The 121,896-nt window shown below is 40.3% G+C and overlaps 2 protein-coding genes across 6 annotated transcripts; one reads left to right on the top strand and one right to left on the bottom strand.

The window, feature by feature from the left end:
* The first annotated feature begins 379 nt into the window (after positions 1–379).
* LOC117400236 (histone-lysine N-methyltransferase SETD2-like) lies at positions 380–70,439 on the top strand. 5 transcript variants are annotated; one of them, XM_059022774.1, is made up of 24 exons: positions 380–1,096; positions 12,400–12,544; positions 18,940–18,961; positions 23,378–28,422; positions 29,298–29,429; positions 30,476–30,604; positions 30,891–31,014; positions 31,397–31,474; positions 33,047–33,144; positions 33,482–33,608; positions 34,294–34,446; positions 36,007–36,141; positions 38,276–38,404; positions 41,788–42,774; positions 43,219–43,267; positions 43,612–43,813; positions 44,502–45,189; positions 45,946–46,071; positions 46,439–46,575; positions 51,365–51,473; positions 51,901–51,954; positions 65,543–65,623; positions 68,076–68,177; positions 68,426–70,439. In XM_059022774.1, the coding sequence occupies exons 2-24, from the start codon at positions 12,516–12,518 to the stop codon at positions 68,585–68,587; spliced, it is 8,898 nt and encodes a 2,965-aa protein (XP_058878757.1). In that variant the 5' UTR covers positions 380–1,096; positions 12,400–12,515; the 3' UTR covers positions 68,588–70,439. The 5 variants fall into 5 exon arrangements, with proteins under 5 accessions (XP_058878757.1, XP_058878758.1, XP_058878756.1 ...); XM_059022775.1 differs by having other exon boundaries at positions 12,380–12,544; XM_059022776.1 differs by lacking the exon at positions 380–1,096 and adding an exon at positions 1,322–1,363.
* A 14,987-nt stretch (positions 70,440–85,426) lies between these two features.
* On the bottom strand, positions 85,427–97,569 carry LOC117399264 (tumor necrosis factor receptor superfamily member 16-like). Its single transcript, XM_033998348.3, has 6 exons — positions 97,222–97,569; positions 91,437–91,569; positions 90,717–91,079; positions 87,467–87,677; positions 86,069–86,211; positions 85,427–85,767 (listed from the first exon to the last, which is right to left on the bottom strand). The coding sequence occupies exons 1-6, from the start codon at positions 97,270–97,272 to the stop codon at positions 85,463–85,465; spliced, it is 1,206 nt and encodes a 401-aa protein (XP_033854239.1). The 5' UTR covers positions 97,273–97,569; the 3' UTR covers positions 85,427–85,462.
* Positions 97,570–121,896: the final 24,327 nt, after the last annotated feature.

Below are 121,896 nucleotides of genomic sequence, written 5' to 3'. Positions count from 1 at the left end.
TGCAACCAGCAATGTAACGTTAAATAAACAAATCACTTACTGTGTAATACGTTTTGGCAAAACAGAAAGCAACAGTGGAATTGCTTATTTTATCTCTACAGTAAGCAACGTTTAACCAACAATAAATAATGTTGCAATAAAGTATTTTTAATAGACAAGAGTACAGTACCTTGCACTCAATACGAACACAGCTACATATATTCACAACACACAAGTGGCAGTTGTGATAGCACTACAAAACGATATCTTCAGTTCACAGACCGCAAAAGCTGTGTTAACTGTTATACTGAACGTGGTGACAGCATGGTGATAATGTCTTTGAAAGCTGGACATTTTTCACCAGATAACTTTTTAAAAGTAGTTTTCTTTCTTCCAAACCTGTTTTGCTGCAATTTCAGCGACCATTCAGGTAACAGCAGTGGATTGGTTGGTTGGTAGGAAGTTACTACTACAGTTTGCTTCAGTTTCCTTTCCTAAGGGAGAGCAGCGAGTACAACTACGAGACCGAGAGAGTTAAATAAACCAAACTTTCTCTTTCTGTCTACACCAGAACATTTTTACTCAACGAGTTAAATTATTCGTTTTAGAAAACGATCTTTTATACAGTTGCAGTGTTCTATTTTATTATTGGTATTATTATTTTTACAAAATGTAGGGAAATTAATTCCGAATAACACTGATTACACGGAATAACAAGACCGACACAACCCCCCTTCCTCCCTTCTGTGTAACATAACACAGCAAGACCTGGGAAAGACTATGTAGTAAAATCGTCAGGACATGAGGTTGTATGGTGGTGGACGAAGGAGGAGGAGCCGATGTGGGTAAATTATATCAAATTGGAACTTTAAAAACGTAATACAAGTAGGGAAAATAAAAATATTTTTAACGAACCGTATTTTTTAAACTCGGTGCTACATGGTTGCATTGACCTGGTCGCACGGATTCTATCTGTTTTGACTGTTTGATGAATTTCGTTTCGAGAACACCCCGGTTTGGAAATAGGATTTGCTGGATGTTTTTGAGTCAAAAGATAGGACAGTTTCTTGTCGGCGGTGAAGATGGGGGACTTCTATGACCCAGAGCATCCAACGGAGTGAGTATTTATTTGTTTATTTTTTAATTTGTAAGGTATTAACGTATTTATTTTGTGCATGCATACTCAGTACCACAAGACACACAAAACAAAAACAAAAAATAACACAAAGCATGAAAATAACACGAGTTTAAAAAAGATCCCCAGAGAGAGTGATTTGTTGTGCATTTTACCGCGCATTTAAAATCATTCTCTAAAAGGGCACTTCGCTAACCGTGTTGTTTTGATGGACTAGTGGAGGTGTCTAGGTTACAGAAAGACGTGCGGGTGAGTATTGAAGAATGCCTTTGCATAAACACAACAGGCACACTGCATTTCCACAGCGTGTAAAACTAAATGTATGTCCAGCTCCGTATTCCCACAGTGTGATTGGTTTTTAACATGTATCCTTCATCCAAACTATGCTTTTGGCGGGGAATGTAAGGAAACAGGAGAGAGGCACAGCAGCACTCGCTACAACAGGCCTAACTCCATTTGTAGGTAGGCCCAGATCCGCGTACTAAAGTAGAACTTCAATCCCTGTGAATGACGTCCAATGAGGGCCTGTAAGCTTTACTTGTGTAGTTAGTTACTGCATTGATGGTCTCTCTGTGTGGTGATGTATAATCGCCACACAGAGAGACCGCGTGTGTGTGTCATATATATATATATATATATATATATATATATATATATATATATATATATATATAATATGTATATATAATGAGTGTGTGTACAGTGTTTACACTGAGCTATGCAGTTACTATTGTTTTCAATCTCTAGGCAATGCATTGGTCTAGCTAATAATTTACTAGGCGGGGCATAACATAAAAACACCTTGTTGGAATTTTAAAAAGAGCTAAAGAAAATACTTTATTTTAACAATTTGTATAATCTCTTTTATTAGGGTGTAAAACAATATGGGGTTACAGTATTAGTTTGCTTCTAATATCAAGTGAGTGGTGACAAATGGCTTCTTTCTGAGTTCCAATAAAAACACTCCCACAAACACAATGAAACAAAGAACACATCAAAATAATTAGACAGGGAAAATGAGACGATGCTTTTGCCTAGGTGAACGACCTCACAAAAGCACGATTAAGCAGAATTACCGGTTCAGAAACACAGCTCTCATGGCGATTTTTTTTTTGTAGGAATACACGCCTGCCTTTACATATTACCAGGTCTCCTTGTCTACTGTTCTGTTTTAGCACTTTATCGTAGGTAGTGAGACTGTGCAGTGGAAAAAAGATAATAAGAAGGAAGGTTCTTTACACGGTTTTGATTGTATGAATTGCCAGGCTCGGTATCCAATGTAATGTTTTTCAAACAGGATAACTACTAGCTAGTACTACGATTTTTATTAAACAGATTTTCATCCCTGACCCCTTTTACGGAAGGCCTAAAATTAAACGTCAGAAAAAAGTAATTAAATACTCTCCCGCTGATGATGTAGATGGGTCATTCACGAAACCATACAGGGTTACTTAAGTCCTTACATAACAAAAAACAAAATTATGTTGTGAAGCCTAGAAACATATTTGTGTCGGTCATTGAAAGACATTGAAAGAAGTAGTGGCATTTTTACCACATTCGTACACTGTCTCACCATGTAGAGATCGTAGGTTCCACACTGCAGCTTATTATTATTATTATTATTATTATTATTATTATTATTATTATTATTATTATTATTATTATTATTTATTTCTTTGCAGACGACCTTAACCAGGGCTACTTACAATTGTTACAAGATATCACATTATTTTTTACATACAAATACCCATTTATACAGTTAGGTTTTTACTGGAGCAATCTAGGTAAAGTACCTTGCTCAAGGGTACAGCAGCAGTGTCCCCCACCAGAGCCCTAACCAGTGCACACTGTTGCCCATGCAGGTGCTGTATCCATGCAGCTTTTCCTTTGCATGCATACAGCACCAGCCCTGCTGGTACCTTTTTTTTTTTCAATCACACCGAAGAAATCCCTGTAATGGAGGCGCACATACATACATACAAAAACAACAACTTTGTACTAGAATTACACATATGTCTAGGCCAGTGGTTACCAACCTTTTTCAATGTAGGGACTAGAGAGTGACACAGGAATGAAACTTGAGTTCCGTCCCATCATGAATGAATGTCCCATCCCATGAAAAAATGTTTCAATGTAATGTTTGTTCCCATCCTGCCCCACCAGAATTTCACATCCTGTACTGCTCCGTACGTACATATATATCTTCTTTTTTTTATTACCGTCCCATCCTGTCTTGTTAAAATAATGTCCTGTCCCATCCCGTCCCGTGATATTTAAGAGACTGATTTATTTTAGCCTCTTGCTGTATGACATACCTTTCAGGCAGGCTGATTTTAGGGTTAAACTTTTTTTCTTGTGTTTTTCATTCTCGACTTGTTTCCAGTTGAATTTTTAAAATTTCATTCACTACTACCATATTACCTATTGCAAGAATAACGACAACCACAAAAACCTGTGTTGATAACACATAAAAAAAAAACCTCGAGGGCCAGTGTCTTGAGTTTCACTCCTAACTTGAACTCCCAATAAGTTTAATTTATACATTTATTTGCTGAGGTTGACATGTTTAAAATTACCCAGGAGTCTGAGTGCGCATTTTGATTGGTTTAATTTCACAACATCTCATATTGCTCTTCCCGCAGCCTTCAGTTCCGCTCCCATCCGTTACCATGAGATTTAAAACGCTTTATTCCCGGCCCTACCCGTAAATACCAGTGCTGGTCCCCACAACCGTTACCTTGTGTAGCAAATTAATCTATCCATTTCTAATGCAACTTATTGCACTCACTGAGTCGCCAGTTTCTCTCTGTACATATAAAAAACACACCGATTGTGAAAATGATTGGAGAGTGTACAGGATGTTACATTCCACTTCTGGTGGGCTGTGATGTGTAAATTAAACAAGATTGGTGGCGCACAGTCTAGGATTTATATAATTTTGGTCAAATGTGACGGTGTCAGAACAGACTGTACATATTTCCAGAAATTGTGTTACAAGAATTTCCTTTTGGCATATAGTCTTGTGAGATGTTAAATCTGGCTGAATAAACCCATATGATAACATGGAGCTGAGATCGATCATTCACACTGCGGTACAGTTCACAAGTCAAGCAACAAATATAGGTTCTCCTTGTTTCACATTAACTTCTGTTACTATATGCAGCTATCTTCTCCAAAAACATATACAGGTGCACTCCACTTATAATGGACTCTAAGGGACACTGAAAATCAGTATTTTATAAACGAAGTACATAGTAAACACAAATTCGAAATGCTGTATGTTATTATTATTATTATTATTATTATTATTATTATTATTTATTTCTTTCTTAGCAGACACCCTTATCCAGGGCGACTTACAATCATAAGCAAATACATTTCAAGTGTTACAATACAAGTAATACAATAAGAGCAAGAAATACAATAACTTTTGTTCAAGCAAAGTACAAGTGTGACAAACCAAAATTCAATAATACAGCAGATAATAGTGATAGTTACTTCAGGATATGATTAAATAGTGATAATTACATCAGGATGTGATTAAATACAAAGTACTACAGGTTAAACACTTGGCAGATTACAATATTCTGAAGTACAGGGTTAAATGCAGTAAAATAGGGGGCAGATAAGAGCAAAATAAAGTACATTTACATGAAGGGTGATAGTGTCCCAGGATACAAACAGAGGAGTTCTACAGGTGCTGTTTGAAGAGGTGAGACTTAAGGAGGCGCCGGAATGTGGTCAGGGACTGGGCAGTCCTGACATCTGTAGGAAGGTCATTTCACCACTGCGGAGCAAGGGTGGAGAAGGAGCGGGCTCTGGAGGCAGGGGAGCGTAGCGGAGGTAGAGCTAGTCTTCTAGTGCAGGCGGAGCGAAGAGGTCGAGTGGGGGTGTAGGGAGAGATGAGGGTCTGGAGGTAGCTGGGTGCAGTCTGGTCAAGGCATCTGTAGGCTAGTACAAGAGTCTTGAACTGGATGCGAGCGGTGATCGGGAGCCAGTGGAGCGAGCGGAGTAGTGGAGTAGCGTGGGCGAAGCGAGGCAGAGAGAACACCAGACGGGCAGCAGAGTTCTGGATGAGCTGGAGCGGACGGGTGGCAGATGCAGGGAGGCCAGCCAGGAGGGAGTTGCAGTAGTCTAGGCGGTAGAGTACCAGGGCCTGGAAACAGGAGCTGGGTAGCATAGTTGGTGAGGAAGGGTCGGATTCTTCGGTTGTTGCTCAGGAAGAATCGGCAAGTGCGTGCCAGAGTGGAGATGTGCTGGGAATAAGAGAGGCAGGGGTCCAGGGTGACTCCAAGGTTCTTAGCTGAGGAAGAGGGAGAGAGTATGGTAGATTCCAGAGGAACAGAGATAGAGAGATCAGAGGAGGGGGAGGAGGAGGGAAAGAAAAGGAGGTCAGATTTAGAGAGGTTGAGTTTGAGGTGATGCGAGTGCATCCAGGAGGAAATAGCAGACAGACAGGTAGAGATACGGGAGGAGATGGTGGAGTCAGAGGTGGGGAAGGAGAGGAAAATCTGAGCATCATCAGCATAGAAATGGTATGAGAAATCATAGGATGCGATGAGGGGGCCCAGGGAGCGGGTGTAGAGAGAGAACAGGAGAGGACCCAAGACTGACCCTCGGGGGACTCCAGTTAAGAGAGGGTGAGGTGTGGAGGTTGTTCCACGCCAGGTTACCTGGTAAGTGCGGTTGGAGAGGTAGGAGGAGAACCAGGCCAGAGCAGTGCCAGAGATCCCCAGGTCAGCAAGAGATGATAGTAGAATAGAGTGATCAACAGTGTCAAAGGCAGCAGAGAGGTCGAGGAGAATTAGGACAGAGGAGAGAGAGGCAGCTCGGGCACACTTAAGCGAGTTGGTGACAGACAGGAGGACGGTTTCAGTGGAGTGAGCAGAGCGGAAGCCAGATTGGAGAGGGTCAAGCAGAGAGTGGTTGGACAGGAAAGCAGAGAGCTGGCGGTGTACAGTCTGCTCGAGGGTTTTGGAGAGGAAGGGTAGGAGGGAGACAGGATGGTAGCTCTGGAGGGAGGTGGGGTTGAGGATAGGTTTTTTGAGGAGGGGAGTGATAGAGGCTTTTCTGAAGGCAGAGGGAAAGATACCAGAAAGTAGAGAGGTGTTGAGGAGATGAAGGGGAGTAGAGCAGGAGCAGCAGCTTGAAAGAGGTGAGTGGGGAGGGGGTCCAAGGCACACATGGTGGGTTTGTGACCCTGGAGCAGGGAGGAGAGGTCAGAGTCTGAGAGGGGCAAGAAGGTGGAGAAGGAGAGCGAGTAAGTAGGGGATGTAGTGGGTGTAGGGGTTGGAGCAGGGGGGGGTGCGAGGGAGGGAGAGGTGTTAAAGAGTTTGCGGATATCTGAGATTTTAGAAGAGAAGAAGGAGGCAAAGTCATCAGGGGAGATAGAGGAGGAGGAGGGGGGGGAGGGTTTAGGAGGGAGGAGAAGGTGGAGAATAGTTTACGTGGGTTGTTAGTGGAGGCTTGTATGTAACTGCGAACATAAGTACCTTTAAATATAAACAAAACAAGAAAACGTAACTGTCAGAGAACGGGAGTTTATTATTTGTACAGTTTACAAATGTATGTTTTTGCTAAAAGTAATTCAAATTGTAAACTTTATACGTTTTAAACTGTACAATGGCTGTGCCAACAAAAACAAAAGCATAAAAGTAAACGGCAACTGTTTTTTCTGCCTGACGTCACAAATGCCACCGTGACTGTCATTTACTGTCCCGGATGTACCTTATTTGTGCAAAATAACTACCTCTGGAACAGGAAAACTATACGTAATAAAACAGTACTGTATGTATTAAACTGTACGTATTAAACACAAAAGAAAACAAAGTCTTAAATGGTGTATATGTTATAAACAAGTCAGTTTTTAAGCAGAGTAATTCCCCATTAAAACACATGCTTGGCAGGGACATGCCTCCTCAATACGTTGTAAACAGAACTCCGTTCTAACAGGATCCGTTAATTCACGGCAGTGTCACGGATAAAGTATTGTATTTTGCGGAATGTGCACGGAACTATTTTCTAAATTATGTGTACAGATTTTTTATTTTAAACAGCAAATAGAGAGAAATGCACACATCAAAATTAATGTCAAAGTTATTAAAGCACTTTACAATAGCTTGTGAAACGGTGTTGTAATTAACAGCCTGTATGTAAAGTGTACCTGCATGGACAGCTTTCAGTTCTACGTTAGATGCATGTTCACCATTTAGGCCTTGCAAAACAAATACAATGAGTAACAAACACATACTAATCTTGGGCATCAGTCGATTCGTCAGTGACCACTGACAAGCAGACAGACTGTTTTACCAATTCCGTAATCTCCTGCTTGTGCTACTCGCACATTCTGGGCATTTTAAATATTCATCCCGAGTGCCTCTGGCAGGTTTTAGGACAGCGCTCGGATGTTACTAGCATGTCGACCCCCCTATAAACACATGACAAAACGTCATTATATAGTGAAAAGTAATGTTTATTATTATTATTATTATTATTATTATTTATTTCTTAGCAGACGCCCTTATCCAGGGCGACTTACAATTGTTACAAGATATCACATTATACATTATTTCACATTATACAGATATCACAGTATTTTACATACAATTACCCATTTATACAGTTGGGTTTTTACTGGAGCAATCTAGGTAAAGTACCTTGCTCAAGGGTACAACAGCAGTGTCCCCCACTGGGGATTGAACCCACAACCCTCCGGTCAAGAGTCCACAGCCCTAACCACTACTCCACACTGCTGCCCCCCTAACCACTACTCCACACTGCTGCCCCACAGCCCTAACCACTACTCCACACTGCTGTTTATATTCCTGGTTTCACGCTTATCTGCCAGCAAAGGGACCGAGTTTGTTTGGATGCAAAAGTTGTTTTTTTGGGGGGGGTTTTTTGGTCCTGTTTAATTTTTTTTCAGGACTGAGTCCGTTTGTGTTTAATAATGCAGTTTATACATTATTTTGCACTAGGCTAATTTATATGGTGTGTGAACCAGATGTTTACAATGTCCTACAAGGCATATTGGAAGATGGCAGCTATTGATGTATTGCTCTAGTTTTTAATATAGCATGTTTTAGATTGTTACATATTGCTGTGGAAGAAAGCAATGGGGGAGCACTTCTCTTTAATTTAATTAATACATGTATTTAGTGCTGCATGAAATGATTATTAATGTAATCGATTAATCTATTGTTGCTTCGATTATTCCGATAAATACCAGCACATCACTCAATAGCTAGCAAGTTGAACCATTAACAGAATGTTACGTACCCAGTACAATATGTCTCGAGATGATGGCACTTGCTTTGCTTTTCTATTTCAGCAACAAAAAATACAATTTCTAAAGTATCAAATAAAAAATACTCTGCATAGTATCCTTCTGAATAAAAATGGTCAAAGTCAAATGATGGTGGCTAAATAATGCGTCAAGGCCATTAAACATACCATAAATTCACTTTTATATTTTTATAAGCAGAGACTATTTAAGTTGACCACTTCATAAGACAAAAAACAACTATATGTTAGTTATTGCTTTTTGATAAAAAAATTCTAACAACAATGGAATGACATGAAAAAAATGTCCTTTTTCTTTACTTGTAAAACAAAAATTGTCTAACTTTTCTATTACATTTCGCAGTAGAATGTACTTTAAACAAATAACCTGTTTTGTTTTCAAATCTGAATAGCCCTTTTAAATAATTATTTGTTGAGGAAACTAAAGACATGAATTATATTTAGTCTCCAAGTCAGTCACAATACAAAGTATTTTTGTTAGTCCACAGTATTTGAGTGCAAGAACGCCAGCATATCAACATGTTCTGGGGTTAGGCTTGCCCTCTTCCTTGAGATTATAGAGCCTGCTGCTGAAAACAAACGCTTGGAGGGAGTTGTAGTTGTTGTTGTTGTTATTATTATTATTATTATTATTATTATTATTTATTTCTTAGCAGACGCCCTTATCCAGGGCGACTTACAATCGTAAGCAAATACAATTCAAGTATCACAGTACAAGTAATAATACAATTAAGAGCAAGATAAATACAATGACTTTGGTTCAAGCAAGTACAAGTGTGACAAAATACAATTCAATAATACAGCAGATAAGTGTCAGTGATAGTTACATCAGGATATGATTAAATACAAAAAATACTACAGATTAAACACTTGGCAGATTACAGTACTCTGAAGTACAGGATTAAATGCAGTAAAATAGGGGGCAGATAAGAGCAAGTAAAGCACATTTAAGGAAGGGTGATAAGTGTCCCAGGGGAAGAACAGAGGAGTTCTACAGGTGCTTTCTGAAGAGGTGATTCTTGAGGAGGCACCAGCTGGTATTGCAAGATAAGCTCTTGCCAGTTTTCACAGGTAAGGGAGTCTTTCCTGATTTGCCATCACCATGTTAAAGGAAAATGTGTTCTCCATCAGAATCTTCACTGCGGCTGTCTTCAAAAGAAAACATTTTGTCCATCTGTCTGCTTCATTCTAGTTATCTTTCTTTTAACTTTACCACTGAACGGTGAATCCTAAACACTAAATATTTATAATAATATTTAGTGTTTAGCGTTCAGTGGTAGAGAAAGAATAAATAGAATGAAACCGAAAGAAATACACAAATTATTATGCAAAGAAGGGTCTTTGTTGCAAAACTATAAATCGCTTGCCAGTCATTAGTACAAGTGTTGAGACGGACGCATCGGCATAGTTATAAACCTTTCTGAGTAACGAGGCATATTAACACAAGTGGGGAGATAAATAAGAAATGTATTTTATGTTTGTGCAATGTTAGCTGAACCGACACACCTTAATGTATTAATTACATGCAGGGCTTAAAATGGGTCTTTCTTTCATCTGGTCATTTACTTTCTTATATTTAGTGATGCAGATTTATTTTTAAATAATAATAAATGACCTGATGAACATAAATTATAAATTACAATGTTTTATTTTTATATATTACTTAAGTTTCAGCTTCTGTTTCATTCATTGATGCCTTTTAAATCATTGACTTTTTGCATAATGAGCAAGTCACCGTGCCAGTGTTTCCATCTGGAGGAAGGAAAAAATCCCATGCTTTTGACTTCCTTTGCTTTGCTCCTTTTGGACCAAACTGCGCTGGTCCATTGGAACAGTTGGATGCAGACCTCACGTCCACCATTTCAATATTAACAGATGTTATTAATACGTGTCAAAACAATCATTGGTGTGTCTGTATTCAAATTATTCAAATATATTGTTGTTTTTACTCTGAATCGTGAAACGAAATCACCACATGACTCGTAGTCCTACAGGGGCAAAATTTGCCATGACACCAGCAGACTGACTTGCTTACAAACTGAACGCAGGCAGCACACACGGCAAGTGGTTTTCTTATGCATGTTTGAAGGGAGAGAGAGTGTGGGGGGAAAAAATAACCTGATGGAGGAGGAAGTGATTTTGTTCCTGGTGTAAAATAGGAGAAAGTGTCAAATCAAATAAAGAAAGACATAATCCTACTGTCTCTGCATTCACTATCTTTATATTTTTTATTTTTCTAGATCTTTTAGCTCTGGGAATATCTAGACACTAGTAATCCACTTCTCCACATTCACTCTCGCTTAAAAACTGTCGGTGTGTGTGTTGGGGGGGAGGGGTTCACGTCACTGCTGGCTTCTGCGTGCTCACTGTTTATTAAAGAATCACCCGGGGGGGATTTATGATGGCAAAATTAGATTTTAGTCGGTTTAATTTGAATAATCGTTGTAGCACTACATGTATTGAATGCCTGCAGTTGGAGAATAATGCAGTTTATGCAATTTTGCATGATTCTCCTAATGTCTGCATTAAACAAAGTCATTTACGAAAAGACTGAAATATTTTACTATTTTTGTTACTTTTGCCCAGTTCGGCTTGGGTTTTGGTGTCTGACCAAATTTCTGTCAGACCTTCAGATTTTCCCACTGTCAAGATTTCCACAGTGAAAAACTGGGATGTTTTTATTATTTTTTTTCTTTGATTAACTGATGCCTTAGCAACTATGAAGCCATTAATAACACACTAAGTTTAGAAACTAAACATCTGGTGAATTTATTGCAGATTTTCTTTTATATTGTCATCTAGTCAACACTGCTAAATGTACAAAAAGCCAAATTAAAAAAAAATGACCTATATTTTTTTGGAAAAATTAGTGTGCGAGTCACTCATAAAACATTGATTTGTGTTTTTTTTTTTAATTAATTATCAACATAGTAGGCTCCTCTGTATAACCTTTTTGTTGTTTTATGAATGAATATGAAATCGCCTTGGTGCCCTTGGCTTGGATTTATGTTTTGCCTTTTTTTGCCCCCTAGAACTGCCTTGGTGCGCCTGAATCTTCACGCTCAATGAAGGCAACATTGCTTTGCCCTTCATGACCTTAACTTCATGCCCTGTTAACATCTTCCATTACGAGCACTGTATTCTCCCCCGCCCATTGTGTATTTTCCTCCCCACAACATCACACTACCTCCACCATACCAGTCATACTGCACAATGCTCTCCTGGTTGTAGTACTCTCCCCTCCTCTGCCACACTTGCAGTCATCCATCAGCAACACTGAGATAGAATCTTGACTCGTCTGTGAAGACGACCACCCGTTTTCTGTACCACCCAGCAGTGCTGTATCCCACTGCAACCTCTCAAGCTTAAGTCCATTAGTTTGAAGTCCAACGCTCCCTTCAGCAGACCAGACTGTTTGTTTTATTTCATGTTTTTTTTCCCCCATGTCACTGCTCTTTGCTGGCCTACCTACTCACCTCTTTTGTTTTGTAATTATTTTTTTCCCCTTTTGATGTTTCTTTTTCTAGGTTCATCCCCTAAAATTAATTAATGTTTCTGAGTGTGGGCTATTTCATGAAAATGTTTGTTACATTGGATAAGTTATCAGTACTAGACTTTTTTCGATGGAGAATATTAGGATTGACCCATCACCATCAACACGAAAACCTCGAGTTTGTTGTCATCAGTGTAACAAACATACTATTTTCATGGAAAGGCCTTGCTGCTCTGTATATTATTTTGGATTGACCAGATACTATAGCAGCAAGTGTTTCATGAACGATTCACTTGCTGTGACCCCTATGTATAGACTTCTTTGCTCTGTGCTGGCCTGTACACTGCAGGAATGTTGCTGCAGACCAGTGCAGTCGACGCAGTGTACTGTCGCACCTTTTTTTTTTTTTTTAAAAGTTGTGTTTAGCAGAGAAACCCAATGGCGAATAAATGTGGAATTAACTGGAGCAGTGTTTCTTTAATCCTGTCAGGTGTGACATTACCTTGAAGCGCTTGCTGCTCTGAGTTCATTCCTGCCAGGCCAGAGGCTGCAAACCAGCACTGGCTATCGATTTGCAGAGACCCCGTAACGTGAGACCACCAGTAAATGGATACATTCGTGGAAACACAGATCAGGTACCACCCATTGTTTACTCGCACAAAAAGGGGACTCGAGTGTTGCAGAACCCCCCCCCCATTTTTCTTTTTTTGTTGTTGCTTGCATTCATGTAAAATTATAACACAAGCCTTTCTATGTTTTGATGAATTCCACCTGGCTGTATTGCCATTAGTGCAAAAAACTTTGATGCACACATTTTAAAACAAAAATAAACAGATATGATTGAGCTGGCTCCACTGTTTCCTCATGTTTGCTGGGCTTACTTGGAATAGAAAATTAGCCTAATCAACACCAACGATCCTCACCTGTGGAGAGCTTGATTTGAATAATCGTTTCATGCAGCACCAACGTGGTAAACCAGCAGGAAGAACAGTGGGTGGCTTCGCTTGAACTGTCCTGTATACTTTTATTAGGGCTGCAACGAAGGGTACATTTTGACCTTCGAAGGTTCGAACCTTCTATGGTACTAATTTGCATAATTTAATGGTGACGTCACCATAGCTAGTAGTTTATTTGATTGAAAATTCTATTTTGCAGGTAATCCATAAAAATGGGAAAACATTCACATGTAGTTTAAAAATACATTGTATAGAACAGTAATCATGTTTTTATAATTTAAATAAAAACACACATTTATTTACACGTAATTCATGCTGCTTGTGATAAATACAGTAAGCTTGCATTGCAGCAGCACCAACTGCAGCGGACTTAAGCAAAAAAAAAAAAAAAAAATTAAGTCACCGTTTCAAGCAGGTTATCAGTCGGTCATGTTTTACTACTACTAAAAATATTAATAATACTAACAATAATATGAACTTATGCTTGTCAAGTGACCCCGGAGATTGGTTGTACCTCCATGATACATCAGCAGTCGCTTGCACAGTTTGTATTCAATTATTTATTTTTTGGTTGTCTGGGCATTTAACAAAAAAATCCCAAAACAACAGAGGGGTTTCGAGACATTTCTTTCAATACAGCTTACGCTATACAGCGCTTTGCTGTCGAGATGGTGAATGAAAAAAATAAATGTGTGCCTCTGGATAACACAAGCTGGAGAGGGGAGGGGTGGACGGTGCTCAGTTTTCAAAATTAAAATGATTAATATTATGTTTTCAAACATATTCTACCATAGCACTTCTCTTACACTGTTTTGTATACTAGATATTCAGTACATATTTTACTACAACCGCTGTTCCGCCCCAGTGCTTTGGCATACTATACCCTGCTCCATACACAGCAGTGGCACCATATAGAGTTGCTACATGTAACGATTTGGTAGTGGATTTTAATACAACAACTGTTTACATAATGTGCATTATACCATTTTTTTAAGTAGTATTCACACATTGTCAGATGGCTTCTGTTAACAGAGAAGAAAAACACAGTGCTTGAATGCCACCTGACGAACCTTTGAAGGTTTAAAACTATCTTCGCATTCCTGGCTAGCGATCGAACCGTTGAACACAGCCCTAATTTTATATATATACAGTGCCTTGCAAAAGTATTCAGACCCCTGACCAATTCTCTCATATTACGGAATTACAAATGGTACATTGAAATGTTGTTCTGTTTGATATTTTATTTTAAAACAATGAAACTCAAAATCAATTATTGTAAGGTGACATTGGTTTTATGTTGGGAAATATTTTTAAGAAAAATAAAAAACTGAAATATCTTGCTTGCATAAGTATTCAACCCCTGTGCTGTGGAAGCTCCCAGTTTACACCGATGAAAGAAATTGTCCTAACGAGGACACAATTACCTTACCCTTGGCCTCCACCTGTGAACCATTAAAGTTGCCGTCACATTTTCTGGATAAAAACCCCACTGTTGAAGGATCATTGGTCAGGCTGTGAATCTGAAGGAAAATGAAGACCAAAGAGCATTCTACAGAAGTTAGAGATAAAGTAATACAAATGCATAGATTAGGGAAAGGGTACAAAATAATATCCAAGTGTTTGGATATCCCAGTGAGCACAGTTGGATCAATAATCAGGAAGTGGAAGCTGCATCACACCACCCAGGCACTGCCAAGAAAAGGCCGTCCCTCAAAACTCAGCGCTCAAACAAGAAGGAGACTTGTGAGAGAAGCCACAGAGAGGCCAACAATCACTTTGAAAGAGCTACAGAGTTCAGTGACTGGGAGTGGAGTAATGGTGCACTAGTCAACCGTATCAAGAGCTCTGCATAACACTGGCCTGTATGGCAGGGTGGCAAGAATGAAGCCGTTACTCGAAAAGTACCATCTGAAAGCATGTCTGGAGTTTGCCAGAAAGCATGAGAGTGACCCAGCTGCGATGTGGGAAAAGGTTTTGTGGTCAGATGAGACCAAGATAGAGCTTTTTGGCCAAAACTCAAAGCGCTATGTGTGGCGCAAACCTAACACTGCCCATGCCTCAAGACACACCATCCCTACAGTGAAGTATGGTGGGGGGCAGCATCATGCTGCGAGAATGCTTCTCATCAGCAGGGACTGAGCATCTTGTTAAAATTCAAGGAAGAATGGATGGAGCAAAATACAGGGAAATATTGCAAGAGAACCTGCTTCAGTCTGCTAAAAAACTGAAGCTTGGGAGGAAATTCACCTTTCAGCAGGACAATGATCCCAAGCACAAGGCCAAAGCAACATTGGAGTGGCTCAAGAACAAAAAGGTGAATGTCCTACAGTGGCCCAGTCAAAGTCCTGATCTCAATCCCATTGAGAATCTGTGGCACTATTTGAAAATTGCGGTCCACAAGCGTCGTCCAACCAACCTGAACAACCTGGAGCAAATCTACCAAGAAGAATGGGCCAAAATCACTCCGACACTGTGTGCAAAGCTGGTACATACTTACCCCAAAAGACTTAAAGCTGTTATTGCAGCAAAAAGTGGCTCTACCAAATATTAATGTGTGGGGGTTGAATACTTATGCAAGCAAGATATTTCAGTTTTTTATTTTTCTTAAAAATATTTCCCGACATAAAACCAATGTCACCTTACAATAATTGATTTTGAGTTTCAGTGTTTTAAAATAAAATATCAAACAGAACGACATTTCAATGTACCATTTGTAATTCAGTAATATGAGAGAATTGGTCAGGGGTCTGAATACTTTTGCAAGGCACTGTGTGTGTATATATATATATATATATATATATATATATATATATATATATATATATATATATATATATATATATATATATATATATATATATGCACACTAGACAATTTTACATTGCCAACACCATACAATGCAGATGTTTATTGCATGATCTAATCATTATCACACAAATGCATTGGTATGTGATATGTTTCAGATTCTGATTTGTAGAAAGCTAAATTCCTTAAATAAATAAACCTTCTTCATATAGGAACTGTTCATAGCTTGTCCGTGCTGTGTATGCATGTTTTCCTGGATTCTGGAAGCAAGTGTGTCGGGCAGCAGTGTGGAGTAGTGGTTAGGGCTCTGGACTCTTGACCGGAGGGTTGTGGGTTCAATCCCCAGTGGGGGACACTACTGTTGTACCCTTGAGCAAGGTACTTTACCTATATTGCTCCAGTAAAAACCCAATTGTATAAATGGGTAATTGTATGTTAAAAAAAAATAAATTGTGATATTTGTATAATGTGATATCTTGTAACAATTGTAAGTCACCCTGGATAAGGGTGTCTGCTAAGAAATAAATAATAATAATAAAAGTGATATGATTCTGAAGATGGGTCACATAATGAAAAGGGGTTACCAATGTGTGACACTTATTTTTAAAATGTAGAATCAAACAAAGTTAATATACTAATTACAACACTACCTCGAAGAGGAGTCATGGTATATCCTGCAAGATAATCTACTTCCTGGGGATTGGGGAAAATAAGTCTGAAACTCGTCCTGTTCAATACAGATAATAAAAACACAGAAGAGACGCTTTTTAGAAAAAAACATTTATTGTTTTTAAAATTGTATATACAAAAGCAACCAAAAATAATTGAACAACTGAAAAATGTGCAAAAGAAAAAAGCGCATTCATATTATTCGTTACAGGGACCCTGATCATGTGGTGCAAGGTGGAGGTATTTATCACTGTGGCTACTTGACGACCATGGCAACCTAACCTTAACAGCTGACTTGTGTCGTGCATGTGATACACAAATGCCGTTAAGACGAAAAACAAATAGATATTTATTGGAAAATAGGTCCTTGTGCCTTCAATGTTGCTATTTCTTTTTTGTAAAGATTTTGTCTTCAGATGTTTGTTTACTTCACCTAGGTAGGTCTGCCATAGAGCGCACCAGTAACATTGCAAAACACTCGCATTCATGGCTCTTTAGTGCCAGGCTACAAATCGCTAAAAATAAGCACCGAAAAGTTTAATTATTAAAAACCAAAAAAACAGAAGCCTTAAATGTAATAGAGAAATATCTAGACAAGCCATTTTTGTGTGGTATAGATTAGGATCAATACTTCAAACAAAACACTTTTCTAAACGGGTCGCAGTCTACTTCAGGGACATGAATGGGCTTGTCAGCTCAGTTATTTGGCCACAGATGTATCCTGTTTGTAACACCGGCACAAGTTCCACTTGGAGTGGGAAAGCAGTAGCAGCTGCTGCTGTTGTCATGTGTTGGTTTAGGATGGCCTCACTTCAAATTCAGAAAGAGTTTCCAAAAATAGACCACACTTCTATTTTTCAGCATCTTGTTGCTGGCATTTTGTTGAGCAACTACAGTTGGCTGTCTGTACAGGCCTTGATACTTGCAGTAAGAAGGACAAATAGGCAGAATGTGATGGCTTTTGATACAAACAAGTATCCATGCCATATTCCGAATCCTACTTTTATACCCAATTCATATCCCATTAATAAAATATTAGGAGCTCCCGAGTGGCACATCTGGTAAAGGTACTCCGCCCGGAGTGCAGGATGCGCCCTATAGCTTGGAGATCGCGGGTTCGAATCCAAGCTATGCCACTGCCGACCATGGATGGGAGTTTCCAGGGGGCGGCGCACAATTGGCCAAGCGCTGACTGGGCGGGGTAGGGGTTAGGTCGGTTGGGGAGTCCTTGGCTCACTGCACTCACTGCACTCCAGCAACTCCTGTGGCTGGCTGGGTGCCTGCAGGCCGGCCTGTGTTAATAAATATATATATATATATATATATATATATATATATATATATATATATATATATATATATATATATATATATATATATATATATATTTTTTTTTTAATACAAAATATTCCTGATATAAACCTACAGATACGTAGGTTACCCATCCAGTAACATATTCCCTGCCTGCAAAGCACCAAGCATAATTTCATGAGGCAGGTTTGTATTTTGTTTGAAATATTGGCATTGAACCAATTGATATACTGGGGATAAGAAGTGGTGTTTTCTTTCAGAGAAAGCACCACCTCTAATCCCAGCTGCACAGTGCTGTAATCTTGTTAGTGTGCACCTACTGGCTCTCGGTGGCTTGGTTATAGTTACAAACAACTAATTGGAGAGGGCAATTTGGTTATTAATTGGGAAGTCTTCCATAGGCTTCTTCCATTTTTTTCATTATAGGGATGCAAGGCAGTTTAAGATTTTTTTTTTTTGACATCGAAACTGTGAAACTGAAATTAAAGTTTAAAGCCGAAAAAAAAAAAAGTCTGGATTTAGTTTTTTCATTTCCATTAGAAAAAAAAAAAAATTGCTAAATCAGAAAATGTGCTTCTTCCTTGATCTATGTTTCAGTGCTATTCTAACAAACAAAATAAATGTTCCTGGATGTGGCGTCTCAACTCTACAATGATGAACATAGTTGTTTTTACAAATTTCAGGTGTTCCGGACATGAAAAGTTTGTCAAAGGTGCAAACTTTGCAACAGCCTTTGGCATTTAAAGAAATTACAATAATTAAGGTCATGAAAAACAATGTGTTTTATACTACGACTGTGGGTGTACCGAAGCGCATTGATTAGTCTAATCATATTTCAATGGACAGTTTGTAGCAGTTTCGTAAAGCTTTGAATTCTGGGCTCTCCATAGCAGCAATGGTTAATCCTGCATGGTATAAACAGAAAACACGATGGTTCTTCGTGGGTAACGCAAATCAACTTTTGAGTAGAGACATAAACGCTCATGTTTATTTTTACATTAACCACTATCATGTATCCTCTCAGTGCTTTTATTTACACAGCATTACAATTGGAATCATGGATTTTTTAAATTTAAATAACTAACGATTGTAGCTGGTTGCAATAGATTTTTCACTAATGTTGTTTTTAACTTGCATGTAGTTAGTTACAGGGTTCTTGTTTTCGATGTACTCCTATCCTGGCCTGTAGGTTTTGATACTGCTTTGCTGGACCTCTGATTCAGGTGTTGGATTCAATTTAACGTGTTTCTTTCTTTTTTTTCTTGCATGCTTTCCTTGGATACCCACAGGGAAGAGGGAAATGATTTATCGGTAAGTCAACTGAAAAAGTATTTTAAAGCTGTGCAAACGCCTGAATATTCATAGTTCTGGTCAGAGGTCTTGTGGAGTGATGAAACAAACCTCTTTCGTAGTCTCTTGTATTAATTAAATTGAATAATTAAATATAGTTTTAATGCATGCAATGGTGCATTCTAACCACCTTGTTTACCCATAGCTACAGTATTGGTATCTCCCTGCACTTTTAAGAATGTTTGTTTTTGTCAGGAGCCTGAGTAATTTAGAGCCATAGAATTAAATAATGATTTATTTAATATTTACTTTTAGCAATATGCTGGGCTGCAGCGGCAGGCTTAGCGTGGTTAAATGGGTCTGTTCAAACCATTTATAATTATTGCAATACAAGATGGATTTATACAATTAATAAAATTCTAAACGATTAACAATTTTCTAATCGTTTATTCGAGTAAACGATTACATATCCACTACAACCTGTTTGTTACATCCCGCTGCAGCCTTGTGCCCCGCGTGAAGCCAGCGGCTTGAGTCGCTCTTTCCCAGGGATGAAGCAGCGGAAGTCTGCTGACTTTGTGCTCTCCCTCAGGCTGCAATAGCTCCTGCTGGATTTTATTCTCATTTTGGCTTCGGCCAAAATTAGGAGATGGTTTGTGTAAATTAAAGTAATTGTTATTAATGTATTTTGTTGAGAAATATTTCTTCTCATTCTGTTGTCAGTTTTCACAAAGACTAAGCGCAGCTGCTGGGTTCAGCAGCACTGCGCAGGACCAAGCGGATGCTTTGGTTGTGTTTGCTTGCAATCTCTACCACAGCACCTTGATGCCGTTTTGGTGACAGCTTTTACATAAAAAGTCACCCGACCCGGTTCAGATCTGTTACCCTACCGTACCATCCTGGTTCCCACCTGCTACCGTACCTACCTGGTGCTACAGTCACCAAACCAACCCTGTACTGTCCCGGTTCCAACCCAGTGCTGAAGTTACCAAACTGGTACTGAACCGACCCTGTACAGTCCTGGTTCCAACCCAGTACCGTACTGACCCGGTGCTACAGTCACCAAACTGACCCAGTACCGTCCTGGTTCCGACCCAGTGCTAAAGTTACCAAACTGGTACTGAACCGATCCTGTACAGTCCTGGTTCCGACCAGCTACTTACTAGCTAGGTTACTGCTTCGGTGCCGAGCGTTGGTACCAAGTGCACTGCGTCTGTACCTAGCATTGATACCGAGTGCACCTGTGACAGTGTCATTGCAGCTGTACTATCAGCCTGGCAGTCTCTGGCAGTCCCGGTTCTGACCTGCTATAGGGTTTTATAATCCCCAATCTGGGATGCCTGTTAACAGTCCAGTTGCAGTTTTTAGCAAGCTGAGGCAGCAGCAGTACAGTGCTAGTTGCATAATACCTGGGTTTTATCCCTGTGACACATGCAAAGCCAGCCTGCCTGTGGACAGGCAGATGCTTTTCCTGCCTGAGGCAGCAGCACGCAAGGAGGCACTGGAAACCGCTTCTGCGAGCTTGTGTGCATTCTCCAAGCGTGCGTTGGAGAAACGTTCTCCAGCAGCTCTACTGAGCGCTCTGCGTCTCTCCCCTGTACAGCGCTCTTCCCCATCACCCTCTTCTAGAGAGGTGGCTCATCCTCACCCCATGACTTTGTGCCAAGTGAGACCCACGCATCTGAGAATAGATAAGCTCTGGGCAGTAGTTTTCCCCACAGGCACTCGTGCCTTATGGTGACAAAGTTATTCCGTTCCTTTTGGTTCCGGCCCGCTACCGACCGGTGTTCCCTTCCCAGTATGGTACCAAGCAGGCCTTATTGACAGTCCTGTTACTGTCTTTAGCAGCTGAGATAGCAACTGTATGGAGCCAACTGCGCCTGCAGCCAGACCGCCTCCCGGCGCAGAGGCAAGAGCCTGAGGCCAAGCCACAGGGTGTGCAGCGACCCTAGGGGTTTGCTGCCACAGGTCCAGAGCCCCTTCTCAGGGAGCCATCTGGAGTATTGGTGTCAGTGCACCACAGACATCTGTGTGTTTACTACTGTCCAGACTGGCTACTCACTGCAGTTCAAGCACGGTCTCCCTCCCTCTCGGTCCGTGACTGCAGCATCAGTCACGTACCCACAGGACACCACTGTGGCATCTCAGGAGGTAGCAGCTCTGCTGCAAAAACTGGCTATTCATATGGTACACCCCCTCATGCTAAAGTGGGATGGTGGCCTCAGACTAATCCTCGACTTCAGGCAGGTCAACCTGTTCTGAGCCGAAGGAGGTCAGGCCAGACAATTGGTCCACAAAGTAGCTAAAATGCCTACTTCCATATCCCCATAGAAACCGGCGCACAAGTACCTGTGGTTCTCTTTTAGGGAACAGTGTACGAGTTCAAGTTTTGCCGTTTTGGCCTCTCTAGCTCCCCATGCCTTTTGAGGCACAGGGAAGCTATGCTGGCCCCTTTGAGACTCAATGGCATCACGGTTTGGGAGAGCAGAGATAGGTATTGTCTCCCAGGAATTGATCCATTGTCCCCGCTGGTTCTCCATAACAAGAGCCGGGGACCCACTGGCGATAGATGCCTTGGCACACCAGTGGCCGAGGCAACTTCCCATTGCTCACCATGCTCCAGCTGTGTCTGGAGAAATCTCACAGGATCGGGCAAGGGTGCTATTAGTAGCTCCTTACTGGCCAGGAGTGTGGTTTTATAGTTCTGATGTAGCTACTGAGCGGCCAGCCGTGGAGCCTGCCCAAACGTCGTGACCTGCTCAGTCAGGCGTAGTGCACCTTGTGGCACCCCAACCCATCGAGCCTGCAGCTCTGGTTCTGGCCCCTGAAAATGCTGCATTTGAGCCTTCTCGGTTTATCAAACAGGGTGATTGACACCCTACTTGTTCCGAGTATGGTTACAAGTTGTGTGTGTTTCAGACGTGGTGTTTGGCTCGTGGGTTCGACCCCAAGACATGCCCTGTGGCAGTTATACTGCAATTTTTACAGGACCTTTTTGATGAGGAGAAATCCTCCTCTACTCTACTCTAAAGGTCTATTTGCCAGCCATTTCTGTGTGCCATGTAAAAATCGATTGTCTCCCCAGGAGCTCATTTCCTGGTGGGGCAATTTTTTTAAAAAGGCACCCGCTGGCTTAGGCCACTGGTCAAGGACTTAGTTCCTCATTGGAGGTTAAATGTAGTACTTTATGTACTGACAAAACCTCCATTTGAGGCCATGCATCAGCTGGGCTGAAATTTTTGCCTTTCAGGACAGCTTTCTTGTTTGCAATCATCGAAGCTGGAGGCAGTCCGAACAGTTTGTCTGTTACGAAGCGAAGTCACAAGGACAGGCTCTGTCCTAAACAGCATCTATCCAAATGGATAACAGGTGCAATACAGACTGCTTATGAAATGGCCAATCTGCCCCCGTCCTAGAAGCTCACCGGCCTTTCCACCAGGGGTCAGGTGATTTTCATGAGTTTTGTTCCAGGGTGCATCTATTCAGGACATATGCAGTGCAGCGATTTGGGCTTACCATACGTTTGCCAGATTCTATCGGCTGAATGTTGTGGACCTGCAGAGTCCTGGATTGGCACAAGAGTACTGAGGGTGCCTTCCAGTCCTCCCTCATGACAGTTTTTAGTTACTGGAATACTGTTTGTAGCACAAAGCGGTTTTTGGCTAGCTTTGTAGCTCAGTGTTGTATACCATGTCCTTGCTACAGATTGGGTACAAAACATTAGAGGTGAGTCCATACTAATGTTTTTATTCCAGTTTGCTGGTATATTGATTATAGGCACAAGGCGGCTGCAGCTTGGCTTTGTAGCTTATTGAGATATGCTCCATGTCCTTGCGACAGCTTGGGTATACTCACCCATTTTGTAATGGTTAATATTCCCAACTTGAAAGGGAATGTTGGGTTATTATCATAACCCCGGTTCCCTGAAATAGGAATATTAACCATTAACACTTCGGGGTCGCAGCGTTCATGGTTGCAATCTTTGAAAGAAAATGGCTGCTGGTAGGTCGCGCTGTTGTTTTATGGTTGCGGGGCAGAGCCTCAGCAGAGCTATTGCGAGAATCTTTGGTATAGAGTTTTCAGTTTGGATGTCTTAAAGGGAAACATCCATTTTGTAATGGTTAATATTCCTATTTCACAGAACCAGGGTTATGATAACCCAACGTTTTATATGGTCTGTAATCCAGTTCACATTTATTTAATCTGCATGGGCTGTACAGTTTATGAAATAATTTAATATGTACATTCTCTGTAGTTCCTTATCTATCACTGTACAAATCCTACCCTACCGTTTATGGATTACAAAGTTTGTAACATGGCTCCCAATAAAACCTAGACTGTAATAGGAGTCATATTTATATCCCTTCATAAGGTTACTTTGACAATCCTGTTGAATGTGTGTGTTTTTTTTTTTTTTTATTAATTTTGTCTTCTCAGGCTAAGGACAAAAATCTGTCCAAATCGTCCCTGCTTAAAGTTCCAAAAGGGGTGTCCTCAAGCCGCTTCCTGCCCAAGGGCACCAAGACTACGGTAAACCTGGAGGAACAAGGCAGGCAGAAGGTCTCATTCAGCTTCAGCTTACCCAGGAAGAACCTACAGTCACGATTCTTGCCACCAATCAGCCCTGAGAAGTTGGAGAGCGACTCTCAGATTGTCGCTGTCCCCACAACGTCGGCTCCCCCACAGGATAAAACTGGACAACTCCCAGACAGTCAGAGTGAACCGTTTGAGCCACCTCCTGTGGAAGAGCAGCTCTCCCCGCTCAAACTCAAACTGGACATGGGGAAGATGCACTTCGAAAAGCATATTCTTAGTGTCACATCCAAGCTTGAGACCGCACCGCCCACTTTTCACACCGTATTGGAAGAGCCTTCACAGCCAGAATCTGAACCCATATCTGTATCTGAACCCCAGAATGACATGCAGAACAGTGCCTCTGAAGAACCCATGATGGAAGATGGTCCTGAGGATCCGAGCCCCTGCAAAGAGAAAGCTGCTGATACTTCTCATGTTGGGAAAGGTGACGAGCAGAGCAACGTGACGAATGTACCCACCCAATATTCAGGGAATCTGGAGACCAAGAAGCAGCTATCCCAGTCTGAGTGTGCCCATCTTGGTTCAGAGTCTGATGGTGATTCAGTAAAGACTTCTTCCAGCCACAAATCGGGTGACCCCAAAAATGCAGTGTGTGCAGAAAAGAGCAAAGATGTTAAGAGGAATTTGACGGCCTCCAAAGCAGAAGAATCTGGGAAGTCGTCATTGTCTTCCTCTCGCACCAAGTCCGAGAAGGATGATAGACTTTCTAGTCATTCAAAGTCTGACCGAGACTCAAGGCACACATCCTCACGTTCTTCTAGATCCGAGAGTTACAGGCGGAGGAGTAGGTCACGTTCTAGATCCAGAGGGTCAAGAACAAGCTCGTCCTATTCTAGATCTGATAGATCGTCGAGAACTGATAGGTCTTCGAGGAATGATAGGTTGCATTACACTGATTCAGATAGAAAGTACCATAGGAGCTCCCCCCACAGGGAGAGGAGTAGGTCTTCCCGTCCCCAGTCAGACAGGAGGTCCAAAGACAGTTCAGACTCTGAGGACGATCACAAGAGGACTCATTCCAAGGCCAGTGATTCTAGAAGAGTCTCGACTCGTTCCTCTTTGCACAGGGAGTCAAAAACCTCTTCCTCCTCTTCCCACTCCAAATCAGAAAAAGATTCCAAAACAGAACCGTCTCACTCATCAGAGTCAGAAAAAAGGACAAGATCTCATTCAAAATCTGAGCGGGATTCCCGTAAGTCTGGGGATTCGGAGACGTTCAGAAGGAAATCTCCCGACATTGAGCTTGATCGAAGGAGGTCCAGCACACATTCTAAATCTGACAGCATTGTAAACTCTTGTTCTAAATTGAGTACGCCACCCAAGGCCTCAGAGAAAAAATTTAGAAGGACCACTTCAAGTTCGGACTCTGAGGAGGAGCTCAAAGGGAGGTCTCGGTCTCAGGTCTTAGAAAAGTCGTCTTCTGCTTCAAGGTCTGATGAATTACGGACTGCTACTTCCAGAAAGACTAACAAAAAGACAGATAACGACGAACCAAAATGTTCCCCTTCCAAACCCAAGGAATCTTCAGGTTCCCAAAAATCTGGTAGAGTTATGGGAACATTGACTCATGAAACAGAGAGACAATCACAAAGAAAGCCAAACTCCAAATGCTCCGAGTCCAAGGCTATTCCTAAAGATCCTTGTTCAAAGAGTGGAAGTGTGGATAGAAAAACACTTTGCCTTGTGAACAATAATCTTAAAGATTCTTCCAGGAAGGAATTTGATGAAATGGACTGCCATCTATGCAACCAACCAGCTACCCCAAATCTAAATGATATTGAAAACATAATTGTGCCTGAACCAGACCGTATACAGGCACCAGTGATCCTAGACTGTTACAAAACTCAACTTTGTAATTGGACAAGGTCCAGTAACACTGAAAAAAATACAACCTATAAAAACTGTTCTTCTGTATCAAAATTGCAAGAAAGTGACTCATTAACAGATCACATTAAAAGCCAGCTTTTGACAAGTGCAATATGCCAGTACAGCCCAGTTTCTGCTGACATCAAGGCTGTGTTTGCATATTGCGATTCTGATATGGTTGTGGATGAGATAGATAATAGATCGCCTGAAACTTTGTCTGACAGACAGCAGGAAGGAAGCAATTGCACAGAAAATTATAAAATCCAATCAATTTATGTGTCCAGTGATCCCCACATGGATATAGATTCAATACAGTACACTTGCTCCTCTGAGCCTTCTGAGAAAACTGCAGCAACTGAAATTGTGTGTAAAATGCAGATGTCCCCTACAGTGACGCATACGGAACCCAAAGCTGTAATGCTTGAGAGTGCTACGGGTGAATCCATGAAATTCAAAGGAGATTCCATTAAATGGAAAGAAGCAGCTGATTCATGCCTGGCTAGCTCCATTAAAGAGCAGCTGGGAGAAAATAAAGACTCCATAGAAAAAAAACTTACCTCAATGGAGCATAGCAGCTCTGAGGTAGAACATCCCGTATTAAACAAAGGAAAAAGCACTGCTGAAGGTTCCCAGAAGGTGCTTGATTTGTATATAGACAAGCTGCCTGCAGAGCAGCAGGCTAACTTGGAAAAATATGAAATCATTTCTACACAGCAACCCACTTGCACCAGAAAAGAGCTTTTACTGAAAGAAGAAAAAGACTCGCACCAAGAACACAAGATTAAAGAACCCATCTCAAATACAGTAGAACTTTCTCTTAAAGAAGATCCTATGTCATTTCGAGAAGAACGCCCTCTGAAAAAGGATCCCAGCTCTAACTCAGAGATTTCCCTAAAAGGGGAACAAACCTCATATTTTAAAGAGCACCCTCTAACTAATGCAGACACAGTAGCACCTAAAGAACCTAGTTCAAATAGAGATCATTTTCAGATCGAGTCAAACTTGGACGTAGTAGAACAGGCTCTTAAAGAAGATGTTGGATTAGACCGAGATAACACTTCTGAACTACCCGATACAGGCACAGAGTGCTGTCTTTATGAAGAGCCTAGCTCATACTTTTTAAAAGAACAGAACTCTGAATCTGTGCAATTCTTTCTGAAGGGTGAACCCAATTCCAACCCAGTGGGATGCTCTGTAAAAGAACAGCCTATCTCAAGTGGCGAATTTTGCTTGGAAAAGCAGCCAGCCTCCAATGGAGAAGAAAGCTTTGCAAGAACAGAGAAAGTTACCAACCAAGTGGACAGTTCTGTGTGGCAGCCAGAGGAGCTATCGGTTAGGTATGTTAAGCCAGAGCTGCAACCTCCCAGTGAGGCAAGGCATAACAATACTGAAGAACAATTTTATGTTGCTTCGAAGTTTGTAGGAGACGTCAAGGAGTCTTGCTGTACCTCAGGAGGCACAGGAAAAGATGACGGTTCATGGCAGAGCAAGCCAGACAGCAGTTGTGTTTCCTCTAAGGTGAGTGGAGAAGACCACATGGGAGGAAGAGTGGACAACAAGAAGGAGGAGGAAGATCAAGATAGCGAGGAGAGCGAGACAGATGATTCCGACTCTGACTCGGATGACAGTGGCATACCCAGGAACCGGCTACAGTCTGTGGTGATTGTGCCCAAAAACTCCAGCCACACCCAGGATATCAGAGGCTTGTTGACCCCCTTCTCCAGCCGCAGCACCACCCCAGAGCAGAGGTCCACAGACTGGGCTCAGCCTGGAGCCGGGAATGTTTGCGGCCACACCTCTTCTGATGAAGAAAACACTCGAGAGAAATCCAGGAAGAGGGGCAGGAGCCCGGAGGGGAGACTGCAAGCTCCTAGTCCTCGGCCAGCAGAGAGAGGCAGGCCAACCTTTACATCTGCTGCAGAGAGGTTCCCTGATGCTGGACGACCTCAAAGCACCGCCTACCAGTCACAGAGCAATATGGTAGACAGCACCAGCCATTCTGCTGGCATCCCCTGTCCTGAACCTCGCTTGGAACATGAAGAATTGCGGGCCCAGGAAAAAACAAAGCAAACACTGGCGTTGATGTACATTCATACTGAACCTAGTCGTTTCAATTCCTGGGAGGCGCCCCTGTCTGGAGGCCACCGATACTATGAAAAGCCAGAAAGTCGACAGGGAAAGGGGTGGTCTTCGAGGCAGCCGTACTATCAGTCCGGGGATTTCTCCAAAGTGGATGGCTTCCCCAGTAGTGATGACGGTTACACCCTGGGCTGGGATTTCTCACAGCCTGAAATGCCCAGCAGCACTTACCAGCAACCAGACAGCAGCTATGGGGTCTACCCTGGCTACACTCACCACCAGCTGCAGCAACAGCAACAGCAACAGCAACAGCAACAACAGCAGCAGCAGCAGCTTCATCTGCAAGGGAACTGCACAGCTGGACAGCTTTACAGACAGAGTAACACCTTCTGGGCTCCCCGATCAGAGGGTTACGGGACGGGTTGTGCTAGTGGCTCCTCACAGTACCAGGAGCCTGTGAGCCAGGTGCACCCTGACTCACTGACTGATGATTATGAGGATGAAGAGAGATCCAGCCAGCTAGCAAGTGCAAGCAGTACAGGAGATCCCCACCAGCAAAAGGCACGAGCAGCTCCTTCCTTTGTCCAGGCTAATGAGATCAGCAGCAATTCCAAGGGGGCCATCTGCAGCGCTCCAGACAGGGAGAGGGCACGCAAGGAGGAGAGCCACAAGCCATCCAAAGGGAAAGGGCCACTGAAAAAGAGGCGTCCTGAACTGGAGTCAGACTCTGAAAATGAGGCAGACCCAGGTCCCCCCAAGAAGGATCGTGTGGATGAAGGGAAAGTCTTAGCGGTCCCTTCTCCTTGCCAATCGGAGAAAGATCACCCCCGTTGCAGCCTACAGGACTTACAGGACCAGCAAGCCTGGAAGGAGGGATCCAAAACTGGGAAGATGCCACCTTACTTCAACCTCATTGAGGAGAACCTCTACTTAACTGAAAGGTAAGACTTATTTTTTGAGCCTTCTGGATAGGCAATGAGACCAAACAGAACAAATCATGAAAAGAGGTGCTGTTTGGGTTTTTTTTAATCTAGATGTTGAAGTATATTTATTCACATCAGGCAGCATGAGTGGCAGAGACTGAAAAGTTGTTTTGCAAGTTGCAATTATCAGAGGTTATCAAGTATTTTTAGATGTTTTATTAGAATTAAAGAGCATACAGTGCACAACGGTGCATATTGTTTTATTTCTGCTGTAGTGTCATTTTTAAAACAATGAACCATGATTAGATACATTTATTTTAATGTTCCAGAGCATTACTCAGCTCCAGCATTGGTCCCCAAGTGAATCGACAGGGTCACATTCATACCTGTTCTGAACCTTCATGGAAGATTCGCTGGTGACGTCAAAACTTTCAGGTGCGTCCCTGTGGCAGCCGTAGAGATCATTCTAATACAGACTAGAGCACCGACTAGTCCAAGTAGTGCCTACAGTGCCTACGTAGGTGTTGCTTTTGACAAAAGTCACCAGAAAATCATCTGAACAGTTCACTACTGCTGCAAATACTGTCAGTTGGGGGCCAGTGTAGAAGCTGGTTAGTACTCTAGGATTAATTTGAATATAAAATTAAACAGCATATTTTAAGTGGCTTTAATAACATTGTTATAACTTATGTAGATAGTTACATGTATCTGTGAAGATGGGAAAAATATAACCACCAAAAAAACAAGAAACTACTGTGCATCTTGGTTTTGGGAGAGACAGAAACCAACCCTTCATGTGGGTATGTAGTTAGCTTATGCATACTGCAGTAAAATAAATAAGTGTCCTGTACAGCGAGAGAGTTATACCCCCCTTGTTGTGAATCCCTCCACAGGAAGAAGAGCAAGTCTCACCGTGATATCAAGCGCATGCAGTGCGAATGCAGCTTGCTGACCAAGGAGGAGAGAGCCCAGGGGCGAGGGGCCTGTGGAGAGGACTGCCTGAACCGACTGCTTATGATCGAATGGTAAGCATAGTGCAGGGAAGCCAGATATGGGTATGTAAATTTTGTTGTAAAAATTATCTTTATGAAACCTGCTAAATGATATTGGAAGTTCTGTGGTTGTGCTTTGAGAAATGTCTTGCTATTAATGTCCACTGAAGCAGGAAGGGACTGTGCTTTACATCTCTCTTGACGTAGATAATTACAGGTGTCACATGGGAGAGCACTGCCATGTAGAGTTACAACGATTTTTTGCTAGTACGATATATCGCGATTACGAATATTCAGACGTTTATTAGAATAGCCGATAATCGTAGAAAATGATAGTCACGTGACTCAACATAACTAAAGCAGAACAGGAGAAGCTGTTTTCTCCAAATAAGAGGGTAAAATCATTGTTTTGAGGCATAATAAAACAATTGTTTATTGTTTGTATTTTGTATAATTGAGTTACAGTAGTTTGATAGATCTACTGCTGGCTACCAGTTTCTAATGTCTCCTTGCTGTTGCATCTTGTGATATAGAAAAAACAAAGTTGGTGATTTCCTCAGTCTCATTGTATGTATTTTCATTCTTTCTAGTACCTTGCTATTTAACACTTGGTAGCTTTCTTCTGTTGCAGACCATTTACCACAGAAATAAGACCTAGCTTACGTAAAAAAAAAAAAAAAAAAGTTAAATTATCTCTACTGATAATCATTGTATCGTGAAATAGTGGGCTTACACCTATCGTATCGCAGAAATTTACTGTCTCAAGAACATAAGAACATGAAGTTTACAAATGAGAGGAGGCCGTTCGGCCCATCTTGCTCGTTTGATTGTTGGTAGCTTATCAATCCCAGAATCTCATCAAGCAGCTTCTTGAAGGATCCCAGGGTGTCAGCTTCAACAGCATTACTGGGGAGTTGGTTCCAGACGTTTCATCCCTGCTGTCATTATTGCAATAAACATCCGGGAGCAGTTGGAAACGGTAGCAGTCCAAATATAGTCACAGATCAAGTCAAAATGGAGTTGATTAGCTTTACAGACTGTAGGGTGTCCCTATTTGACTCCCTGTTTTCTCTCTGCAGTTCCTCCCGGTGCCCCAATGGACCATATTGTTCAAATCGACGTTTCCAGCGCAAGCAGCATGCAGATTTCGAGGTCATTTTGACTGAGAGTAAAGGCTGGGGGCTGCGGGCGGCCAAGGACTTGGCCCAGTGAGTACTTTTTTTTTTTTTTTTTTCTGCTGAATATACTTTTTAGTATTGTAAGGCAAAGTGCTGGTGATCTGCTCAGTGTTAAGTGTGCTGGGTTACCATTGCCATACTGGTCCTAATGATGCATCTGACTTTGGCTGTCCACCTTGGGGTAGCCAAAAATGATAATTGATAGCATTTTAGTGGAGTTATGGAATAATAACAATTAAGTATTTGGTTTGTATTTACAGTATTTACAGTGGCCCCTGACTATGTTTATAATGTTAATGTGGTACCTGTGTTGCAGCAACACCTTTGTACTTGAGTACTGTGGAGAGGTCCTAGATCACAAGGAGTTCAAGGCCCGAGTGAAGGAGTATGCACGCAGCAAGAACATTCACTACTACTTCATGGCCTTGAAGAACAATGAGGTGAGAGGTGCTGGCATACAACTTTATAGGGTTGCCATACAGAAGCAAGGCACTACAATTAACACAGCAGAACTGGGCTAAAACAGCTATTATGCTGGCTGAAGGGGTCTTGCAACTTATTTGTATTGCCAAAGCAACATATGAGATGTAGGGGGAATGGGCTCAACTTCTATAATAGTTTTAGTCTTTAGAAGGTCAGAGTAATAATATAAAATGTAAAATTTTTTGTTTGTTTACTCTCTAATTTAATTTGAGCAATTTATAGATGTGGTCACTACCACTAAAAGAAAAGCTCCCAAACCAGCCATAAGGGATGGAAATTCATAAGCTGAAAAAAGGTGGTAAGAATGATGTTAAACTGTTTTTTGTTGTTTTCCTATAGATCATTGATGCAACTCAAAAGGGAAACTGCTCACGGTTCATGAACCACAGCTGTGAACCAAACTGTGAAACTCAGAAGGTGAGTTGGGAGTAAATCTCTGCATCGATAAACAATATCAAAACATGGTAGCATAAGAGAATACTTCCATAGTTCATAATTCCCAATCCTGGCTGGTTTTCTAACCATAAATTAATCAAAACTTACTGCTACTATCATCCAAGCTTTATAATCAATGATTTTATTGTTAAAGTGATTAATAAAATCATCAAAAACTACAACCCAAACTATGCAGCTGTGTTTAGAAAAATATAAACCTGATCAGCCAGCATGGTTAAATACATTGAAGAGTCAAAAAGGCGGTAAAGTCCAGGCAATTCCTCTGAGCCCTGCGGTGATCAATAAAGCTTGGAAAGACGCATGCTTATCCGTACAGGCAACACTACAGCGGTGGCTTATATAGACCACAAGGGCGGCCTCAGAGTAAGAAAAGTTGAAATTCAAGCAGCAATTTCAAAACTAAGGTTTTCTTGATAAGATTGACTCCAAAAAGGGCTGCTCTAGGAAAAAAAGTGTTCTGTGCTACGGAGTGAGACAAGCTGCTGTGTAAATGTGCTGCTGTTAGAGTGCAAGACTGTTTGTTGTTTTTGGTGTGGCCCAGGCTAACGGGAGCCGGGAATAATCGTCCCAATAAACCATGGATTCGAGTACCTGCCAATTGTGTGTCATCTTCCTTCATTTTCCACCGTATGCTACAATATTAATTTGGCTTGTGGACATTTGGCATCGTCTCCTGAGTTGAAGGCTGAAATGAGAAATGTGGGTGTCATTTTTTATCCAGATCTTTCATTCGATCCACACATTAGGAATGTAACTAAAGTGTATTTTTTTTATTTAAGAAATATTGCTAAACTAAAACATTTGTTCGCTGCAAGATGCTGAGAGACTGATGCATGCTTTTATGACGTCTAAAATGGATTATTGCAATGCTCTTTTTTTCTAGTATTTCAAGTTGTGTCTCGAATGCAGCTTGTGCAAAATGCTGCTGCCTGAGTTTTAACTTGAACAAAGAAGTATCACCCCAGTGTTAGCTGCCTTACATTAGCTTCCTGTCTGGTTTATGATTTAAGGACCGCCTTTAACTTGTAATGCTTTAAATGGCCTTGCTCCATCTTATTTAAATGATCTTTTAACCCCATATGTTCCTAGACACTCACTTCAATCACAGGATGCCAGGTTTCTTACTATTCCCAAGATTCAAAAAAGAACAGGTAGTAGAGCTTTAAGCTATAAAGCCCCTAAACTGTGGAATGAACTATCGAGACCTGTAAGACAAGCAGCAGCTGTTGCTGCTTTTAAAACTAGACTAAAAGCAGTTTAGCTTGTACATCTTAAAATGATTGTTTATATATATATATATATATATATATATATATATATATATGCACTCTATCTCACTGTTTTTGTTCTTTTCATTTTATTCACTTGTATTGCTTATTTCTACTTCTAATATTTTTACTACTTTAATAAGCCCCTGCATTTTTCTAATAACTCTTGTTGTTTACATGTTCAGCAAAGAGGTTTTAATATATATTTTGACCCCTGATTCTAAGCCTCCACAGCAAATCTGCGTGTTGTGTGTTTTTTCTGCAGTGGACTGTGAATGGACAGCTGCGAGTTGGGTTCTTCACTACTAAGTTGGTTCCTGCAGGAACAGAGCTCACTTTTGACTACCAGTTCCAGAGATATGGGTGAGTAAATTTCCCAGAACACGCTGACACTCCGTTCAAATATAGTGCTTCCTTATGATAAAGCGGCCCTTTACACCGTGGAAGGCAGCATAATATTGGCCCATAATGCTATTCCACTAATACTTGTTATTGGGCAGAACACAAATAGTACAGCTTCTGAACAATGGCCCTGACTCCAATATTATAAAGGAGAGCACTGTATCTGCTGAAATATACCAAAATACGTATGTGTAAATAGTCTTTTTGTTAAATTACTTTAATGTTTATTAAAAACACTGTTTTCAGCTCCCCTGTACTTTCTGTGAAACTTTTTTTACCCCTTTATCTTCCTCCACAGCAAAGAGGCCCAAAAGTGTTTCTGCGGGGCACCCAGCTGTCGTGGTTTTCTGGGCGGGGAAAACCGGGTCAGCGTCCGGGCTGCAGGAGGCAAGATGAAGAAGGAGCGGCCCCGCAAGAAAGACTCAGTGAGTTCTGCCAGCCTTGATTTCGAAATTACGTGCAAGGGATGTCACAAGGCTGTCGTAGTGTTGGTATGGATGTTGTGTACCCTTGTGGAAGCCAGGAGATCCGGGTCTGTGTCTTAATCTGCTCCCTACCCTACGGGAAGTGCACTTTCTCAGCCATCCATCATCTCAGTGCTGCTCATAATAATGATGGTCTGAGTGCATCTCTCAGTGAAACATATTTAATGAACTATCCACTGGCTCGAGAGGGCAGTGTGTCGTGATTATGATGGGGTGATAAGTCTAAATGAAGACAGTCCTGGTTTCCAGTCCCAGATCAGCCAGTGAGTATCTCTGTTCCACTGCAGCTATAAAAGTAGGTATTCCCACTCACTGGAAGCAGGAAGAGGAATCTGATTGGCTGTCATGGAGGGGGATCTCATTGCGGTTTTATGATTCGTTTATGCAACAGTTCTTTTATACAGATATCTTGCCTGTGTTTTTGTCTATTGCTTTAAGCTCAATGATGAAATAATTGTTTTTGGCTTTCTAGTTGTCACGATTGACCTTTTTGATATTTGGGGATATTAGTGGTCTAGAGGTGGTTCATTTTTAAATATAGCAATTTTATCTCCTGGTTGTCTGTGGCACCTTTACCAAGTGTACTAGTTAGGCTAAATGTTGCATGATATGCCACCCTTGATAGAGTCATGCGCGGGTCCGATTTTTACGACCCGCTTCCGACCCGGACCCGCTACTACAGGACCTGACCCGAACCCGCAACCCACTGCAACACCGTCTTCTTACCTGCGACGCGACCCGACCCGATTTAATAAGACCTGCAACCCGACCCGAACCTGTAAGTGTTTGTCCTTTACCTACTGCCTGGTCAACTGACTCTCTCATGCTCTCACATTCACACACAGATATCTCTACAATTCTCCACGGATTGAGTTTACACAATAGACTATACAGCGTGGTAGCTTTTTCTAGTGGTCTGCATATATTTTAACATTGTAACATATTAACTATCGCTACTTTAATTTACTATAAAATACCTGTCTCTTCCTTTCGTGCCGCAAGTTGAAAGGGAGCTACACCTGTGCTTTCGCAGAGATGATGTACTAGTTTTGTGGCTTTCGTTTACAAAAATTTGATGACTGGTTTTACAAGCAACGAATCCACATGTTCATTATTTTCATTCGCTCTGATTCCAAAATAATTCCACACTTCTAATTTACCTCTCGAACTACTGTCCACTACACGATATAAACCCTGCGCTGTCTTTTGTTACACCTCGTCCACAAACATTTTTAATATCATCAAGCAGACGTGATAAAAAGATCTTGACACGTATCAAACAAGCGAGAACACCACCGCTTAGTCAGCTGACTCCTCCCTAATCGCCTCCTGCTTTAGTGCAGGAAATACTGGTACATTTACCTTCTAATACGTTATTTGGGAAAGGGTTACAGATGAGTACGCTGAAAGGACAGAAAACGTTTTTGGCGATTCAAATTCAGACTTGAATATTTTTATTTATTTATTTTTTGACCCACACCCGAACTGCGAAAAAGTTCACATTCTGACCCAAACCCGACCCACTTTTGCGGGTCACCCATTGGCCCCACGGGTATCCGACCCGTTGCAGGACTCTAACCCTTGATGTATTGTCTAGCTATAGCCTGTGCTGATTATGATTCTGCTGAACTTGAACTTTTCCTATTCAACCTGCCGAAGTCTGTTTCTCCTCTTGGCATTTCTGTGTTTTAAAACAAGGGAGCAGTGTAACACCATTTGTTCCATTGTAATTCCATTTTAGGATAAAATATATTTCTCTTTGGCACAAAATGAATTATTGCTGGAATTATATATACAAGCGTCTCACTAGGATGCTTTTTATCCTAACAGTGTGACACCTTGTTAAGAGTTATTGCCATAGTAAGTTTCTTCAGGAGAATTTATTTAAGGAATTGGCATGTTTGGAAATGCCAATATCAATGCACTGCTACCCCTATGCTTCACTGTGTTGTCAGTCATTCTTGTTAATTTTTGGAGCCAAACTTTTTTTTTTTTTTTTCTCCCTCCTTTCCCCCATATCTTTTGGAGGGAGAAAGAATGACACGAGGTAGTGACACTCGCTGTGTGCTGTGCGTTTTGAGCTTCTCTGTGCTAAAGGGATCATTTTCACGATTTATACTTTATTTACCTTTGTCTAAAAATTTATAATAGTCCACAGAAATGTTTTGAGAGCGCGACTCATGTACTTAATTAGTGTCATGTGAGCCATGCTTTATTCGCTGTTCAGTTATTGAGTAATAATAGAACGATGATAGGAGAGAAGTCTGAGTGTTGTATAGTAATGGATAATATTGAGATAAATAATTGTATTGGTCTAACCCTGTGCGGTCCCCTGCAGGTAGACGAAGAGCTAGAAGCCTTACTGGAGAATGGAGACGGGCTGTCAGACGAGAAACAGGTGCTGTCTCTGTGCCGGCTCATGGTGAGAGTGGAGACGATGGAGCAGAAACTCACCTGCCTTAAACTCATACAGGTGAGTTGGCCAGCACTGCAGGAACTCGTGACTGATGGGAAAGGTGTATCGCTTTTTATACAAGTGTTGAGAGATCTAGTATCAAATAGCTTTTTTCATATTCGATGCTGCTACTATTGTGAATTTATTTTTTACTGGATGACATTTTTTTTTTTTATTTATCTTGCATGCATTCAGATCATACGACAGTGACCTGGTGAATCCCATTGTTTACATCGGATTATTAAGCATATGCAGAGCTTGATCTAAGGAAATTATTTAAATTCAGATGTCAATTATAGGTTCAAACATACTTTTTTTTCTATAATTTTATAAACAGAATATTCTCTGAATGTTTGTAGAGCACAGTGCTTATTCTACTCCTGAGGCTAGCCGAATAACCCACGAGCCCCAAAGGGATTAACCACAGTGGTGTATCTTCTATCTATCTATCTATATAGGTGTATATATGTATATACAGTGCCTTGCAAAAGTATTCAGACCCCTGACCAATTCTCTCATATTACTGAATTGCAAATGGTACATTGAAATTTCGTTCTGTTTGATATTTTATTTTAAAACACTGAAACTCAAAATCAATTATTGTAAGGTGGTTTTATGTTGAGAAATATTTAAGAAATAAAAAACTGAAATATCTTGCTTGCATAAGTATTCAACCCCCACACATTAATATTTGGGAGAGCCACCTTTCGCTGCAATAACAGCTTTAAGTCTTCTGGGATAAGTATGTACCAGCTTTGTACACAGTGTCGGAGTGATTTTGGCCCATTCTTCTTGGCAGATTTGCTCCAGGTTGTTCAGGTTGGTTGGACGACGCTTGTGGACCGCAATTTTCAAATAGTGCCACAGATTCTCAATGGGATTGAGATCAGGACTTTGACTGGGCCACTTTAGGACATTCACCTTTTTGTTCTTGAGCCACTCCAATGTTGCTTTGGCCTTGTGCTTGGGATCATTGTCCTGCTGAAAGGTGAATTTCCTCCCAAGCTTCAGTTTTTTAGCGGACTGAAGCAGGTTCTTTTGCAGTATTTCCCTGTATTTTGCTCCATCCATTCTTCCTTCAATTTTAACAAGATGCCCAGTCCCTGCTGATGAGAAGCATCCCCACAGCATGATGCTGCCCCCCAGGCATGGGCAGTGTTAGGTTTGCGCCACACATAGCGCTTTGAGTTTTGGCCAAAAAGCTCTATCTTGGTCTCATCTGACCACAAAACCTTTTCCCACATCGCAGCTGGATCACTCTCATGCTTTCTGCCAAACTCCAGACATGCTTTCAGATGGTACTTTTTGAGTAACGGCTTCTTTCTTGCCACCCTCCCATACAGGCCAGTGCTATGCAGAGCTCTTGATATGGTTGACTGGTGCACCATTACTCCACTCCCAGTCACTGAACTCTGTAGCTCCTTCAAAGTGATTGTTGGCCTCTCTCTGCGGCTTCTCTCACAAGTCTCCTTCTAGTTTGAGCGCTGAGTTTTGAGGGACGGCCTTTTCTTGGCAGTGCCTGGGTGGTGTGATGCAGCTTCCACTTCCTGATTATTGATCCAGCTGTGCTCACTGGGATATCCAAACACTTGGATATTATTTTGTACCCTTTCCCTAATCTATGCATTTGTATTACTTTATCTCTAACTTCTGTAGAATGCTCTTTGGTCTTCATTTTCCTTCAGATTCACAGCCTGACCAATGATCCTTCAACAGTGGGGTTTTTATCCAGAAAATGTGACGGCAACTTTAATGGTTCACAGGTGGAGGCCAATGGTAAGGTAATTGTGTCTTCGTTAAGGCAATTTCTTTCATCGGTGCAAACTGGGAGTTTCCACAGCACAGGGGTTGAATACTTATGCAAGCAAGATATTTCAGTTTTTTATTTTTCTTAAATATTTCCCAACATAAAACCAATGTCACCTTACAATAATTGATTTTGAGTTTCAGTGTTTTAAAATAAAATATCAAACAGAACGAAATTTCAATGTACCATTTGTAATTCAGTAATATGAGAGAATTGGTCAGGGGTCTGAATACTTTTGCAAGGCACTGTGTGTGTGTGTATATATATGTATGTGTACATTTTTTAAACTTAATATATGTATACACAAACAACCGTATGGCTGGTGTAAATCTAATCTCCCTACAGAACACCCAGAACCCAACCTGTCTGAAGCTGTTCCTGGATCACCACGGGCTTTCCCTGCTCTGGATCTTCATGGTGGAGCTGGGAGAGGGGAAAGGCAACTCCAGCAACAACATGAAACTGCAGATGGAGGTGAGGGAGATGGAAGGGGAGGTGGTGGCTGAGAGCTAAACATCTGTACAGAAATACTGAAAACACACATTTACACATGCAGAAAGAAAACATTTAAATATACTATTGTTAGTGCTGGGACAAATATATCTGAATATTCGATCAAATATTTTTTGACATGTATTCGGATACAAAATTCAGATGTTTGTATTCGCTAGAAATTACAAAAATACCTTGCACTTATTTACCGTCTCGACAAAAGATGCACTACAGTTTCAAACATGGCAAATGAAAAACAGCTTTGTGTGATATGCAAGATTAATATATAAAAAAAAAAACACAGGGTCAACACAGCAGCTGTTGAGCCTCTTTGTTTAAAAGTTTTAGACAGCAAAAAGTAAACAAACCAGATTATGCGCATGAAGGGTAGCGCTCTGTATGGAAAACTGTCTGGGTCAAAAAAGCATTGTGCTGCTTTAGTGTGTGAGAATCTCATGACAAAAAAGACACGTCATTCTGAAATACCTCGCTTAAACAGTGCCCAACTTGCTGTAAATGTTGTGTAGTGATTTTTATATAGATTGTATATCTTTTTATATATTTTTTGTGGCGACTTTCTTATGTGGAATGTAATAAACAAGAAAAATACATAAAAGTAAAACAAATCAATAAAATGTGGTCGCACTAGCCTGTAAAAATGTGCATTTGTAAAAAGCATACCATCTCAAAGTCTGCGTTTTCAACCATAACGTCTGCATATTGCATCAACATGTAACTGTTTCAGATTAATGAAGTTAACATGAAAAACAGTACACAGTATAAATAATGTAGTAGAAATAGACTTAGACACCATGAAACATTTTCTCTGCGAGTAGCTGTCAACATCATAACTATTTACAGTTTTGCTGTTTTAAAAATTCTGCAGGTACACAAGATACAGGTATCGTAATTGCAATTGCTGCAAGTTTTGCGAAAGCAGGAAAGATGTCGGAATAGTTCTCAATAAAAACCCTGCAGGCCTCATCCGTGGTCTTAAAACCATGATTTTTGAGCATGTGTTTTACTTGTCTAGGTTATTGGCTGTGTTAAGGTTAACAGGTAAGATGCTCCGATACAGATTACTGAGTCGCTCTAATACCAGGGACGTGTGCAGTGCTGTATAGGACACGGAGACCTGTCCCCCCACTTTTTTTTTTTTTTTTTTTTAAAGTTTGCATGGAGCAGTGGAACTATTTTTACACGTTGCATTGCATAAAACTACTTCGTAATGTAAACAAAATTATTAGATAGGGATAAAAAGGGGATCTGTTGTCTTTTACATCTGTGTTTTAGAAATGCCCTGCTGTTATTTTTTTGCGTTTTATTAATGTCCTGCGTATATAACACAGAATTCTGTGTAAACGTGAACTCTGAAATGCAGTGTCAACTTTTTGTTCTGTTTATTTCGGAAATAAACAAAACAATGTTTAACTTTAACTGCTAGTTGGCATCCTTTTATTTAGTAGCTAATTCACTGGGTTAAAGTAAGGCCTACCCAACATATTCTTTACTCCTGGGATATTTTTCTACTTTGATGTTACTGTAACGTCTTCCTGTAAAGCACAGGCATACACACTGGCCACGCACCCCTGCCCCTGCTGCTATGCGGTCTCTGCCTGTGTTCTGTGCCATATAATGGCTTTTATTACTTTTTTGAAAACAAACAAATATCCGAATGAATATTTAAATTATGAACGAATATCCGAATATGAAAATCCTGAGTTCGTCCCAGCACTAACTCATTTTCAAATATACACTGCCATCTGGTGGCTTAACCCTTTGCAGTCCATTTATTAAGTGCGCGTCAGGCACGTCAGGTCCAATTTACTTTCACACGCGCAGTTAATTTTAGACGCGCTGTTTAAAAGTATTTTTTTTCACAGTCAAACGGGTTTTAAAGGCCCTGCATATCAACAAAGCACTCACTAGGCATCTCCAGCCCCGCCCCACCCCACCCTTTCGTTCTCTATCGCTTTCACAGATGCTAATAAATAAATAATAATAATAATAGTGGTGGTACATACCGATCGATAATCTACTGATCACTCGTTTTATCACCAAACTCCTCAATAATGCAATCCAAGTCACTATTTTATTACTATAACATCTCAAAAAAGCTCTGCAAATGTCAGTGATAGCCTCTCTGCGCTGGTGTGGTATCACATAGCTTGTGTCCTTATACCCGCCCCTATTGTAATGCCAGGGGCATGTATGCTTATTCATGAGAGACGCCTTTGTTTTTTTGGGGTTTTTTTTCGGCTTGTCTCGGCTCCTGTCGCTCCCACTCGGCAATAGAATGGTTTTCTCGGCTTTTTCTGCTGAAAAAACAAATAGAAACCCGTTTTTTGCGTTTTGAAAATGATGTCGGACAGGGTCCGACAATAGACCTGATGAGAATAATTGCAATGTCGGATCAGGTCCGACAATGGACCGCAAAGGGTTATGTAGTTCTTCTACAACAAAGGTGCGCAACCAAACTTTGTCACAGGCCACATATCCAGGAAGCTAGTTTAACCTAATGTGTATAGCAGGCTGCACATTACTAAAGAATAAGAATCAGTTTAACCCTTAATTTTATTTCATACTGCATAATACGCATCACAAATAAATATACAAAACAATTAAAAACAAAGCATTAATATTGTACTGTTATACCATATACACACGCATTGCACAATAATACAAAGCAAATTAAATATCTACTTGCTGAAGCGTTTTTTATTTTAGCAGACAGCAATGTAGCAAAAGTCACAGGGCAGTGACATCAGCTCCCTGGCAACAAGCCTCCTATATTGTGAATGGATTCTTTCAATGCAGCGGGTTTGTGCATTTAAAGGAGAGGAAGACTCATAAAATGAGTTGGAGACAAGCGGATGAGAAGCAATTACCCTCCGCAGTACGAATTAAAATGGTGTGCTGTTTTTTATGCGAAAAATTAGAAAAAGCAAGTCACGATATTCATAAGGGAAATTGAATTTCTAAACGGGCCACGGGTTGCGTGTTCCTGTTCTACAACATGGCTTTTAAGAAAAACCTGATTATCGGTGATAATCTTTTTTAGTCCATTCCAATCCAGTGCTGAATTAAATAGATTAAAACAATTGCCTTTAGTTTGGAACAAAGCGCGGTAGGGTTCTATTGAATAATTAATTACCTGGTTGGCACAAGATCGTTGGCTTTAATGGCCTGCTAGTACCATACATAAGGACCACTGCCCTATATATTGCATGCTTTGCCTTTTTCTTTTGTTCTTTCATAAGTTGTTGTTCATTCTACTCATAAGTCATGTATTCTGTCCCGACACATGTTTTTAGTTTCTTGTGTTTTTTTATTTGATGAAAAAAGGATCCTAATCTTTTGTGTAGATAATAAAGAGCCTGCAGGTGCTGCCGATATCCACTAAGAACATGCTGGAGGAGAGTAAAGTCCTGCACTTCATCCAGCGCTGGGCCCAGACCAAGACTCTGCTGCCCCAGGTGAACGAGCTGGACGGCTACTCCAGCGAGAACACGTCGCGCGCCCAGACCCCCCTCAACACCCCTGATGGTGCGGGCTGCAGCAAGCCTACCCAGGAGCTGGACACAGAGACACCCAAGCGGGCTGTCTACCGGCGCCTTAAGATTATCAGCGAGAACAGTATGGACAGCGCACTTTCTGATGCCAGCAAGGCCTCAGATGTGGAGCTGGAGGCCAAGGAGGGCAAGGAAGAGGAGGACGAAGAGGAAGATGATGAAGCAGACTCCTCACAGGCAGACCTAGCTGAGAGCCAGCCCTGTGAAAGCCAGTCCTCCGATAGCAAAGAGTCCCAGGAAAACAGCATACAGCCTCCTGACAACACAGGCGAGTCCCAGGCTGAGCCACAGACTGAGCCCCGGGCGGAGGGAGACTCGCAGGCCACGTGTGTGGAAACCAATACAGAGAGTGAAGACATTGGGGTCAAAGACACAGGGGAGTTTAGGATTGAGAGTGGGGAGGAGCTGGCTCCATGTGGAGAGGCCAGGGACAGTGATAAATCCAGGGCTGAGAGTGGGGTCCCACAGGAGGGGGAGGAGAAGGAGGAGCAGGCTAGCGTCCAGCCAGGCAAGACTGGAGAAGGGGACCCCCACACAGAGTCCGAAGCTCCCCAGCCCACGAGTCTCTGCCTTCAGGCAGAGCTGAAGGAGCAGCCCCATGATGAAGATCCCGAGGTCGGACCGAAGCTAGAGGAGTCGATGGCTGTGGAGACACCCTCTCAGGACGAGGAGGAGGGGGTGTCTGACGTGGAGAGCGAGCGCAGCCAGGAGCCCACCCACAAGATCACAGACATCAGCGAGATGGCCTCCAAGCTGCTGGACAACTGGAAGGATTTGAAGGTAATAATGTTAGGGAATCATTCAGATTGCATAGCAGTTTGAGCCATTCTGGATTTTCCTGTGAGCCTTAATTATAACCTGTTCATAAGTTGCATCTTTGTGTAATTAAGCTCAGGCATGTGTAATTCAGCTGGCACTAAAAGCTAGAATGGCACAAGCTACTATGCAGTGGGAGCCTTAAGTGATACCCTAAACCTGTCTTATGATTTTTAGCATTGGTGTATGTGTGTCTGCTTGCTTCTTTTGAGGTTTGTTTTTAGGTTTTTTTTCCTATGTGTCTTAAGTGTATTTTTAACAGTAAGAGAGTTGTAGGAGAATTTATGGGAATTGGTGAGTTTTAATCATACCATCCTCAAACAACTAATTATCGATTTAGTTTATTTGTGTGAATATTATATGTTAAATATGACCGATTTCTAATGTCTTCCTTTGATTTGTGTTCAGGAGGTGTACAGGATTCCAAAGAAGAGCCAAGTGGAGAAGGAACCACAGGGTAGACCTCTCTTCAAACTAGGATTTTTAAAAATGTTTAATTAAGATATTTAGTTTATTTTCGTGTTGATAAATTTCTTTTTTTCTTCTTTGCCTTTTTTGTCAGTAAAGTGCCAGTAGAGTTTAAACTTTTCACTGCTACATTGTTTTTAATCTGTGGACATAAATAAATTGTCACATTTCCATATGACTTCATGTTTACACACCATTCGGTCTGATATTACATAACCCTTAGATTTATGCTACCAGGGAAGATTTATTTTTGTTCAAGACAATTTCTAGGTTTCTTACATAGCATATCCAGTTTGGCTCTTTTTAACCTGTTTTTGTTTGTCATTCTCGCAGAACGAGGTCGGGACAGCCAGAGTCTGCGGGACCACCATCTGACCCCACGCACCCCCTCGGGTAGTCTGGAGAGAGACAGGGACAGAGAGAGGGACAGAGAGTCAGAGAGGACACCCCACAGCAAGGATCGGAAGAGGCGTCGTTCTTCTCTTTCCCCCCCACATTCCATCTACGAGAGGAGCAACAGGAGAGGAGACGACCGGTGAGGAGGCTGGAGTAACTTTGTAGTAGATTCACTTGGTAGTAGAGTCACATCTGTACAATCAGAAACACAATACTGTGCCACTTCTAATGTAGCAATGGAGGTGAGCACTCAACACAAAAACATTACTTTTAGAAAGCCTTTCACTCTTAGCAAATTAAGTTTGAATTTGTTGGTATGAAGTCTGTAATAAAATACTCAAGGTTTTGGAAGAGACAAATTAGAAACCGTGCCTCTGAATGTAGCAACACTTGAGTAACTTATAGGAGGCACTTCTATAGAGTGGTGAGTATGGAATGGGTTACTTAGCCATGTTGTCGTTGCTGAATCATTGGGATCCTTAAAGACCCGAGTTGTTGACTGTTTTGAGATTAACCAGCTGCTAGCAACTGAATGAGCAGTGATAGGCTGAATGGTCGTCCTTTTGTTTCGTACATTTTTCTTGTTCCTAAACTGTTCCAAACAATTAAGGGACATTCAGAGATGTGTGTTTAGTGTTATATATCCCCAAATATTGTATTGATCTTGTATGAAAGAGTCGGGGAATAAGTGAGGTGTTGGTTGATGGCAAACTGCAACAGTCCCACATTTAAAATCTACCCTCCATACACCCATATGAGATGTGCTTGTATACACATGCCTACCATACACATCTCACATGCGTGCTGACCCTCTCCTCTTCCCTTAGGTATGATGTCCAGAGCAGCAGCAGCAAGAAGGGCAGGACCAAGGAGCGCAACAAGCTGTCGACAGAGGAACGACGCAAGCTGTTTGAGCAGGAGGTGGCTCAGCGCGAGGCTCACAAACAGCAACAACTGCAGCACACCGTGCGGGTCGGCTCACCCATGCCCTACGATCCCCTGGGCACCTACACCAGCAGCACCCACCAGAGCTTCTACCCGCCGGGCTACCCCATTCAGACCTACGTGGACCCCAGCAATCCCAATGCAGGCAAAGTCCTGCTGCCCACCCCTCCCGTGGAGCCCATGTGCGGCACACTGACCTATGAACAGATGACACCCCAGACCCTTCTCCCAGACCCTGGCCTCCCCTCGCCCACACAGCAGCCCGTCATAGCCATACAGCATGTTCCCACACCCATCGAAGTATCCAGCACTCCGCAATACATGCAGCAGAGCGTGCCCCAGGACCCTGCCGTGGCTGTCCTCTCAGGGCCCACGCCAACAGGGCAGCAGCAGGTTCAAGGGCAGAGTTACGCCTTGTGGGACCACAGTGCTCAGCAGCCCTTGGCAGTGCAGCCACAGTCCTACCAACCGGCACAGCCACAGACTGCCGTCTATTACCAGGGTCAGCCCTGCCAGGCAGTATACAGCAACGCCACGCCATATGCACAGACTAGCACTACCGTGGTACAGGTGAGGAACAGCCTATGTTGATTTATTAGTCAGTATTTTTCTATATGAGGTAGACTCAGTCATTCATTTAAACTCACACTAGTCCTGCACCTGAGTTTTAGAGCTACCTATATATTATTTAATTGATCAGAAACCAGGAGTTTAATGGTAAACACATTGTACCTCCCTTATTGCTGCATAAACGACTGATAGTCTCAAATCTACAGACTAGAAGGTGTGATTTATTCATGCTTTGATATATAAATGTGATCAGTTCAGAGAAGATTTACCAGGTGCTTTGACTGTTCAGACTTCTGGCACCTAGTCATTTCAATAATGTACCTAAACAAGATCATTTCTAAAACCCAGGACTGGATGTAAAGCTATTGTGAGATTTAAGCCTGGCACACTCAAATGCAGTGTCTCTAGGGGCGCCTTCTCCTCTGGGCTCCTCTTCTCTGGGGTTATCCGGACCCAGTTTGTGAAACCATTGGCCAAAATTGATTTAATTTAATTTGTTTATACATAAATTGCTTGTAACTTTAAACACTCTTGGATATAAGGGTTAATTCCCTGGTTTACACTGCTAAATATAATTATAGTGGCAACGATGGTCCACAAGAAAGAATGTAATGTTTCATCCAAGGCCCAGAATCCCTCACAGACTGCTGGGAGGTTTGGTTATTTCTTGATTTAAAAATAAATAAATAGTGGGCTTTTTCCTGGTTCAGGTGTTTTGATTTTGATGATGATTCTTTCCCTGCTGTACCTCCTCAGGGCTATGCACAGCCCGCTTCCCCGTACATCCAGGGCCAGCAGTTGTATTCAGCTCACCAGCAGGGGGTGGTGTTGCAGCAGGCAGGAACAGTGACCACAATCTTAACTGCACAGACTGTGCAACAGGTAGGCACAGCCCCTGACACAGCCACCCTAGTGTGCACTGCTGAGGGCACTACTATTGGCTCCTGCAATACATATACACTACAGTGCGCCCTCTTTATTTCTCTTTCTAACTTGCACATGTAAAAGTGATTTATCGAATGGTGAAATATCCAGAGAGCACAGTATAGCTATGATCTATGATAAATGATATTATGAAGTAAGTGCCTAGTAAATTCATGCCTTTTTGGATTTTCGGTTATAATGGATGTAATTTTAATATAATTGTGTGTGTGTGTGTGTGTGTGTGTGTTATGTTTTTTTTAAATTTTATTTGTCAAATGGCAGTAATTCAATCCTCATTCATTCTGTCTACTTCATTCTGTGTTAGGAGCTGTTGGTGCCAAACAGTTTGATGGACCTGCCCCCTCCCTCACCCCCGAAACACAAAACCATTGTCCTCCCTCCCAACTGGAAAGCAGCACGGGACCCCGAGGGCAAGATCTACTACTACCACATCATCACCAGGTAGGGGCTACTGAAAAAACTACTACCTCTTTGAGAAACACTATCTTGTTTAACCCTTTGCAGTCCATTTATTAAGTGTGCATCAGGTCCAATTTATTTTCACACGCGCAGTTAATTTTAGACGCGCTGTTTAAAAGTATTTTTTTCCACAGTCAAACGGGTTTAAAAGGCCATGCATATCAACAAAGCACTCACTAGGCATCTCCAGCCCCGCCCCACCCCACCCTTTCGTTCGCTATCGCTTTCACATATGCTAAGAAATAAATAATAATAATAATAATAATAGTCGTACATACCGATCAATCATCTCCTGATCACTCGTTTTATCACCAAACTCCTCAATAATGCAATCCAAGTCATTATTTTATTACTGTAACATCTCAAAAAAGCTCTGCAAATGTCTGTGATAGTCTGTGCGCTGATACAGTAACAGCCAGCTTGTTTCCTTATGACCGCCCATATGGAATGCCAGGGGCAAGTATGACCTATTCATGAGACGCCTTTTTAAAAAAAAAAAAAAAATTTTATCGGCTTGTCTCGGCTCCTGTCGCTCCCACTCGGCCATTGAATGGTTTTCTTAGCTTTTTCCGGAGAAAAAAACGACTAGAAACCCATTTTTTGCGTTTTTATGATGATGTTGGACACGGCAGTGTCACGGGTAAAGTATAATTTCACAGAATGTGCACAGAAATATGTTATAAATTACATGTACAGATTATTATTTTTTTTTTTAAACAGCAAATATACATATAAATGTGCTGACATCAAAATGAACATCAAAGTTATTCAAGCACTTTACAATAGCCTGTGAAATGGTGTTGCAATTAACAGCCTGTAGGTAAAGTGTATCTGCAGGACAGCTTTCAGTACGTCAGATGCATGTTCAGCATTTAGGTTTTGCAAAACAAATAAAATGTGTAACCCATACTGCTCTCGTGCATCAGTCGACTCGTCAGTGTGACCACTGACAAGCAACCAGACTGTTTTACCAATTCCATAATCTCTTGCTTCTGATACTCGCCAACTTTAGGTAAGTATTCGCATCTCAGCTGGGCTAGTAAAGAAATCGCTCCACCATTTGCTACACTCTGTCTGAAGAATTTCCTAACTTTTGGTTGTCCAATTTTTAATAAGTGGACTTTTGGAACATGGAAGTCACCGTTTTTTGTTTCTTTGCAAGTAAAGCAGTTGCAGTACTGCTCTGGATTTCTGCCTCTCTCTTTCGGTGAATCTAAATGCCTGTCAACAGACGAGTTTCGGTAGTGATCTACAGTAACGTTGCAGGACATACAGAAGACCTTACATCCATCGCTGTGCTCCTGCTGGATATTGCTTTACGTGATCTGTTGCAGACACATTTTTAGCCTTTTTAGAGACATCCATTTTCTTGTTTACAGTGTGTAGTATTTTAATTTCCCGCTTAGATTGCATATAGTCACATGACGTAATCACTGCACAGCACTGTGTGCATGGTGAATATTACATACAGGCACATAGCAGAGCTGTACAGTTTTGTTAATGTGATTTTTTTTTTGGTGTATGAAATTGCGAAAGGGTTCTTTCTCGTGGGTGCGTGATTTCGCTGCTGAGGATTTCAGCAACTTATTTCTCTCACTATGCTCGGGTAGAGTGGACGATCTTCAGCCCGTTGTCCATGGCTTTGCAGTAGCCCCAGGTGAACAAACAGGACCTATTTATACCTGACGTCGCGCTGGAACACACTACCCGCTGATCATCCACAGCTGGCAATCACACACAACAGGCAGGCTATCCCAGGAGCGTCAGGTACTGCAATAAATTAAATGACAACAATTACACAAAAACACTATTTACAATGCATACACACAAACCCCCTCTTCATGTGCAGGGCTCCTGCCCTGCTACAGAAATACAAATAATTATGATTTTTTTTTTATTATTTCTTAAGAATATTGTAAAAATCATGGTACTGGGCTAATTTGACGATTTCCGCGCAGCCCGTGAAAAGGGCAGGATTAATCTACAAGCATAACTAAACTCGCTGTGTATTGGATTTCGATAGTGCATCCTGCCATTCAGAGGTTAACAAGAGACCAGTAAAATGTGTTACAGAAACCTACTGTTACAATATTATGTGATCAGGGGTTGTGTAGGCTCAGTAATTCAAGTTTAAAGTTGCAGAACGTACCGGTACGTTTGTACTCCCTGGGGTCCAGAGAGCAGCGAACGTACCGGTACATTCATACTACTCAAAGGGTTAACTGTGTTTCTGTAGGTAAAAATGTCAACATACAACTGAAACAGCATTTAAGTCACCCAACAATCTCTTTTTTCATCTCTGTCACTAAGAATTACAGAAAAACATGGCAAATACACTGTGGTATTTAGTCAGAGAACTTAACAAAGAAAACTCTGAGCTAAGCAGTAGCAGTAACACTTTATTCAAAAGCCATCTGAGAAATCACCACGCAAGTCTCACTCCGCATGTAATATACTGTTGTTTGCAGAAGTATTCACCCCCTACCAATAATGTCACATTTTGTTTAATTACAAATAATGTATGCACAGTTTTTCAAGCTAACTTTTTTTTTATTCAAAGCTGTAGTGGTTAAACTGAACACTGTTATATGAGGAGGAGGTTAAATGTCAGCAAAACCTGCAAAGAAAATGTACAAATGAAATTTACTGGTTGCATATGTATTCAGCCCCTTAAGTCAGTACTTGGTAGAAGTACATTTTGCAGCAATTACTGCTAGGAGTCTTTTTGGATAGGTCTCTACTAGCTTTGCACAGTAGGATGGTGACATTTTTTACCATTCTTCACGGGGAAAATTGCTCCAGTTCTGATAAGTATGTTGGGGATTATCGATAGACTGCAATCTTCAAGTCTCGCCATAAATTTTCAATTGGATTCATGTCAGGACTTTGACTGGGCCACTCGAACATTAATTCTCTTCTTGTTCAACCACTCCAGTGTGGCTTTGGCTTTGTGCTTCAGGTCATTGTCCTGCCGAAATGTGAATTTCCTCCCCAGTTTCAGAGTCTTGGCTGACTCAAACAGGTTTTCCTCAAGGATTCGCCTGTACTTTGCACCATCCATTCTCCCCTCTATCCTGACAACCTTCCCAGTCCCTGCTGAAGAGAAGCATCCCCATAACATGATGCTGCCACCACCATGCTTGACAGTTGGGATGGTGTTGACTGGGTGATGTGCAGTGTTGGGCTTGCGCCAGACGTAACGCTTGGAATTTAGACTTAAAAGTTCAATTTTTGTCTCGTCTGACCACAAAACCTTTTTCCACGTATCTGCAGTATCTACATGCTTTTTCGCAAACTCCATACGTGCTTTAAGATGAGGCTTTTTGAGTAATTGCTTCTTTCTTGCCACCCGTCCATACAGGTCAACTTTGTGTAGGGACCTGCTTATTGTTGATGTGTGAACACTGACTCCCATCTCAGACACAGAACTTTGCAGATCTCTCAAGGTCATTGTTGGCTTCAGAGTGACATCCCGAACCAGTTTCCTACTTGCCCAACTGCTCAGTTTGGGAGGGCGACCTGATCTGGCTAGTGTCTGGGTGGTATGATGCATCTTCCATTTCTTAATGATGGATTTCACTGTGCTGAGAGGGGTAATCGGCGCCTTTTGAAATTTTCTTGTACCCTTTCCCTGCTCTGTGCCTCTCAACCACTTCATCCCTGACTTGTTTCGAAAGCTCCTTGGTCTTCATGGTTGCTTTGTTGGATCACTGTGTGAGTTGCAACTTGAAAGTCTTTAGATACCTGAGTGAAATGATCTACAAGCTAAACCACTTTGAGTACACACGGGCTGAAACCATTTCACTAATTTTGTGACCTTTCAAACAAATCATTTACACCTGAGTTGATTTAAGGCTGCAGTAGCAAAGGGGTTGAATACTTATTCAACTGAGATTCTTATTTATTTATATTCTATATGCATTTTTTAACTTTATCAGTGTGGAGTAGTTTGTGTAGATTCTACATGTAAAGTCTAATTTGAAAGCATCGTGGAGTACGCTCAGGTGCCAACAAAATATGAAAACTTTGCAGGGTGGTGAATACTTCTGCAAACCACTGTATATGCAGCAGCGGCATCTACTTATTAAACTAAATATCGCCTTATAAAACTGACTAGTGAGTATGCAAAGTTTAAATTAGACACCAACAGATACATCTCACCACTACCCTCTGATTTCAGAAACATATTTAAAACAAAATTATAATCTCCCCTGCTCTATTTTGACACAACCATTGGGCTTTTAAACAAGGTCGGTTTGGCGTAGAATTCTATTGTGCTCGCTGCGGACGGGAAGGACTGCGGCCCTGCGCAAACTGACACGGAAGTTGTTTAGTCCATATATCATCTAATGCTAATTTACAATCTAGGGAAATTATGCCGGTTACCGGCCATCGATGTGAAAACAGCCTCTGAAATTATTGGTCAGCTTCTCGAAGTAAACCCACCTACTGTACCGGTTAAGCAGTACGTGCTGGAAAGCTTTGTTAGAATTACAGGTCAGGTAAGGTCGCAGTGGCAGCCTTACCTGACGATTTCTAGTCTTTTTCAGAACTGTCAGCTCTTACCATCAAGTAACTTGTTTTAATATTGTGTTAAAAGTGGGATGTAATTATGCAAAAAAGAAAAGCATCAGTATTGAGGCAGATAACCATAAGAATGAGGGTATCACACACAGACACACACATACGGCTTGTATTGTTGTTTTCTTACTAGACGTTTTTGAGCTAGTCTTTTCATTCAAGGATTTTAATGGTTTTTCTCTTTCCCCAGACAAACGCAGTGGGATCCCCCCTGCTGGGATGGAGGCAGTGATGTCAGTGTCGACCATGAAGCCGAAATGGACCTGGGGACACCCACATACGACGAGAACCCCTCCAAGGTAACCCCACAGCGCAATTACCTGTGTGTGTGTGTGTGTGTGTGTGTGTCCAGCATCTTTGGGGAAAAAAACCCTCAAATTGCATGTTTCTGGTTTTGCTCTGTATTCCATTGACAAATCATGGTTTTTGTAGCTGTAAGGATGTGTATTGATTGATATATATTTCTTATTTTATTTTTTTGCATTGCTTTGTGATGTTTACTTTTGCAGTTCGTCATTAGCTTTGTGTCTGTTGTCGAAACAATTGCGCATTACTTATTTATACATTTAACACGGGTATACAGCATTCAATCTGCTTAGTCTGTACAAGTCATGGAATGATTTGCAATGTTCTTTCACCATGGCATTAGCATGATTTATGGTGTACTGTTTTTGTTGTGCAGTAGTCTTTTTTTTTTTGTGGTTAACATTTCTAAACATTTTTCAGGATCTATCAATGTCTCAGGATGGGAGCTTAGAGGGGACACCTAATGCTTACCAGGTATGGGCCTTTGCTGTTTGATTTCTAGTGGATACCATGAGCCCTGTCACCTCTATGATGGAATAGTCCTAGTTACACCTTAATTCATTCAACAGTTGATGCTGACCGTTTTTAGCTGTGTTTGCATTGCAAAAGAAGAAAATATGTTAGCATTTTGCACAATAATGGACTGTATCCAAGACTAGGTTTTCATTTATTGGCTTGTAGATGTCGCTTTCTGCTGTTGCATTTCCTAGTAGAGCAGTGGTGAAATCTGAGATCAGTTAGACTTTTCTTGTAGATTATAAATAATGTTTGTAATGTGCAAACAGTGATCATAGGACCATTCACTGTTTGGAATGCGTGGAGTTGCAGTGTGAACGGTTTGTGGATTTGGGAAGTTCAGGCTTTTCTGCATCTAATGGTTTATGGAGGGTCTGGTGTTGTGACTTAAAGGATGGTTTCATGGTCAGCTGGGTCTGACCTCTAATACACTATCTTAGATAGGTTGTAGAAAGCTGTGGATGAGCATGATTTGTGCACTGCTGCTGCAGATAAGCAGCAGCAGTGCAGCAAAGTTCTTAGATACTATTTTTACGTTTTGTTATTCAACCAGATTAATAGTACCCCATGTAACCTAACTGCATATTGTAAGAGACATGAATAAATATATATCCCGTTCAGTCACTGTGTATAATTGTACCATGTTAAGTTTAATTTCTGTATCTACTTTATAATGCACAAGGGCAGCTTTTCGAACTCCATAGACCTCACACAAACTTAAACTTTTCTTAAAATGTAATTTAAATTCATGACCACTGGGGATACCTTTTAAATTCAAAATTGTTATTTCAAATAAATAAGTATGTATTGCCTAAGACAGGGGTACTCAAGAAAATTTTTGTGAGGGCCGAATTTTCAAAAAAACAAATAAGTTCTCGAGGGCCAGACATACCCAAACATATTTCTCTAATTTGGCAATGGTCCTTTACAAATACTGAGTGCATTCAAATAACTATGTACAAATGCTTCCCTGTTTAATGGGATAGCAGAGTTGTTGTTTTTTGTTTTTTGTTTTTTATTCCTCAAAACAAGAATGTTAACCAAAAAAATAATAATTTTGACCAATGAAAATGCAAGTCTCTTTGAGATTCTGGACGGTAATCCCGCCCTGCATCAAGACCTCAATTTGACCAATAAAAAAACAGTGAATATAATCCATGCAGCAATCAAAGAAAGGCAAGCATTTGAAGCAGGGGTTTACAAAACCCTGTTGGATGCATTTGAGACGCATCATTTTATAACCATGTAGTTTCCCATGTTTACCAATTTCTGCCAAAAAGAACAGTTCTACTTAAGTACATCTGACTTTAATATTTAACAATGAAAATGAGCTCATAGCTTGGGTGCAATACATCTTATGACATGTCATAAATGGTACGTTGTCCCTGTCTAAATAAATACATACTTTTCCGACGGTACAAGTTATTTGATTAAGACCCTTAATCATACTAAGTACAACTCTAGCACAACATTTTAAATTACTCAAACATTGCAGTATTTCTCGATGACTAAGGCTAAGGTTGAAATAAAAGTGAACGATTTCTGACTGATCTGCCATTCCTGTTTAGCTGACTGTCCAGCTGTAACCGGTACACAATGGAACAGCCTACCAAATGATTTCACTGGTTAATTAGGAAAAGTAATTTTTTTTAAATGTCACAGCACTTTTTTTCTTTTTAGATTTATTTTTTAAATAAAGCTTTTTTTTTTTTTTAGGTGGCAGCAATACGCTTCCTTAACTATGCAATTCTTGCATCAATACTGAGAAATATACCAGTGTGTTCTAAGAGTACTTGAGAAAAGCATAATCCACGACTTAAATAATCAAGTTTCTGTCAAAATGAAAACTACTTCAACTGTTGCCAAACAGGAAACAGCGCAGATATTTGCCAGTGTATAGTTGACTTTTTAAGTGCAAATTCCAATTATAATAGCGCATTTACTGTAGGAATTGTTTTGTGAAAATACTAACACCAAACTAACACAGATTACAAAATCTGAATCTTACATTTGCAGCAGTACAATTTACAAAAATGGACAACTTGGAAACAATTTACTGCAACCCCCAATATACTCCAGTATTCCATGTTTTACATCTGACTACCATTAAAACTGTATCAACCCTCTCATGTTTTACTGTTACACAAAAAAGTATGACGTTAAATATGAATAGTTTTAAACACTTAATTTTCTTAAACGGTAAGATTGTATCTTAACTGTGGAAAACTGCCTGCAGTCGCCTAGGCAACGTAATCAAATACAACCGGCAGATGGAGAATTAAAAAGTAAAGAAAATTCTCATTAAATGAGGTCAGATTGTATGAGATTGTATATTTGTACCATAATCACTCTTTCCAGGCATGTTTCACAGTTACGAGAAAACCAAAACACTCCATAACTTAGCTCTCATCCCTTTGACATACTGCCAACCTCGGGCCACTGTAAATCATTAAAAGGGCCGTGTCCGGCCCGCAAGCCATATGTTGAGTATCGTTGACCTAAGAGCTCCAAAACCACTGCAATGGAGGTGAAATGATCTACTGATGAATTTTAATAATTCACTTTAACTTTTTTTTTTAATTAAAGGTGTGTACTCCACTTTTTCAGTACTGTTTCAACCATTAAAAATCCTCTCCTAGGGGTCCCCGAGTGGCTCATCCAGTTAAAGCTGTCATGAGGAACGCAGGATGAGTTCAGCTTGGACGGCTCCGGTTCGAGTCCAGGCTCTGCAAAGAGGCTAAACTTTGCTGGGGACTCTGAAGGGGGGGTCACATTGTTCTCAGACGATCCCAGGGGTCGGGATGGGAAACCGGCAGGGACTTATTCTCCTCATCGTGCAACAGTGAGCCCTACTGGCCAGACACCAAGCATATTCAGAGTGGATAAGAAGCAGGGCTGATCTGTCTTCCAGGATCGGTAGCCTGCCCACTGCTCTGGATTGCTCAGCGTAAAAGTGATTCTGGCTTTAGGCTTGTGAGATCGGAGGACGCTCATATGCCCTCAGAACATCTGTGCTGTGTGGGGACTCGCTACGTTGTTGAGAAAAAACATAATTGGACATTTCAAATTGGGGGGAAAAATAAATAATTAATTGGTCACTCCTAAATTAAAAAAATATATATATTCTCTCCGCACAAGCCAACCATAGCTAGTAGTGCAACAAATATGTCCATTTCAATTTGATTAATTTCCATGAGGTCTGGGTTAAATTACCATACTTATGAAGCAGAAGGTGGTCACAGAAATGTACGATTTCAAATATCAAATGGTTGGTATAGAACTAGAACAGGCCTAACAAGAGAAAGACCCTGTAATAGACTTAACACTGTCAGCAACCAGACAGCATGAGAAGCAATTAAAAAGGCAGACAGATTCCTTGGTTAGTAGGTCAAAAGTGTAGAGTATAAATCAAAGGAGTTTATGATGAGGTTGTACAATGAACTGGTGAAACCGCACCTAGAATAATGTGTTCAGTTCTGATCACCACAGTACCAAAAAGAGCAACCAGACTAATCTCTGGGCTTACTGGTCCTTTAAAATACGACTTGACTTAGTTTTGGGATCACTCAGCTATTGGGAAGCGGTCAAGCATTGATGGGCAGAGTAGCCTCCTCCACAAAACTGCAATGTGAAACCAACTGAAAAGGCCCTAAATGTCATTGTAAAGAAGACACAGAAATGATTTCCAGACTGCTTTGATCAAGGATTAGTCAGTTTTTTTCAAAAAGTATATTGTTCATTTTCCAAGTAAACCTAAATAGCAACAGTGTCTTCAGTCAGTAGGTGTTTTTTTTTTTTTTCTTATTTATTTTTATTTTATTTTAAATACCCTTGTTTGGTTGCTAATTAAAGACATTTCAGTCAGTCATATTAAACATAAACAAATGTCCTTCATTTTTTTGTGGTTGCATTAAAGACATTTTAAAAATACCAGATTTGTATAAGCCTTTTAAAGTATCATTTTAGGCAATTAGTGTAGAAGATGAGGAGAAAATGATGTAATGGGCAATTGTCGGCAGATGTTCTGTTTTTAAACTAAATCTGTGCCTGAGGCTTCTTTTGAGTGGATATTAGACCCCCAGAAAATGAAAATTTCACAATATGGTAATCATAATTTGTCTTTGCCTCCTCAGCTATAATTGAAAAAACATGTTTACCGAGCATCAAAAGAAACTTATCATTATTATAACACATTTATTTTTGAATTCTTTATGCTCAGCTTCTGCTAGTACAGGTATGAGTTTTTCCATGCCCTGTTGCGCCTTGGATACTACAGGCTGAAAGTAGAATCTGTCTTTTACCATAGCCTAAACCAAGCATTCGTCTAAAATGTGAAAATCACTCCCTCTTATTCCGCTGTCTGACTTGCACATAAATCAATGTGAAATATTGAAAACTGGGAATTAGTGAGTGGCTGTTATATGGGGGGGACCGGGACACTTTTTACTATTTACTCTCAGCATGACGCAACAGGGAATTATAAGAAGATGTTAATATCGAGGGAGCACTGTACACACACAATGTATTTGTTGTAACTACTATTGATATCCTGATTAATTGGTTTAGCTTGTTGTATTTTGAACTGCTGAAATTGTCCGAACGGGTGTCAGCCCAGGTTATCCCCTAACAGAACTGGGTTCTAACAGAACAAACAGCACGGCCCTCATGCACAATATTGTCACTTAGAGCACTACTTTGGTTCTTGATCAGAGAACCCATGGGAGGCTAACAGGGAGATATATAGATGGTTCAAACTCTAAAGTGCATAGTTTGTTTACTGGCTTACAGTGTGATGCCTTTAGGCTTTATAATCAATAATCACACCGACCCATTCAAGTTGGAGTCTTAATGAATCAGAGCAGTATTAGTACACCTTCAGTTTATAAATGCTTAAAAATGGATCGAGGGGGCTCCTGAGTGGCGCATCCAGTAAAGACGCTCTGCGTGGAGTGCAGGATGTGCCCTATAGCCTGGAGATCGCCGGTTCGGGTCCAGGCTATTTCACTGCTGGTGGGAAGGGCTTAGGTCGGCCAGGGTGTCCTCGGCTCACCGCGCACCAGCGACCACTGTAGACTGGCCGGGCACCTGCAGGCCTGCCTGGGTTCAATCCCAGTTGGGGGACACTGCTGCTGTACCCTTGAGCATGGTACCTTTACCTAGATTGCTCCAATAAAAACCCAGCTATAAATGGGTAATTGTATGTAAAAATAATGTGATATCTTGTAACAATTGTAAGTCGCCCTGGATAAGGGCGTCTGCTAAGAAATAAATAATAATATAATACTTATGTTCTCTATTACAGCAAAACCTTAAAACAAGTAAAACACTTATTCTATTTCAATTTACCTAAACATCAATTCTCTCCAGAGGTTGTTTTTCTTTTACTAGATTGCAATACCTAGGAGGCTTTGTTTTGGCTTAAAAACTATTTCCTAATTTTAAAGTTACTTTTTTTGATAAGAAACTTGACTGTGAACACATTCTGAAGTTAATTAAATGAGATGCTCATTTCTGCCTTTCATCCCAAGGTTATAGGCCTTGGCAAGGGCAGCTCTCTGATGAGAGGCTCCTTTCATAGGCAAACAATTCAGAAATGTTACTGACATTAGAACAGATGTTACGAATAAAGTCTTTGCAAAAATTAAGTAATTAAATAAACAAACAGAGATATTGGGTTTTTTCCAAGCTTTGCGGTAACCGTCAACAGAAATTTTAGACTTTGGGGAAGAGTTCGGAATTTTCCGGTGTGTGACGTCAACTTTGCCGTTCAGGGCAAGTATATTGTAAACATAATAAACATCGTTGTTGAGCTGAGATTTTACAAAGAAATGGTTTATTGCAAAGTAAGAAGTAATTTGTTTGGAACATGGGCATTGTGAAATTCTCAAAATATGAAAAATTATTTCCTTGAGCAGACCCGGTATTCGTTTTTTGTGGCAACATTTTCCTGTGCATCTCTATACACACAGAGTACACACACAGAGTACACAGACACACTTGTTTCAAATAAGGTGAATTTAATTTAACTACACTATTTATTTATTTAACAGTTTTTTAATAGCTTTCCACGATGAATGTACAAATACGTATAGTTGTAAAACACAATCCTTACAAACTGTTTTGTTTTCCAACTGCTGATTATTTGTGTGAAACGGTATATAAATAAATGACATACCGCTAGACATTTTCCCACATCAAGTGTAATGAGACGACACACGGATAAATGAATATTTCTCGTTCAGTAATACAATACTGTAGACACTGCTTGCTCTATTACCATTAACAATACCAGCACGTACTGCCAGCATTATAGAACCTCTAAACAATTTGTAGACTGGTAATAATACTAAAAACAGTAGCCTGTTCATATCCAGTTGTTACCACGCATCATGGGCAAGCGTAATTGACATTGTTTAAACAGTTTTAATATTTACATTGGAGCTTAATATTAACCACTTTGCAAGGTTTTACAAAAAAAAAACGCACTAACCTCTGTTTGAATTGGAAGTACAGTATCGTTGTCTCTCATTGTGTTAACATTCTGAACTTGAGAAGATACAGGTTCAGTATCTGATGGGCCTACAAGGCGATTTAGTGTAGAAAAAGTCCAAAACTTAATTGTCTTTTCACCATTGTACATAGCTAACAAAGGCCTATTTTATAAAACTAACTCAGTTTTTAGGCTACGACTACTACTAGCAATGAGATCGTGAATTAAGTAGAATTATACCACGTACAGTACCTATTGTGGCATGCTGCTGCATCCAGTAGGCCTATGCTGCCTTTTCCAGCAAAATCAACAACGTTCCAGTTTTGTTTTAATTGCAAATGTTAATTTAATTCTTGGTACTTTCTTTTTGTTTTTTGTTTTATATGGTACATTATAGAAGCAGTACAAGCCAACATCAACACCAGTTTCGTGACACTTCTGTATCTGCGCATACTTATCACGCTGAATTAAAAAAATATATATGTGTATATAATATATAATTATTATTTTTTTTTTTAAATCAGTATAGTATGTGTTTTGTAGTTGGGATCCAGGGACCAGCTTTGTTATAACCGAAGGGTCCTAATAATTGGGATTTATAGCGAGTGTACTGTATTTAATTGGACTACATTGTGCTAATGTCCTTTCTAAACCACAGTGGCAAAGTTGACGTCACAGGCCTTGGCTCGCGGCCAAGAGGCGAATTGCAGATTGTTTTCTGAACTTCGGGCAATTCCGTTTCTCGGCTAAACGGGTTGAAAGTAGTATGTGTGTATGTATGTGTGTATGTATGTATGTGTGTGTGTGTGTGTGTGTGTGTGTCTTTCTGTGTGTGTATATACAGACGTGCTCAAATTTGTTGGTACCCTTACAGCTCATTGAAATAATGCTTCATTCCTCCTGAAAAGTGATGAAATTAAAAGCTATTTTATCATGTATACTTGCATGCCTTTGGTATGTCATAGAATAAAGCAAAGAAGCTGTGAAAAGAGATGAATTATTGCTTATTCTACAAAGATATTCTAAAATGGCCTGGACACATTTGTTGGTACCCCTTAGAAAAGATAATAAATAATTGGATTACAGTGATATTTCAAACTAATTAGTTTCTTTAATTAGTATCACACATGTCTCCAATCTTGTAATCAGTCATTCAGCCTATTTAAATGGAGAAAAGTAGTCACTGTGCTGTTTGGTATCATTGTGTGCACCACATGAACATGGACCAGAGAAAGCAAAGGAGAGAGTTGTCTGAGGAGATCAGAAAGAAAATAATAGACAAGCATGGTAAAGGTAAAGGCTACAAGACCATATCCAAGCAGCTTGATGTTCCTGTGAAAACAGTTGCAAATATTAAGAAGTTTAAGGTCCATGGAACTGTAGCCAACCTCCCTAGGCGCGGCCGCAAGAGGAAAATCAACCCCAGAGTGAACAGAAGGATAGTGCGAATGGTAGAAAAAGAACCAAGGATAACTGCCAAAGAGATACAAGCTGAACTCCAATGTGAAGGTACGTCAGTTTGTGATCGCACCATCCGTCGCTTTTTGAGCGAAAGTGGGCTCCATGGAAGAAGACCCAGGAGGACTCCACTTTTGAAAGAAAAACATAAAAAAGCCAGACTGGAATATGCTAAAATGCATATTGACAAGCCACAATCCTTCTGGGAGAATGTCCTTTGGACAGATGAGTCAAAACTGGAGCTTTTTGGCAAGTCACATCAGCTCTATGTTCACAGACGAAAAAATGAAGCTTTCAAAGGAAAGAACACCATACCTACAGTGAAACATGGAGGAGGCTCGGTTATGTTTTGGGGCTGCTTTGCTGCGCCTGGCACAGGGTGCCTTGAATCTGTGCAGGGCACAATTAAATCTCAAGACTATCAAGGCATTCTGGAGCGAAACGTACTGCCCAGTGTCAGAAAGCTCTGTCTCAGTCGCAGGTCATGGGTCCTCCAACAGGATAATGACCCAAAACACACAGCTATAAGCACCCAAGAATAGATAAGAACAAAACATTGGACTATTCTGAAGTGGCCTTCTATGAGTCTTGATCTGAATCCTATCGAACATCTATGGAAAGAGCTGAAACTTGCAGTCTGGAGAAGGCACCCATCAAACCTGAGACAGCTGGAGCAGTTTTCTCAGGAAAAGTGGGCCAAACTACCTGTTAACAGGTGCAGAAGTCTCATTGAGAGCTACAGAAAACATTTGATTGCAGTGATTGCCTCTAAAGGTTGTGCAACAAAATATTAGGTTAGCGGTCCCATCATTTTTGTCCATGCCATTTTCATTTGTTTTCTTATTTACAATATTATGTTGAATAAAAAATCAAAAGCAAAGTCTGATTCCTATTAAATATGGAATAAACAATGGTGGATGCCAATTACTTTTGTCAGTTTCAAGTTACTTCAGAGAAAATTGTGCATTCTTTGTTTTTTGTGGAGGGGTACCAACAAACTTGAGCACGTCTGTATATATATAGATTCAAAGATAGAAGTAAAAATGATGTCACAATATATAGAACACCATTACATCATGTAAGAATAAATCATGGATTTGAATGTAAACAATAAGTAGTTGTCATGGCGTCAAAAACCTATAAATACCTCCAATGTTTTGATTCAAACACAGGCTCCCTTGAGAGAGATATGTACAACATATCGAAACGTTGGGCAGCTGGCTCTTTGAGCTAATATATATATATATATATATATATATATATATATATATATATATATATATATATATATATATATATATATATATATAATATATATATATATATATATATATATATAAAATACTTTTTTTTTTTTTTTTAAAGAAAGGAAACCATACCCGCTAATATCATTATGTAAAGTAACAACTATGAAAATGACAGGAAATTCATATTCCTTTGCCTATCACCTTTAACGCTGGCTAGTTTCCAAGAACTAATTAACGCACACAGACAATCTTTTTTCTAACATTAGGGCATTGCTTGCTCTGTTTCTTAGTTCGAATCCTGTTATCCTGCACATAATTTGCAGTTCGAATCCTGTTATCCTGCACATAATTTGCGGCAATTGTATTTCTGCTGGCTTTATATTCTTTAAAACACAGAACTAGTACAATATTTTAACATGGTTGCAGTTTCACAAATGTTCATTTTGTATCCCAAAGATCGTCCTGCTTCCAGCAGTAGTGACAGTCTTTGGTCAGGCTCTGCTTTCAGTAGGTCTGTCAAAGCCACTACAGGATCTTCTATCCATTTCTGCACATCACAGGTGTGGGTGACAGTCTTTTAAAAGCCTGATACCTGCAAAACAAACTTAAATCTTGTTAGCCAGGCTCCCATCTTTGCATTCTTATCTCCATCAGTGGGGAAACTCCAAAGAAATTAAGCTGGGTTTATCATAGAGCCATGCATCTTTCTCTCAAAAAGGTGCTTGCACCTTGTACAAGGGAGGAAGGGTTTTTGTATCTCTTAGTTGTGGTGGGGTTGTAATTTGAACTCTCAAATATGTTGGAACTATTTTTTGTTTGTTTGTTTTGTGTTTTTTTTTGTCAGTAAAAGAGGTTGAATCATTTGTCTGTTTTCATGGTTTTAATTTGTGCTTTCTGTGTTCAACACCATCTGCTCTTTATTAGACTGAGAGAAGGGCAGAGGAGCATCAGCCTGGCACATTGATCCCTCCACAGTTGGCACTGCATATAACTTCTATTTGTGCTTTTTAAAAGCTGGCATTATGGCTTTTGATCACAGAACAAACCAAATGGATTTCAGAAATGTATGCAAGCAATTAAACATGTCTTTCTTTTATTTAGCAAATGTAGGGCCTGTTTTACAAAGTGTGTGCGATACTGTAAAGGTTAGCACCACTCCAGAAAGGAAATCCACAAGCTGCAAAATAGTATAGTTGCACTAGTGGCAGTTGTGACCAATGTTTTTAAGAAGTTTTAATAGTGATCTTACTAAAGTAGTTTAGTAAAAAAAAAAAAGTGTATTGCTGAAATGTTGTATTCAGTACAGATCTAAAATATGCAGGTTGGATAGTACCAGGGACTGAAGCCTTCTGTCTGTCAACCTTGTTAGTGCTAGTGACCGGAGCAGCCTTTAAAACAGAACCGTGTCAACCCTAAACCTTGGAGCTCTGCTCGACATTTGTGAAGAAAGAGAGTTTGGAATTGTGGATTAGAGACTGATCTGGGAACAGCTCTCCCTAGATCCAGGGGAGGGAGTAGAGCTGTGGAGAATAGGCTTAATATAAACATGCTGTTTCTGCCTTTCAATTATTTTATTATTATTTATTATTTCTTAGCAGACGCCCTTATCCAGGGCGACTTACAATTGTTACAAGATATCACATTATACATTATTTCACATTATACAGATATCACATTATTTTCACATACAATTACCCATTTATACAGTTGGGTTTTTACTGGAGCAATCTAGGTAAAGTACCTTGCTCAAGGGTACAGCAGCAGTGTCCCCCACCGGGGATTGAACCCACAACCCTCCAGTCAAGAGCCTAGAGCCCTAACCACTACTCCACACTGCTGCAACACCAGAAACAAGTGGGAGTCAGTCACAAACTTGTAATAAACTTGTGTTGCTATGTCTGTGAGGGCTCACACGTATCCATGAAGGAATCCCTGCTCACAAGAGTTGCTGTCTATCATAACTGCTGGGGATTTGGCAAAGGGGACATTCCTGGTATCGCAAGCATTGTATTTATTTCATTAGAATTAGAATATGGAAACATATAATATAGTAATACAAATAATAATATGGTACACAAATGAAACCTTGGAGTCAAATATTAAAAACATGGTCCGTCTCAAACAGGGTACAGGTTTTAAGTTGTTGTGTTGGTAAGGAATAAGAAAGTTCCACACAACCCTGTTTAACTTTAGTTTCTAAGTGAGTCATTCAGTGGCCATTGTACATAAGGTCATGGTAACAATGTGTTTTTTTTTTTGTTTTTTTTGTTTTTTTTTTTTAAGGTGTGGCTTACAGATATAGCCTACTGTATAGACTATATTTTATTGAGGAACTCAATTTAAGAAACTTTTCATGGATGTTTGGTATTCCACCAGTGGTGGCTGGTGGTCAAACAAAAATGGGGAGGCAGAAAAAAAAAGTAGTCTTGGGGTCCCCTTAAGCCATCAGCAGCAGAAGAATCTTATTCTATTGACTGACTGACAACACTTTATATCTTCTTAGCATTTTGCCCCAATTCAAAGCTGTTAAATGCTTTTTCTCCACCAGCCAGCAGAAAAAAGAAAACAGTAGTCCACCGTAATTTATTCTAATAAATGTAACTGTTACACACTGCTAACATATGTTTAAAATACAACATTAATGTAGCATTTAGATTTGAAGACCACATCACTTTAGCATACTTGTAAAATATTTTCTAAACTGTTAAAGCAGGTGAGTCAGACAAAAATCAAGCACACCCTATGGGCTTAATTTGTTAAACCAACAAAATAATTAGATACTGTTCTGTACATACAAAACGTATCTATTTAATATAAAATAAGCAATTAGGACAAACTTTAGTTCTGGAGCAAGGTACATTGAAGCAAAGGTGGCTGATGGAAAACCTCCTCCCAAAAGTAATTAAAAAAAAAAAAAAAAAAAGTTTTATAATTAAAAACATTTATTGTCATTTTGCCTACCTTCTGAGTTAATCTAAAGATGTGTTACAAAAAAAAATAAGTTCCTGCTACTCCCACAGTGTTGTCTGTGTGACTACCAGTGCTGACAGAGAGGACACAGACAGATAATTCCTCTCATCTTTCTTTCCTCTCGACTTGCTGTGACGCTTTAATAGCCCGATCCAGATTTATTGAATCAATAAATCCATACTTTGACCATGCAAGCGCAGAGTTACTGAAAAGTAAACAAAGCCAGCAATAAAGACGGTTATTTGCTACACCTCCGGTTAGCCAATCCACTGTCACACCAACCACTGTGAAATGACCTGTTGTGGCCGCCCTACAGATTTTATCTTAAGTTTGTCAGTATAATCTAGTGTGGCAAACAGAGTCTTAATCATCCGATGAACTGCGTTATCCTCCATTTTACACAAGACATGCACCAAAATAAAACAATAACAAAATATGTTGTGTTTCTTACCGCTGATGCGACATGAAATGAAATGATGCAATTTCAATCATACATTAACGCATACTCTGTGCATTACAGTAGTGCTTCAGCAGGGGGCGGGAGGGTGTGGGTGGTTCCTCCAATTAAAACCTGCACTGAGAATGCGATCTGCTAGTGTGAGTACTGTGTTTTAGACAGACAGGAGCTCATAATTTTAGGCATTGCCGCTTCCTGATTTAAAAAAAAAAAAAACCAAAAAAAACCAAAAAAAAACTGGGCTTCTCCAATTAAAACCCGTGCTGAGATCACGCGATCTGCTACTGCTACTACTGTGTTTAATGGGAGATAGGAGTTGACCATGGAGGCAGAGCCTCCCCTCTTAAAAAAAACGCTCCTCCAGGACCAGAACACCATTTGACACTGCTAGTACTCTAAGCCTGTCTCTCGGCAGCCAGAATTGCTGTTAATTTAGTAATGTTGAGTCTAGGGTTTAGGTTAATGTATTTTTTTTTTTCTTAAATTTTAGACACCACTAGCCAAACCATTCTGTTACTCACCAAAAGGATGTGTTCTCATTGCCTCTAAACACAAACCTTGAACAATCAGTATCCTCGTTTAGAACAAAAATACACCAGTAGCATCTTGAATTTAGTCTGCATTTTTGAGGGTTGCAATTTAAAGCTGGGAGCTAAACATGATACATCAAGGTTTTTCTTTTTGCTCTCTGCTCCAGTGGGGATAAAACTCGGGGAATGTTAGTTTGTTTGGCTACATAAAAACTAAATAAACTTCTTGCCTGAGTTGCAATGAAAGTTTACTTTTATTTCTGATCAAATGAAGTTCCCATCTCTTCAGATCTTGGAAAAGAATGATCCGCAGCATGTGGTGCACAGGTCTCTCTATCCTGCACAGAAGAGCAGTTTTTGTGATTCATTTTCTTTTTGTTTTTCCTTCTTGCAGTTCTCCACGAAGGCTAAAACAGCGGAGGCAGACACCTCAAGCGAGTTAGCCAAGAAGAGTAAGGAGGTGTTTCGGAAGGAGGTAAGACATACACTTTTTAATCCTTCGAATTAGTAGTGCACATACATTTCACTGATCATCTTCAGCAGTTGATAACTGCATACAGTGCTTGTGTGCCATTAGCAGTGGGGTATACTTGTCTGTGTGCGCAACAAAAATAGGCCATAGATATCTCTAGATATGTCTTGAACAGCACAGGACAGAACTCTACACCCCAGTCTGGGGGAGATACGAGATGCTGATTTTTTTTTTTTTAATTTGTGTGTTTACACTGTTAGACTCACATGCATGTTTCATTGTGAGTCTCCGTAAGTCTGATGGATGCCGAATTGGACCAATCTCCCAGATTCTTATTGATTCTTTGTTTACTTTCCTGGTACAATTGCCATCATCTTGGACTCGCTCATTCTCAGGCTACAGTTCAGGCTACAGAGTATTAACACCGTAACAAACCATTTCACGTCATTCACTACCAAGTCCTTAGCAACACAAGCAAATAACTGAACTTATAAATGAATTAACAGACAGATACGCAACTTTACAGAAATTGAAATAAGACTCCTATTGCATAGCAGTTCACCCATTCCACGTTTTGCTACCAGCTTAGTTAGCCACAGTGTAGAGGTAACGAGCTCAGATGTCTCTTATTAAACTCATAGTAAAACTAGGAATGGACCAAACTGCTGTGCAATGGGAGTTTTATTTTCATCTGTTTTATATATTCATGCAAATCACAACAACATAGGAATTTTGTTCTCTCCCCTAAACATTGTGTTTAATAAAGTGTTTAAGAGACTATTCATTACATTTTATAAAAGTAAGTTGCTGAATTAAACAGCAAGATCAGGATCAATGTGGGTACACTACTGTATGTATGTATGTATGTATGTATGTATGTGTGTGTGTATGTATGCTGGCTGTTTTTAAATTTCTTGAACTTTTTATTTTACCAATTCCATTTGTAATATATAATTATTGAATATAGTCTTATAAAAACAACCAAATAAATAAATTTAAGCATATGGTAAAACAATGGAAAGATTGAAAAACAAACAAATCAGAAATATGTACTGTATTTTATATGACTGCATCAGTGCAATATCGATAGAAATGTCAGATTCATACTGGTTTGCGAGAACAGGAGTTTTCAACCTTGACAATGGTACCACAGTTGCAATAAAAGGCAGAATAATCTGATGAACACATTTATTTTCTTTTTTTCCCCAGTTTATTTAATACATCATTTATGTCAACAGTTTGGGACTGACAAACTGCTGGTTTAGACAGTATAACAGGCTTCATTCTTTGGATGCACAGAATTATATTTGGGAATCTCTTTGGAAAAACTTGCATACGAAATAGTCTGCACTGTAAATGTTTAGCACGTTACCATTTACTTCCCATTGCAGCAAAATTATGTGTGTCATTTTAAAATGTTTACAACATCAAAAACAATAACCTGAAGATAAAACTATAACTAACATTGATAAACTTTTTTTTTTTTTTTTTTTTTTTTTAATTAAAGCCAGCATAAAAGTTATCCAGAGATTCGGTCTAACTTTTCTGTCACTTTGCACTTTCTGTACTCTTGTTTTCTTCCTTCTTTTTTCTTTTGCAAGTTAGAAATGTATCCATTTCATACACCGAAAACAAATTCGATCAGCCGCTATTGCTTCTAATAAATAAAACAAAAAACATAAAGGAGTGAGTATTGTGATTATTACAAATTCAAGATCATTATTTTTTTATTTGCATTTTTATTTGCATTACCCCCCTATGACCCTTAGAAGTATCCCCAGGATTATGCACACCTCCGGTTGAACTTTAAAAGAAATCACCCAGTAAACAGGCATGTGTGATGGCATCCGTTTACCAAGCAGAGCTCGGCAGGACAAAAGTACTGAACCTGGTTTTGACTACAGTCTGTTTTTGGGTGGAGAGGAGATCCACCCAAAAATGTAGACTTGTTCTCAGTCAGTGAAAGCACATGTTGGTCCCAGCCAGTACAGGAATGATTAGCCAACAGACGGTGAAGTCATGCCAGCTAAATTACATTGCTGAAATCTTGGCTCCACTAGAGGCATATTGGCTCAGAGAGCTACGGAACTGTACGAGTCTGCAAGGCAGTTTTTTTTTTTTTGCAAGCATATAGTTCAAGGGCATTGTTCAGAAGTGAGAGTAACTGAGCACAAGAGTAAATGTATCTTATTTCTGAAAATAGAGGGTGGGTCTCTCCATAGATCTGTTTCAGTTGAATCCACGGTGATCTAGAAACGCTGCTTTCAACAGCACCTAGGCTTAACATCTCCATACAGACCCGACTGTACCCAGCACAGATTCAGAGATCTGCTGCAATAACAATCCATGGAAGTAAAAATCATGTTATGTCCCAACATAATGAATGTGATAAAGTGCTGTTGAAGGACTAATTGCTTTGCCACTTTGACACTCTCCCATCTCTCCCTCCTCCTAGATGTCACAGTTTATTGTGCAGTGCCTAAACCCCTACAGAAAGCCTGACTGCAAACTGGGCCGGATAAGCAACACGGAGGATTTCAAGCACCTTGCACGGAAGGTGAGAATCTCAGCCAGTAGAGGTGCAATCGACATCCTGTGAGACAAGCCATAATCAATGCATTGAGAACTGTTGTGGAGTTTAAAGTGTGGTTTCTTAAAGTGATGGTATTGATACTTTACTCTGATTTGAGTGTGATCCAGTGGCTAAGAAAACAATGTGCCTTCCTGTTAAGTTTCTCCAGGTGAGGCGGTTTCCGACTATATAAATGCTTCTAGAACATGCTGTGTGTGTTTGTGTGTTCACAGCTGACCCACGGGGTGATGAACAAGGAGCTGAAGTCCTGCAAGAATCCAGAGGACCTGGAATGTAATGAAAATGTGAAGCACAAAACCAAGGAGTACATCAAGAAGTACATGCAGAAATTCGGTGCCGTGTACCGACCCAAAGAGGACACAGACATGGACTAGCACCTGCTGTCTGTGCTCATAGACTCGAGAGAAACGAGAGAGCACAGGATTCCATACCTGAGCTAGCAGGTACCCCCTGGGCTGCAGTACATCTCTCTCTCTCTCCTATGCAGGACACAAAGGAAATCCCCTCTCCCAGATTCTCCTGGGGAAATGATTTCAGATGAGGAAGAGAGAAAGAGGGATTCATGATAGCCCCCCCTTCTAGACTTGAACAAGGAGCTATCACTCCCACTGGAGCTGAATTACAGGAGGTTAAGAAGCCTTTTATTAACTGAGCCAGTCCCTGATGAGAGAAGATTCTCCCCTAAGGCAACCAATTCATTTAGGAGTGAATTGTCAAGCATCGTCAGCATTCTTCTGTTGCTGTGACTTGACACAGGGTTACATATATCCTATACTTGCCATGACATTCATAGATGTGTGTGTTTGTATATGCAGGTTTGTAAGTCACGTGCCACAGCTAACAGATTGTCAATACAGGATTGAAAGCTATTCTGTTTTCATTAATTCATCAGTTACTTATTAATCATGAGTATTTTGTGATAATCATTTACTCATTATTTTCTCAAGGGTCAGGCTTAGTATCTTGTAAGTAGGAAAGACATTTCTGTCATTTTTCTTATAGAAGTGGTTGAAATCAAGTGAAGAGTGAATCTGATGACTGCTACCATGAAGTAGACCACAGAACCAACACCAAAATAATGTGATTTAACTAGCCAGTAGAAAATGTATTTTAACCTTAGTAAGGAGGCCTGATAGTTGAAATGTTGACTGACTTGCATCTGCTTCTTTTCCAGTGTGTACCCTATAAGCATTATGTGACCACTCTTGAGACTGGTCTACTGCTGTGTGTGTTTACACATTCAGCCACACAATGTACGTGACATCACCATCTTGAAAATTGCTTTAAATGGTGACCTATATTTTCAAGCGATCCAGTCCAAAATACATCCTAAATACTGCTTCAAAAAGGCTTCACACACACACATTTGATAGGTTTATAGTAGCATTAATTCCATCCACAGCTGTAGATCATTGACCTTGTCTTTCCTGAAGTGTTGCATGGTCAATTATCTAGCAGATAATGACCCTTGTGTGGGACATTAACTCTTGTATTATTACTTAAGTTAGTGTGCGTCTTACCAGACTGTGCTGTCCTTTAACAATATGTTAAATCAAGGACATCCTGAAATTGAATTCTAGTTCATGTGCATTATAACCTTGTACACACACACACACACACACACACAAATACTTCAAATGCATGCCGTGGGGGAGACTGCACTTGTTTTCAAACTAACTGCAAAATAAAGGTGCATTTCTGAAGAGGTCAGTCCAATCTGCTTCTATGTCTGTCTGTCCCTCTCTTTGTGTGACTGGCAGGGGAATCCCAGACCTCCAGTGCTTTTAACTGCATTAAACTATAGATTCAGAATACATGTATTATAATGTTTTAACATATGTGAATATATTGATAAATATTTGGGTTTTTTCTGTTTTTTTGTTTTTTGTTTTTTTCCCCTAATAACGAGAATGTGTTTAAAAATACTTTGTAAAAGAATGGTTTCAGATTTTAAAATGTAAATATAAAAAAATAAGTCTTCTCAACACTGTTGTGTGTTGCTACCAGGTTAGTCTGGTGATTTCCCCCACTCTCCACCCCATCCATTTCAAAAGGTTACTGTGTTTTATAACCACAGCTTTTTGTCATTTTGGTTTTGTTCCAATTTTTACTGAAAAGAAAAACAGATTTCTATGTACAAAGAGACTCTCCTCTTCCATGTAAGTATGGTGTGAGGATATTGTGTAAAATCTTTTAAAAGAAAATAAACATTTTTTAAAAATTAAACATTATGTATTGACGTTTTCTGTTGGTGGCAACCTATTTCAGGCTGCTCTTTAAAGGACCACTTTCATATAACACCCAGGAACTATGGCTATGACCTCTCAAATGCTACTAGCGAACCTACAATAGACATGCTGACATGTTTAGTCTTCATTAGCACATCGAACTGTTGCAGGTTATAGCTGTCATGTTTCTGCAAATCACTTTGGCCTCAAGGGCTTTCAAAATTGGGAGTGTAGAAGATCACTTTTAATTTGGCTACCAGAGCAGAGTTGGTAAATTCATTTTTTTCAATGCCTTTTTAAAACCAATTACCAATTTCAATACATATTTCCTTTCCCTTTTAATCAATTTAAATTACAATTCCCTTTACAACAGTCTTTATTGAGCAAACCTATATATAACTTGTCAACAATACATGCAATTACAATACAAATGTGTCAAATCAATTCAACTTGCTGTTGCATCATGAGCTGTTCAAAGTCTGTCATGTTACACCTTTCTGGGCGGAAGATCCCTGTGATGTCAAAAAGCCTCTCAACAGGTGTTGATGAAACAGGTGTTACCAGGTACTTGCAGGCCAGTTTGTCTAGTGTAGGGTACCTGTGTCTGTTTTTCTTTCCAGAAAGTGATTGGCTGGGAGTCATCTGCAAGAGTTACCTGAAATGAGGTAGTCTTGAACCTCTGGGTGGAGAGTGGAAGGAGTCGTTGCTGAAACTAGGGCTAACTTCCTGTTGCTCATGAAATCTGTGAGCTTCAGTCGCTTTGCAGGTGGAGATGGAGGTGACGACTCACTGGAGGGGGGCTGATAGCTGATGCTTTGCTGCTCAGAAGGTCCCTTACACCAAGAACCTCTTCCTCAGTGCACCAGTCTAACTTGAAGCAAGGATCTAGGGTGGTGGCAAGTCTGAAGTTCTCCAGGGACTCATAAGGTGCAAGCCTCTTCTCCACTGCAGCCTGGAGTGTGGCAACAGGCTCACAAAATTCATGAGCAGCGGGAAGTTAGCCAGAGTTTCAGCACCAACTCCAAACCTGTACCAGAGCATCAAGGTTTGCCCTTGCTTGTATATTGCTGTATGTAAAACTACTTTAATGGAATAATATATTTTTAGATAAAAAAATAAATAAGTTATCCAAAATTAAACATTTCCAAACAGCCATACAACATGCAAGTTTTGAGGTGCCATCAGTATACTGTATATGACATGGAGAGAAAAATATAACATCCATAACTTTAAAACACAGAAATGTAGTAAATTCAGTGACAAACTGTTGCACTCCATTCCATTCCATCTATGTATTGTTCTATGAAAGTTACACTAAAACAGGAGGTCTTGTTTTCATGGCCAGAAAGCATGTATGGGTCTGTACAGGCTATTCGTACAATGCAGCACACAGCACTTAATGTAACAACGAGGAGATGTTCATTTGTCCAGCCATCTGATTTTAAGACCATCAAAAACACGGGATTCAAGATTAGCTCAATAATTAGTTATCTGAAACTTATTTCAGAAGTATACACATATTTTGCTTTCCACTGTAGCAGAGAAAAATGTCTCTTGATTATAAGGAAATAAGATAAGTTTGTATAAATTGAGGCCGTTTGGCCCATCAATACTCTTTCTTTTGCCAAGTAAACAGATCTCAAAACCTTGATAAATCTCTTACAGGATCCCAGTCACTGGACATTGATACCGTGGCTTGGTAACACATTTCAAACACTCACCAGCCTGTCTCTTACCATAAATCTGTCTCCACTCAATTTCTAACTGTTTGCCTGACCCAAGGGAGATTGGTAAAGTTGCTAAATGTTAGTGGTTCAGGTACCCTTTCAAGTACGAAATGCAATCACTACCGAATAGGTATTTACCTCCTAAAGACCCGAAACCTGAATAAGAACAAAGCTGATCAGCTGAGCCTATGACGTAGTCATGCCTGCCTCCAATGGTTTTAAAAGATTGCGTGCGCCATTTTTCCTTTCAAGAACTGACCTGACAGGAGAGCCTATTCTGATAAGTACTTGTTAATTTTTCTGCTATAGATCTTTGCATTTATTGTGTTTTTACACAAACGTGATATGAAAGTAATCGTTGTATTAGTTTGATTATGCGTATTTATGCACTACAGCTGTTGTTTGTTACGTCCCGCTGTGGCCTTGTGCCCCGCATGAAGCCAGCGGCTTGAGTCACTCCTTCTCAGGGATCAAGCAACATAAGTCGGCTGACTTTGTGCTCTCCCCCCAGGCTGCACCTGGCCTTGCAGAATTTTTTGCAGGAGGTTCCAGGGAGACGTGTTTGGCCTGTGGTCACCCAGTCTAAATTGCGTGGCTTGCAAGCTTTTGCTGTGGGTGCATGAGAACCTCCTCCCATTTTGGGCAGTTCATCTCGGAGCTCAGCTCAGAGTTGGGGCTCCACCCCAAGGTGATGAGCCTCATCTAGGAGAGGTTCGGGAGAGCAGAAATCAACCTCTTTGCCTCCCAAGATTTAACCCACTGTCCACTCTGGCTCTTCATAATAGGAGGCGGGGAACTGCTGGGAATAGATGTCTTGGCACACCAGTGACCGAGGCATCTATTATACGCCATCCCACCGCTTGCCCTGCTCCTGCTGTGTCTGAAGAAAATCAAGCAGGACCAAAGTGCTCTTGGTAGCCCCATACTGGCATGGGAGAAATTGGGTTTCAACCCTGATGTAGCTCCTGATCGGCCAGCCATGGAGACTGCCGATGCACCGTGATCTGCTCAGTCAGGCACGAGGGACATTATGGCATCCTGATCCATCGAGCCTGCAGCTGTGGGTCTGGCCTCTGAACCGCTGCATTTGAGCTGTCTGCGACTTTCCAACAGGGTTATTGGCACCCTACAGAATGCCAGGGCAGAGTTCACACGTTCCCAGTACGGGTAAAAGTGGGGTGTCTTTCAGACATGGTGTCTGCCTCGTGGGTTTGACTCCATGATTTGTCCCATGGCAGTTATACTGCAATTTTTGCAGGACCTATTTGACAAGGGGAAATCCCCTTCCACATTAAAAGTCTATCTGGCAGCTATTTCAGCTTTTCACGTCATGATTGATTCAGTCTCCCCAGGGGCTTGGCGGCTTCGGCTGCCTATGAAGGACATTGTCCCTCACTGGAGGTTAGGCCAGGACAAAGATCACGCTCTGCATTGATCCTGCCTTCTTGCCGAAGACTAACACTGCTTTCCATGTCAACCAATCTCTGGAATTGGAGGCTTTCCATCCTCCTCCTTTCCAGTCTGACAGGGAGTGACAGCTCCATACGCTCTGCCCAGTTCGGGCCCTGGTGTACTATGTGGACAGAAAAGTCTCATGGTCAAGCCCTGTCTAAGCAGCAACTGTCAGGACTGCCTATGAGCTGGCGAACTTGCCCCCTCCAGAAAAGCTCACTGCACATGGGCATGGTAACTTTGTGGGCTTTATTCCAGGGTGCATCTGTCAAGGACATATGCAATGTAGCGGTGTGGGCTACTCCCAATAACTTCACTAGATTCTACAGACTGAATGTCGTGGTTCCTTAAAACCCTAGTTTGGAATTAGTGTTAAGGGAGGCTTCCCAGTCGACCCTTACAACACAGGCATAGAGGTGAAACTCTCCCTCAATTTTTTCACCCTAGCTACTTAGCCTTGTAGCATTCCGGTTGTTCCGCAATCTTGCCCTTGCGACGGTTTTGGTACACTCACCCATTCGGTAATGGTTACATTTCGTACTTGAATGGGAATGTTAGGTTATCATCATAACCCTGGTTCCCTGAAATAGAAATGTACAGTGCCGTGAAAAAGTATTTGCCCCCCTGTCTGATTTTCTGCATTTTTGCACATTTTCCACATTGTATTTGGTCAGATTTTTTTGTGGGTTGTAGTAGTAACCACAGTCAGAGCCATATTGTCCAAATGGAGAAAGTTTGGGACAGTAGTGAATCTTCCCAGGAGTGGCCGTCCTGCCAAAATCTCTCCAAGAGCAAGGCGTAAAATCGTCCAGGAAGTCACAAAGAACCCTAGAACAACATCCGGGGATCTGCAGGCCTCTCTCGCTTTGGCTAAGGTCAATGTTCATGACTCCACCATCAGAAAGACACTGGGCAAAAATGGGATTCATGGCAGAGAAGCAAGGCGGAAACCATTGCTCACTAAGAAGAACATGAATGCTCGTCTCAAGTTTGCCAAAAAGCACCTGGGTGATCCTCAAGAGTTCTGGAACAATGTTCTATGGACAGATGAGTCAAAAGTGGAACTTTTTGGCCGACATGGACCCTGTTATGTCTGGGGAAAACCAAACACTGCATTCCACAGTAAGAACCTCATACCAACGGTTAAGCATGGTGGTGGTAGTGTCATGGTTTGGGGATGCTTTGCTGCATCAGGACCTGGTTGCCTTGCCATCATTGAAGGAACCATGAATTCTGCTCTGTATCAGAGAATTCTACAGGAGAATGTCAGGCCATCCGTCCGTGAGCTGAAGCTGAAGCGCAGCTGGGTCATGCAACAGAGAATGATCCGAAACACACAAGCTAGTCTACATCAGAATGGTTGAAGAACAAGAAATTTAAAGTTTTGGAATGGCCTAGTCAAAGTCCAGACCTAAACCCCATTGAGATGTTGTGGCAGGACCTGAAACAAGCAGTTCATGCTCAAAAACACACAAATGTCACTGAGTTGAAGCAGTTCTGCATGGAGGAGTGGGCCAAAATTCCTCCACGGCACTGTGAGTGACTAATCAATAACTACAGGAAGCGTTTGGTTGCAGTTATTGCTGCTAAAGGTGGAGTAACCAGTTATTGAGTCTAAGGGGGTGATTACTTTTTCACACGGGGGCATTGGGTGTTGCATAACTTTCTTTAATAAATAAATGATATATCACATTTTTGTGTTATTTGTTCACTCCCTTTTATCTAATATTAGGTTTTGGTTGAAGATCTGATAACATTCAGCGTCAAAAATATGCAAAAATGCAGAAAATCAGACTGGGGGCAAATACTTTTCACGACACTGTACCTATTAACCTTCAACGTTGCTGCATCCATTATTGTTGCAAGCTTGAAGGAAAAATGATGCTGAGATCTGTGAGTGCTGTCCTTTTGTTCCCTTGGGGGTGGGTCATGAATGTGTCACAGGCTCAAAGACCAGCTTTGGTATACAATATTCAGGATTCAGGTCTTTAGGAGAAATACACTCATTCGGTAATGGTTACGATATCCTTACTGATGTCATGTATCTAGAGTGTGCTAATGGACTCATATCACATCACCATGGGCAGAGCTTTATAGCACAGAAGTCTACCTCAGTTCTTAGCAAAGAAATACACACAGAAAGAGGTTCAGCCTTCAGTATGTTGTTTTATGAGGTGATATTTATTAAAAAGATGATATTGTTTAAAGATGATGCTCACATTAAGAAATGGATGCAGAGTAAGAACGATTACCTTAAAATTAGCAAAGTTGCCTATTGTACATATGATTTGATTCTACTGGAAAAAAACAAGAACTGTAGGTGCTCTCTTAAGAGTAGAACGGGAAGGAACCAATAAAGAGTACATCATAGAATCCCCAATTTAACAAAAACACAATTTGAGTGGAAAGCAGCAGTGTTTTACTGTGGCCCCAGGGACGTGGTCATTAGGACTAGTGCAGTGTTTTCTCACTCCTCTGAGAGCGCAGTCAGCTCAATGGCTGGTTGTTTAAATTGGGTCATGGACAGGGCACCACTGTGGCTCGTCCCCACAGTGGGGTGCTAGATTTGAAAATTTTAAAAACAAAAAGGCTTTTCTACCTGTTCTAGACCTTCCTGGTGGGAATTGTAAGATAAGCACTTGACTGAAGATAAGTGTTGGAGATTCCTGTATATTCCCCAAAAGAAAACCATACAGAGTCTGGACAATTTAAAGGAATATCTGTTTGACGTCCCATTATGTGTTCTTCTTTATCATACTATTTCTTGCATTTCGTCCCGTATGCTGGACAATCAATTAAGTTGTCCAGACGTACTGGATCTTTCTAATTTTTAAATCATTATTTTGACCCAAAAAAATAAAATGGCATACGTAATGTCTGAATCTCGTGTCTGAGTGGTTGTCTCGCATGAATCTCCCAAGCTCACCCCAACGGGATTTGACTGAGAACAGGTAGAGATAGTAAAGGCTATGGAAAGGTGTGTCAAAGTGGTTTGCTGTGCTCAAGACAATGACAAACAACAAAATACTGGTGAAATGGTGGTTTATTTATAATCCAAAGTCTGATGACAACAGTAAAGAAAAGGAGGGCTGGCAATACACAACGATGGGTATTGCGCAGTTCAGTAAACAATGGGTTGCAGTACTGAAATAATACACAGTTATTAAACACACACAAGCCACACACACATGATCACAAGTCTACAGTGAGTGCTAATGTGCAAGTGGTGAATATACAAGTAATCCGTCAACAACGGTGCTGTGTTGTCCGGGTTTGTGCTGGTCTTTAGCGACAGCTTTGGATCGTGTTAACCGTCTAATAATAATAGTACAATTTGACACAACAAAACCAACAAAACACTCACAGTTATATTTCGCTTGTCCTTTAGCGTTCTCTTAACCATAAACAAAGGAACAGATGACCTAGCCACATCCCCTATTTGTACCCTCAGTCACGCCCCCTTGGTTAGCGAGTGCAGCCGTTTCTCCTCCAGTCCATGGTTGCCACATCACTTTCCCTCTGGAGCGATGACTTAATGTACCGCAGCTGTGCCCACTTTCTAGATGGCCGACTTCCGTCTAACCCTGGGAATGAATTGTCAGGCCATCCAGTCCAGGGCACTCTGTTCCCTTTAATTGCAACCTCACAGGTCAGGAGGGAGATTTATCACCAAGAATCATTCTGTCTCTAACACACAAGGCCACTTGAATTAATTAGCAAACATTATTTTATTTAAATACACACACACACACACACACACGTATGTGGTGCAAGGCTGGACAAACTAAACCGTGACGCTGATGTGGAGAGAGTGTGGCTGCTGCTGAAGCACTGCTGTGGAATGGCTGCTCCACTGCAATGGCTTTGGTCTCTCATATCTAAACTCCAAGTCAAATTTCATCTCAAGAGAAACATTATTATAAACAGTAGCTCAATTACTTTATTTGACCACATAGTGGTGTCATATGCCAACTTAAAAAAAAAACACACACACACACATTTGAACCACTGGTAAACAGTAACATTTGTAAGGGATTTTTTTTTTGTCAGAATGTCCCCTTTGTTTTTTCACTCAGGCCTTACAGTAGCTGCTATCCTTGCAGCAGTCTCTTCGTCGGCCCAATTAGTAGCCCTTCCTCTGGCCTATGACCCTGCGAAAGCCACACTGTTCCTCACTCCCTAATTACAGCTCCTATGCTCTCCGGGTCACACACCTGCCAGCTCACCTCTGAACCCCCTGACTGATCCTCTCTAAGCTCCTGAGTGAGTGACGGCCACTACCTTCATTTAGCAAATGACTGCCATTGTTATTTATTAGCAGGCGCTTGATAAAGTTTCAGATATAAGCAAGGGGTTTTTGAAGTGCAGATGGCTACATATGACACATTTCCATTAGAATAAAGTAGTCTGTAAAACTCTCGTCTCATCTCGTTCCATTAAGTTCCATCTGCACTCCAGAATCCCATCTGCAACCGGACGCAACCCAGAGCAAGGTCAAAGATTTAAAAAATGTGTGTTGAAGAAAAAAGCTCAGTGAAAGTCAGACAGTGAACTCAGAGTCCATTTCAGTTAAACAGTTAGGATGAGTTCAGTCTTGAGACTTAGCATGAGTATCTGGTTTGTTCCTAGAGAGGTTTTGCATCATTTGTAATTATCCACCAGCATAGCCAGCCTGAGCAAGTTAGTCCCCTATATCTTTCTCTGGTAGCATTGTAAATATTTATGTAAGAACCCGTAGACTTTTAAAATGTTTTTTTATCGTTTCATTTGGCTGCTAGCACAAAGTTTGTTAAACCCAAGTTGCTGTTCCAAAAGAAAAAAGAAAAAATGCACACATTAAAAGAACATGTTTTTTCAAGATATAATCGGCTGTTTGTGTGCTAAAGTCGGGCCGCCTGTTGACAGAGAAGGGTCTGCTTCAGGAAAAACACACAACATGGGATTTATACTGAAAGAAATCTTGAAAACGTCTTGTATTTCTGGTACAGCTCTATTGCTAACTGTGACTGGAACTGACAATGTGCTTCCATTTATCTTTCTAAAAGTACTGTAAAAATATCCATCCATTTGTGATTCATCATTCTAAAGTTTTTATATTCATATCTATAAATCAAATAATGATTCATAATAATACAGCAGTGTGGAGTAATGGTTAGGGCTCTGGACTCCTGACCAGAGGGTCGTGGGTCCAATCCCAAGTGGGGGACACTGCTGCTGTACCCTTGAACAAGGTACTTTACCTAGATTGCTCCAGTAAAAACCAGTAAATGGGCAATTGTATGTAAAAAATAACGTGTAAAAAATAATGTAATTGTATGTAAAAATAATGTGATATCTTGTAACAATTGTAAGTCACCCTGGATAAGGACGTCTGCTAATAAATAAATAATAATAATGAATTCCAATGGATTTTAACAGCGGTAACATCTCAATTGTTCTTTCCTGTCAAATAAGTTCCCTTTCAGGTGTACGAAATGTAACCATTACTGAATGGGATAAATCTCTTAGCCCGAATTGCCTGAGCAGTTATGTCAAAGCTGCTCTTTTAAGAGCTGTGTCTGTGTCAGGCGTCGTCTCCGCCCGCAGGAGATATCAACAGCTGTCACACAGGGATCAGTGCCATTTTTCTTTCCGGTTGCCTGAGAAAGGAGTGAGCTCTGACTTCTTCGTCAAAATTACAGAGATAAGTTGATATTTCACTTACTCTCTCTCTTATTTAAATTCTGAAATAATTTAGCTTTTGATATTAAGCGTATAATTCTATCTTAGCCTAGGTTGTGATTAAGTCCCACCACGGCCTTGTGTTTCTGTGCGAAGCAGGCGGCTCTCCCCACCCCTTCCCCGGGATTAAGTCCCTTTCTGCAGCTAAGTTCACGCTCTCTCTCTTGCTGCTCAGCTCTTCTAGAGTTGATATCATTATTCTTGCTAGCGCCTTTTCATATATAGATTTATCATTTATATATAGAATTTTTAATGAGTTTTAATTATGTTCTGTTTTTTCAGAAACCCAGCGCACGCGTAGGGTGTTTTTCTGTACTAGGTTCTCCTCTGCACTAGCTGTCTGGTTTTTCCAGTCAGCTTTTCGCACCACAGAGTCACTGCCAGTCTTGAGGGCTTTTTAGCTACACTGTGCTGTTGAATTGGCAGGAGCCTTTTCAACCAGAATTTATGCAGAGTGTCTTTTTGGCATTGATGTGTTTTAACGTCCCTGCCAACGAAGGCTACTAGATTTTTTTAGTTAGCAGGCCCCTGTCTGTCTAACAGTGCATGCTTGCAGTTGCCAGTGGCCCTTTCAGGTCTTCACCTGCACGCCACTCCTCGTGGTACAGAACCAATACCAGTGACCTGGTTCGGTACCGAGGTCGGTACCAGAATTGGTACCAGTATACCCTGTTTACTACTAGAACCAGTATCAACGGCTCGGTTCGGCACCAAATCCATTGCCAGTGCTCTATTCTTGTGCAATCTGTGTGTGTAACAGTTCTCAGCACCCCAGTCAGCGTTGCTGTCTGTTTTTTGTGCGCATATATCGCACCGGCTGAACTGTTATTTCAACTTTGCATCATGCCTGGGTTTCACCCTTGTGCAGCTTGCAAGAGGAACATTCCGGCAGAAGATGAGCACGACAGGTGCATCTACTGCCTGAGAAGGGAACATGCAGAGGGAGCAATTAAAGACTGCAGCTTTTGCGCGTCTTGTGCTCATTTTTCTAAGAGGACACTAGAAAGCAGGCTGGCACAGCATCCAGACTCGTCCCATGCAGTGCAGTCCAGAGAGTCTCTCCTCCCTGTTATACCGGGAGCAAGGAAGCAACCTTCTAGGTGTAGGAGCAGGACCAAGAGTCCGTGTTTCTCTAAATCCTCCTCTTTGTCCTCTAGCTAGGAGAGCTCCTTCTCCCAGGTAGAGGGATTGACACCACCTTAGCAGACATGCTAATAGCACTGACCGGGTTGTGGGGTAAATGGAGTTTTACGAAGCTATGGCCCAGCAGCAGTCCCTTTAGACAGAATTGCTACAAGGCCCACTTGTTGTATCAGTCCTCACGGTTCAGGTACCACTGGCTGTCCCTTGCTGCATCTGAGGACCTGGACATCCATGACTTTGTTTTCCCGTCTGAAGACGGAATCTGATGTTTTGGCTCCAGCGGTAAGCCTTTCCCTGTCAGAGGAGCTCCGCTTTGGTCAGGTGAGCTAACACAGCATTGCAGGTGCCTTGGCCCATAGAAGACAAATATTTGATAGGGTATTTTGATTTGATAGGGTTCCCGCTGTTGTACGCCAGTGCCCTGTCCCCTGGTTCTTCTGGATTTTTTGCATGAGGTGCAATCGTCCTGGGCGCATCCAGCGACTGCCCTGGCTGCCTCAATGTCATTGGGCAGTTTGTATAAAGTGCATGACACAGATAAGCTGGGACTTGGTCAGTTTCCTCCTATTGAGGCTTCAATTGCCTCTCTGGTGCAGATGCCCAATCTAGCCTTGCAGCAAAGGGACGTCTCATGTCCCAATTAGCAATGCCACATCACGGAAGTGATACTGAAGAAGGCCTATGCGGCCTCAGCATTTTGCACACGTCTTGGTAGCTATAGTAGCATACTGGTGGCTTACCAGTCCATGCTGTTACAGTCTCTGTCCTCTGACCACAGGCCCTTGTCCCTCCAGTTGGATGAGCTGAGCCTGGTCAACAACCACCTGCTCCAGTTGTCTAAGTACAATGGTCAGCCACTGGGCAGGAGTATGGCTGTATTGGTGGCGACAAGAAGGCAGCTCTGGTATGTGGAGATAGATCTCTTCACGACCCAGGAGTCCACCCATTGTCCACACTGGTATTCGCTATTGGAGGGCAGTCAACTGCTCGGCATTGACGCACTGGCCCACAGATGATCCAAGACTCTGCTCTATGCTTTTCCACCGTTGCCAATGCTTCCACTGTGCGTGGAGAAGATCACGCACTTACAAGACTGCCATTCGAGACCCTACGTTCAGCAGAGCTGAAATTCCTGTCTTTAAAGATGTCTTTCTTGCTTGCTATTACCTCTGCCAAGCTGGTAGGTGAAATACAAGCATTTTCAACGGTGAAAGCCTTTGTTTTTTGCGGAAGCTAGAACTAAAGTTACTCTCTATACTAATCCTGCTTTTCTCCCTAAAAGCATTACTGCTTTCCATATCAACCAGCCAGTGGAATTGGGTGCCTTCCATCCACCTCCTTTCCAGTTTGACAGGGAGAGAAAACTCTATACACTCTGTCCAGTTAGGGCACTGGCATATTATGCTGACCGTACCCAGAGTTGGCGTCAATCAAAGCAATTGTTTGTTTGCTTTGTGTCTAAGTTCCACAGACAAGCCCTGTCAAACAGCGGCTGTCAAGGTGGATTGTAGACACAGTCAGGATTGCATATGATCCAGCTAACCTGCCTCCACTGGAGAAGGTCACTGCTCACTCCACTAGAGACTGTGCTACCTATTGGTCGTTATTCCAGGGCGCATCTGTCTCAGACATTTGCAACGCTGCAGTAGGGGACAAGCCTCATACTTTTACCAGATTATACCGACTGAATGTCGTTGATCAGCAGAACCCTGGTTTTGAATGTTAAGAGCAGCCACTCATTCTGCCCTTTAACACACTTTTCATTGTGTTCCACTTTAAGTCCTGGGGTAGTTAGTCACACACCTTAATTGGACTTCTGGTGTTTTAATGCTAATGTTACTCAGTGTAACCTTGCAGCATATCCACTGCATGAGGGTTCTCTCTCACTGTACTGTGGGCCATATGCCATGGACCTGAAGGCCGTTTATCTTTCTTCTTAGCACATCTGCCGGTGCTGCAAGTCCTTCACTTGCGATGGCTTGGGCATTGTATCCCATTCGGTAATGGTTACATTTCGTACTTGAAAATGGAACGGTTAGTATCATAACCGTGGCGCTGATCACTATGCGACAGACGTTGAGATCTCCTAGGGGTGGAGGCGATGCCTGGCGCAGACAGGGCTCTTAAAGGAGCAGCTTTGACATAAGTGCTCAGGTAATTCGGGCTAGAAGAGATATATCCTATTGCGTAATGGTTACATTTCTATTTCAGGGAACCAGGGTTCTGATAATAACACAGCAAACCAAAAATATTACCCTCCTGAAATTTTGCAAATAAGAAGAGACCTGGACCTTTCCCACTGTATTTTTTCTTGAGATTCATATTTTTGGAGTTTCACCTCAAGGTCAAAGGTCAAAAACTTTGGTAAGATGTAACTTTCCTTGGTTGTCTTCCAAATGTGTTTTTAATCCCATTTGACCTCACTATAATTTTTGACCCCTTGACCCATCAACCACATTTGAACCCTTGACCGGATCAGTCTAAAAATGTAATAATTTGTTTTTGAAACAGCCCTTAGCACCGAGTTCAGTGTAAATCTGCAATGCTAGGGTGTCACCTCTTGGATGATTGGTCACAGAATGACCCATATGTCTGTGGTAAGCAACTAGAACTGAAGAGCAGCTCTGGAACTCAAACAGTCAACGCACCTTCACTGAGACTTACGGAAAATAATACAAACAATATTTGATTAATTGCAATAAGGACCACTCATAAAGATTCATAAAACAGTATAAAAAAGAACATTTCATTTGAAGTTACTTACCCTTTAATTTAAGGTTGTTAGTTATTAGTTGTTAATAGATTTGTAACATTACCACCTAGATTGCCCCCCTGTAAGAGGTCATTTTACAACCGCAACAGAACACGTTTCACGTCCTACTTCAGATTAGGGAGATCCAACCCCACCCCCCACCAAACAGTAATACAAGAATAAAATGCAATTGTATATTTATTTAACATGAAATTAACCATAAAAAGACCTTAACATGTTCAGACACATTCACAAAAAGATATATCATAATAATTTGAAAATAGCAACTAGTGTAAGAAATAAAAAAGAAGAGAAGGAATGAATGAATGGAAAGAATAAAAAATATATAAAAAGAAAGCTAGAACCAGGGTGGTGGTGTGCAGAGGTCTGTGGTCGGGCTTCGAACCCTGAATGGCACACTCCTGTCCAAGAGTTCAGAGGCTTCTTTGTGTACATGGCATACATTAGAAATAACTCATGGGTTTCTTGAAATGCCCGGTGCACCGACTGTGGGTAGCGCTCCTTGCAAGTTGGTATTATATGCTTATGGTACTAGAACTGGTTACAATTCAAGGAGTCAGTCTGACTTTTAGGTTGTATCACATAAAGCATTCTAAAACACAGGGCTTGATTCTCAAATATTTTTACTCCAAACCGCCATACAATTCCTTTTTAACGCACAATTTTAATACAAATAAGCAACAACTTAAGACAAGCCCCTATACGCTCTGAATAGTTTTTTCCTAGTTTGGTGCATTTATTTCTGAAAAAAAAATGTAGTAAATGACAATTTGGAGTAAATATCTTTGCAAATCTAACCCATTCTCTTGAGGAAAGTAAGCACACCCAATTCATAGAGCATCTTTACACCTGAGGTTTGAAACATGTAAACATATTTATACATTTATATAATACACAACAACAGATCCCTTTCCAGCGGGCTGCGGTTTGGATCCAGAGATATTGCGACAAGAGGCATTAGATCACACACACGTCAAGCAGCGTCTGAGCCGGGATTTGAACCAAGGCCCCCACAGGCCCCCAGCTCTAACCCCTGGGCCACACTGTCTCAAAACATTAAGTTTCCATTTTGTTCAATATGAACTAAACTTATAATATACCAGACTAGACCACCTCCAAGAATATTCTTCAATGGAAACAGAATGGCACATGACCTACTTTTTCAAATCCCAGTTTAGGCAGTGTTTCTGTGTGACTGAGGGGGGGGGGGGGTTACATAGAGTTGGCACTGAAGCTGGCACTGAAGCTGGCACAGGCAGGCGACAAAATCCAAAATCCATATAACACCTGTTTGAACGTGTATGTGCAAGAACAATTCTGGGTATTGATCATCATATTCCCATTCATTAGAATTTATATTTTTAATGTACTATATTCATAATCTGGGGTGTGCAAAAACACAAAACAACAAAATTATTTCTAGCCGTTCTTATTTTCCCCTTTAACATTTTTTAAATTGACATTGACATCTAATGGAATTTTTCACATAGCACACAGCTCCACTAGTGGACACATGCTGTAACTGGGGCATGGACTTTGAAGGGAACATCCACTCAAAATGTTTTACACATCTACTACAATGAAAATACATTTAGCTTGACTCTGAGAGTTCCTTGTGTCTTGTACTTCTGACTGACCAACCAAGACTCACAGGGCTACAGTCCCAGTATATTGCCACTTTGTTGTCTGACCACCTTAGACTTCTCCATGTCTGTTCTTCAGATTCCCCTGGGCCAAATGACCAGCTGGAATTCCAGGTTCCCGGGACAGTTCTTGGTGGCTGTCATTTCTCTTTCTGGGCGTCAATAGTGTTTGGTGGTTTTAACCAGGATTACCTGGCAATAGCACTAACAATAGTCTGTTCCATACAGGGCAGTGGGAAAATTGGAGTGGAAAGTAAGTGAAAGCTTCATTCTGTGAAGTTTGGTCCATCTGCAGATTTCAGATTTGCTGCTTTAACTTGGCAGTCAGTTTCCGCCAGCAGCCTAATCAGATGTTTGGCTTGTCACTTCAAAAGGGTGCGCCCAGCCTTTCAGTTTCTCAAGATTCAAGCTGTTTCATTTCTTAGATTTCCAACCTTCACACCACTAGTCATTTGGATTTCTCTCTGGGAGATATGCATATGTTAACCCCTCCCTCCCGCTCCCTCCCTCCCTCCCGCTCCCCCGCAGTCCTTTCTCTCTCTCTCGCTCTCTCTGTCTCAGGTCACACCACAGAGCTGGCCTCAGCTGGTCTGCTTAGAGCTGCTGCCACATCACTCCTCTCAATACGGTTCAGCGCAGCGTACAGTGCCGACACAGTGGTGCCCTCCTGAGCCGACCAATCAGAGAGCAGGGTGTGCACGGGGTCCTCGCCCCGCCCGAAGGTGTCCACATGATCCTGCTCATACCCCAGTTGAGCAGCCAGGTGGCGCCAGCCCTTCCCACAGCTGGTGTCCAGCAGCAGCTGCTCAATCTCTTCCTGCCTCTGGGGGGCAACGTTGAGGTACAGACGGCTCTCCAGTTTATTGCCTGCAAGGGGAATAACAATAACCGTCAGCAAACAGTGCAAACTAACCAGACTAGACTGCATTGTGAGTTGCTAGCCCATGATTCTCCTATAAATACTGTTATCTTTTACAGCCAACACTTTCCTTCTCTTTTATGAATTCCTGTCTATCCTAATTTCTTGGCTTGGTTTTCTTTTTAGATGCTTGATAAGGAGATCTGGAGATTTGTGTTTACCATGCTGTTTTAGACCTAGATTTAGATTTGACTGATCTGGTTTTCACAGCGGTCCCTCAGCCCTGGCCTGCATCTCTCATCCCCTCACCTTTGAGCTGCTGTGTCTCCTGCAGGCTGTGTGTATCCAGGAAGACCCCACTGTCGCTGTGCAGTTTCTCTCCTTCGGGGGAGCAGTTGAGCTCGCTGGCACGCGCTTTCGCCAGCTGCTGCTTCTGCTTGCATGAGGTCCAGCTGAGAAGAGGAGAGGGAAGTGTGAGTCATTTATTAAACTATTAAACACAGCATGGACGAGAAATAAAACAATCATTAAACTATGACTGGAAATACAGCTGGTAATCAACTCCAAACACACCAAAACAGACAGCTCCCTAATATCTATGCTTATTTGTATTTCATTGTTGGTACATACACACCAAGACTAATGCTGCATACACTGTCTGCTGGATCGGACCATTTAAGCTTGCTACTTGAGTGCTGTTTGAGGCTTGTACTTCAAAACAGAATGAGTTTAATAATAGGGGACTGAAGCATTTTGAACAGTTCCAAATCCCCCAACTCCTGGAGGGACAGTGTCCTGGAACAGTGGGGCCCTGACAGGATCTGTTTTGGGGGAAGTTTAATCCTCCTTTGAACACAACTCAAGTCTTTAGCCAGTGTACAGGGGAGAGGAATTCTACTAGTGTGTGCAACACAACAGCACTGGGGCTTATGAAGAGCTGCACTGGGGCAGAGACTAGCGTAAAGAAGCCCAGTGCCTGCCTGTCTATCCATCCACACTGCAAGCACAGCGTGGAGAACCCTCCATCCCCCTCCTCCTCTTCCTGCCCTGTCTATCAACAATACAGAGGACATTACCTTACCACCTCTGCTCTGAATGCAATCTAACCTGAGGAGTGTCAGAGGAGAGCTGCTAAAACACTGTGATGCAACCCTACATCCCTCTCCTTATCCCTACTAGGATTCTGTCAAGCGCTTTGAAATACCAGGGTCTGGTTTATGATGTAAACAGCTCTGGATTTTAACCCGCCCTGTTGCGGACCTTCCACTGTATTTGACATTGTGTTTTGTGATGTTAAAAAGGAAGGGGGAGGGTTGTGCTAATACAGGAAAACCTCTATTACCCAGACTAACAGAGACCAGGAGGTGTTCGGATAATCAAATCACAGCTGTGAAATTGTTCATATGACTTTCCCAATCAACAACCCCCCCGAAAAAGATATAATTACATCTTTTTACCTTTAAATATACAGTATACAGAACTGCACTGTTCAGTAAATACCAGAGATTGCGGGCTGAATAGCAAATTTTTTGTGATAAACAGAGCAGTAGAGCACACAACAAGACAGTCTGTTCGGATAATCAAGGTTTGACTGGAATCACCCAGGCTCGGGGGAGGGGGGAGGAATTCAAGTCACTTTTAAAATCATGAAAACACAGAGTTGAGTCTGGCGAAACGGGCGACTGAGAGGACAGAGGCTGTACTGACCACTTGTAGGCAACGTAGATGAGCAGACCAATGACGATGGCTGCCAGGATGGAACAGTACACTGGGATGATGTTCTTGCCGTTGTCCTCTTGAGGGGTGAAGTCTGGGGAGCTGGGGTAGGTGCTGGTCTCAGACTCCATGGGATCCACACGACGAGATGAGTCCTTTGGAGAGGCAGTGCCCTGTCTCTGCAAGATCATCAGTTTCTTGTCTGAATGGGGCAGAGGGAGAGAGGTGGAGGGTTAGTCAGCAAGCACACGCACACTGGGGGAAACTTCTGACAGGATTCATACTTCAATATTGACACCGTGAAGTCTTTCACATGACAAATTATGACTTCTCTGTAAGGTTATATAGGTACTGTATGAGGTTTTTCTAATATAGTAAAGCAACAGTTTGTTACGGCTGCTTCTGCCAACGTCACTGAAGTATTGAGGAGCCATTCTAAAGTGATTTAAATATAATCAGCTTTGTTTAGGCGACTGGCTATACTAGAGTGTGCCCCAAACAAGCAACTCTGATAAAAACAAAACAAACTCAAAATTAAGATCATAATCTTGTGCTACCAAAGTTTGTTAGTTTTTACTTTCAGTAACAAGAATATAGTTAAGAAACTATTATTATTATTATTATTTATTTCTTAACAGATGCCCTTATCCAGGGCGACTTACAATTGTTACAAGATATCACATTATTTTTACATACAATTACATTTTTTTTTTTTTTTTTTTTTTTTAAAACATACAATTCCCCATTTATACAGTTGGGTTTTTACTGGAGCAATCTAGGTAAAGTACCTTGCTCAAGGGTACAGCAGCAGTGTCCCCTACTGGGGATTGAACCCACAACCCTCTGGTCAAGAGACCAGAGCCCTAACAACTACTCCACACTGCTGCCCCAGTAGAAAGAGTTTAAATATAATTCCAAGTGGTTTGTTTCACAAAAATGAAGTAATGAATGCATCTGTTAAGTCTCAGTGCAGCACTGTAGTGGTTATCCTGTGAGAGCTCCCTGCTGGCGGCTGGCTGTGATCTGCCCTTATTAGGAAGGGCTAACATTCCAAAGGCCATGTGGCGAGCGGGTGTTAATGCGCCGACCGGGGGAGGGCAAGCCTGGCCCGGGATTACTCTGCTCTTAAACACTTGGGGAGCACTTCATCTCCTGGCAACTGATATGCAATTATGAATTACTGGCCAAGTAGCTGCCACATGAGTTACTAAAGCTGCGGAAAGTTTAGATGGATAGATGTACCATTATCCTCATAGATCTATTTGCTTTCCCATTCAGCAGGATTCAATGCTGAAACTATAAAATTGCTGGGTATAAGCCTTTCCCGACTCACAGCTATTGCACACTATTTACCCCCCTGCTCCAGTTGGCTCCAGCATGGCTATTTTAAGGACCAGAGCCCTGGAAGCTGCTGTTCCTTCTAAGTGGCCATAGGTCATGACCTTTCTTTCACCCCACATATGAGCTGCTCCAACTTTGTGTGCTGATTAACCAAGTCCTCTTTGAACCCTGTTACAAACACACAGATTCAACAGCTCCAGGGGAATAGGGAACAAAAGGGGGGGGGGGAAGTAGCAGAGAGAATTAAAGAATCTTCACTAGATGTAGTTGGGACAAGTGGACAGCTATAAATATGTCTCCCCCCCCCCCCTGTTCTTGAGTTTCTGCAATAAACATGAGCACAATTATCTGTAACTACTAAAACACTCAATGGTGTTGATTTTAGAAATACTAAAAGAAACTTAATAAATTAAATGAAAAAAGTTTCACTAGAAGTCTCTACTATTACGTTTATTTCAATATGAGCAATACCAACAGCCACTTTGATATTATCAGAAGTACTCTCATCTGTGTGTGTGTGTGTGCGTGCGTGCGTGCGTGCGTGTGTGTGTGTGTGTGTGCGTTTGTCCTATACCTCGTTTACAATAGCCACTTAAACAGGCTTAGGTATTTTTTTTGTAGTTGAAACGCAGCCGTCCTGAAAGTGGTCTGCTCCAGAGGGGGGCTCTGCTACGGCTTTGGTCTGTTTTTTGCTCTACTGTGAACACATCGGTTCCCGAGATGGTTCACGTTTGCCACGTACATTCGTGGGCATGTCAGCATCAAACAGGCACAGACAGCAGCAACAGGATGTTGGGATTTTTACTTAGACAACAGAACCAAAAAATATCTTTGACAGAACACTGAGAGAAACTTTTCACACATATCTACAAACGTAACCTGTGATCGTATTTTGATACGTATCATTTTGAGGAAATGTTGGTTTTTTTGGGTACCTCTATCTGGAATTTAAAAAAATAATTCCAGTAAAGTCGGTAAGAAAATAAAAGTAAGCTGTTTTTAAATCTGAAAATAAAAATGTTTAATTATATGAATCACGGCACAATTATACAATTTTAAAAAATAAAGCCACAAGCTTGTGGAAGTGTATTCAATTTAAATGTATAGGCTGTATCATTATATGTGTCATGATGTGACTATATGTATAAGCACTAGCTCCAGGTCCAAAAGCACTTTACTTCTAAACAAAGGACTGAATTCACCCCATGATTTATGAAAGGCTTTATTTTTTTAATTGTATCAGATAGGACTGTGATGCACTGTTAGTATGTGGTGAATAAACTTGAGTTCTGGGGGGAGGACTTTTTGAAAGCTGCAGATGTTTATTTTCAACTATTAAATAAATGAGTTTCACTTTTGTTGAATAGGAAAAATAAGTATTTTTCATGGGTAAGAAAATAAACTGCCGTTATTGTTTAACATAAGAAGAGTTGTCAGACTGACTTGTAAACATATACTTTGACACCTGTTTCTTTAAATGTCCACATACCCCTGAAGAAGAAAGTTTGTAAGTGGAAATTTAAAGAAACAGGTGTTACTTACATATCAGAGGAGTCTGATGGTACCGATATGCAGGTTTTCGATGATTCGCTCCCTTTCTGATGGCAAACAATCTTAATTAGTATGGAACAACACCATGAAGTAGAAACACTTCTGCATCTGTGTTTTGGGGAAGGAAAATGTCTTTACACAAGGTTGATAGGACACCAGTGGGCACACATTACAGTTCTGGGGCTGTGCGCGTGCTTATGGAGCCAAAACCATCTTAGGTCTGTGCTGAGGTGTAAACAGGGTGGTTCAAATGATAAGAATATTTTAATCTGATCAGAACTTAAGCCAACTCAGGTCCCAGCTGTAAGTGTAAACAGCGTTAGTGTGTGTCTTTGTCTCTGTGTCTTACCCATGCAGAGTGTGTCGGAGTTGGCGGTGCACTCGCGGATCTGCACCTCGCTCTCCTGGCAGGTTGTGCAGTTGAGGCAGGTCTCAGTCTGGCTGTTCTCCTCGGAGTAGGTTCCCCCTGGGCAGGCCTTACACTTGGTGTCCCAGCGAGGCCCGCACTCCCACTCCACACCCAGCCCCTTCCCACAAGACGAGCAGGGAGTGCACAGAGGGTCAGAGCCATTCACCACATTGAGGAAGAAGCCGTCGCCGCAGTTGCACTGCGTGTCCTGCGTGGCCATGCAGAGACCCGTCACCTGGATACCCTGGGGGCAGAGCGAGCATGGGCTGCAGGGGGTGCCGGGGAGCGCAGAGAATGTCACACCTGCAATAGCCAGCAGGGTGAGACACTGCTTAGGGATTTAGAGATACGAGGATAGTGCATTTACAACACTAGGGAGAAATCTCACAAGTATACAAGCCAGCGTTAACAACACATTACAATACAAATGTACTCTTACATTTGTTCTTTGGTATTTCAACTGGATCCCAGCCAGTGCAACATCTTCTCCAAAGGCTCAGCCCCTCTCCCTCCCTCTAACACCATGCTGGAGTATTAGATCACTTCTGGCCCTGAGTGGAGTACCCGCCCCTACTGTGATGCCAGCCTACAATCCTGACCCCCAGATGGTGTGAAGCAGGTCACCCCTGTAGGCATACACCACAGTTCCCAGAAACTTACCTTCCTGGCAGGCTTCGCATTGAGTGTTGGTTTTGCCACATTCGACAGTGACCCCAAATCCTAAGGGGCAAAGGTCACAGCAGTCGCCATCCTCTGTGAAGCGGTTACTCTCACAGGTGTCTCCCGCAGCAACCTGCGATTCAAGCACAGACACACTCAGACTGTGCCCAGGGCAACACTTGGTCAACTCCACTTGTTATTAGGTAACAGAATCAAAAGTGTTAGTGTCATAGCAAGCTATAGACTGTGTGGATCACTGTTGCATTTCCATTTATAAATAAATATGGGTTGGAAAAACAAATAAGTAGCTAACATAGGAACGTTTCTCATGCTATACAAGAGCTGCTCACTCCAGATTCATTTGCAATAAATAAAATGCACAAACCACTACATAAAGGGTCAAAACTGGTAATTAACACGTTTGATGGATGTTAGCAACCTTAACTTAAAACTTCCCAGGATGTTTCACGTTGATGGTTTTAAAAGATAAAGTTGCAAATTGCAGACCCAGGAGTAGACTGCTGTTATAATAGGTGCTAATGCAGTCCGTGCTGGTGGCCACAGACCAAAGCAGTTCCTGCTCTCGCTCAATGATATGCATATTAATGCACCTATGAAGTCTGGTTTAGGGCCACACTGAATGTTGATTTACAAGGAGCCCTGCAGATCTATTGAGAGACAAATGTTTTTAATTAGGCTCTTGAAGCAAAAGAAAAGAAGAAAGGTTTTAACTTGGATTCCCATATCCCAGACTGGTGTGAACAGCTTCACAGTTTGTTAAGTTGTAAACTATCTCCTGTGTGATAGAGGAGATCACAGGACAGGGTTTATTTGTTTGTGTGGTTTTGTTTGGGCAGAGGGGAGTCTTTGATGTCCCTTCACCCTCCAGGTGTGTCAAGAGTTCCCTCTAGCACCTCTCCTTCTCTCTCCCTCTCCCTTCTCAAAAAAGTAATCTTAAATATGCACATAGTTGTAAAAGCACTGGGCAGCCCCAGGGCCTGTGTGATGGGAACAAACAGATGTCTCACTGCCCTCCCCTCTCTAAAAATTCCTCTGATCTTTATACAAATTCACAGGGAGGCTGCCAGCGTCACCTCAGGAACATGTGAGGAACTGAGCTGGAAGCCTCCTCCACCTGGTCCTAGAACACACTGTCTAATGCCAGCATGTGAAAAAATTAAGAGTGAATTGTAGAGCAAAATCTGGATGCCTTATGACCAAATGGAGGGGGGGCGGGTATCTTTTGTATCTTTAAATATCCCATTGCTTTATATGGTATATGGGGACACGCTGTAAAGTTTCTACAACATATTAACCACGTTAGGACTGGGGTTAAGCGTTTAAAGTATTTTTTTTTTTTAAACGTACAGTACCTATTCCTATAGTTAACCACCTCAATTTTAAACCCAGCAGCATTAGACTAAAAAGAAGGGCACCATTTCAAACTAGTTAAGCAGGCCATCAAAATACAGGTTGCAATTGTGCTTCGGGTGCTTTATCCAAGTAACGTTTGTAATTGAATTGTAATGGTTGCAGTCCTTATGTCCTTTGAACTCAACAGGCAGTACACAATGGTGTAAAGTGACCCGATGTGTGCTACCAGGGCCTCCCCAGGGTCTCTGAAACAGGACACCTCTAGAGATGAGAAAGGTGTGTGCGAGGAGGGTTGTGTATTTATTTATTTTAAATTAAGATCCTCAAACATTGACCCTAAACAGCAAATGGTCCTCTGTAGGCCAGGAGGCTGTGTTTGAACACTGGACTGCAGCAAAGTGAGAGGTGTGGGTTCAAGCTCCAGTCAGGGTACTAACTCCCTGGAAAGCTTCTCTGTGGTTAGCGATACAAACATATAAACTGAATCAAAGGCAAGCTCCCTAGAGTGCAGACGGTCTCAAATTCCTTTCAGACATTCTCACTCTGTCTCACTCCCCCCCCCCCCCCCCCCCCACTCTCTCACTGCTGCCCTGAGGGTGATAAGTCACCTCGCTCTTTGAGTATAAACTTTCATACTCCTGTGCAGTGAAGATTTAAGAAAAAATATATATTATATTCCCTGAACAAAGCATTTATTATTTCAGGAGACATTTTTTGCCCAGTGGTTCAAGACAGGAAGAGGTGGGTTCAAATCACCTCTCAGACGCACTCTTACCTTTTATCCTATTGTACAGTTGTAAGACTTAAAACAGAAATCTTATCGCCTAAACTTTACTTTAGCACGCATCTGTCTTGTAAAGAGCTGTGAACATTATTATTATTTTATTATTATTTATTTCTTAGCAGACGCCCTTATCCAGGGCGTAAACAGATACATTTCAAGAATCACAGTACAAGTAATAATACAATTAAAGAGCAAGATAAATACAGTGACTTTGGTTCTAGCAAGTACAAGTGTGACAAAATACAATTCAATAATGGAGCAGATAACAGTGTCAGTGATAGTTGCATCAGGATATAATTAAATACAAAATACTACAGATTAAATAACACTTGACAGATTACAGTACTCTAAAGTACAAGATTAAATGCAGAAAAGTAGGGGGCAGATAAGAGCAAGTAAAGCGCATTTAAGGAAGAGTGATAAGTGTCCAGGGGGAAAAGAGTCTGTTTCTTTAAGTTTATTTGTAGGACAGAAACAAAGGGATGGATTACTGAGACTGTAATTAAAGACAGCCAGTCGCTTCCAAATAATGCAGAGAGTGCAGTGCGGGACATGGGCTGGGCTGTCACTAAATCTTACATTGTGAGCTGCTCGCTGCAGCCCCTTAGCTAATCTGGGGTCTTATCTTATCAATAATATTTACCTGGCCGCTCTTAACAGAATGCCAGTCAGTATCAATTCGCCGTCTGTCCAGTTCACTTTATTTTCCACTGTCTTTAACCATCACTCAAGTATACTGTACACTCACAAGCCCTTCCTTTATATAAACAAAGTGGAGTACTAAAGAAGACAGATTACTCTTCGGGACAGAAATAGCTGGCCTTTGTGTTAACTAATATAAATATTTGGAAAGGTCTGTCTTGACACCCCCGTATCGTTGCCCCCCTCCCCCCACCCCACACACATCCAGGCTTTGCCTACTTTAAAAATACTGGGGCCTGGTCAGGGGTGTAAAATTTTGAAAAAAATAAAATAGCATCTATTTGTCCAAAGGGACAAAATGCCTCCTTATTTTATCAATGTCTTGTAATTGTTTTGATTTTTTAGCAGCTGACTGCTGCTCCTGGCAGTGGCAGTATTATCACTGGCACCAGGTTCATATGGCTCTTTCATTGCTTTTATTCTTTATCCTGGATTTTTGTATTGAATCAGACAGACTCAGACAGTTTACAACTACAGGTATTTTATAAACGTGATCTATTGTTATACAGCACATTTTTACCATGTGCAGCAAAAAATAAGGCAGCTGCCTCACAGGTTGGAGCCCCATCACTTATATTATTATATGGACAACAATTTGGTGTAGAAATATGCAGGTGGACAGAATAAAAATGCTAGAATAGCGTACCCTATAAAACAGAAAGCAAAATGTTTTTCTTCATTAGGTGTCCTAATGATAGATAGATTTTCACTGTAGTGATGTCAGTATATGTGGCCTGGGCCTGTCTTTCTATAAAAGTTTAAACCCTTGGCCAGCTTTTCCATGCCTATACCTAATTTATAGAAAAAATAAAAAAAAGATTCTGGGAGTCACACATTGAAACGAAGAGAAAAATGCACTGACGACCTATTTGTCTGCATAATAACTATACATTTAATTTTATAATGTTTATTTATCATAATTTCTGCAATATAAATACGTTATTTTGGAGACATAGTACAAAGTGTACAGAACACCGGGTGTTTTTTAAAAGTTAGAAAAAAGACAAAACGCAAATATGTTTTTAAAAAATGACTGATCAATTCATAACATGCGAAATACTCACACATGTTATTCATTAGGAATTTACAGCGCAGTAAAAATACTGGTGCTGCCATAAACTAAAACGGTAAATTGTTATATATCATATAACAGTTTAAAGCTTTTTATAATTTGTATTATGTTATATATTCTTCCTAGAGTTGGCAGTCAAATTTTCCTGGGCTCACACTGTAAACAAAAGCAATGTAGTAATATCGTTGCATTAATTTAGAAAATCTAATCTAAAAATCTTACCCCAGTGTTTTTCTAGCAACAGTGCTGAAGTGACAAAGAAAATAAAATAACTTGTAAATCTGTAAATTTGTGTCGCTATTTGTAGGCCGACTCCCCAAAGGGGTACAAATAAACTATGTGTATAATGGAAGCAGTGTGTTTTGAAACGTGTTTTCAGGTACGTGCACATCAAAGGTGATGGATTACTGTTTGTTTAACGCAATCATATGTATTTAAATTATAGTTAACACAGGAGTTAAAAAAAAGAAGCGGCGGTCAATATATTTGAAGAACCTTCGCGTGCGGCCTGTCGATGCTCACTTACATTATTTTCATCTTAATGCTTATGCCACTCTAAGATAACCAAATAATTAAATAACAGTAATTATTTCGATTTGAATCGAAGCAGAGAAAATCAGCTGGTACTGAGTCTGTAAATCTTCCTCCCCTCCTCCTTACCCGATCGATTCTCCATCAATAAGGACCTACGCGAGATGCCTTACGTTTAGACGGACAACAAAAAACTACCAAATTAATACAATGGAGAGGGAAAAAAAGTACAACTAATCAATTTCCGGTTGTTCAAATCAAAAGTCACATCAGAATCCAACGCATGAAGTATTTCGACCGGAACAAAATATGAAAGTGATGGCTGACGTAAAAACAGGCTTTGACGTTTATGCTTTTATGCAGCCAGCGCGTTCAAAGTAAAATTGAAGATTATGCATTACAAAAAAATAGTCTTACCGTTGGAATAAACGGATAAATGAAAATGTGCTCTGCAAAAATATATGTATTGTATTTGGGAACACGATGTGTCTTCTTGCGGTAAACTAGTTTTAAGCTACTACTACTAATAATGACATTTTATTTCATGCCTGCCACCTCAACTTCAATGAAAAACAGCTTAAACCTATTGTCAAATTTTTTAAAAAAAAGCATATAGGCCTACTGTACTATTTTTAATCCTAAACTAGTCTTCTGTAACGACCTAATCGCGTTCAGAATTACCCTTTTACGTGCTGAAATGCCATTGTTGTGAACACATCTGGTTTGAAGGCTTGTGGCAGATTTATATTATGTAGGTGAAGAGTGAGGCAGTCTGGAAACGGGACTGGAGGTGGGGGTGGGGGGCCTATACCAAGGGACACCAAAATACACACTATACAGCGGGAATTATACAGCGGTCATATTCGGTGATTAGGTAAACTAATATATATATATATATATATATATATATATATATATATATATATATATATATATATATATATATATATACCCTCATTCTACACCGTTTTACAGTAGATTCCTATATTAGTATACAGTTACACAAAGTGATATACATTTGGTTTAATTCGACTATAGCTGGCTATATTATATTATATATAAATAATCAATAAAATCATATTGCAGAGTCATTTAAAGTAACATGGTTATAGAATGCAATCTGTTTCACTTATATATATATATATATATATAATTTGGATATGCCTATGGATATAGGTATCTTACATGCAATACGGTATGTCGCTACTTTTCCAGTTTTGGATGGAAACTTCGTCAAAGCCTTTATTCACATTCTGTAGGGATATGAAGAATGGGATACATTGTAACTTTAATTTTAAATACAGTACAATGTTTCAACTTACCTTTGCGAGAATCATGAAACAGCAAGTTAATGCGATCCTCCTCGAATCCATTGCAGTGATTAGCAGTCTCTGATCGAGTTACTGAACTGCGGGGTTCCTCCCAAAAATCATCCAGGATCTTGCGTTTTTGTTCTTCTCTTATTTGTAAATAAGTCTTTTTAAAACAGAGCAAGGCGTGCCGCTAGTAATCTAATAAATATTTGGCTACTTTCCACAGGAACGGATAATGAAAAACAGTCGTCTAATCTGTTATAAATAAATATTATTATTATTAATAATAATAATAATAATAATAATAATAATAATAATAATAATAATAATAATAATAATAATAATAATAATATATTTATATATATATATATATATATATATATATATATATATATATATATATATACAAATATGTGAGGGCTGTGCAAAGCAATCGCCAGATAATCTGCGGTAATTGTAACGTATCCAAAACTAAACTGCTTGAGGAAGTCGTCTTAGTTCTCCGATCCGATCCGCTTGCAAAGCCCAGTTCTGAAATTTAATTCTAACTTGTTTGTGTCTTTTTCCTTACGAACCAGGTTTGCTAGTAATGCAAACAAACTAACGAACAAAAAACAGCAAAATTCTTATTTTTTCTGAAGGAAAAAAAAGAGGTCTGTGTTATGTATTCCAAAGGATTTGCTCCTTTCTGTTTTCTTGGCTGAGGCGCTTTCTCTGTTTCAGATGCTGTGTGTCTTCTTTCTTTCTTTCTTTCTTTCTTTCTTTCTTTCTTTCTTCTTTCTTTGTCTTTCTTTCTGTCTGCTTCTGCTTCTCTCCCTCCCGTCCTGGACAGATGCACGAAACGGACGCGTGCTTCCAAGGATTTAAATCCTGTAGCACCATTAAAGAGTTAACTCCCCCCAAAAAACTACTGCGTCACGTGTGTGCGGCTCCCTGAGCTCGGATTGGCTGAGCCCCCGAGGTACTAAGTCACAGTGAGGTGATTAGCAATAAAATAAAATAAAACGTAGTACGACAAGCTAATGTTCTGAGAGTCCAATAAAATAATAAAAAAGAGAAGCCCGAACTCACAGGAAATACATTTTGGGGGGGTCATTACTTTGCATTTGAATTAAAGATTGCACTTTGACCAACTCTCGAGTTTCCTTCCTTCCACCACGGTTCACTCAAATAAGAGCGCGCTCATCTGCATTTGTATTAGGCACACAGGATATATGTACTGTATTTTACACACCGTTACTGAATTAATGATGTGACTATCAACTATATATATATATATATATATATATATATATATATATATATATATATATATATATATATATATATATATATATATATATATTCAAGCAAGCTAAACGGTCCCGGGGGGTTGGGAATGCTGTGTGTGATTTTTCTTAAGTAATAGATGCTCAGTAATCGGATCCCTCCAAGCAGTGAATGGCAAAATAACGCAGAATACATTTCAGTCTAGTTCTCAAACTTAACGGATCGGTAATAATAATAATAATAATAATAATAATAATAATAATAATAATAATAATAATAATAATAACACCGTGTAACATTTTTTTTTTTTTGGTTCCTGGGTAGTAAGTGTTATTTCCTAATTGCTTATGCCTCAAAAGTACAGAAAATGTATATTATTCCCCACAAACTTTACTTTTGTGACCAGCACAGTGATATTTTTAAATTTACCTATTTCCAATGAGAAAACGGGCAAATTTGTGTCTTTTCGTTCACAAAGTCAGAAAAAAACAACATATGAATCCAAATTAACATGTATTTATACTAAAGTAATACAAAAATGACTACAAAAGATTTAGAAGTGAGTAGTTTTTCGAGATTTACGATTATATTGTAAATCACTTTCACGAATCAGCCCCCAAATGTAGTCTCCCATCATGTTCTCGTTATACTGTCCTTGGTAGCGGCGTTCAAAGTCCAGTATATCCTGGTGGAAGCGCTCGCCTTGCTCCTCCGAGTACGCTCCCATGTTCTCCTTGAATTTATCAAGATGAGCATCAAGGATATGGACTTTGAGGGACATCCTACAGCCCATTGTGCCGTAGTTCTTCACCAGAGTCTCAACCAGCTCCACATAGTTTTCGGCCTTGTGATTGCCCAGGAAGCCCCGAACCACTGCGACAAAGCTGTTCCAAGCCGCTTTCTCCTTACTAGTGAGCTTCTTGGGGAATTCATTGCACTCCAGGATCTTCTTTATCTGTGGTCCGACGAAGACACCGGCTTTGACCTTTGCCTCAGACAGCTTAGGGAAGAAGTCTTGAAGGTACTTGAAGGCTGCCGACTCCTTATCTAGAGCTCTGACAAATTGTTTCATAAGGCCCAATTTGACGTGCAGTGGTGGCATCAGCACCTTCCGGAGGTCCCAGCCGTACTCATCATACTTCAAGGCGTCCAGCAAGGTCTTGATGCTGTTGTAATCCTCTTTGAGGTGCACCAAGTGAGCCAGGGGAAGAGATGGGTACTTGTTGCCATTATGGAGCAGCACGGCTTTGAGGCTCCTGGATGAGCTGTCAATGAAGGACAGTATAACGAGAACATGATGGGAGACTACATTTGGGGGCTGATTCGTGAAAGTGATTTACAGTATAATCGTAAATCTCGAAAAACTACTCACTTCTAAATATTTTGTAGTCATTTTTGTATTACTTTAGTATAAATACATGTTAATTTGGATTCATATGTTGTTTTTTTCTGACTTTATGTGAACGAAAAGACACAAATTTGCCCGTTTTCTCACTGGAAATAGGTAAATTTCAAAATATCACTGTCCTGGTCACAAAAGCAAAGTTTGTGGGGAATAATAGGCATTTTCTATGCTTTTGAGGCATAAGCAATTAGGAAATAACACTTACTACCCAGGAACAAAAACTGTGTTACATAGTGTAATAATAATACATATAATATTTTTTTTTCACAATCTTTTGTTCTCTGTTTATTCAAATAAAAGTGTACAGTTTTAAAACACTTTTGACGTTTGCACAGTGAACTGGCTCAGCGAGAATGGAAATACCCAAACGGCAATGAACAGTGAGTAAGCTGACCGTACACTGTACAAATTCCCTTAAAACCGGATATCAGGTCCAAAACCGGACAGTTGGCAACCCTAGATCAAAGAGTATACGTTATGTAAGATAGATGCTGGGCGTTTGAAATACACATAAACTGATAAATTCTAGTGTTCTAATGCATTGCATGAAGTCTTGACTGGTATTATAGAAAACACAGGCTGTGTACATCTCTAACGTCCTTAGTGAAGAAGTCCATTTAAGTTTAAGACAGACTCCTGTTGAACAGGCTGATTCATTCAATGGTACAAATAGTACTACCAGTGCACAGCCTACCTGTCTGTCTGTCTGTCTATCTTAATACCATTGGGGAGATTCTGTCACCTTGGAGGTTTGCCAAGTGCCAGTTTCTACTGACCTGCCTTAATTCTCAGTACTGTTCAACCATTTGGTCACAGTACAATGCAAACTCTCCAAAGTTGTAAAAAATAAAAGTTTAAAATGTACAGAAACTGGTATTAATGTATTCATACATGTATACTGTATATGCTAATATATGTATGAAGACTTCAATGGTATTATAAAAAAAAAAAAAACCTAATTGCCTCTGTATATCCTTAACCTCCTTATTGAATTAGAATCAGCAGTACAAATACCATCTCACAGCCTGCCTGCCTGTCTATCTGTCTGTCTATCTGCTTGTCTCTACGTGCACCTTGTTTAAGTAAGTCTATCTGTAAAATGTCCCTGCAATGACAAACTGATTTTGCTGATGTTTATATCCTCTAAATAATTCAAAGGATATATTTCAGTTGCAAATTGGTGTCTGTTTAAGAATGTGCTATCATGTAACTCGTGAATGTAGGCTTGCTGCCCCTCGGTGCGTTTCTTGAAAATAAGGTGTTAACATCCCAGGTATCGGTTCTGTTGCTGAAATTTAAAATAAACATATAAGCTAGCTAGGACCAAAGGCTGTGCCCCCAAGACAAGCTTCCAGTCCTGGACATTATGCATCCTATGAAAACATTTTTTAAATTACAATATAAAGTACAAAAAAATCCTTCAACTCCAATACATCACCTAAACATCCTCGTAAGTGCTTTACTGCATCTAAGTGCATCTGTCTTTGTAACATATCTTTAAATGACTGTATTAACAGTTAACCTCAGGCAGGTGTAAAAGCTAGGCAACTGTGGTTAATCCAAAAGAACACAAATGATGAACACAGATAGAAAAAATATGGTTCAATGCACAGAAACACCGGCGGACGAATGGTGCAGGGCTCCAGCTCTGAGACCAGATCCCAGTGTGAGCAGCACAGTAGTACATTGTGGTAGTTGCTAGACAGACTGAATGCGGAGGTACTTGTGAAGGAGGTGTGCACAGGCACAGGCAGGCACAGACTAACACAGCCAACCCAAAATGATATACGGGTAATGTACTGGCACCAAAAATTGCAGTTTCTAAAATCTAATAAGAGCTGTGTTTGAGTGTGCTAGAAGGGAGTGAATCCACTAGCTAACCCACCCAATCATTTATATGTTCCTCCTCAGTGCAGCTCGAAACGTGAAAAAATGTGTTTAATAATAGTTCTATCCAAACAGTGTGGCAATGTATACTGTACATAGTGTATACTTATTTAGTCCAGTGGTATCATAATGACTCAGGTGGGGGTGTATCCTGTATTCCAGACCCATAAACAGAGCAATAGTTCCAGATTCCAGACAGAACTAGTCACATAGTCAGTGTCACACGTAACCACACACACACATTAATAGACCAAGGGGAACCATTACAATTCTCACAACAGATTCTTAAACTGCAGCTGCTTAAAGTCTTCTTGTTTAGCCCGTGTCTGACCTGTGAACTGGTACACTGCCAACCTACAACGAACAAATAAAGCAACAGCTGAGTTTTTTTTTTTTTTTAACATTTTTTATGACGTTATGCTTTACAATTTTGTTAAAGAGTAAACATCGTCTGCTTATTTTTTTTTTTAGTGTCCCCTTACCTTCTGATGATGAGTGGTTCCTTCAACATGTCTGATTCATGAGTGTTTGAGGTTAAAAACACTTCATGAATGTAGTCATTATACAGTTCTCAAATAAGACATCCATTCTGGTGTCTGGTAAAACCGTCCTGCTTTGGATGTTCTAAAAGCATTAACAAAATTGGCAGGAAAAAAAATCTACTTATATTGTTACTGTCTATACTTTTCATCGGCATATTATCAACTGTTAAACCTTCAGATTTTTTTTTTTTAAGTATATAGAAGGGATTTTCCCAACAAGTTCTCCCAACCCAGGAAGTAGAATGTGTTGTAAGGTATTAATACAGCATTATCAAAATGGGCACACATGTGTTCAATGTTAGACAGGTGACTAGCAGAAATGATCGTCCTTTTTTAGTGACCTGTATAACAAAGGGATCATTAACTAGTTGTGTTCACAAACAAGTGTGTTATTTGTTTTTATTATGACATGGTTATTATTTTCATTGTATTTAATTGTATAATTGAAATTAATTATATAGCCATTTTTAAAGACAAGTCTATATATATATTAACTCACCATTTACAAAAAAATAACACTTATTAACATGTTATTATGCTAGTTGTTAAAAAAAAAAAAAAAAAAAAAAAAACTATTACAGTAACTAATACAACAAAGAGTGTCCGGATCATTCAGAATCCATGTTTCAGGGTAGACAGCTGGAAAAAGGCTGGACCCCCCCTCCACCACCCCAAAACAAAGAACTACATAGCTGGCCACAGATAACCAGCATGCAAGGCATTGGCCTTTAAGGATTTAAAGACATCAGGAAAAGCTACGTTCTTCCCTCACATGAAGATTACGGCATTCTTTACATTTTAGAGTAGCTACCTCTATTCAAAACAGTGCTTAACATTTAAGTAATGGCCCTTTTTTAAAATCTATTTCCCCCTTCCTTACTGCTACTAAAATACAAGGGTAATGATATTCATTTTTTTAAACTAAAGAATCATACCATCATGGTGTGTACATAGTGACTCATTAAAAAGAAAAGATTAATTAATATACGATGGTTAGTTTTAAACTCCCAACATCTTCCCAGTCTTACAGTATTTTTTAGCAGAAGTTTTTGGGGGAGAAATGGAAGTACTGTACTATAAGAATTCTGAGAGATGTGTGTTACCAACAAAGAGAAACGTATGGTATTAATTCATCGTATTATGTTGTGGTCTACTTGACTGGACATTTAGCAGAAATTACAACATTTTATGTATTTTATTCAAATATTTTATGTACTAACTTGGGGAATGAACATGAACGCACAGAAAAACATTACTCTGCCATGTTTGGTAGTTCCTTGCATTGAATATGTACACAAATGTTTCAAAGGCAATATGATTGATGTAGCCAAATTCTGTGCACAATAGGAGGGCCAACAACAGCTGGAAAGAGACTTTCAAAAGTAGAGCATAAAACATAAAACTTTAACTTACAAACCTCTTTCAATTTCCAGTTAATGACTTCCAGCCAGTACAATTTCAAACACTTGAGATTAAACAATTAAACGTTTCAATCTGAAGAGTGGGTCTTGTTTTAGAAATGTTTTTGTATACAGCTATGGACAAAGGTTTTTGGTGACGGATCAAGATCTTTGCATATGGCTGACAGCTACGCCACTGACCTAGACTTAAGGGCTATGCACACCCGGAGCGAAGCAAACGACATGAATACAGCACGAGTGCATATGTCTGTCTCCTTTTGCTCCCTTTGTGGAGACGAAATAAAATAAATAAAACAAAGAAACAGTCGGGTTTCACCACACACTAAATTTAACAGTGAATGTTTATATGTGATCTGGTTTAACTTGTAAATTATTCAAAAACAATACATCTACACATATTTCTTTGTAAATAATGAGAATTAGTTTAATATACTTTTTTTTTTTTTAATTGATTTTCAGTTTTAATAAAATCTTCAGTTAGTGTGTGAAAGTGATTATTATTATTGGTCAACATTAAAACAACAAGCGTCATTTTACAGAAATACGAAACCAGTGTGTGACCTCCCCTTCACTTTGACTAAAATTTAAAGTGAAATAAAGAGATAGACATACCATCAATTTCCAATTGTTCTGCAATTTCTTACCATATGGCGTCTTTCTTTTTATTGTCTTTATAACCACTGACAGTGGCATCATAAAGAACAGTATATTTTTCGACTTTAATAATTAAATTCCCATTGATGTCGATTGCTCTTTTATTTCTGTGGTCATTTCTGCGTGAGAGACATGTCAGTCTGACAGCCTCTCCTTCGACTCTGTCCGAGTAATGACGTGTTGTGTACAGAAACATAGAAGGCTCGCGCATACGGTGTCCATATTAGGACATCGAAATTTCACACGTTTCAGCGTCAGTTATCAGGAATTTCTTTGTCATGGATCATTTAGTTTGGCAATCAGTCGTCATTTCTCAATCACTTTTTTTCTGTCATCCCTCATGTGTTTTTTTTTTTTTTTATGTCAGCCATTATTTGTATCAGGTATCATTTGTATGTTGTGTCCGCCGTCACTCGAATTTCGAGTCACGGAAAACCCCTGTCACTCAAATTTCGAGTCATGGAAAACCTCTGTCAATGAAATTCACTGTCAACCGGCAGACAGCATTTTTTCTGGGATAACGTAACAGCAAATCACGGTTTTGCAGCCTCGCAAACAATAACAAACTTATGCACAAAAGTGAGAATCCATTGCACGGCAGCGAGACTCTCAAAATTGTGAAAAACCGTGGGTTTCACGGATAAACCTTGAGACTTGACATGCATACATTCGTAGCAGTAATTAAACAAGACAAAAGTGGAAAAGACAAAACAACACACTATCCCCCAATAACACCAGCAGATCTGGAGACGCTAAAAAAAAAAAAAAGTTTACAAGGTACCACGCGAGCCACACCAGACGCGATGCAGCATGCGAATATGGAAGGCCATCTGGGTCAAAAATGCATTGTAGACACGTTTTAAATATTCGCTACACGTACTCATTTGGACCAATCAGAGTACAGAAATGACTACGTGTACAAATTTTAATTGTTACGTGTTCTAAAAAATGACACGATCTACGTATTTCCTATGTTGGTGTCTAGTCATTTTACATGAGTGGCTTCTCATGACAACGTATTCGCTTGTAATCGCTTCTTATTCGCAACGTTATTGGCACAGTAGCCAATAGCCTTTGGTGTATCATTTAGACAAGAAGACATCAATTTAAAATAAGGAATATTGCAAATATGGCGGCGAGAGATTTTCTTCTGCTCTGCAAGCATACATTTGCTGAGCAGCCGTCTAATTGAGATTTGGCATTTGTTATTTTACGTGGCGTGGTCCTGGCCCGGACAGGGATCTTGTTTATCATCAAGTATAATACATCTGTTAATAATTGTTATCTCAGTCTCCTGCTTTACTGTCAAAAATAGTAAGGGTCATCACAATCTATTTCTATAATAATAATAATAATAATAATAATAATAATAATAATAATAATAATTTTATTTTGTATACGGCTGGGGGCGTTTCTTTACAATATTTGCCAGAAGCCCTGCCGACTGTTGAGACCCAGCGTTTATTATGTCATGGAGCAGCCACTAACATAACCTAGCATTGACATACTAAATTGCAACATTCCAGCAACGTCGTTAAAAGGTTGTGTCAGTGGGTATTACAGTTTTATTTTATAACACAATGCCACTGTATTGTACACCCCCAAAGTATAAAGCGAAAGCAAACAACCATATGCAAAACATAAAATGAACAAGCAGATGAACGAACCTGCAATGAAAAACTGAATTGAATCTACCAGTTAATAATAATAAAAACAATAAAATCCACTAAAAATGGCACATCCACATGTTTTGAGGCAGCTTTTAAAAATATTCAAAGGCTCATCCCTGATCACTTTTGGAAAAGCAAGGAAAATGTGAGGCGACTTTTCATTGGATCATTTAGTACACGTACTATTTTCTTTGGCTCATATTTAATTTCTAATTAACTGATTGGCCCAAATGTGTACGTGTGGTAAAAAAAAATAGTATGTGTAGTTAACAAAATTGAACGCGTAGTGTATCACAGTACAACACTTAGTAATTTATTTGAAATCTGTACTAACAGCACACGTTTTTGACCCAGATGGCCTTCCATAAGCGAAACTGTTCAGAGATGCGACAACATGAATAGAACCTATACTTTTGATAAGTATCTTTCACACCACAGGCGACGAGAGCGACACTGGAGCGACGTGAAATAAATAGGATTGAATCCTATTTTTATGCGATTTGACGCGCAACTAGTGCATTGAGCAATCAGATTCAATAGGATACAATCTTCCTATTTATTTTGCGTTGCTCTAGTGGCGCCCTGGTGCCGCTCCCGCGTTAATTAAAGTTTTATCAGATTTCAAAGTTAGTATGTCCATTAATGAAATAGTACATTAACAAGTAACACGTTACAGTAATATAATTGATACATAAATTATTTACTTAATACGCATTTTAATCAATATTAATTTATTAAAATAACACTTTTCATTGCAACTACTTTCTTGTGTTTTTATGACTTCCGGTAGACTTTTGCGATATCGTTTTGTACTTTCTTACATGATGTTAAATAAAAGATCTAAATTATGTTCACATAGTTTTGTATTTTTTATTTTTATTTTGTCTCAATCCTAAAATTCTAGGTGATGCAAAACTGTAGTTGTTCTTACTTATTCCCCTGGGGTTATATTAACCAGCGTGTGTGCAGTTTCCATTGACGCTGTCACAGCACATGAGTGTGTGACATCTTCATTTAGGAGGTATGTATTTGTCTGTCAGAGGAGTGATGGATAGCATTCTCCATCACTCTCTCCATCACCACTGAGAAGATTATCTATGTGACAAACCTTATCTTCCTATCTGAGTAACGAAAGTACACAATTACTGGTTTCCAAAGCCTGAAGCTGGGAATGCTTGAGCCATGATGGAGTGGAGATCAGAGCTGACACTGCTCTAAATTAAATGTTTAAAGACTTCATGAAGCCCAGGCAGTCTTCAAAGGAGAGTTTTGTGACCTTGCTCAAGAAAAAAATGCTATAGCCCCGACTGGAAATTTCTGTGTTGGCTGGTTTCCTGGTGAACTAGCGGGACCAGTTAGTGGAGACTGGAACACGTACTGGGCTAGATTCTCAAAGCTATTTACTCCAAATCATCATTAGCACAATTTTATCTGAATGGAAAAAAAACACCATTACAATTCTAAAATGAAAAAGAAACAACTTAAGACTACTTACAAATTACTATGATCAAAGTCTTAGTTGTTTATATCTGGTTTGGTAACTTTATTGGGTGTGTTTCTCTGAAATAAATGTGCTAATGATGATTTAGAATAATTAGCTTTGAAAATGTAGCCCATTATCTGGTGTCTTAATGGATAAGTTACTTAACTATATAAATCAAGCATGGGCACTCAGCAAGGTCTGTACAGTAATGGCTCATGATACCACTGCCCTTAACTCTTATTAATCCTGCTTGTGTCTGGCTCCAGCATTCACGTTAATATAACACTTTCAATGAACCCTTACTTTAAGAGCAGTACTTTCTGTTCTGTTTATAGTAATGCTCATTTCTTACCAGTTCTTGGTATTCCTTTTAAAAACTCAACTGCCTGCAAAAGAAACAACAAGTTATATAAAGGGATAACTTTCCCATTTGTACTTTTATTTACCCTTATAAAAATGTTCTGCTGTATCCCAAGATAAAAGCATAGAAAAGTGTAATAAAACTTAGTAAAACACATAAAGAAACACAGTGAATTACTGGGAACTATACTTTAGCATGTTAATGCACAATAAATGCTATCTTTAGCTATAAACATTTATAAGGGTAGCTTCGTTAGTCCAGTCTGTGCAGTTTATTGTGGATGCCAAAGAGAGTTTTGTTAACGTTCAACACACTATTTTAAAACATTAATTAGAAAAACAATTCTGTATTACTTATTACTGGTGGAGTTTAGCTAGGACATTAGTAATATGTTATTGAAATTAGTTCCACTGAGAACCCAACCAGTACTGTAATTATAGTGTATTAAATTAACATGACCGTATTATTCTCTACTACGGTGCAGTATTTGCTTTGAAAGTCTCAACGAGTTAATGTGTTAATGTGTCACTTCCAGATTTCCTAGACCTGCCAAGCTTTGTATCACAATGAGGAGGTTTAGCTCTTACACTTTAGGTATGAATTACAGAGATCCTTCCTCATATATATATATTACCTCAAAGAGCCAGCTGCCCAACGTTTCGATATGTTGTACATATCTTTCTCAAGGGAGCCTGTGTTTGAATCAAAACATTGGAGGTATTTATAGGATTTTGACAGCATGACAACTATATATACATACATATATATGTATATACTATTTTGAGGGTAAACTGTTGGTATTCCAGCCTGACCCAAAGCTAAGTGCTCCAGTCTGCTGTCTGTGTCCCATTCTTCTGGTATCTTTGGTTTGGGACTGTGTTTCAAAGAGTCTGCTGCTCAGGATCAGAGCAGAGAAGATACCCCCTTCATCTAGACCTCCTGGAAGGACAATTAAACACAAGAGAGAGGCAGCGGAGGGGGGGGGGGGGGGGGGGGGGGGAATGAATGGGGAATGAACCCCCATCAATACACACTCACATACATACAGGAAAACATGTGTGCACACAAACAAGCACACACAATACACAGGGAAATATACATGTACTGAAATACACAAAAACACAGTACACACAGAAACACTTACTGCAAATACACATGCACCCACACAGAAACATGCACATGCATAAATACATAAAAACAACACAGTAATGTGAGCAGGACATATCATCACACAGACTTCGTAGAATTACAATTTAAAATCACTGCAATCTTAAAACTTAAATTCTTCAGCATTAAAAAACGTCCTTGTTTTAAAACAAGTTTCAAGTAGGAAAAAATGGGAATGAACTACCATGGTACACAATGGGGTCTGTAATTATCTGAACAATGGCAGTATACTGCATCATTTTCTGTCTAGATCAGTTCAGCTGGCTACAGTGAAGTGCACACTTGACTTCTGGGATATCTTTGCCACCTCAAGGAAGTAACAGTAATTGATTTGGGAATAATACTGTTGTTTGTATGTTTGAAAGTTGAATCTCCATAGCAGTAAGCTGGTTGATTCTCTCTCCTCTCTCGCAGTGTATAGCCAGGCTGCCTCGTCAATGCCCTCACTGGGGAGGAGCAGCCCTTTCATCTGCCTCTACAGACCGTCACTTCCTTCCTGCACCTACACAGCTGGGAGACCCTCATATAGAGGGAGGCATTGTCTATCTATCTATCCCCCTCTAAAAGTCTTTTGACTTTAGCTTGCTGTTCTGAAGCTTACAATGTGCATCGACACAGCTGCAATATCATTTTGTAGTTTCTTTGATTACATGATGTTAAATAAAATATTGAAATTATGTTTGCATTGTTTGTTTGTTTGTTTTTTTGCAAAACTTTTGGCCATAGCTGTACATTACTTTTTATTTCGAAAAGATAGTTTTCATTCAATAAGTTTGCACAAGTGCTTTGACAAGGTAACTTATACCAGAGTAAACATTTAGAGGTTAGTTCATTCAGAGGTTTAAACTCAGTCATACATTATGAAGAAACACCCAACCCCTGTCTTCTTGAAGTCAAATCTTATATAAGAGCTGAAATAAATCTGCCATTCTTACCGCGATGGGCAATTGAGGGAACAGTTAATATGGAGCAGTTTCTGTTTGGTTTCCATTAATGCATCACTGAGGAAGTGTTCATTAGATACAAATAAATATTGCTCCACAATTGCAAAGTTAATGGCGTGAACCTATAATTCTGCGTATGGGAAGCTGATGATGTGAACTGCACTGTTGAACAAAGTTACCACCTCCTCTCCTTATCACACGACTCTCACTGTGCTTCTCTGGTCTCCAGGTAATTAATTAGGCCCTACACTGTGCTTGCTCAAGTGCCACCATCTTCAGTGACAGGGCAAGGTTCTGCTAATTCATTGCAGTTCCATGGTACCATATCAGTACCAGACAGACAGCATGCTGCTTTTACAACTTAATTACAGGAAGGAACAGGTTAGTTATTGTTCCTTTTTTTCCATTGTTGCTAATTTTATTCCTCTATGAAAATCAGCCTTTGCCTTTGTAACTTCGAAGCAGAGCCCCTTGTTTCTTTTATTTGAAATGTTTTGCAAACAGTGCTAAATTAGAGCAGGTAAAGATCTGCACATGATAAAAGTACAACGCGGTGCTACCTAAAAGATGACCACAGTAAAAGCATAGTAAAGTGTAATAAATAATGGTGAAAGCATGGGTAAGCATATTTTAAAGCCCAGAGAAGTATGGTAAAGCATATTAAAACATGGCAAGCCATGGTAAACTATAGTAAATACATTGTGTAACCATGGGAAAAGAATAAGAACAAATTTAAATTACTGTGTAAATTTACTCGGGTAACTTTTTATGGGTAAGAAGAAATGATATAGTTGAAACAGAATAAATATGAGGAATCTGAAAGTTTTGTTTACATGCACACCCCCACAGCACCACCCTCCCTTCCTCATTTTCGATAATGTTGATCTTGTAAATCAACCTGAGGTGCTGCTATCTAAATTGTTCTTTTGAACCACTGCAGCTGGTACTCATATGGGAGAGATATATATGTATATCCTCCTGATGCCAGGTGATGTAACAAGCAGGGAGCCTCACAATGCTATCCAGGGTTACCCAGTGTTATCACATTTCCAGGGTATTTCTGATGCTGTGATCTCTCACCCCTCTGCACCCTGTTAGCTAGGCCCTGCAGTCCACCTCGCCCCCCCTCTGCTCTGAGACAGACAGTAGCAGAGATCGGCCCCTTTGATCTGCTGGGCTTCCCGTCGGGAGAGAGGGCCAGAGGACAGCCCAGTTCAGCTGATTGATAGTGCTGTCAAACCAGCGTCTTGATGAAGATGAACCAGGAGAAAAACGTCTCTGAAAACTGAAGGGTGTAGGTCTTGATTTGAACAACAGTGGGGGTCATTTTCAAAGCCTTTTTTGCTCCATTTTAAATAAAGAATAAGAAGATAAACTCACTTGCTAATGTTCCAAAACAACGGGAAAAAACAGTTTTTTTCTCATTTGAAAAACTGTACAAAATGTGTTTTTACGGAATAAATCTAGCAAGAACAATTACAATCAATTAATATAATTTATTATGCTTCTTGCATCTAAGTGATTTCTTGCTAGTGTAATGTCACAAAATTACTGCGTTCTTAAAAATCCAAGTCAGATGAACAGTTCTCAATAGGCAATGTCTTGTACTCCATAGAGTTCACATAAACAGTTTTAAAAACCTCTAAAAATGAATTACATTTTTTTTAACAGAAGGGCTTATTACAGAGTTAAAGGGCATTATTATTAAGATCTGTCACTGTTAAGATTAAATTAGACTGCAGTGAGTCTGTACCAATCCAGAATGATAAGCGCTGTGTGTCACACCATGGTGCCCACACTTGCTATATCCCGTCAGTCAGTCAGTCAGTCAGAATGTGAATCAGTCCATCTTATAAAGCGATTAACAGGCCATGCCCCTTCAGTGCTAATTACCCTTTGTTTCCCTACACTCCTTACTACACACAGTCCTCCATGAATACATGCTTTGCCCTGCCATACTACAGGAATAGTGTTCAAAAAGGTCTGCAACTGCAGGGCTGCACTATGGTGTACAGCCAGGGTAGCCAGAACTTGCATCTTGTGGTTTCACTTGAATTACAAAGATGACGTATAATTTGTATGTATTTCTAATTAATTGTTATTTGTTATTATTGTAATGTGTGTAGATTTCAACAAGGAAGCCGTGCACATGCCTCATAATCGCGTAAATATCTGTAGGACGCAAGTACTCTGGAGAGGATTTGTGAATATTCAATGCAGTTATCATGATCAGTGAGTGTGTATCCACATTTTAAATGAGGAACCTAAAAATGGGGGTGCTGGAGGGTGCCTCCACATGCAGCAAGCCCACCATGCCAAATGCTTTTAGATGAAGCAGTTCCCTAAAGCAGGGAGTACCTGTTCAGCACAGCGTCAGTATACACCATGCCAAAGAACTGTTTGTGGATCATGAATCAGGGTTAGAAACTGCAATTGTGGGATTAATAAATCCCCTGCTGTGCTGCTGTCACCTTTTCCCAGTCTTCTCAAGGCAACTCAGGTTTAAGGGCGAGACAGACTTCCTTAACGCAGAGACTTCCATTTACCTTCATTTCGCACCCTGCATCCCATCGAACCCGCCCCCGCTCTCTCACACACACCTCATAAAGCTTTGAGAATAGCCCACATGTGGTCAGGCCAGCTTCAGAAAGTGACAAATGGGCACTTCCTATGGGTCACAATGACAGTGGGGAGTACAAAGGGTGCGAGGCAGAGATCAGAGTGGAGGGGGGTGGGGGAGCAAAGAAATCACTGGGACAGTAAGGGCAATCTAGGGACCCCCGCATAGAGACTGGGGCAAAGGTGGGGTAGGAGAGACAAGGGCATGGAGATGGGGAGAGAGATGGATAAAATAGGAGAGATGAAGGCAAACTGAAGAAACGTCTCAATCACTTACAGGTCATGCAATAACACTTGGGGCTCTATTCAAAAGGAGTTACTGTAATTAATGATTGTGGGTAGTTATTAAGTACAGCTATGGCTAAAAGTTTTGCATCATCTACAATTATAGGATTGAGACATAATAAAAAAAAAAAAAACTAGATTAACATAATTTAACATTATGTAATCAAAGAAACTACAAAATGATATCACAAAAGTCTACCCGAATTAATAATACTAGTACAGTACTTCATGTTAGATTTCAAAATGTCACATTTTTCAATTTTTGACATACAAAGCGGTATGTAATATAATATGATAACGTAACATTATTCAGCAGGTTTAATTTGACTTTATGAAGAAAAATGTGTTAATTCTATAGGGTGATGCAAAACTGTTGGCCATCGCTGTACATTTACTTTATACCATACCTTCAAAACACTCAATCAAATATTACATTGAGACAAGTTAGACTTACTTAGACTTACAGCACATTGGGCACCATCATTAGTACAGTCAAAGAGTCACCACCCACAGCAGACCTTTTTTATTTTAACACAGAGCCTGTTTGAAATATTCCCACCTCCATTAGGACTCTGAAACAGGGGGAACCACTTTAGATAGAAAATACTCAATTTGATCACATCAAACCTTTTGATATTTGCACGGGGGGTGGGGGTGGGGGGGGGGGGGGGGGGGGGGGGAGGTATGTTGATTAGATACCCACTTCATTTGCATAACCTTCTTCATAGTGTCGGAATTGAATGAGAACAGGTTTGCCACTGTTCTCATCCTTCCTGGCCATTTTAGATTTTTGTTCGGAACACGTCGGAAAGTTAAAACACCACCACAAAAGCCCTCCTCGATGGTCAGAAAAGCTTTGATATTCAGGGCCAATGTGTCTACTTACCAATCAAAATGACTAGGAAATTATTATTTATTTCTTAGCAGACACCCTTATCCAGGGTGACTTACAATTGTTACAAGATATCACATTATTTTTACATACAATTACCCATTTATACAGTTGGGTTTTTACTGGAGGGTCAAGGATACAGCAGCAGTGTCCCCCACCGGGGATTGAACCCACAACCCTCTGGTCAAGAGTCCAGAGCCCTAACCACTACTCCATAAGCAATAAATAAAATAAATACCAGATACCATCATATATTAATTATTGCATTGGTATACAAATCATAACTGCTTTTAAAACAGTGTACTTGATGCCAAAAAATAAAATACAATTTATTAGATCTCTATCTGGCAAGTATTCATAAAATTCACCACACTGGCAGTTATTAACATGCTCTCAGGGAAGTTGCCAGATCTGGTCCACACTTTCTGTCCAGTTCAACTGAAGGCAAGTCTGGTGCTGTTAGGAGGCCCCATCTTTGAAGTCTCCACACCTGCTCCCCTTCCCCTTGCAGCGCTCCACAGCATGCTATGAGATCCTGTCTGTGGACTGTGCCTTTGAAGTCTTATACCAACTGCAGTAGTGCATTGTTCTTACACCTTACATCCTGCCCCACAACTCTATCCCCCCCAAAATAGTTCCAAAATAGTAGTTGTATGTGATTTTTCAGTTTGTGAGCTGGCTGTCTGGGTGAACGGAGCAGCATACTGTAACATGAGATACCAATCCTGGAGTCCAGCCCAGGGCACACTGCCTTACTGAGCAGGAGTCCTGCTGCTTTTCCCAAGTCACAAGACATTGAGCAACACCGGAGAACAACCCACCATCCCTCAATAGCCATGGTCCAAGATGACATGTTTGTATCTCATTAGTAAATAGCACAGCTATCCAGGTAAATGCACAACTTAAAATTGGGGTTCACTTCGCTTAGTTTCTTGTCTCGCGGTGGCCAGTCTACCAGAATGCTAGGTATTTGTTTAAGTTTATTAAAAATAGAAGTCCAGCTGTAGAGCTGCTGCTGTGAGCCGTTGGCCTCTACAACCTCGACATGCCAGCACTGCCCTGGCTGACTGCACCCCTGCTGGTCTGGGACACTGGAGATGCTCCTTCAACCCAGCAGCAGGATTCCCTTGCCATAAAGAGGATGCAGTATTTCATCGGGTAACTGCAAAACTGCACAACGAAAACAATGTATACAAATATTTCAACAGAATATTGTTAATAGATATTTCACTGATCCAAATAAGGTTTACACCCCTATCAGAGTCAGTGGTATAATCCAAAACTGAAAATATCTGGATTTAAAGGTAGAGTACTATTTTACATTCATCCACTGTTACACTAGCCAATACTTCAAGTGCAGAATAGAAAACAATACCAGAGGACATAGTTGGAGCCACACAGGGAGTGGTGAGGCTATGAATGGGTTACCTAGCTAGATTGTTGATGCTGATTCACATGCATTCTTTAAGACAAGATTTGACAAAGTTTAGAAATCAACCAGCTGCTAAGAACCAGACAAGCATTGGTGGGCCGAATGGCCTCTCCTCTTGTTTGTACATTTTCTTCTGGACTGCCTGGGAGAGGTGCTCCCCTGGGAGGAATGCAGGCTCTGCAAGAGGGGACCCCAGCTGCTTCAACATTTACCACTGATGTGGTGTCCCAAAGCTCCCCGGAATGGAAACAAATTCCTCTGCTACCAACAGGCATTCCGAGAAACTATAATTACCCTTAAAGGCACAGAAGTGCTCCTGCTCTCTGCTGTGAGTGTTTGTAAGTGCGTAAGGCCAGCATATACACAGTGCCTACATATTATATGTTTGACTCTGTATGTATTAGTCTAGCAACATGTGTGTAAACTTGCTGAGTGTATGAGCATTGCCTTTACTGCGTGTGCAGCTCTGTCTAAGTGCTATCGGTCTTATCTACTACTGGATATGCAAACTATCTTTTTTTTTTTTTTTTTAAAAGCCATTTGATACAGGCATGAAACATCACAGTTATCTCTATAAAATGTGATCATCATTATTATAATTATTATTATTGTTTTTGTTTAGAATTACTTTGTATCGTTTTCTGCTTCAGTCATTCAGTCATCACATCCTGGTTACTTTTTAAAATTCAGTTGAATAGAACTCTCAGAATGGTGTCTAAACTCTCAGTACGTCAGGTACACCACAGTGTAACCATTTTCCTGTCCCCCCCTGCAGTACCATGCAGCTGCAGTTATCCTCTAGTAAACAGCACTACCACAGAATGGAGCAATTTCAATTCAATCATACCTAATAGGCTGCCATCGCCTGTCCTGTTTTATCCATTTATGTAATTATTATTATTATCTATTTTTTTAATTGATCAAAACATCCTGTGTGTCTATTGGACACTGCTGCAAAGAGGGCAGGACTAATGCAAAGTCTGCCAAAGCTGTGAAACAAGTCAAGACAAGTCAAGACAAAAGAAAGGTAATGTAAATAACTGCATATATACATTATGGTTTACACAAGGTAGACACTGATTTTAGGTGAGATTTTAACTGAACAGCAGAATCATTCTTATGTAGCACTATTTACATTTGTCTAAACGGGGCTGTTTAGACAGATCGATGGATCAGGGATGGAAATGAGGCTCCTATTACATTGTGGGGCAGCGGTGTGGAGTAGTGGTTAGGGGCTCTGGACTCTTGACCGGAGGGTCGTGGGTTCAATCCCAGGTGGGGGGACACTGCTGCTGTACCCTTGAGCAAGGTACTTTACCTAGATTGCTCCAGTAAAAACCCAACTGTATAAATGGGTAATTGTATGTAAAAATAATGTGATATCTTGTAACAATTGTAAGTCGCCTTGGATAAGGGCGTCTGCTAAGAAATTAATAATAATAATAATAATAATAATTTAGACAAATCTGCCCAAGAGACAAACTGTCAGCACTGTACTCAGAGATTGATAAACAATACAGCATTAAAGACAGTGAAACCTGAGATAACTGGCACACTCACATCTACTACTGTTAATTCTCAACCTTTACCAAGTGGGCTTGGTTACAGATCAGTTTCATTTTACATTGTAGAGTGGAATCGAGAACAGGAGACCTGACTGGACACATTCTGTAGGGAATACAAGTAGGGAATCCCAACATTAAAATTAACTCCTATTTTTTTTAGAGTAGAAAAACAGTGGTTCATTTTATTTATTTTTATTTATTTATTTATTTTTTTTTTTTTATGAAACTAGGACAGAACAACAAAGTAATGCATTATATAGTCTCTGAAGCACTCTGAGTTATCTGAAACACTGGAGTAAAAGTTTTGAAAATAGGTCCAAAGGGCTGTTCTCTAACAACTGCAGCACTGAACATAATAGATGCATGTTAGTTTGTATGTGTGTGTGTCTGTTTGTGTAAGCTTGTGTGTTTGTGTGTTTTCCCATAATTAAATACCTCCACATTCAGTGGCTCTTCTCAGCTCCACAGTCTAATCCTTGTCCTCAGACTCTTGCGTTATCTAACTGCCACTCCCCCAGGACCAGGGCCATAACCACAGCTGAAATTCTACTGAGATCAAACTTAGGTTTCAAACTATAGCTGGCAGTATTTATATGACTGCTTGGTATTTACTATTCAACCTCCAAATCTACATTACACGGCAAACCAACATAGAAAATGAAGTCTTTTGTACTTTACCAGAATACTGACATGAGCATCAGCGTTTATGATGCAAAAAAACAACCGAGGACACAACCTCAGTGTCCTCATAGCTATTTACGGCCATGCCCAGGACTTCCAGAGTCACAGTTCAGCCTGTAATTAATCACACCCAGTCACAGGCTCAGTAAACCACATTGCTTTCTTTCTTGTATTTTCATACAGTAGATAATCTGACCTAAATTCTTACCTCAACACTCAAACTCCAGTACCCTACCCTTACTGTAATCCAAAACCTAGCCTAGCACTACCTGTGGCTACCACTGAAGGAAGACCGATCCTCTTTCCCCAGATGTTAATTCATATAACACTATAATCACTGATTTTTCTTTTTCTGTAAGCAGAAATGCATGACCTGCATTTTGCATATCTCAAGAGAACTGCTTGTCCAGTTGTCACCAAGGACTTTTGTGATATAATGTTTCATATCCTCGGTGTTAATGGAAGTAGTTTGTATGTTTGTCCAACGGTGATTCGGTATACCCATTTAACCTTTTGCATGCTACATATCGAGAAACCTGAAAGGACATTATGTAACACAATTTATAAAGAGTGGAGGTATTTGAAGGTACTTATCTGCCTGTCTGTCAAACTTACATGGGCATACAGTACAGAGGATAAAAGTCATAGTGATCAATGTTACTGATAGCTCTAATTTTGAATTGGTGGGGGGATGAATGTCACTGACATTCTTGTTAAGACTGGGAAAGATGTCCTGTAATTTTAACAGAGCTAGACTGAGTCACCACCAAATTGTAAGACAAAGAAAAAATGTTTTCATTACAACGTATCAATCTTGTGTGCAAGATAAATCTTACAGCACGGATCGTAATCTTAACAGATGTAGAAGTCAGAAACAGTTACATACGATTTGTAGAATGAACAACACACATTGTGATCATGGCAAAATGGCTAAACACAGCAAACTAAATGAGAGGCTGCTGAAATCAGAGACTTTGAATGAAAGATGATACTGGAGCAGTGAACTTGACTTAACAGCAGCAATTAAGGATAATAATGTAATTTTGAAGTGTACACTGGAAGGAAAACTATTAATCAAAATGTTTTTAGATTATATATTTTTTAATGGAAAGTATAAAAAGGCACTTTACAGAATGTTTAAAAGGGACCAAGAACAAAGTACACAGAAAGAGTACTTGGAACTGCAAACACAAGTCAAAAAGGAAGTTAGAAAGGCCAAGAGAGAGATAGAAATTAACATTGCCAAGGGGGTTAAAACCAATTCCAAAAAGTTTTTCCAATATTACAACATCAAAAGAACATCCAAGGAGGAAGTAAAATGTCTCAGAGATACAAATGGCAAAATCACAGATGAAGAGAAAAAAAGAGCAAATAAATTATTACTTTTCAGAAGTTTTTACAAAGGAGGATACAGACAACATGCCCCACATGCCGACCTGTTCCTAGCCAGTTTTAAATAACTTTAACATAACAGCGGCAGAAGTGTTAAAGGGACTAGGAGCTCTTAAAATAAACAAATCCCCTGGGCTGGATGAGATCCTCCCGACAGTACTCAAAGAAATGAAAGAAGTTATTTACAAATCGCTAACCAAGATCATGCAACAGTCTCTTGAGACAGGGGTTGTACCGACAGACTGGAGAATTACAAACGTAATACCGATCCACAAAAATGGAGACAAAACCGAACTAGGTAACTAGAGACCAATAAGCCTGATTTCTATTTTATGTAAACTTATAGAAACTATAATAAGATCCAAAATGGAAAATTACCTATATGGTAACAGTATCCTGGGAGACAGTCAGCATGGTTTTAGGAAAGGGAGATCGTGTCTAACTAACCTGCTTGATTTTTTTGAGGATGCAACATCGACAATGGATAATTGGTTAGGGAGTGGTTAACATGTAGAAAACAGAAAGTACTAGAGGAGAAACCTCAAAATGGAGCGAGGTAACCAGTGGTGTACCACAGGGATCAGTATTAGGTCCTCTGCTATTCCTAATCTACATTAATGATGTAGATTCTGGTATAGTAAGCAAACTCGTTAAATTTGCAGACGACACAAAAATAGGAGGAGTGGCAAACACTGTTGTAGCAGCAAAGGTCATTCAAAATGATCTAGACAGCATTCAGAACTGGGCAGTCACATGGCAAATGAAATTTAATAGAGAAAAGTGTAAAGTATTGCATGCAGGCAATAAAAAATGTGCATTATAAATATCATATGGGAGATACTGAAATTGAAGAAGAAATCTATGAAAAAGATCTAGGAGTTTATGTTGACTCAGAAATGTCTTCATCTAGGCAATGTGGGGAAGCTATAAAAAAGGCCAACAAAATGCTCGGATATATAGTGAAAAGTGTTGAATTCAAATCAAGGGAAGTAATGTTAAAACTTTACAATGCATTAGGAAGACCTCATCTAGAATATTGTGTTCAGTTTTGGTCACCTCGTTACAAAAATGATATTGCTGCTCTAGAAAGAGTGCAAAGAAGAGCGACACCCTGATACTGATATCTGATACCCAGAAACTGACACCCTGGGATCATTCAAGAAGCTGCTTGATGAGATTCTGTGAACAATAAGCTACTAATGACCAAACTAGCAAACTCCTCTTGTTTGTAAACATTCTTATATTCTTATGTTCTTATAGTCTTAGAACCACGTGTGTGTTGAATATGTCGCTTGGGTTTTTCATGCTACATGGAGTGCATGCTGGCCTTTAGACATCTCCATGTACAGGGCAGTGACTCTCAGACTTCAAAAGGACAAGACATGACAAGCAGGTCCCATCCCTCAACCAGTGCTATGCGCTATATATTTATTTATGGCACTGCTTATTGTATGTATACTCAAAAGGTAAAAACCTAAGAGATAGATTGGTGAGAGTAGACACTAATTCACAGCCTGTTAGGACAGGCACGCTGAGTGGGTGTGTTGGGAATTTTCCATCTCTATATGTTGGTAAAACAAAACACTCTTTGCTTATACAGATTAGTGAACATAAAAGCTCTCTCCGAAGACAAGATATAAAGTCTTCTGTTTTTCTGCATTTTAAAGAGGCACAATGAACACTCTCTTTCTGATTTAAAGTTTTTTGGTTTAGAAAGAATCTTACCCCATCATAGAGGTGGAGATTGGGACACTAAGATATAACAGACAGAAGCCTTCTGGATATTTACAATAGATACAATATTTCCTAAGGGGATGAAGGAGGATTTGGACCTGTCATGCTTTGTTTGAATGTAATATATGGAATTGTGAGGTACACACACTGCATTTTTACATGTATAAAGCTCTTAATTATGCCAACATGTTCATTAAATAATTCTGTTTGTAATTAATTGAATGATTGTATTATGTAATAACTGAACTTATTTGGTATTTGTAATTTGAGGTCAATTCATTTGTGCTTTTGTCATATATATATATATATATATATATATATATATATATATATATATATATATATATATATATATATATATGATTACATTTCAAAGCACAATACAGGATTCACATTTTTTATGTTTGTTTTAGAAAAAAGTCAAAAGACATTTATCAGCAACAGTCTATCTTTTACATAGACCCAAGTCTATAGCAATATATGTTAAATACTGAAATAATAAAAAATAATAAATATAGATATATATATACTAATCTGCATGCATTTACTCACTAGCTTCTACATAGCTCATGTTTTATACCGTTTTAAATACTAAACAATTACAACAAAAAAAATGTCTTACTCTTTTAATACTAGGAACTTCATCACTTGCGAGTAACATTAGCTGTTGCTTCCTGGTACCTATCACTTCCTGTGGTGTAAATCAGCTTCACTCCAATGGTCGGCAGAGGAAGAAATTAGGGTTCAGGAAGCAACAATTGAAATAACTTCATTTAGAAAATCTCCATATCCTGAAAGACAAAACAAGTAAAAAGTAAATCTTTGGCAGAAGAGTGCTAATGCTGTTAAAATTGGGTTTAAAGGTTATCCTTTAATGCAAACCTTTTTCAATGCAATATACTTGTATTTCATAAGGGCATTTCATGCAATCGATAAGATTCTTTTCCGTAGACAGCTTAAGGGTAGTTAGGAAATGCCTAAAGAATGGAGGATGAACTACAGCATCATGTTGTTGTACTTCGGAATGTGTGAATTTTCCACATGCAGTGATGTGACGCTAGAAGTAACCTGCAGGTTGGGGTCTGTATTTGAAAAATTAATATGGTGCCAAGACTCACAATTATTTTGCACTGTTGAAGTCACAAATTGCAACACTTTCAGCAAAGATTCAATAGAAAAGTATGGTCTGTTTTAAGGGGAATTTACCCTTGTATTACAAACGGTGCCAGGCAGGACTCTGAGCAGCAACGCTGTGACCAGACCAGGCTAAACAAGCACGAT

The sequence above is a fragment of the Acipenser ruthenus genome, chromosome 4 (genome assembly GCF_902713425.1).
Source record: "Acipenser ruthenus chromosome 4, fAciRut3.2 maternal haplotype, whole genome shotgun sequence".
Classification (NCBI taxonomy): domain Eukaryota; kingdom Metazoa; phylum Chordata; class Actinopteri; order Acipenseriformes; family Acipenseridae; genus Acipenser; species Acipenser ruthenus.
This window is presented reverse-complemented; position numbering and strand designations above follow the sequence as displayed.

Excerpts from the sequence above, each read along its gene's own strand:
- LOC117399264 (XM_033998348.3), bottom strand. The coding sequence starts at position 97,272 with ATGGATTCGAGGAGGATCGCATTAACTTGCTGTTTCATGATTCTCGCA. Across the intron at positions 91,080-91,436 it reads ATGCGAAGCCTGCCAGGAAG|GTGTGACATTCTCTGCGCTC; the intron begins GTAAGTTTCTGG and ends TGGCTATTGCAG. Across the intron at positions 86,212-87,466 it reads ATCTACGTTGCCTACAAGTG|CTGGACCTCATGCAAGCAGA; the intron begins GTCAGTACAGCC and ends TCCTCTTCTCAG.
- LOC117400236 (XM_059022773.1), top strand. The coding sequence starts at position 1,062 with ATGGGGGACTTCTATGACCCAGAGCATCCAACGGA. Across the intron at positions 30,605-30,890 it reads GCGGCCAAGGACTTGGCCCA|CAACACCTTTGTACTTGAGT; the intron begins GTGAGTACTTTT and ends CCTGTGTTGCAG. Across the intron at positions 42,775-43,218 it reads ACAACTGGAAGGATTTGAAG|GAGGTGTACAGGATTCCAAA; the intron begins GTAATAATGTTA and ends ATTTGTGTTCAG.